This window comes from Aegilops tauschii, chromosome 5 (genome assembly GCF_002575655.3).
Source record: "Aegilops tauschii subsp. strangulata cultivar AL8/78 chromosome 5, Aet v6.0, whole genome shotgun sequence".
In the NCBI taxonomy this organism is placed as follows: Eukaryota; Viridiplantae; Streptophyta; class Magnoliopsida; order Poales; family Poaceae; genus Aegilops; species Aegilops tauschii.
Window position 1 is genome coordinate 238,869,047 of NC_053039.3, and position 144,179 is coordinate 239,013,225.

Sequence of the window (144,179 nt, forward strand, 5' to 3'; positions counted from 1 at the left end):
TCGAATTCAACAATATAACTATCATATAAACTATTTTCAACAAGAACCACATGCATGCAAAGTTGGCACTCTTCCAAAATAGTGGGATTATCATTAATTAAAGTCATGACCTTTCCAAACCCACTTTTATCAAAACAAATCATAAGATTGAATACTCTCCAAATATGTGGGATCTAAAGTTGACACTCTTCCAAACCCACCTTCAATATTATTGCAAACATTATTATCAATCTCATATTCATCATGGGGATTAAACAAATTTTCAAGATCATAAGAAGAATCACCCCAATCATGATAATTGCAACAAGTAGTGGACATGGCAAAACTAGCATCCCCAAGCTTGGGGTTTTGCATATTATTAGCACAACTGACATTAATAGAATTTATAATAACATCATTGCAATCATGCTTTTGATTCAAGGAACTATCAAGTATGGGTGCAATAGCAACAATCTCATGTTTAACATAAGGAACTATAGCAAATTCATCTCCATAAATATTGGCATCATGGCCATAAGAATAGCAAGCATCATGTTCATCAAGGGATATTTCAATCAAATCATTAGAATCATAATTATCTATAGATTCATGCATATCATTATTTTCTTCTAAAGCAACGGTCATTCTCTCAATAAATTATTTGACATAGACATTATGAGCATAGTTGTCATAGCAATATTTAAGTATGTCAAAATTTTCAGATTTGTAGAGAGTAATATCATACTTTTCAATCAAAGACGCAACTTCATAAGCACCCTTAAAGGCAACAAATTCTTCAATTTGTTTGATATCATACTAACTGTAAACACCCTTTTCATAAGAAGATAAGATTTCATTATCATTAAACTCACATAGGTAGGGAAGGTGTTTTTTAGGGTTCTTAGATCAACAAGTAAAATCACAAATTTCACAAAGATTCCAAGCATAGCATAGCAAACAATTTATGTGATTCCATAAGAGCTTCCCTTTTCAGACAAACGATGGCGCACAAAATGAGCATGCTCATCTAAAGTTTTCCCCTCAACTAAACTAGTTGGGGTTTCAGCACGAGCACATATGGATCGAAGATGATCCAGGTAGAAAACTTTGAGTGGATCCATATCAATAGATTTTTAGCAAGCAAAGATGCAAGCAAAATAGATGGCACATGGAAACACAAGCAAACATAAGATCGAACGGAAGGGCGAAAAAAGGCAAAGCTTTTCGAAAAGTGGGGGATTGGAAAACGAGAGGCAAATGGAGAATAATGTAATGCAAGAGATGAGAGTTTATGATGGGTAGTTGGTATGTCTTGACTTAGCATAGATCTCCCCGGCAACAGCGCCAGAAATTATTCCTGCTACTTCTTGAGCTTGCGTTGGCTTTTCCCTTGAAGAGGAAAGGGTGATGCAGCAAAGTAGAGATAAGTATTTCCCTCAGTTTGAGAATCAAGGTATCAATCCAGTTGGAGACAACGCACAAATCACCGAATACCTGCACAAACAATCAAACAACCTGCACCCAACGCGATAAAGGGGTTGTCAATCCCTTCACGGTTATTTGCAGAAGTGAGATCTCATAGAGATAGGTAAAAGGTAAAGTAAAACTTTTGGTATTTTTTGGTTTATAGATCAGAAAGTAAAAGATTGCAAAATAGTATCTCGGAAACTTATATAATGGAAAATAGACCCGGGGGGCCATAGGTTTCACTAGAGGCTTCTCTCAAGATAGCAAATAATACGGTGGGTGAACAAATTACTACCGAGCAATTGATAGAAAAGCGCAAAGTTATGACGATATCTAAGGCAATGTTCATGAATATAGGCATCACGTCCGTGTCAAGTAGACCGAAACGATTCTGCATCTACTACTATTACTCCACACGTCGACTGCTATCTAGCATGCATCTAGAGTATTAAGTTCATAAATAATGGAGTAATGCATTATGTAAGATGACATGATGTAGAGGAATTAACTCAAGCAATATGATGAAAACCCCATCCTTTTATCCTCGATGGCAACAATACAATATGTGCCTTGCTGCCCCTACTGTCACTGGGAAAGGACGCCGCACGATTGAACCCAAAGCTAAGCACTTCTCCCATTGCAAGAAAAACCAATCTAGTTGGCCAAACCAAACTGATAGTTCGAAGAGAATTACAAAGATATCAAATCATGCATAAAAGAAATTCAGAGAAGATTGAAATAATATTCATAGATAAGCTGATCATAAATCTACAATTCATCGGATCTCGGCATACACACCGCAAAACAGTATTACATCGAATAGATCTCCAAGAACATCGAGGAGAACGTGGTATTGAGAATCAAAGAGAGAGAATAAGCCATCTAGCTACTAGCTATGGACCCGTAGGTCTATGGCAAACTACTCATGCTTCATTGGAAGGGCAATAGGGTTGATGTGGTAGCCTTCCGTGATCGAATCCCCCTCCGGCAGGGTGCCGGAAAAGGTTCCTAGATGGGATCTTCATGGGTACATAAGGCTGCGGCGGTGGAAAAGTGTTTTCGTGGATGACTCTGGTGGTTTGGGGATATTTGGGAATATATAGGAGAAAGAATTAGGTCAGGAGAGTCACGAGGGGCCCACAAGGGTGGGGGCGTGCCCAATCCCCCTGGGCGCGCTCTCCGTCTTTGTGGCCGCCTCGTGGCTCCTCCGACTTTATCTCCAAGTCTCCTGGTTGTCTTCTGGTCCAAGAAAAATCATCGCGAAGGTTTTATTCCATTTGGACTCCGTTTGGTATTCCTTTTCTGCGAAACTCTAAAAGAAGAAAAAAACAGAAACTGGCACTGGGCTCTAGGTTAATAGGTTAGTCCCAAGAAAAATATAAAATAGCATATTAATGCATATAAAACATCCAAAACAGATAATATAATAGCATGGAACAATCAAAATTACAGATACGTTGGAGACGTATCATCGCATCACTTATTACTCTACATTCATGTCAATCCATTAGGGCTATTTTGGTTCAAAGGAAAAAGTGAAGGAAAAACACTGCTTATAGAGGTACTTTTAATCCTAGGCCTTTTCCTAGTAATTCCTCCAATAATTACGGTAATTCCTATGGAAATCCTTCTTATAATAATAATAGGAACACCTCTGATCTTGAGAATAATATTCAAGAATTTATCAACACGCAAAAGGTTTTCAACACTACCATAGAAGAAAAGTTGAATAAGATTGATGATTTGTCTAGAAGCGTTGATAGAATTGCTCATGATGAAGAAAATCTCAAGATGAAAATTTTTGTGCCAAAATTTGAGGAATCAATTAAGGCTCTTTATGTTTCTATGGATGAAAGTAAGAAAAGAACCGCTATGCTTAGAGCTAAAAGAGAATTTTTAGAAAAAGCGTTTCTAGTGATTGCTTTCATAAAAATGCTGAAGATCTTAAAATGATTGGTGTTTCTTCTATTGACTCCTTGTTTAGTAAAATTAAGATTGATGGAAAAGGTACTGGAGAAGAGTCAACTTTAGTTAGAAGGCGTCCCGATAATTCAGAGGGTGAAAACCTTATTGAGAAAATTGATGAAAGTGGGTTTGAAGAGGTCAAAACTTTAACCAGTGATGTGCCCACACTTTTGGATTGCAAAGACTTTAATTATGATAGTTTCTCTTTGATTGATTGTATTTCTTTGTTGCAATCCATGATAAATTCAGCCCATGCTTATGAACAAAATAAAGCTTTTACTAAACATATTGTTGATGCTATGATGAAAGCTTTAGAAGAAAAGTTGGAATTAGAAGTTTCAATTCCTAGAAAATTGCCTGATGAATGGGAACCTACTATTAAAGTCAAGATTAAAAATTATGAGTGTTTTGCTTTGTGTGACTTGGGTTCTAGTGTTTCTACAATTCCGAAATCTTTATGTGATGTGCTTGGTCTTACCGATATTGAAGAATGCTCTTTAAATTTGCACTTGGCGGATTCTACTATTAAAAAGCCTATGGGAAGAATTAATGATGTTCTTATTCTTGCAAATAGTAATTATGTGCCCATAGATTTTATTGTTCTTGATATTGATTGCAATCCGTCTTGTCCAATTATTCTTGGTAGACTGTTGTTACGCACTATCGGTGCTGTGATTGATATGAAAGAAGGCAATATTAAGTTCCAATTTCCTATGAGGAAGGGTATGGAACACTTACCTAAACAAGAATTAGGCCATCATATGAATCAATCATGAGGGCATCTTATGGATCTCGAAACAAAGATGACAAAACTTAGATCCTTGCTTTATGCCTAGCTAAGGGTGTAATACCATAGCGCTTGTTGGGAGGCAACCCAATGAATAAAATTTATTTTTGCTTTTTGCTTTATGTTCTTGAGTGTTTGCACAATTATTCTACTGTTATGATTGTGTTTTTTGTGTTTTAATTAGTGTTTGTGCCAAGTAGAGCCTTTTAGGATCTTCTTGGGTGATAGTTGTTTGATCTTGCTGAAAAAACAGAAACTTCTGCGCTCACGAAAACAATTCTAATTTTTGACCAGAGCGTGATAAAATACCAATTCTTTTTGCATAAGATTAATATACTAATTTCTCAGGTCCTCATAAGGTTTTAGAATTTTTGGAGTTTAAGAAGTATTCTAAATATTCAGATTACTACAGACTGTTCTGTTTTTGACAGATTCTGTTTTCTTTGCGTTGTGTGCTTGTTTTGATGGCTCTATGGTTTTATTTAATGAGTTTTTGCCATAGAGAAGTTGGAATATAGTATATATAATGCAAGAACAAAATATGAATTGGTTTGCTACAGTACTTATAGTAGTGATTTGCTTTCTTATACTAACGGATCTCACGAAGGTTTTGTTGAGTTTTGTGTGATTGAAGTTTTCGAGTTTTGGGTTATCTTACGATGGATGAAGGAATAATGAGTAAGAAGAGCCTAAGCTTGGGGATGCCCCGGCATCCCAAGCTATTATCCAAAAGAGAGCAAGCAACTAAGCTTGGGGATGCCCCGAGTGGCATCCCCTCTTTCTTCTAACGACCATCGGTATTTTACTCGAAGCTATATTTTTATTCGTCACATACTGTGTGTTTTGCTTGGAGCGTCTTGTATGATAAGAGTCTTCGCTTGTTTTATTTTGTGTTTTAAGTCTTGATTCCATGCTGGACACACCTATTTGAGAGAGCCAAAATTTTGTCATGACTTGTTAGAATTGCTCTCTATGCTTCACTTCAATTTTTATGAGCTACGGACTTGCTCTAGTGCTTCACTTATATCTTTTTTAGCATGGTGTGCTTTAATATTTTTGAAGAAATGCTCGCTTGCTTCACGTAGATTTATTAGAGAGTTATTAAAATTTTCAAGAAATTCTCTCTTGATTCACTTAAATTAATTTGAGAGAAAGAAATATTATGCTCATGATCTTCACTTATATTTGTTTGAGCTTATCAAAAGCAACATATGAAAATTAGTTCCAAAGTGATAGATATCCAAGACGGATATAATAAGAACTTTCATGAAGATCATTGGACAAAATAAACTTGATTCTTAGTAATAGTTTTGAGATATGATTATGTGATATGTGAGTCATGTTGATGAGTACTTATGCTTTAGTAAGAATATTGGTGTTAAGGTTTGTGATTCCCTATGCAATCATGAAAGTCTATAATTATGCAATTACATTATATCCTACTTGTGGTGCGTCATTCAGTGTTAATTATGCTTAATGCTGGCTTATGAGATTCTTCGTTTCTTGGTTGGTCGCTTCTCAATCTTTTGCTAGCCTTCATTCTGCACTAAGTATGATCACTACTTGTCATCCAAAAACCTTTAAACCAGTTTTGCCACATGAGTCAAATTTGTATGTTCCATCTCTAATATTCAAAATAAATTTATCTTTTGTGTGCTCGTACTTCTAACAAGGCGGTGAGGGGTGGCTAATATTTTCCATGCTAGATGTGTTATTCTCGCGATGAGTCTTTATTCACTTGTCATGGCACGAGAGTAAGGCAAAGGTATTAGGGATGCCCTGTCCCTAAATGAAAAATGAATTTACTTTATGTTTTGAAATAATAAATTCCGTGGAAAGTGTTGGTATGGAGGGCAACCGTGGATACGGCTAGCCATGGAAAGTGAAAGTATGGTTGAAAAAGGAATAAACTTTAATTTCTGTTTGGGAACCGCCTATGATATATCTAGCATGGAAACTGTTGGGTACTCTAAGTCGTTTTCGTTGGTAGGAAAAGTATGCCTCTCAAAATGTTTTTATCTATCAATTTTTGCTTTCAGCTCTGGCACCTCTACAAATCCCGACTTCCCTCCATGAAGGGCCTTTCTTTTACTTATGCAATTTTTATTTTGAATTTGAGTCTCCATCTTCTCTTATAAAGCACCAACTAGGAGGCACTATGATCATACTTGAGCATTGGGTGTAGTTAATATGCGAGTGTGTTTCATGAATGGATCAATGATTGAGCATAATTGGTTAGGGATAGCTTATTTTAGTGTTGATATTTTGAAAGACATGGTTGCTTGTTGGTATGCTTGAGTATTCAAGTTATCATGTCAAAACTAGACTAATGCTTTGAATCACATAAAAGTAAAAATGTCCATGCTATAAAGAAAAGAATATGAGATGACATGTTAGGCAGCATTCCACATCAAAAAAATTTGTTTTTATCACTTACCTACTCGAGGACGAGCAGGAGTTAAGCTTGGGGATGCTGATACGTCTCCAACGTATCTATTATTTTTGATTGTTCCATGTTGTTGTATTATCAATCTTGAATGTTTTATAATCATTTTATAGTCATTTTATATCATTTTTTGGTACTAACCTATTGACATAGTGCCAAGTGCGAGTTGTTGTTTTCTGCATGTTTTTTACATCGCAGGAAATCAATACCAAACGGAGTCCAAATGCAACGAAACTTCACAGAGATTTTTTATGGACCAGAAGACACCCAATGGGCCAAGGCAGCGCCTGCGGGGTGCTCCGAGGGGAGCACAACCCACCAGGGCGCGCCCTGGTGGGTTGTGCCCACCTCTGGTGCTCCCCGGACCGCCTCTTTGCTCTATAAATACCCCAATATTCCAGACACCCTAGGGGAGTCGACAATAATCAATTCCAGCCGCCGCAGAGTCCAGAGCCACCAGATCCAATCTAGACACCATCATGGAGGGGTTCACCACTTCCATTGGTGCCTCTCCGATGATGCGTGAGTAGTTCTTTGTAGACCTTCGGGTCCATAGTTAGTAGCTAGATGGCTTCCTCTCTCTCTCGTTTGATTCTCAATACAATGGTCTCTTGAAGATCCATATGATGTAACTCTTTTTGGAGTGTGTTTATTGGGATCGGATGAACTTTGAGTTTATGATCAGATCTATCTTTTTATATCCATGGAAGTTATTTGAGTTTCTTTGATCTCTTATATGCATGATTGCTTATAGCCTTGTATTTCTTCTCCGATATTTGGGTTTTGTTTGGCCAACTTGATCTATTTATCTTGCAATGGGAAGAGGTGCTTTGTAGTGGGTTCGATCTTACGACGCTTGATCCCAGTGACAGAAGGGGAACTAATGACCCACAAGTATAGGGGATCAATTGTAGCTCTTTTGGATAAGTAAGAGTGTCGAACCCAACAAGGAGCAGAAGGAAATGACAAGTAGTTTTCAGTAAGGTAATGTCTGCAAGTGCTGAAATTGTAAGTAACTGAGTAGTTTGATAGCAAGATAATTTGTAACGGGCAAGTAATGATAGTAGTAACAAAAGTGCAGCAAGGTAGCCCAATCCTTTTGAGGCAAAGGACAGGCCAAAACGGTCTCTTATGATAAGCAAAGCGTTCTTGAGGGTACATGGGATTTTCATCTAGTCACTTTCATCATGTTGGTTTAATTCGTGTTCGGTATTTTGATAATTTGATATGTGGGTGGACCGGTGCTTAGGTGCTGCTCTTACTTGAACAAACCTCCTACTTATGATTAACCCTCCCGCAAGCATCCGCAACTACGAGAAAAGTATTAAGAATAAGTTCTAACCATAGCATTAAACTTTTGGATCCAATCGGCCCCTTACGGAATAGCGCATAAATTGGGGTTTAAGCTTCTGTCACTTTCGCAACCCATCATCTAATTGCTACTCCACAATGCATTCCCTTAGGCCCAAATATGGTGAAATGTCATGTAGTCGACGTTCACATGACACCACTAAGGGAATCACAACATACATACTATCAAAATATCGAACAGATATTAGGTTCACATGATTACTTGCAACATGATATCTCCCGTGACATCAAGAACAAAAGTAACTACTCACAAATGATAAACATGGTCATGATTAGAGGGGTATTAAATTGCATATTGGATCTGAACATATAATCTTCCACCAAATAAACCATATAGTAATCAACTACAAGATGTAATCAACACTACTAGTCACCCACAAGCACCAATCTATAGTTCCGGTAACAAGACTGAACACAAGAGATGAACTAGGGTTTGATATGAGATGATGTTGTTGAAGATGTTGATGGAGATTGCCCTCCCCAAGATGAGAGAGTTGTTGGTGATGATGATGACAATGATTTCCCCCTCCGGGAGGGAAGTTCCCCCGGCGAGATCGCTCCGCCGGAGGGCAAAAGTGCTCCTGCCCAAGTTCCGCCTCGAGACGGCGGTGCTCCGTCCCAAAAGTCCTCCCCTTATTTTTTTTCTAGGTCAAAATGACCTATATACCAGAAGATGGGCACCGGAGGTGGGCTTGGGTGAGCACAACCCACCAGGGCGCGCATGGGCTCCCTGGCGTGCCCAGGTGGGTTGTGCCCACCTGGTGGGCCCCCTCTGGTAGTTATTTGCTCCAATATTCTTCAAACATTCCATAAAAAATCTCCGTGAAGTTTCAGCTTGTTTGGAGTTCTACAAAATAGGTGGCCTGACGTAGCTTTTCCAAGTCTAGATTTCCAGCTGCCGGAATTCTCCCTCTTTGTGTATACCTTGCATATTATGAGAGAAAAGGCATTCGAATTACTCCAAAAAATCATTATTATGAATAAAAACATTATAAATAATAGTAAGAAAACATGATGCAAAATGGATATATCAACTCCCCCAAACTTAGACCTCGCTTGTCCTCAAGCGAAAACCAAAATCAAAAAACATGTCCACATGCTTAGAGAGAGAGGTGTCGACAAAAACAAAATACGGACATAAGCATCATGTAGATTATTATAACAGCAACAAAATTAAACATAAGACTTTTATCATAGAACTTTTATCATATACTTCTCATGAATAAGTGACAATTCATCACACTATTGAAGTATAAAGCAAAAACTCGATTAAAAACCAACAAACTATGTTCTCAGTCAACTTTGCAACTACAATTCATCATCTTTTCAGGAAGGGTCACGTATCGGAGCCTTTAGGCAAGTCCACATACTCAACCATCATATAGTCTTCTATGATTGCTAACACTCACCGCGTACACATGAGCAAAACGTTTCAACCGGACACATAGAAAGTTAGGGGCTTATAGTTTCGCCTCCCAACATATTCACCTCAAGGGTGATGTCAACAATAACAATTCATGCCATCTATATTCAACTGGACATATGTGCCTAGATCTTTCTTCACCACATGATGCTTGCCGATGGAGAAAATAAAAAGGGATAGAAGGAAAACTTTGACTCTTTGCATAAAAGTAAATACATAAAAGTAAAAGATAGGCCTTTCGCAGAGGGAAGCAGAGGTTGCCATGCGCTTATTTGTTTGTATGCTCAACCCCTTAATGCAAAAGAACGTCACGCTGCATTGCCCCTTGTGATAGTGACCTTTATTATGCAGTCTGTCGCTTTTATTCTTCACCATCACAAGTTCCTGCAACGCTCAATTTTCTCTTACACTAAATGATCTCACACTTTTAGAAGCAATTTTTATTGCCTTTTTGCACTGATGAAAACTTACTTGAGGGATCTTGCTCGACCCCTAGGTAGGTATGGCGGACTCTTGAAAATAAGATTTGGGTTTAAGAGTTTTTGGATGCACAAGTAGTATCTCTACTTAGTGCGGAATTTTTGGCTAGCAAAGATAGGGGGCAAGCACCACATGTTAAAGGATCTATGACAATATGACTTCTATGTGAATATAAACAAACATAAACCATTAAGTTGTCTTCCTTGTCCAACATCAATAATTTTGGCATATAATATTTTGATGAGGGCTCACAATCACAAAATATTTCTAGGATAGTATATTTATATGTGAATCTTCTCTTCCCTTATTAATTCTTTCATGAGTTGCATCATTGACTAATGCTATGTTTGTCAATCTCTAATAAAATTTTCTACTTATACTTTTCCTTATGTGGTGTCATCACCTACCATAAGATTAGTATATGATCCTTTTGATTTATTTCCTTTCTTTTGTTTATTCCCTTTCTCTTTTTCTTCCTTATTTCTTTTCTTTTATTTGCAACATGAAAGTAAAAAAAGCAAAAACTCAAACTAAACTTTATTATATAGCTTGCACATGATTACAAGGATAGATCACTGAGCAAACTCTCAAAGAAGAAAGGATCAAACTAAACTTTTATTCATCTAAAGCAAAAGATCGAACTAAAATAAGTAGAGGCAAAAAGATAGTGGGATGATACGATACCGGGGCACCTCCCCCAAGCTTGGCGGAAGCCAAGGGGAGTGCCCATACCCGATACTCAGTTTTTCTTTGGTGGTGAAGAAGATGATGGTGGTGATGAAGCGATCCTGTCCTTAAGGATCAAGAGATGATGATATGCTCTTGATGCAGAATATTTTCGCGAGTAAGATTGTTATTTTGTATGCGTACGGTTTCAATGATGCGAAAGGCTTCAATCTCAGTAGGGGTAAGATGAGAAAGGTAAGGCTTAAGGATATCTTCTTCCCCCTCCTCGGCCGGCAGTGCTTGTTCTGCCACCGAGGGTGGATCTACGGTAGCCTCCTTGCTCTTGTCTCCCTTGACGGCATCCGTAGGCTCCTCCCTCTTCAGCTCAATCTTGATGAACGAAGCATCTTCTTCCATGTTGTTGGAGGAGGAGGAAGACATGATGCCTGGCTTGATAGATCTGACCAAAAACAGCAAGAAAAGAGAACAGAGGATTTCTCCGCGATACGGTGGTTAACAGGTTCGGGAAGTATATATAGATTTTTTATCTTGGGGGACAAGCAAACTGTAGAAAAACGGAGTCCGGAAGGTGTCCCAGGTGGGCACAACCCACCTGGGCGCGCCAGGCAAGCCTGGCACGCCCTGGTGTCTTGTGCCCACCAGGCTCGCTTCCTGGAAGTTTCTTATTTTCCTGTTTTTCTAAATATTCCAAAACTGACAAAAAATATTTTTGCGGATTTTTCGGAGTCCGTTTACTTACTGTATCACGTACCTCCTTATTTTCACGATTCTGGAGTGTTCCGGGAGGACTCTTTTATGTGTTCTTCCGGTGCCAAAGTTTGGATAATATTACTTTCAACATTAATGGGTGTACCTGAGATATAATATTTTATTCGTTGCCCATTGACAACCTTCAGGTCAGTACCTTTGGTGTTATTTATTTTGATGGCTCCAGACCGATAAACCTCCTCGATAATGTTGGGGCCTTCCCATTTTGAGAGGAGTTTTCCTGCAAAGAATCTGAAACAAGAGTTGTACAAAAGAACATATTCTCCGACTTTAAACTCACGCTTTTGGATTCTTTTGTCATGCCATCTTTTAACTTTTTCTTTGAATAATTTTGCATTTTCATAAGCTTGGGTTCTCCATTCATCTAAAGAGCTAATATCAAATAACCTCTTTTCACCAGCAAGTTTGAAATCATGATTGAGCTCTTTGATGGCCCAATATGCTTTATGTTCTAACTCAAGAGGCAAATGACAAGCTTTTCCATAGACCATTTTATAAGGAGACATACCCATAGGATTTTTATATGCTGTTCTATAAGCCCAAAGTGCATCATCTAATTTCTTAGACCAATTCTTCCTGGACCTATTGACAGTCTTTTGTAAAATTAATTTTATTTCTGTATTGCTAAATTCAACTTGACCACTAGACTAAGGATGATAAGGTGATGCAATTCTATGGTTAACATCATACTTGGCAAGCATTTTACGAAACGCAACATGAATAAAGTGTGAACCACCATTAGTAATTAAATATCTAGGGACTCCAAACCTTGGGAAAATAACTTCCTTAAGCATTTTAATAGAGGTGTTGTAATCAGCACTACTGGTTGGAATAGCTTCTACCCATTTAGTAACATAATCAGCAGCAACCAAAATATGTGTATACCCATTAGAGGAAGGAAAAGGTCCCATGTAATCAAATCCCCAAATATCAAATGGTTCAACAACAAGTGAATAATTTATAGGCATTTCTTGACGCTTACCGATATTACCTATTCTTTGACATTCATCACAAGATAAGACGAACTTATGGGCATCCTTGAAGAGTGTAGGCTAATAAAATCTAGATTGCAATATATTGTGAGCAGTTCTATCTCCAGCATGATGCCCTCCATACGCTTCGGAGTGACATTTCCGTAGGATTTGTCCCTATTCATGCTCAGGTACACAACATCTAATAATACAATCTACTCCTTCTTTATAAAGATGTGGGTCATCCCAAAAGTAATGTCTTAAATCATAGAAGAATTTTTTTCTTTTGTTGGTATGTAAAGCTAGGTGGTAAATATTTAGCAACAATATAATTAGCATAATCAGCATACCAAGGATTATTATGAGCAACATTTATTGCAGCTAACTGCTCATTAGGAAAACTATCATCAATAGGTAGTGGGTCATCAGGCACATTTTCAAGCCTAGAAAGATTATCAGCTACGTGGTTCTCAGCTCCTTTTCTATCAATGATAAGTAAATCAAATTCTTGTAACAAGAGAACCCATCAAATAAGTCTAGGTTTAGCATCTTTATTTTCCATAAGATATTTAATAGTAGCATGGTCTGTGTGAACAGTTACTTTGGAATCAACAATATAAGGTCTAAATTTGTCACAAGCAAACACCACTGCTAAGAATTCTTTTTGAGTAGTAGCATAGTTTCGTTGAGCACTGTCTAGAGTTTTACTAGCATAATGAATAACATTCTGTTTCTTATCAACTCTTTGTCCTAGAACATCACCAACAGCATAATCACTAGCATCACACATAATTTCAAAAGGCAAGTTCCAATGAGGTGGTTGAACAATAGGTGCAAAAATTAAGGCTTTCTTGAGTGTTTCAAAGGCTTCTAAACAATCATCATCCAAAACAAAAGGAATATCCTTTTGCAAAAGATTCGTAAGAGGCCTAGAAATTTTAGAGAAGTCTTTGATAAATCTCCTATAGAAACCAGCATGACCTAAGAAACTACGAATACCTTTTATATCTTTACGACATGGCATTTTCTCAATTGCATCAACCTTAGCTTTGTCCACTTCAAAACCTCTTTTAGAAATTTTATGACCCAAGACAATGCCTTCATTAACCATAAAGTGGCACTTCTCCCAATTCAAGACAAGATTTGTTTGTTCACCCTCTGCAAAACTCGATCAAGATTGCTTAAACAATCATCAAAAGACTTCCCATAAACAGAGAAGTCATCCATGAAAACCTCAACAATCTTTTTACAAAAGTCAGAGAATATAGCAGTCATACATCTTTGAAAGGTAGCAGGTGCATTACATAAACCGAAAGGCATACGTCTATAAGCATAGGTTCCAAATGGACAAGTAAAAGTGGTCTTTTCTTGATCAGGTTGAGAAACAGGTATTTGTGAAATACCAGAATATCCATCAAGGAAGCAAAAATGTGTGTGCTTAGATAATCTTCAAGCATTTGATCAATAAAAGGCAGTGGGTAATGATATTTTCTAGTTGCTTTGTTTAATTTTCTAAAATCAATTACCATTCTATAACCTGTAACAATTCTTTGTAGAATAAGTTCATTCGTATCATTAGGAACAACAGTTACACCTCCTTTCTTAGGGACACAATGAACAGGACTTACCGATCTACTATCAGCTATAGGATAGATTATACCTACTTCCAGAAGTTTTAATATTTTAGTTCTTACCACTTCTTTCATCTTCGGGTTTAACCGACGTTGGTTATCAACAACAGGTTTAGCATCAGGTTCCATATTAATTTTGTGCTGACATAGAGTGGGACTAATGCCCTTTAAATCATCAAGAGTATATCCAATACCAGCTCGGTGCTTCCTTAGAACTTTCAATAATCTTTCTTCTTCATGTTCTGAAAGGTTAGCACTAATAATAACAGGATATATCTTCTTTTCATCAAGATAAGCATATTTCAAAGTGCCTGGCAATTGTTTTAATTCAACACAGGACCACCTTTAGGTGGAGGAGGACCTCCTAGAGTTTTAATAGGCAAATTGTGTTTAAGTAGAGGACGTTGTTCAGAGAAAATCTTATCTATTTCATTTCTTTCATACATATGTAAATCATTTTCATGGTCTAGAAAATATTGTTCTAAAGGATCAGTAGGTGGTACAGCAATAGAAGCAAGACCAATTAATTCATCCTTACTAGGCAATTATTTTTCATGAAGTTTTCTACTAAACTTGGAAAAATTAAACTCATGAGACTCATCACCAAAGCTAACACCAACAGTTTGTTTCTCACGGTCTATCTTAGCATTAACAGTGTTCAAGAAAGGTCTACCAAAGATAATGGGACATAATTCATCTTGTGGGGAACCAAGAACAAGAAAAACAGTAGGGTATTTTATTTTCCCACACAAGACTTCAACATCTCTAACAATCCCAATTGGTGATATAGTATCTCTATTAGCAAGTTTAATAGTAACATCTATGTCTTTCTATCTCTGCGGGTGTTATGGCATTCATAATTTCTTGATATAATGTAACATCCCAAATTTTCAATTTGGAATGTTATACATAGGTCATCCATGCATATCATATTTTATTGCATTTTGTTTTGCGATCCTCGAAATTTTAAGCAACTCAAGGACCCACGGAGAGAGTTGGGGATTTCACATTTTTCATATTTGAATTTTACAAATATCGAAACAAGGATCACTTTGCTTTTAATTATTTTTCTGTCGGAAAATATTTCATATTAAAATATAAGAGAGGAGATAATATGACTTCTCCAAAATAAGGGAATATTGGAGGAAAAATATTAAAATCAAATAAATAAATTTTTTGGACTTTTATTGCTATTTTATTTGAATTAGAACAAATATGCGTTTTTCAAAATTGCACTAGAGGCCCAAATAAATGTTCACTTTGTCCGCAATATTATTAGAGGACCGTGAAAATTTATTCAGGATTTTTGGACTCCGATTAGTATTACTTTTATTTATTTTTCCGCGTCAGGATTTTTTTTTTTTAAAAAAGAGTGCACCGACCTAACCGGGCCGTGCCCGACCCGGACACTGCCCGACCGGCCTTTAAAGGGCGAGGCCCGAAGCCCGCAGCGCCGCCAGCCCCGCCCCAAAACCCTAGCGCCACCGCCTCGAAAACCGCGCTGCCGCCACTTCGCGCCGCCGCTGCCCGACGCCTCGCGACGCTGCCGCCGCCGCTGACCGCCCGCCCGCCGAAGCCGCCGCCGCCGCCACTCGCCGGAGGTAGAAACCGCCGCCGCCGCCGTCTCGGTTTTTCTCAGAAAACCGATCGGTTTTTTTTGTAAACCCAAGATTCTTTTTTTTATTAGATCAGTTCGGTTTTTTCCGGTTTAGTTATTTAGCGGACGTTCGTCTGTACGTTCGTTTTAATGAATGATGTTCGTCAGTTAGCCGCAGCCAGCGAACGTTCGTTCGTTAGTCTATTCGTCAAGTTTTATTTTTCCAGGGTTTTTCCGCGATTATTTCCGATCGCGATTTCTGCCACAATCTTTGATCTAGTATATCTTTTCGCTCGTTTATCCAAATCAGGTGAAACAAGCTCCTAGATCTTCGTCTCAAAGCCCTCTTTCTGTTTAACCAACTTGAACAAGATTTTAGTACTGTAAAATTTGACTTTAGTCCAGATTAGTAACGGATCTTGTTTCTTTCGTAGTTTGAGTTTCGTTGCTCCGTTTGATTTGATTCTTTTTGCAAATTGAATCTCTTCAGTTGAGTTTTCAGATTCGATCTTCTTATTTGAGTTTACCCGTGCATCTTTGCTTGATTGCTTATGTATGCTATTGTTTGTTTGCGATAGAATTCCCGGAGTGCGAAGCGTGCTACTACGGGTCTCTAGGTTTTGCGGATCGTCAGCAAGGCAAGTACCACATTGATCATACCCCTTTATTATCCAGTTTTATGCATTAGTTTCAGCCCTCACACATTGCGTGAGTAAGATCTCTTAACATGTGGGTCTGGGAAGTAGCTGATGAGGTAGAACCTATTACCTGTTTTATTACCAAACCCTTGGGAGTTACTTCTACGTTATGCTTATATTGCCATGCTATGCTCGTAGACGTGGTTTGGGTGAGTGAATCCATGACCGATGTGAGATTGTAATTAATGGTTAACTTAAGGTGGCAACTTCAATACACATCTGGGTGGATTGCTCGTGGGCACCTGGAGAATCCAGAGTTGACCTAGGATATCCCGGAGTACGCGTGTGATCATCCTACGGTCCGCCTCCCAGGCTCAAAGGGATCATAAGATTATTCATGCTAGAAACTTCCGTGTGCAGCCACAAGCCATTATGGGCTCTAGCATAGTGGAGTATGTTGCGTGACCTCTTTCAGTGGTAGGCTAGTAGATGTAGAGGGAAAGTAGGAGTAACTGTCTACCCAGAGTAAAGAGTTAATGCTTCTGAAAGACTGTGTCTCGGTCATCCGTTTCTCAAACACCATGTAGTGCGAGAAATCAAACGGAGGAGATCGAGTCTTGTGGGGAAAAGTGCGCAAACCTCTGCAGAGTGTATAAACTAATCATGGTTAGCCGTGTCCCCGGTTATGGACAACTTGAGTATCTGGTACTTGAATTATTGATTTGATCTCATCACTCTAAATTAATTTGACGGGTTGTAAATGATTACCTTAATTGGGATTGAGTTGGAGGAACCTTCTAAATGATGTTTCAACCACCATGATAGTTAAATAAAATCTATTCCTTTGTTGTAGGGGAAAAATTGGATTTTTTGCAAAACAATATAACCATAGAGCCTCCACCAGCCATATATGCATGTAGTGATAGCATTTATTTTGTTCATTGCTCTACTGTGTTATATTGCCAGCATATTCCATGTGCTGACCCGTTTCGGGCTGCAACATATCATGTTGCAGACTTTTCAGATGACGAGTAAGGTGCCATAGGTCGTTTGTCATGCACTCAGCTATGCCGTTGGAGTTGATGGACTCACTTTATCTTCTAGGCCTTCCGCTGTTATCTTATTTAGATGGCCTTAAGCCATATTTATTGTAATAAGTTCTCTTTTGAGACATTCGATGTAATAAGTGTGTGATTGCTACTCTGTTATAAATCCTTCAAGTACTGTGTGTGTGTGTCAGCATTACCGATCCAGGGATGACACTGAACACAGAGATTTGACCGTCTGAGGTCGGATCGCTACAAGATAGTATCAGAGCACACGCTGAATGTAGGACACGACCACTAAGATGAGCCATAGGTCACTCTTCTCTACTCATTTCTGACTCCTCTCCATTTTCTACTCTTTAGGATGGTGGACTCAACGAACAAGTTTGCACAACCGGATGAAGACACACCTTTTGGGAGACACTTGAAGGAAGTCACCAGGTACCTGAACATCGGAATACCAAGCTTCACCAGAACCTACACCGCCACTTTACCTGAAGAGGAGCGTTGGATGATTCGAGTTCAAGTTCCAGGAAGGACATTCACGCCAGTCACTGAGCCCATAGAGTTTTCCTTTGATGCACCAACCTGGAGTTTAGGCAAGAGCATGGCAGCCCACATTGCTATGGGACGTATTGGAGAAGTCTACAAACAGGAGCTGAAGGACACTATCTATCAGATATGTGGGCGCCGAGATGAGCAATGGGAGATGATCAGCACTAGGAAGGACATGTCCATCGCAGCTTCCATCCAGGAGCTAAACCAACACATTCGACGCCAGGAGAACCAGATGTGCGCAGGCATTATAGATTTGAAGAAGGCGATGACCAGGATCACAGAGCTAGAAGAGGAACTCAAGTCTACACGCGATGGATATGAGGAGGAAATTACGATACTCGTGGAGAAGAATGACGACCTGACAAGGAAGCAAGGAGTTTTTATGGGAGACCCCGCGCCAGGAGGAGAAGACGACGAACCCAAGGAAATTCGTTCTGAAGACTACATCATCATCGACGACACCGACTCCGACCCCGACGATAGTGACGATGATTATGAAGACGAAGCTGGAGCGGACATCATGGAGTCTTCCACCGATCAATATTTCTAGATGACCACCATATGATTAGTAGCACCCCCCTGTATATAGTAGTAGCCCGATCACTTTTGTAACGATAGTTCTAGACCGATTGTATGCCCTTGCTTGATTGATTGAGTGATATGATATGATTGTGTTTGTCACATGTGCATATGGGTAGTGCTTTCTCACTAGACCTCATTCTATTCTAATCTATCCCCTCTGAACCCATCAGATGCCTCCGAGACGTGATACCGGATTTGTCTTCCCACTAGAGATCACCCAGTTGATCCAGCAACAGAATGCCTTGATGCAGATATTAGTCCAGAATCAAGGCAACAACAACAACAACCCGCCTCCACCACCACCAGTCAACAACTTAGCCCGTTTTCTGAGGTTGCAGCCGCCGGTGTTTTCTAGTAGCACCGAGCCAATAGTTGCCGATGACTGGCTACGCAAGATTGGAAGGGAGTTGACCACCGCAGGATGCACAGATGCTGAGAAGGTGCGTTTCGCCGCACATCAATTGGATGGACCAACAGCTTCATGGTGGGAGAATTATACAACCACTTTCCCTATAGCCAATGTCACTTGGGATCAGTTTCAGCAAGCATTTCACACCGCCCATGTCTCAACTTGAGCTATGAGCATGAAGAAGCGCAAGTTTCGCAACTTGCGCCAGGGAAATCATACTGTGGCTCAGTACGTAGATGAGTTTAGTAAGCTATCTCGTTATGCCCCTGATGATGTGGCCACAGATGCCGCGAAGCAGGAGAAGTTTATGGAAGGGCTGAATGATGAGATGAGCATGCAGTTGATGGTGGCAACATTTAACAACTACCAAGAGTTGGTAGACAAGGCTCTTATGATTGAAGGGAAGCAGCAACAGATTGAGAGCCATAAGACGAAGTATGGACAAGGGAAGTACACTTATGGAGCTCAGCAGAAACCCCATTTCACCCCGAACTCGGGAGGATTACCCATAACCATGGAGGCCACACCCATAACGGAGGGAGTTCTCGTAACCACAATGGCCCCAAGAATGGGAATGGGAATGGAGCAAGCAGCAATCAGAATCGCTCCAACCCAGCCACACCCGCCAAGAAGGATCTAAGTCACATTACTTGTTTCAAGTGCGGGAAGACTGGACACTATGCCACTGAGTGCCCTGAAGTGAAGAATGGGAATGGCAATGGAAGCTCTGGGAAGGAGCCCAACCCTTTCAATATGGGACAAGTGAACCACCTGAACGTGGAGGAGGTTGAAGAGCAGCCTGATGCAGTTATCGGTAAGTTTTTGGTTAAGTCATTTACTGCAGTTGTTCTTTTTGATACTGGTGCATCACATTCATACATTTCAAGGGGATTCGTGGATAAATATAAGTTGCCCACTAAAGTACTTAGGACACCAATGTTAATAAGCTCACCAGGAGTGGAGTATATGGCAAGTCAAGGATGTTTTCAGATGCCATTGGCCATTGGAAGCCATGTTTTCCCCTCAGACCTGATAATTTTGGAGTCACAAGGATTGGATGTGATACTAGGCATGGATTGGCTATCGATGTATGGGCGAAACATCGATTGCGCGACTAAGTCGATTTTACTCACTACCCCGGAGGGAAAAAGGATCAAGTATGTATCTAGGCATGCGCCTAGGAGGACTCAAGTAAATTCTCTCTCGGGAGTTGTTCAAGAGGAAGTGCCTATAGTGAAGGATTTCCCAGATGTATTTCCAGAAGAGCTACCAGGCATGCCGCCAGATCGGGACATTGAATTTTTGATAGAGTTACTGCCAGGCACCGGACCAATATCGAAGAGACCATACCGGATGCCCGCCAATGATTTGGAAGAGATCAAGAAGCAGATTAAGGAGTTATTGGAGAAAGGTTACATTCGACGAAGCTCGTCACCATGGGGAGCCCCAGTGCTCTTGGTTGAGAAGAAGGATGGACCGTTAAGAATGGTTGTTGATTATCGTGCGTTGAATGAAGTGACGATCAAGAACAAGTACCCGCTGCCGATGATCAATGATTTGTTTGACCAGCTACAAGGAGCTAAAGTGTTTTCGAAGATCGATCAGCGATCAGGATACCACCAGCTGAAGATTCGAGAAAAGGATATACCTAAGACAGTTTTCACCACAAGGTATGGGCTATATGAGTATACGGTTATGTCATTTGGATTGACTAACGCCCCTGCCTATTTTATGAGCATGATGAACAAGGTATTTATGGAGTTCTTGGATAAGTTTGTCGTGGTGTTCATTGATGATGTCTTGGTATACTCGAAGAATGAGGAGGAACACAAGGAGCATTTGCATTTTGTTCTTGAGAAGTTCAGGGAACATCAGTTATATGCCAAGTTTAGCAAATGTGATTTTTGTTTGAAGGAAGTTGGATTTCTTGGACATGTTATATTAGGAGAAGGTATAGCAGTGGATCCTACCAAGGTTCAGTCAGTCACTGAGTGGTTGGCACCCACCTCGGTTGGAGAGATCCGCAGTTTTCTTGGACTCGCGGGATACTATCGGAGATTCATTGAGAATTTTTCCAAGATTGCGAAGCCCATGACGGCATTGTTGAAGAAGGACACCAAGTTCCATTGGAATGAAGATTGTGAAGCAAGTTTCCAGGAGTTGAAGAAATGTCTAACTACAACCCCAGTGCTGATTCTGCTGGATATACGCAAGGATTTCCAAGTGTATTGCGACGCCTCTCGCTTAGGACTTGGGGGAGTACTTATGCAAGACGGAAGAGTTGTTTCGTATGCCTCACGTCAACTTCGACCGCATGAGTTGAATTATGCCACCCATGATTTGGAGTTAGCAGCTATAGTGCATGCGCTCAAGACCTGGAGACATTTTCTTATTGGAAACCATTGTGATGTGTACACGGATCATAAGAGTTTGAAGTACATTTTTACTCAGAGGAGCTGAACCTCAGGCAGAGGAGATGGTTGGAGCTCATAAAGGATTATGATATGAAGTTGCACTATCATCCAAGAAAGGCCAATGTCGTAGCAGGTGCTTTGAGCCGGAAGAGTTATGTCAATACCCTCGTAAGCAGAGGATTGCCAAAGGAGTTAGCAGAAGATCTCAAGGAGCTTCGTTTGGAGATCGTGCCTAGAGGTTTTGTTGCAGCATTGGAGGTTCAATCAACGTTATTGGGAAATATTCAAGAAGCTCAGAAGGATGACAAAGAAATTGCCGAGATAAAGGAGAAGATGAGTGAACGAAAAGCCAAAGGTTTTCGTGAGGATGAGCACGACACCTTGTGGTTTGAGGATCGTGTATATGTGCTCAATAATGTCGAGATTAGGAAGTTGATACTACAGGAAGCTCATGACTCACCATACTCGATACACCCCGGAAACACCAAGATGTATTTGGATTTGAAGGAGCGTTTCTGGTGGACTGGAATGAAGAAGGACATTGCCGAGTATGTAGCCATATGTGATGTATGTCAGAGAGTGAAGGCAGAACATCAGAAGCCAGCAGGATTATTGCAGCCTATGCCGATACCCGAATGGAAGTGGGACAAGCTTGGCATGGATTTCATCACCGGATTACCCAGGACCCGATCGGGATATGATTCTATCTGGGTAGTAGTGGATCGCTTGACCAAAGTCGCTCACTTTATCCCAGTGAAAACCACCTATACCAGTGCAAAGTTGGCCAGGATATATATGACCAGGATCGTATGTCTGCATGGAGTTCCGAGGACCATCGTATCAGATAGAGGAACACAGTTTACTTCAAAGTTTTGGCACCAACTGCACCAAACTTTGTGTACCAGGCTAGAGTTCAGTACAGCCTTTCATCCGCAGATGGATGGACAGACCGAGAGAGTCAATCAGATTCTGGAAGACATGCTGAGAGCTTGTGCGCTAGAGTATGGATCTAGTTGGGATGACAACTTGCCCTACGCGGAGTTCTCATACAACAACAGCTACCAGGCTAGTTTGAAGATGGCACCGTTCGAAGCCCTGTATGGAAGAAGATGCCGAACAACGTTGATGTGGGATGAAGTTGGAGACCGCCAGTTGTTTGGACCGGATTTGATTAAGGAGTCCGAAGAGACGGTTAAGCTGATTCGAGATAGACTGAAGGTAGCTCAGTCCAGACAGAAGAGCTATGCAGACTCAAAATGCAAGGAGGTAGTTTATGAAATCGGAGACAGAGCATATCTCCGTGTGTCACCACTGCGAGGAGTTAAAAGTTTTGGAGTTAAGGGAAAGTTAGCCCCGAGATTTGTAGGACCGTACCGTGTTTTGGAATGCATGTGAGCGGTTGCCTACAAGTTGGAGTTACCCGAAAGACTATCAGGTGTTCGTGATGTGTTTCACGTTTCCTAGTTGAAGAAGTGCCATGCAGAGATGGCCGATATTCCTCTGAGAGATACAGTGCCCCTGGAAGCAATTCAGTTGGACAGTGATTTGACCTATGAAGAGAAACCAGTCAAGATTCTCGAGTTTGCTAGCCGAGTTACACGCAGCAAGGTTATCAAGTTTTGCAAAGTTCAGTGAAGCCACCATACCGAGGATGAAGCCACCTGGGAACGAGAGGATGATCTACGCAGAGACCACCCACACCTATTTTCTAGCCAACCCGAATCTCGAGGACGAGATTCATCTTAAGGGGGGTAGGTTTGTAACATCCCAAATTTTCAATTTGGAATGTTATACATAGGTCATCCATGCATATCATATTTTATTGCATTTCGTTTTGCGATCCTCGAAATTCTAAGCAACTCAAGGACCCACGGAGAGAGTTGGGGATTTCAAATTTTTCACATTTGAATTTTATAAAATATCAAAACAAGGATCACTTTGGTTTTAATTATTTTTCTCTCCAAAAATATTTCATATTAAAATATAAGAGAGGAGATAATATGACTTCTCCAAAATAAAGGGAATATTGGAGAACAAATATTAAAATAAAATAAATAATTTTTTTGGACTTTTATTGCTATTTTTTTTTGAATTAGGAAAAATATGCGTTTTTCAAAATTGGATTAGAGGCCAAAATAAATGTTCACTTTGTCCGCAATATTATTAGAGGACCGTGAAAATTTATTTCAGGATTTTTGGACTCATTTTAGTATTTATTTTATTTGTCTTTCCGCGTCACGATTTTTTTTAAAAAGAGTGCACCGACCTAACCGGGCCGTGACCGACCCGGCACCGCTCGGTCGGCCTTTAAAGGGCGAGGCCCGAAGCCCGCAGCGCCGCCAGCCCCGCCCCGAAACCCTAGCGCCGCCGCCTGACGCCGCCGCCTCGCGACGCCGCCACCCGACGCCGCCGCCGCCGACCGCCCGCTCGCCGGAGCCGCCACCGCCACTGATTCCACCGCCGCCGCCACTCGCCGGAGGTAGAAACCACCGCCGCCATCTTGGTTTTTCTCAGAAAACCGATCGGTTTTTTGTAAACCCTAGATTCGTTTTTTTATTAGATCAGTTTGGTTTTTTTGGTTTAGTTATTTAGCGGACGTTCGTCCGTACGTTCATTTTAACGAACGCTGTTCGTCAGTTAGCCGCAGCCAGCGAACGTTCGTTCGTTAGTCTGTTCGTCATGTTTTATTTTTCCAGGGTTTTTCCATGATTATTTCCGATCGCGATTTCTGCCCTAATGTTCGATCTAGTATATCTTTTCGCTCGTTTATCCAAATCAGGTGAAACAAGCGCCTAGATCTTCGTCTCGACGCCCTCTTTCTGTTTAACCAACTTGAACAAGATTTTGGTACTGTAAAATTTGACTTTAGTCCAGATTAGCAACGGATCTTGTTTCTTTCGTAGTTTGGGTTTCGTTGCTCCATTTGATTTGATTCTTTTTGCAAATCGAATCTCTTCAGTTGAGTTTTCATATTCGATCTTCTTATTTGAGTTTACCCATGCATCTTTGCTTGATTCTTATGTATGCTATTGTTTGTTTGCGATAGAATTCCCGGAGTGCGAGGCGTGCTACTACGAGTCTCTAGGTTTTGCGGATCGTCAGCAAGGCAAGTAACACATTGATCATACCCCTTTATTACCCAGTTTTATGCATTAGTTTCAGCCCTCACACATTGCATGAGTAGGATCTCTTAACATGTGGGTCTGGGAAGTATCTGATGAGGTAGAACCTATTACCTGTTTTATTACCAAACCCTTGGGAGTTACTTCTACGTTATGCTTATATTGCCATGCTATGCTCGTAGACGTGGTTTGGGTGAGTGAATCCATGACCGATGTGAGATTGTAATTAATGGTTAACTTAAGGTGGAAACTTTAATACACATCTAGGTGGATTGCTCGTGGGCACCTGGAGAATCCAGTGTTGTCCTAGGATATCCCGGAGTACCCGTGTGATCATCCTACGGTCCGCCACCTAGGCTCAAAGGGATCATAAGATTATTCATGCTATAAACTTCTGTGTGCAGCCACAAGCCATTATGGGCTCTGGCATAGTGGAGTATGTTGCGTGACCTCTTTCAGTGGTAGGCTAGCTGATGTAGAGGGAAAGTAGGTGTAATTGTCTACCCAGAGTAAAGAGTTAATGCTTCTGAAGGACTGTGTCTCGGTCATCCATTTCTCAAACACCATGTAGTGCGAGAAATCAAACGAAGGAGATCGAGTCTTGTGGGAAAAAGTGCGCAAACCTCTGCAGAGTGTATAACTAATCATGGTTAGCCGTGTCCCCGGTTATGGACAACTTGAGTATCTGGTACTTGAATTATTGATTTGATCTCATCACTCTAAATTAATTTGACGGGTTGTAAATGATTACCTTAATTGGGATTGAGTTGGAGGAACCTTCTCAATGATGTTTCAACCAACATGATAGTTAAATAAAATCTATTCCTTTGTTGTAGGGAAAAATTGGCTTTTTTGCAAAACAATATAACCATAGAGCCTCCACCAGCCATATATGCATGTAGTGATAGCATTTATTCTGTTCATTGCTCTACTATGTTATATTGCTAGCATATTCTATGTGCTGACCCGTTTCGGGCTGCAACATATCATGTTGCAGCCTTTTCAGACAACGAGTAAGGTGCCATAGGTCATTTGTCATGCACTTAGCTATGCCGTTGGAGTTGATGGACTCACTTTATCTTCCAGACCTTCCGCTGTTATCTTATTTAGATGGCCTTAAGCCATATTTATTATAATAAGTTCTCTTTTGAGACATTCGATGTAATAAGTGTGTGATTGCTACTCTGTTATAAATCCTTCGAGTACTGTGTGTGTCAGCATTACCGATCCAGGGATGACACTGAACACAGAGGTTTGACCGTCTGAGGCGGATCGCTACATATAAGGTGTAAGGAATAGCACTCACACTAGCACCTATGTCACATAAACCATGATAACAGTGATCTCTGCTACCTCTTGAGCATGCGTTGGTTTTCCCTTGAAGTGGAAAGGGTGATGCAGCAATGTAGCGTAAGTATTTCCCTCAGTTTTTGAGAACCAAGGTATCAATCCAGTAGGAGACAACGCACAAGTCACCTAGTACCTGCACAAACAATCAAGAACCTTGCAACCAACGCGATAAAGGGGTTGTCAATCCCTTCATGGCCACTCGCAAAAGTGAGATCTAATAGAGATAGTAAAATAAATATTTTTGGTATTTTTGTTGTATAGATTAAAAAGTAAAAATTGCAAAATAGTAAACGAGATGCGATGCAAATAGAAGAGATGCAATATAATAAGAAAGAGACCCGGGGGCCATAGGTTTCACCAGTGGCTTCTCTCAAGATAGCATGTATTACGGTGGGTGAGCAAATTACTGCCGAGCAATTGATAGAAAAGTGCATAATTATGAAGATATCTAAGGCAATGATCATGAATATAGGCATCAAGTCCGTGTCAAGTAGACCGAAACGATTCTGCATCTACTACTATTACTCCACACATCGACCGCTATCCAGCATGCATCTAGAGTATTAAGTTCATAAGAACAGAGTAAGACATTAAGCAAGATGACATGATGTAGAGGGATAAATTCAAGCAATATGATATAAACCCCATCTTTTTATCCTCGATGGCAACAATACAATACGTGCCTTGCTACCGCTACTGTCACTGGGAAAGGACACCGCAAGATTGAACCCAAAGCTAAGAACTCCTCCCATTGCAAGAAAGATCAATCTAGTAGGCCAAGCTAAACCAATAATTCGAAGAGACTTGCAAAGATATCAAGTCATGCATATAAGAATTCAGAGAAGAACCAAATAATATTCATAGATAATCTTGTTCATAAACCCACAATTCATCGGATCTTGGCAAACACACCGCAAAAGAGTATTACATCGAATAGATCTCCAAGAACATCGAGGAGAACTTTGTGTTGAGAATCAAAGAGAGAGAAGAAGCCATCTAGCTAATAACTATGGACCCGAAGGTCTGTGGTAAACTACTCACGCTTCATCGGAGAGGCTATGGTGTTGATGTAGAAGCCTTCCGTGATCGATTCCCCCTCCGGCAGATCGCCTGAAAAGGCCCCAAGATGGGATCTCACGGGTATAGAAGGTTGCGGCGGTGGAAAAGTGGTTTCGTGGCCCCCCCTGATGTTTCTAGGGTATAAGAGTATATATAGGCAAAAGAAGTACGTCGGTGGAGCTACAAGGGGCCCACGAGGGTGGGGGGCGCGCCCTCCTGCCTCGTGGCCGCCTCGTGGAGTTCCAGACTTCAACTCCAAGTCTTCTAGATTGCTTTCGGTCCAAGAAAGATCATCGCGAAGGTTTCATTCCGTTTGGACTCCGTTTGGTATTCCATTTCTGCGAAACCCTAAAATAGGCAAAAAAACAGAAACTGGCACTGGGCCTCCGGTTAATAGGTTAGTCCCAAAAATAATATAAAAGAGCATATTAAAGCCCATTAAACATCCAAAACAGATAATATAATAGCATGGAACAATAAAAAATTATAGATACGTTGGAGACATATCAAGCATCCCCAAGCTTAATTCCTGCTCGTCCTCGAGTAGGTAAATGATAAAACAGAATTTTTGATGTGGAATGCTACCTAACATATTTATGAATGTAATTTTCTTTATTGTGGCATGAATGTTTAGATCCGAAAGATTCAAGAAAAAAGTTTAATATTGACATAAAAATAATAATACTTCAAGCATACTAATAAAGTAATCATGTCTTCTCAAAATAACATGGCCAAAGAAAGTTCGTCCCTACAAAATCATATAGTTTGGCTATGCTCCATCTTCGTCACACAAAATATTCAAATCATGCACAACCCCGATGACAAGCCAAGCAATTGTTTCATACTTTAGTATTCTCAAACTTTTTCAACTTTCACGCAATACATGAGCGTGAGCCATGGACATAGCACTATAGGTGGAATAGAGTGGTGGTTGTGGAGAAGTCAAAAAGGAGGAAGATGGTCTCACATCAACTAGGCGTATTAATGGGCTATGGAGATGCCCATCAATAGATATCAATGTGAGTGAGTAGGGATTGCCATGCAACAGATGCACTAGAGCTATAAATGTATGAAAGATCAACAAAAGAAACTAAGTGGGTGTGCATCCAACTTGCTTGCTCACGAAGACCTAGGGCATTTTGAGGAAGCCCATTATTGGAATATACAAGCCAAGTTCTATAAAAAAATTCCCACTAGTATATGAAAGTGACAAAATAAGAGTCTCTATCATGAAGATCATGGTGCTACTTTGAAGCACAAGTGTGGAAAAAGGATAGTAGCATTGTCCCTTCTCTCTTTTTCTCTCTTTTTTTTGTTTGGCTTCTTTGGCCTCCCTTTTTTATTGGCTTCTTTGGCCTCTCTTTTTTATTTCCTCACACGGGACAATGCTCTAGTAATGGTGATCATCACACTTCTATTTATTTACAACTCAAGGATTACAACTCGATACTTAGAACAAAATATGACTCTATATGCGTGCCTCCGGCGGTGTACCGGGATGTGCAATGAATCAAGAGTGACATTTATGAAAAAATTATGAATGGTGGCTTTGCCACAAATACGATGTCAACTACATGATCATGCTAGGCAATATGACAATGATGGAGCGTGTCATAATAGACAAAACGGTGGAAAGTTGCATGGCAATATATCTCGTAATGGCTATGGAAATGCCATAATAGGTAGGTATGGTGGCTGTTTTGAGGAAGGTAAATGGTGGGTTTATGGTACCTGTGAAAGTTGCGCGGTACTACAGAGGCTAGCAGCAGTGGAAGGGTGAGAGTGTGTATAATCCATGGACTCAACATTAGTCATAAAGAACTCACATACTTATTGCAAAAATCTACAAGTCATCAAAACCAAGCACTACGCGCATGCTCCTAGGGGGATAGATTGGTAGGAAAAGACCATCGCTCGTCCCCGACCGCCACTCATAAGGAAGACAATCAAAGAAACACCTCATGCTTCAAATTTGTTACACAACGGTTACCATACGTGCATGCTACGGGACTTGCAAACCTCAACACAAGTATTTCTCAAATTCACAATTAATCTACTAGCATGACTCTAATATCACCATACTCATGTCTCAAAACAATCATCAAGCATCAAACTTCTCATAGTATTCAACGCACTTTATATGAAAGTTTTTATTATACCCATCTTGGATGCCCATTATATTAGGACTAGTTTTACAGCCAAAGCAAATTCCCATGCTGTTCTAAAAGACTCTCAAAATAATATAAGTGGAGCATGAGAGATCAATAATTTCTATAAAATAAAACCACCACCGTGCTCTAAAAAGATATAAGTGAAGCACTAGAGGAAAAATTATATAGCTCAAAAGATATAAGTGAAGCACATAGAGTATTCTAATAAATTACGATTCATGCGTGTCTCTCCCAAAAGGTGTGTACAGCAAGGATGATTGTGGTAAACTAAAAATCAAAGACTCAAACCATACAAGACGCTCCAAGCAAAATACATATCATGTTGTGAATAAAAATATAGCCTCAAGTAAAGTTACCGATAGACGGAGACGAAAGAGGGGATGCCTTCCGGGGCTTCCCCAAGCTTAGGATTTTGGTTGTCCTTGAATTTTACCTTGCGGTGCCTTGGGAATCCCCAATATTAGGCTCTTGCCACTCCTTATTCCAAAATCCATCAAATCTTTACCCAAAAACTTGGAACTTCACAACACAAAACTTCAACACAAAACTTCAACAGAAAATCTCATGAGCTCCGTTAGTATAAGAAAATATACCACCACTTTAAGGTACTGTAATGAACTCATTCTTTATTTATATTTGTGTTAAATCTACCTTATTCCAACTTCGTTATGGTTCATACCCCCCGATACTACTCATAGATTCATCAAAATAAGCAAACAACACACGAAAAACAGAATCTGTCAAAAACAGAACAGTCTGTAGCAATCTGTAACGTTTGAATACTTCTGGAACTCAAAAAATTCTACCAACTTAGGACGACCAGGGTAATTTGTATATTAATCTTCTGCAAAAAGAATCAGGGTAAAAGATATTTTCTGTGATTTATGAAAATTATTTTCATGAGCACAAAGTTTCTGTCTTTTTCAGCAAGATCAAACAATTATCATCCAAGAAGATCCTAAAGGCTTTACTTGGCACAAACACTAATTAAACACAAAAACTCATATAAACAGTAGCTAGATGAATTATTTATTACTAAACAGTAGCAAAAGCAAAGAACAAAAATAAAATTGGGTTGCCTCCCAACAAGCGCTATCGTTTAACGCCCCTAGCTAGGCATAAAAAGCAAGAATAGATCTAGGTATTGCCATCTTTGGTATGCAATACATAAGTGGCTCTCATAATAGATTCATAAGGAAATTTAATTTTCTTACTAGGAAAGTGTTCCATGCCTTTCCTTAACGGAAATTGGAATCTAATATTTCCTTCTTTCATGTCAATAATTGCACCAATCGTTCTAAGGAAAGGTGTACCAAGAATAATAGGACATGTAGGATTGCAATCTATATCAAGAACAACGAAATCTACGGGCACATAATTCCTATTTGCAACAATAAGAACATCATTAATCCTTCCCATAGGTTTGTTAATAGTGGAATCCGCAAGATGCAAGTTTAAAGAACAATCGTCAAATTCATGGAAACCTAGCACATCACACAAAGTTTTTGCAATCGTGGAAACACTAGCACCCAAATCACATAAAGCATAGCATTCATAATCTTTAATCTTAATTTTAATAGTAGGTTCCCACTCATCATAAAGTTTTCTAGGGATATAAACTTCTTGTTCAAGCTTTTCTTCATAGGATTGCATTAAAGCATCAACGATATGTTTAGTAAAAGCTTTCTTTTGATTATAAGCATGAGGAGAATTTAACACGGATTGCAACAAGGAAATACAATCTATCAAAGAGCAATTGTCATAATTAAATTCCTTGAAATCCAAAATAGTGGGTTCATTGCTATGTAAAGTTTTGACCTCTTCAATCCCACTTTTATTAATTTTTGCATCAAGATCTAAAAACTCTGAATCAATGGAACGCCTTTTAACTAAAGTTGACTCATCTCCAGTCCCATCTTTATCAATATTCATATTGGAAAACAAAGATTTAATAGGAGTCACATCAATCACTTTTAGATCTTCATCATTATTATCATGAAAACTAGAAGAACACGCTTTCACAAAGCAATCTTTTTAGCACGCATCCTAGCGGTTCTTTCTTTGCACTCATCAAGGGAAATTCTCATGGCTTGAGAGACTCATTGATGTCATGCGTAGGTGGAATATATCTAAGTTTCAAAGAATCAACATCAAGAGAAATTCTATCCATGTTCCTAGCCAACTCATCAATCTTAAGCAATTTTTCTTCAAGCAAAGCATTGAAATTCTTTTGCGAATTCATAAATTCTTTAACACTAGTCACAAAATCAGAGGGCATCTTATTAAAATTTCCATAAGAGTTGTTGCAGGAATTACCATAATTATTAGAGGAATTACTAGGAAACGGCCTAGAATTAAAGTTTCCTCTATACGCGTTGTTACCAAAATTGTTCCTACCAACAAAATTCACATCCATAGATTCATTATTATTCTCAGTTAAGGTGGACAAAGGCATATCATTAGGATCAGAAGAAACACTTTTATTAGCAAACAATTTCATAAGTTCATCCATCTTTCCACTCAAAACATTAATCTCTTCAATCGCATGAACCTTTTTACTAGTGGATCTATTGGTGTTCCATTGAAAATAATTAACCATAATATTGTCTAGGAGTTTAGTAGCTTCTCCTAAAGTTATTTCCATAAAAGTGCCTCCCGCGGCCGAATCTAAAAGATTTCTAGAAGCAAAATTCAATCCGGCATAAAATTTTTGTATAATCATCCACAAATTCAAACCATGTTTAGGGCAATTACGTATCATTAGTTTCAACCTCTCCCAAGCTTGTGCAACATGCTCATGATCAAGTTTCTTAAAATTCACAATATCGTTCCTAAGACAGATGATCTTAGTGGGAGGAAAATACTTATAGATAAAAGCATCTTTGCACTTATTCCATGAATCAATACTATTTTTAGGCAAAGAAGAGAACCAAGTTTTAGCACGATCTCTAAGCGAAAACGGAAATAGCTTCAATTTAACAATATCATTATCAACATCTTTGTTATTTTGCATATCACACAAATCAACAAAGTTGTTAAGATGGGTAGCGGCATCTTCGCTAGGAAGGCCAGAAAATTGATCTTTCATAACAAGATTCAACAAAGCTGTATTAATTTCATAAGATTCAGCATCGGTAGTAGGAGCAATCAGAGTGCTAATAAAATCATTGTTGTTGGTATTGGAAAAGTCACACAATTTAGTATTATCTTGAGCCATCGTGACAAACAATTAATCCAACACACAAGCACACAAGAAGCAAGCGAAAAGATATGAACGGAAGAGGGGCGAAGAAAAGGCAAAGGTTTTAGAAAATCATTTTAGAAGTGGGGGAGAGGAAAACGAGAGGCGAATGGCAAATAATGTAATGCGAGGGAGAAGAGTTTATGATGGGTACTTGGTATGTCTTGACTTGGCGTAGATCTCCCCGCCAACGGCACCAGAAATCCTTCTTGCTACCTCTTGAGCATGCGTTGGTTCTCCCTTGAAGAGGAAAGGGTGATGCAGCAAAGTAGCGTAAGTATTTTCCTCAGTTTTTGAGAACCAAGGTATCAATCCAGTAGGAGACAACGCACAAGTCACCTAGTACCTGCACAAACAATCAAGAACCTTGCAACCAACGCGATAAAGGGGTTGTCAATCCCTTCACGGCCACTCACAAAGGTGAGATCTAATAGAGATAGTAAAATAAATATTTTTGGTATTTTTGTTGTATAGATTGGAAAGTAAAGATTGCAAAATAGTAAACGAGATGCGATGCAAATAAAAGAGATACAATATAATAAGAAAGAGACCCGGGGGCCATAGGTTTCACTAGTGTCTTCTCTCAAGATAGCATGTATTACGGTGGGTGAACAAATTACTGCCGAGCAATTGATAGAAAAGCGCATAATTATAAAGATATCTAAGGCAATGATCATGAATATAGGCATCACGTCCGTGTCAAGTAGACCGAAACGATTTTGCATCTACTACTATTACTCCACACATCGACCGTTATCCAGCATGCATCTAGAGTATTAAGTTCATAAGAACAGAGTAACGCATTAAGCAAGATGACATGATGTAGAGGGATAAATTCAAGCAATATGATATAAACCCCATCTTTTTATCCTCGATGGCAACAATACAATACGTGCCTTGCTACCCCTACTATCACTGGGAAAGGACACCGCAAGATTGAACCCAAAGCTAAGCACTTCTCCCATTGCAAGAAAGATCAATCTAGTAGGCCAAGCTAAACCGATAATTCGAAGAGACTTGCAAAGATATCAAATCATGCATATAAGAATTCAGAGAAGAACCAAATAATATTCATAGATAATCTTGTTCATAAATCCACAATTCATCGGATCTCGGCAAACCCACCGCAAAAGAGTATTACATCGAATAGATCTCCAAGAACATCGAGGTGAACTTTGTATTGAGAATCAAAGAGAGAGAAGAAGCCATGTAGCTAATAACTATGGACCCGAAGGTCTGTGGTAAACTACTCACCCTTCATCGGAGAGGCTATGGTGTTGATGTAGAAGCCCTTCATGATTGATTCCCCCTCCGGCAGATCGCCGGAAAAGGCCCCAAGATGGGATCTCACGGGTACAGAAGGTTGCGGCGGTGGAAAAGTGGTTTCGTGGCTCCGCCTGATGTTTCTAGGGTATAAGAGTATATATAGGCGAAAGAAGTACGTCGGTGGAGCTACGAGGGGCCCATGAGGGTGGGGGCGCGCCTACCCCCTGGGTGCACCCTCCTGCCTCGTGGCCGCCTCGTGGAGTTCCAGACTTCAACTCCAAGTCTTCTAGATTTCTTTCGGTCCAAGAAAGATCATCGCGAAGGTTTCATTCCGTTTGGACTCCGTTTGGTATTCCTTCTCTGCGAAACTCTAAATAGGAAATAAAACAGAAACTGGCACTGGGCCTCCGGTTAATAGGTTAGTCCCAAAAATAATATAAAAGAGCATATTAAAGCCCATTAAACATCCAAAACAGATAATATAATAGCATCGAACAATAAAAAATTATAGATACGTTGGAGACGCATCAATCTCCTATTCTAACTGAGATAACGGGCATGCCAACAACAGGTCTATGTTTATCCTTTTTATTAGGTTTGGCGATCTAGCAGCTTCTTCGCAGAAGTAAATAACATGCCCATCCATATCTTCTTCCAAGAGATCTTTAACCATAGCAATACTAGGTTCTACTTTAATTTGTTCATCAGGTTTAGGTGTTCTAATATAGCTTTTGTTGACCACAGTTAAAACTTTAGCATGTTCCTTTATCCTAACAGGGAAAGGTGGTTTCTCAATATAAGCAGTAGGAACAACTGGATCAATATTGTAAAGTATAGTTTCTTCTTTAACTGGTACCGGTTCTTTGATTTCTTCTTTAATAGGAGGGTGATATTTAAACCACTTCTCTTTAAGGATATCAACATGAGTAGCAAATGATTCACAAAAGGAGGCTACTATCTCAGAGTCAAGTCCATATTTAGTGCTAAACTTTTGAAAAGCATCGGTATCCATAGAAGATTTAACACAGTCATACTTAAAGTTTAATACCTGACTCTTTACCTTTGTCGAGTTCCCAATCTTCAGAGTTGCATTTAATTCTTTCCAAAAGATCCCACTGGAATTTAACAGTCTTCTTCATAAAAGAACCAGCACAAGAAGTATCAAGCATGGTTTGATCATTACGAGAAAGCCGAGCATAAAAGTTATGGATAATAATTTCTCTTGAGAGCTCATGATTGGGGCATGAATATAACATTGACTTAAGCCCCCCCCCCCAAGCTAGAGCGATAATTTCTCCTTCACGAGGCCAAAAATTATATATATAATTCCGATCACGATCTCGATGCATAGGATAATTTTTTTGGTGGAACTCCAATTTCAATCGATTCCAATTCCAAGATCCAATATCATCACATAGCCTATACCATGCCAATTCTTTTCCTTCAAAGATAAAGGGAAAACCTTTTTCATAACTTCATCTCCGGGTAAACCTGCAAGCTTGAACAATCCACAAATTTGTTCTACATATATCAAGTGCGTATCAGGATGTTCGGTTCCATCTCCTGCATAAGGATTAGCTAGTAGTTGTTCTATCATACCCGAAGGAATTTCATATTCAATATTTTCAGTAGGTGCAGTAGGTTGAAGGGTAGCTAATTGTGGTTCCGGTCGAGGTGGAGATACCCCGAACAAACCCTCAAAGGATTGTTTTCCATAGTAACAAGTGAAAATAAATTTCAGCACACTATATAAATGTTTCCTTACCAAATTCCACTTACCAAAGGCGCTTCACTCCCCGGCAACAGCGCCAGAAAATAGCCTTGATGACCCACAAGTATAGGGGATCAATTGTAGCTCTTTTCGATAAGTAAGAGTGTCGAACCCAACGAGGAGCAGAAGGAAATGACAAGTAGTTTTCAGTAAGGTGATGTCTACAAGTGCTGAATTGTAAGTAACTGAGTAGTTTGATAGCAAGATAATTTGTAACGGGCAAGTAATGATAGTAGTAAAAAAAGTGCAGCAAGGTAGCCCAATCCTTTTGAGGCAAAGGACAGGCCAAAACGGTCTCTTATGATAAGCAAAGTGTTCTTGAGGGTACACGGGATTTTCATCTAGTCACTTTCATCATGTTGGTTTAATTCGTGTTCAGTATTTTGAAAATTTGATATGTGGGTGGACCGGTGCTTAGGTGCTGTTCTTACTTGAACAAACCTCCTACTTATGATTAACCCTCCCGCAAGCATCCGCAACTACGAGAAAAGTATTAAGAATAAATTCTAACCATGTCATTAAACTTTTGGATCCAATTGGTCCCTTACGGAATAGCGCTTAAACTAGGGTTTAAGCTTCTGTCACTCTCGCAAACCATCATCTAATTGATACTCCACAATGCATTCCCTTAGGCCCAAATATGAAGTGTCATGTAGTCGACGTTCACATGACACCACTAAGGGAATCACAACATACATACTATCAATATATCGAACACATATCAAGTTCACATGATTACTTGCAACATGATTTCTCCCATGACCTCAAGAACAAAAGTAACTACTCACAAATGATAATCATGCTCAAGATCAGAGGGGTATTAAATAGCATATTGGATCCGAACATATAATCTTCCACCAAATAAACCATATAGTAATCAACTACAAGATGTAATCAACACTACTAGTCACCCACAAGCACCAATCTATAGTTCCGGTAACAAGATTGAACACAAGAGATGAACTAGGGTTTGAGATGAGATGGTGCTGTTGAAGGCGTTGATGGAGATTGCCCTCCCCAAGATGGGAGAGTTGTTGGTGATGATGATGATGATGACGATGATTTCCCCCTCCGGGTGGGAGGTTACCCCGGCGGAATCGCTCCGCCGGAGGGCAAAAGTGCTCCTGCCCAAGTTGCGCCTCGAGACGGCGGCACTCCATCCCAAAAGTCCTCCCCTTATTATTTCTGGGTCAAAATGACCTATGTACCAGAAGATGGGCACCGAAGGTGGGCCTGGGTGAGGACAACCCACCAGGGCGCGCCTGGGCTCCCTCGCGCGCCCAGGTGGGTTGTGCCCACCTGGTGGGCCCACTCTGGTAGTTATTTGTTCCAATATTCTTCAAATATTCCATAAAAACTCTCCTTTAAGTTTCAGCTTGTTTGGAGTTGTGCAGAATAGGTGGCCTGACGTTGCTTTTCCATGTCCAGATTTCCAGCTGCCGGAATTCTCCCTCTTTGTGTATACCTTGCATATTATGAGAGAAAAGGCATTAGAATTACTCCAAAAGCATTATTTAGAATAACAACATTATAAATAACAGTAGGAAAACATGATGCAAAATGGACGTATCAGGAACCGACACATATGTATCGTTGCTACTAAGGATAAAACGATGGGATCTATCTCTACATAGATAGATCTTGTCTACATCATGTCATTGTTCTTATTGCATTACTCCGTTTCCCCATGAACTTAATACACTAGATGCATGCTGGATAGCGGTCAATGTGTGGAGTAATAGTAGTAGATGCAGGCAGGAGTCGGTCTACTAATCTTGGACGTGATCCCTATATAATGATCATTGCCTGGATATCGTCATGATTATTTGAAGTTCTATCAGTTGCCCAACAGTAATTTGTTTACCCACCGTTTGCTATTTTTCTCGAGACGAGCCACTAGTGAAACCTACGGCCCCAGGTCTCTTTCTCATATTATTCGCCTTTGCGATCTACTTTTCCTTTGCATTTATTTTCAGATCTATTAAATCAAAAATACAAAAATACCTTGCTGCAATTTATTCTTATTTATTTTATTTGGCGTTCGATCTATCAATCAACTACAATTTATTTGACGTCTGTTTGCCTATCTTGGGGCGCCGCTACCCGAAAGGGATTGACAGCCCCTTTTACACGTCGGGTTGCGAGTATTTGTTATTTGTGTGCAGGGGTTGTTTACGTTGTGTTTCTTGGTTCTCCTACTGGTTCGATAACCTTGGTCTCATAACTGAGGGAAATACCTACCACCCCTGTGCTTCATCATCCCTTCCCCTTTGGGGAAATACCAACGTAGCTTCAAGCCGCATCAGTCCACAAGAGAGGTCACACTCTTTTGTTTGTGCTTATGTCATGCACTTGCTTGATATTACCTGCTACTTTATCGTCCTGTTCACCTCTTAGACTCTGAGTCAGGTCCAAATTAATGTTAAAACTTGAGTTTTAAAATGCTTGTGGGGCACATATCGAGGCAATGATACGTCTCCAACATAACTATAATTTTTTATTGTTCCATGCTGTTATATTATCATTCTTGGATGTTTTATAATTATTTTATGTCATTTTATATTATTTTTGGTACTAACCTATTGACATAGTGCCAAGTGCTAATTGTTGTTTTTTGCTTGTTTTTACATCACAGGAAATCAATACCAAACGGAGTGAAACTTTTTGTGGATTTTTTGGACCAGAAGACATCCAATGGGCCGAAGAAGCACCTGGGGGCTGCTCCGAGGGGAGCACAACCCACCAGGGTGCGCTTGGAGGCCCAGGCGCGCCCTGGTGGGCTGTGCCCACCTCGGGTGCCCCCTGAACTGCCTCTTTACTCTATAAATACCCCAATATTCCAAAAACCCTAGGGGTGTCGACGAAAACCAATTCCAGCCGCCGCAGAGTCCAGAGCCACCACATCCAATCAAGACACCATCATGGAGGGGTTCGCCACTTCCATTGGTGCCTCTCCGATGATGCGTGAGTAGTTCTTTGTAGACCTACGGGTCCGTAGTTAGTAGCTACATGGCTTCCTCTCTCTCATTTGATTCTCAATACAATGGTCTCTTAGAGATCCATATGATGTAACACTTTTTGCGGTGTGTTTGTTGGGATCGGATGAACTTTGAGTTTATGATCAGATCTATCATTTTATCCATGAAAGTTATTTGAGTTTCTTTGATCTCTTATATGCATGATTGCTTATAGCCTCGTATTTCTTCTCCGATATTTGGGTTTTGTTAGGGATATAACTACTGGGTATGAACCGCCAAGGAGGGGCCGGGTTATACCACCGGTGGCTTACCAAAGAAGATGGCGGATCATATGCCCGTTGACGGCCCAAGACCCATTGGCGACTTGAGGTCCAAGAGGATGAACCGCCATGTGTATATGACTTGTGTTGTAAGGCAAGCGTAGTTAGTCATCGAGCCGGACACGTTGTATATGAGCCGGCCGGGACTCTGTGAGCCGCCGGGCGTCAACCTGTGTACATAAAGGGACAACCTGGCGGCGGTTTAAGGCAAGAAACAAGAGATCGAGAACTTGGTCAAACGTATTCGCTCCCTGGTAATCAAAACCCAAGCAATACAATCCCAAACTAGAGTAGGCCTTATTACCTCCACCGCGAGGGGCCGAACCAGTATAAACCCTCTGTGTCCTTTGTCCCGATTAATCCCTTTAAGCTAACCTAGTTGCGATGGCTCCACGACTAAGTCCTTCCGCTAGGACATCCGCCGTGACAATTCCACGATAGTTGGCGCCCACCGTGCGGCCAGCGCACGGTGGTTTCGAGTTCTTAAAGGGTAGCTTCGAAGGGATCAAGGGATACGCAGTGGGCCGGATGACGAAGAGTCGTCGTGGCAAGCTCTACATCGACGATGCAGGCTGGGGCCCCGAGGCCGGCTCAATTTAGTACGGGTACAGGGTCCCCTTCGGTGGAATCCATGTCTTCATCGGCAAGATCAGCGAACTGGGCCCTGAGACGGACACCTGCACCGACATCACCGAGACAGCTCAGCGTGCATGACCCGCCCGAGTTCAACCTGCCGTGAAGCGTGCCTTTGTTGGTTTCATCCATGGGGCGAAGGTTGGAGAAGGATCTGTGTCTGGTGGTGAGACGACCATCTACTCTGATGGTGAGTCGTCCACCGGCGAGACCGATTCAATGTATCAACTGCAAGACGACCAGCTTGGGGGTTGTTCCGATGGCGACGGTATTCCGGACCCCTATGAGCCGGCAAACAGGGTTGTGATCTTCATGGCTGGTACACAGCCGACGCTTGGTTCAACAACCGCCATAGCTATGACCTCTAGTTCAACTGTTGCGGCGACAGCTGGGGCTAGTGGCACTGCGCGCCGGCTGGCTCAAGCTTTGGCAGAGTAATTGGAGGCTTTGGCGACTCTGATGGGGGTGGAGGTAACCCCGGACAACCAGGAACAACACAAGATAGATGTGGCGAAGCTACGAGATGAGATAGCTGATACGTCTCCAACGTATCTATAATTTATGAAGTATTCATGCCATGTTTACAATAGTTTTATATGATTTTGGTATGAATTGATTAGAACTAACCCGGACTGACGCTGTTTTCAGTAGAACTACCGTGGTGTTGTTTTTGTGCAGAAATAAAAGTTCTCGGAATGCGCTGAAAATCAACGGAGCTTTTTTCTGGAAAATATAAAAAATACTGGAATGAAGAGTTACCGGAGGGGAGTCCCGTGGACCCCATGAGGGTGGAGGGCGCGGCCACCCCCCTAGGGCGCGCCTACCTGCCTCGTGGACTCCCTGTGGGGCCCCCTGACTTGTTCTCGATGCCATCTTCTCCTATAAATACAGAAACCTCCAGAAAATAACCTAGATCGGAAGTTCCGCCGCCGCAAGCCTCTGTAGCCACGAGAAATCAATCTAGCTAGGCCCTCTCTGGCACCCTGCCGGAGGGGACCATCATCACCGGAGGCCATGGAGGAGGATCCTGGAGGGGCCATCATCGCCATGACGGCCAAGATCCAGAGGGAGAACCTCTCCCCATCCAGGGGGAGGCCATGGAGGAGGAAGCACAAGGGGGAGAACCTCTCCTCCTCTCTCTCAGTGGCGCCGGAGTGCCACCGGGAGGGGAATCATCGCCGTGATGATCGTCTTCATCAACATCACCATCATCATCACCATCCTCATCTATTTTACGCGGTCCACTCTCCCGCACCCCACTATAATCCCTACTAGAACATGGTGCTTTATGCCACATATTATGATCCAATGATATGTTGCCATCCTATGATGTTTTGAGTAGATATCCTTTGTCTTTGGGTTGATTGATGATCTAGATTGGTACGAGTTGTATGTTTTATTTTGGTGTTGTCCTATTGTGCCCTCCGTGTCGCGCAAGCGTGAGGGATTCCCGCTGTAGGTTGTTGCAATACGTTCATGATTCGCTTATAGTGGGTTGCTTGAGTGATAGAAGCACAAACCTGAGTAAGGGGGTTGTTGCGTATGGGATAAAGGGGACTTGATGCTTTAATGCTATGGTTGGGTTTTACCTTAATGATCTTCAGTAGTTGCGGATGCTTGCTAGAGTTCCAATCAATAGTGCATATGATCCAAGAAGAGAAAGTATGTTAGCTTATGCCTCTCCCTCATATGAAATTGCAATGACGACTATCGGTCTTGTTAACAATTGCCTAAGACAATTCCGCACACCGACCCATCATTATTCCACACTCGCTATTTATAATATTTAGTAATATATCCTAACTTTATGATAACAGCACCTACTTTTATGTTTTAGCTCTCCGATATCATGCAAAGTTATCCTCTTCATACCCACAACGTAGTTTTATTTCTCGTTTCTAGTTGGAAGCAAACGTTCGGTGTACGTAGAGTCGTATCAGTGGCAGATAGGACTTCAGAGAATATTGATCTTACCTTTAGCTCCTTGTGGGTTCAACACTCCATACTTATCACTTCCACCATTGGGAATTTCTACGATGATTCCCTGCACTTGGGGATTATCAAGCTCTTTTCTGGCGCCGTTGTCGGGGAGCAATAGCGTGGGGTTGATATTCTCGTGTGTGCTTGTTTGCTTTCTTCACTAAGTAGATTTTGTTTTTCCTTTTTGTCTCTGTTTAGTTGTGTGTGAAACATACAATTTTTTTTAAAGAATGAAAATGCAAAAAAAATTACTTGCCTCTCATGCCTAAAAAGTTTTTCAATAAGAGAAGTGATTGGAAGGTTATGCATTGGAGACGTGAGTGTCGACCTTGAACACTTGTGTTCATGCTCATGGAAACAATGTAAAAAAATTCATGGAAGCTTCTCTGAAAATAAATATCCCCGTGTATATGTCCATTGTATTATAAAAATAATGTGCCAAGCTTCGGTTTTAGAATGATTAGATTGCATGTTTACTATGTGCAATACAAAAACAGAAACTTTGTCTATAGCGCGTGAATTTAGTTTTTTTACTGGAAAGTCAAATGTGTCTGAAACATTTTTCACATTACTTCTGTACAAATTTTTTAAATTTTCATATTTTTTTAGAATTTTTTAGAGTTACACAAGTTTACTAAACTTCCAGATTACTACAGACTGTCCTGTTTTTGACAGATTCTGTTTTATATGTGTTGGTCGCTTATTTTGATGAATCTATGGGTAGTATCGGGGGGGGGGGTATGAACCATGGTGAAGTTGGAATTCAGTAGATAAAGTGCTAATATGAAATTGGAATGAATTTGCAACAGTACCTAAAGGTAGTAATTTGCTTTAGTATACTAACGGATCTCACAAAGTTTTTGTGAATGAAGTGTTCGAAGAACGAGGAGTTACCGATGTGAGAAGAATAAAGAGAGGCAAGAGTTAAATCTTGGGGATGCCCAAGGCACCCCAAGTAAATGTTCCAAGGATACTCAAGCTTCTAAGCCTGGGGATGCCCCGGTTGGCATCCCATCTTTCTTCTTCGACAATTATCGGTATACCTCAGTTTTTGTTTTGTTCACATGATTTGTGTCCTTTGTGTTTTTGTTTTTCCTTTAAGAACCATGCTAGTATGAGATATACCTTCATTGATTTATAGAATAATTCATGTGCTTCACTTACATCTTTTAAGTATGATCTTATAGAATTGCTCTTTGTGCTTCACTTAAATATTTTGAGTATGGTTTTATAGAATGCTTCGTGTGCTTCACTTATATATTTTGACCTTGGATATTGGTTAGTCTATATTAATTGTAGAATTCTCCATGAACTTCACTTATATCTTTTGGAGTATGAATAATACTATCATCTAAAGCGGGTTTGGAAGAGTGTCAACTTTAGGAATTAGTGATCCCACTGTTCCAAATGAGAAGAATTTTGCTTATGTGGGGAGTAGTAAAATTTCTTTGCTTGTAGATCATGAAAAGAATGCTTTATGTGATGGTTATATTGTTTAACTCATTCATGATGCTACTGAAAATTATTATGAGGGAGGAATATATGCTTGTAGGAGTTGCAATAATATCAAGTTTCCTCTCTATGTGCTTAAAGTTTTGAAGTTATACTTGTTTTGCCTTCCTATGCTAGTTGGTTCTTATTCCTATAAATTATGTGCTCAAAAAATCCCTAGGCATAGGAAGTGGGTTAGGTTTAAATGTGCTAGTCTTCTTCATGATGCTCTCTTCATGTTTCAATTCTTATCTTATGTGAGCATCATTGAAATCATCATGCCTAGCTAGGGGCGTTAAACGATAACACTTGTTGGGAGGCAACCCAATTTTATTTTAGTTTCTTGCTTTTTGTTCCTGTTTAGTAATAAATAATTCATCTGTCCTCTGGTTAGATGTGGTTTTATGTTTTAATTAGTGTTTGTGCCAAGTAGAACCTTTGGGAAGACATGGGTGAAGTCTTTGCAATCTTGCTGTAAAAAACAGAAACTTTGCGCTCACGAGAATAGATGCCATTTTTTTACTGGAGAGTGCTTTCAAGTTGATTATTTTTGCAGATGATTAATAGACAAATTCCTCACGTCCAACAATTTATTTCATAATTTTTGAAGTAGCAGAAGTATGGTTGCTGTTCAGATCATTACAGACTGTTCTGTTTCTGACAGATTCTGTTTTCATTGCATAGTTTGCTTGTTTTCTAGTCTCTATGGCTTATATTTCTCAATATAAATTGTATAAATGATATGGTACAGTAGGCATTGTGTGAGAACAATTATGAACCTTGTCTTTGACAGTACCAAAGTGAATGGTTTACTCTTTATCATACTAACCTATCTCACGAAGTTCCGTTAAGTTTTGTGTGATTGAAGTTTTCAAGCTTTGGGTGAGATATCGATATGAGGAGAATAAGGAGTGGAAAGACCCTAAGCTTGGGGATACCCAAGGCACCCTAAGGTAATATTCAAGGAATACTCAAGCGCCTAAGCTTGGGGATGCCCCGGAAGGCATCCCGTCTTTCGTCTTCAAAACTATCGGTATACCTTACTCGGAGCTATATTTTTATTCGTCACATGATATGTGTTTTGCTTGGAGCGTATTTTCAATTTTACTTGCTGTTTGAATAAAATCATTGGATCTGAAATTTTGAATGAAAAAGAATCCTCCCATGGCTAGTTAATTGTTTTACTACTCAGTGTTTTTCACTTATATCTTTTTGGAGTAGTTTGTCATTTACTCACATGCTTCACATATATCCTATGAGTGAATGGTTGAATGAATTGAATATTATAAATCTGAATTTATATACATTTCATAGGCTTATAACATGGGGAGTAATGACTTCACACATGATAAGTATAGGTAGTAAACTTATTGAAAGTTAGCAAACGCAGAATTGGTCACCTGAACAATTCATGAAAGAATATTGAAGGAAGAGAGATTTCACATATAAATATACTATCTTGGACATCTCTTGTAATTGTGAGCACTCATTAAAATATGACATGCTAAAAAGTTGATGTTGGACAAGGAAGACAACTTAATGGGTTATGTTTTCCTATATCCGAAACGTTATATTGTCTTGGATCATCCAACATGTTGAGCTTGCCTTTCCCTCTCATGCTAGCCAAATTCTTTGCACCAAGTAGAAATACTACTTGTGCTTACAAACATCCCTTAAATCAGTTTTGCCATGAGAATCCGCCATGCCTACTTACGGATTGAGTAAGATCCTTCAAGTAAGTTGTCATCGGTGCATGCAATAAAAATTGCTCTCTAAATATGTATGATCTATTAGTGCGAAGAAAACAAGCTTTATACGAACTTGTGATAGGGAAGAAATAAAAGCAACAGACTGCATAATAAAGGTCTCTATCACAAGCGGCAATATAAAGTGACGTTCTTTTGCATTAAGATTTTGTGCATCCAACCATAAAAGCGCATGACAACCTCTGCTTCCCTCTGGGAAGGGCCTATATTTTACTTTTATCTTCTACCCTTATACAAGAGTCATGATCACCTTTCCTTTTTACACTTTTTCCTTTGGCAAGCACTTTGTGTTGGAGCGATCCGTATATATATATATAATATATATATATATATATACACTTGGATGTAGGTTTTCATGAGTTATTATTGTTGACATTACCCTTGAGGTAAAAGGTTGGGAGGCGAAACTATAAGCCCCTATCTTTCTCTATATCCGATTAAAACTTTGAATCCATAAATATCACATGAGTGTTAGCAATTTGAAAGATTAAATGATAGTTGAGTATGTGGAGTTTGCTTAATCAAATCTCTTACATAGACCCTTCCAGAAAATAAGATGAATTGCAATTGTTTGATGACTAAGAGCACGGTTTGTTAGTTTTCAAGAAAGTTTATGATCTATACTTTAACATGTGAATAGCTTGTTACTTGATCAAGAGAAGTTTTATGAGTTGAGCTACTGTTATGATATATAATGATGCTAGAAAAAGTGATTGGAATTATCATTGATCAAACTTATGCACTTACTAGCATTCACACTTCATAAATTATTTATTTTATCATTTACCTACTCGAGGACGAGCAGGAATTAAGCTTGGGGATGCTGATACGTCTCCAACGTATCTATAATTTATGAAGTATTCATGCCATGTTTACAATAGTTTTATATGATTTTGGTATGATTTGATTAGAACTAACCCGGACTGACGCTGTTTTCAGCAGAACTACCGTGGTGTTGTTTTTGTCCAGAAATAAAAGTTCTCCGACTGCGCTGAAAATCAACGGAGATTTTTTCTGGAAAATATAAAAAATACTGGAACGAAGAGTTACCGGAGGGGAGTACCGTGGGCCCCACGAGGGTGGAGGGCGCGCCCCCTGCCTCGTGGACTCCCTGTGGGGCCCCCTGACTTGTTCTCGGCGCCATCTTCTCCTATAAATATAGAAACCTCCAGAAAATAACCTAGATCGGAAGTTCCACCGCCGCAAGCCCCTGTAGCCACGAGAAATCAATCTAGCTAGGCCCTCTCTGGCACCCTGCCGGAGGGGGCCATCATCACCGGAGGCCATGGAGGAGGATCCCGGAGGGGCCATCATCGCCACGAAGGCCAAGATCCAGAGGGAGAACCTCTCCCCATCCAGGGGGGAGGCCATGGAGGAGGAAGCACAAGGGGGAGAACCTCTCCTCCTCTCTCTTGGTGGCGCCGGAATGCCACCGGGAGGGGAATCATCGCCGCGGTGATCGTCTTCATCAACATCACCATCCTCATCTATTTTACGTGGTCCACTCTCCCGCACCCCGCTGTAATCCCTGCTTGAACATGGTGCTTGATACGTCCATTTTGCATCATGCTTTTATATCGATATTTATTGCATTATGGGCTATTATTACACGTTATGTCACAATACTTATGCCTATTCTCTCTTATTTTACAAGGTTTACACGAAGAGGGAGAATGCCGGCAGCTGGAATTCTGTGCTGGAAAAGGAGCAAATATTAGAGACCTATTCTGCACAGCTCCAGAAGTCCTGAAACTTCACGGAAGTTATTTTTGGAATTAATAAAAAATACTGGCGAAAGAAAGTACCAGAGGGGGCGCACACCCTAGGCACGAGGGTGGGGGGCACGCCCTACCCCCCTGGGCGCGCCCCCTGCCTCGTGGGCCCCCTGGCAGGCCTCCGGTGCCCATCTTCTGCTATATGAAGTCTTTCGTCCGAGAAAAAATCATAAGCAAGCTTTCGGGAAGAAACTCCACCGCCACGAGGCGGAACCTTGGCGGAACCAATCTAGGGCTCCGGCAGAGCTGTTCTGCTGGGGAAACTTCCCTCTGGGAGGGGGAAATCATCGCCATCGTCATCACCAACGATCCTCTCATCGGGAGGGGGTCGATCTCCATCAACATCTTCACCAGCACCATCTCCTCTCAATCCCTAGTTCATCTCTTGTATCCAATCTTTGTCCCAAAGCCTCAGATTGGTACCTGTGGGTTGCTAGTAGTGTTGATTACTCCTTGTAGTTGATGCTAGTTGGTTTATTTGGTGTAAGATCATATGTTCAGATCCTTTATGCATATTAATACCCCTTTGATTATGAACATGAATATGATTTGTGAGTAGTTACGTTTGTTCCTGAGGACATGGGAGAAGTCTTGCTATCAGTAGTCATGTGAATTTGGTATTCGTTCGATATTTTGATGAGATGTATGTTGTCTCTCCTCTAGTGGTGTTATGTGAACGTCGACTACATGACACTTCACCATTATTTGGGCCTAGAGGAAGGCATTGGGAAGTAATAAGTAGATGATGGGTTGCTAGACTGACAAAAGCTTAAACCCTAGTTTATGAGTTGCTTCGTAAGGGGCTGATTTGGATCCATATGTTTCATGCTATGGTTAGGTTTACCTTAATACTTCTTTTGTAGTTGCGGATGCTTGCCATAGGAGTTAATCATAAGTGGGATGCTTGTCCAAGAAAGGGCAGCACCCAAGCACCGGTCCACCCACATACCAAATTATCAAAGTAACGAACGCGAATCATATGAGCATGATGAAAACTAGCTTGATGATAATTCCCATGTGTCCTCGGGAGCGCTTTTCTCTATATAAGAGTTTGTCCAGGCTTGTCCTTTGCTAAAAAATGATTGGGCCATCTTGCTGCACCTTATTTACTTCATTACTTGTTACCCGTTACAAATTACCTTATCACAAAACTATCTGTTACCGATAATTTCAGTGCTTGTAGAGAATACCTTACTGAAAACCGCTTGTCATTTCCTTCTGCTCCTCGTTGGGTTCGACACTCTTACTTATCGAAAGGACTATGATAGATCCCCTATACTTGTGGGTCATCAAGACTCTTTTCTGGCGCCGTTGCCGGGGAGTGAAGCGCCTTTGGTAGGTGGAATTTGGTAAGGAAAATTTCATATAGTGTGCTGAAATTTACTGTCACTTGTTACTATGGAAAGTAATCCTCTGAGGGGCTTGTTCGGGGTATCTTCACCCTGACCAGTAGAGCAAAGAGTTGCTCCTCAACCTACTGAACCTACTGAAAATGTTTACTCTGAAATTCCTTTGGGTATGATAGAAAAACTGCTAGCTAATCCTTTTACAGGAGATGGAACATTACATCCCGATTTGCACCTAATCTATGTGGATGAAGTTTGTGGATTATTTAAGCTTGCAGGTATGCCCAAGGATGTTATCAAGAAGAAGGTCTTCCCTTTATCTTTGAAGGGAGAGGCATTGACATGGTTTAGGCTATGTGATGATATGGGATCATGGAACTACAACCGATTGAAATTGGAATTTCATCAGAAGTTTTATCCTATGCATCTTGTTCATCGTGATCACAATTATATTATAATTATTGGCCTCGCGAAGGAGAAAGCATCGCTCAAGCTTGGGGGAGGCTTAAGTCAATGTTATATTCATGCCCCAATCATGAGCTCTCAAGATAAATGATTGTTCAAAATATTTATGCTCGGCTTTGTCTCAATAATCGCTCCATGCTCGATACTTCTTGTACTGGATCTTTTGTGATGAAGACTATTGAATTCAAATGGGACTTATTGGAAAGAATTAAACGCAACTCTGAATATTGGGATCTCGACGAAGGTAAGGAGTCGGGTATAACACCTAAGTTTGATTGTGTTAAATCTTTTATGGATACCGATGTTTTCCGTTAATTTAGCACTAAATATGGACTTGACTCTGAGATAGTAGCTTCTTTCTGTGAATCCTTTGCTACTCACGTTAATCTCCCTAAGGAGAAGTGGTTTAAATATAATCCTCCCATTGAAGTAAAAGTAGTTGCACCTATTAAAGTTGAAGAAAAGACTATCACTTATAATGATCTTGTCATTCCTACTGCTTATATTGAGAAACCACCTTTCCCTGTTAGAATAAAGGATCATGCTAAAGCTTCAACTGTGGTCAACAAAAGTAACATTAAGACACCCAAACCCCCTGAGCAAATTAAAGTTCAACCTAGTGTTGCTATGGTTAAAGATCTCTTGGCTGATAATATTGATGGGCATGTTATTTACTTCTGCAATGAAGCTGCTAGAATTGCTAGACCTGACACTAAAAATAAACATAGACCTGTTGTAGGCATGCCTGTTATTTCTGTTAAAATAGGAGATCATTGTTATCATGGCTTATGTGATATGGGTGCTAGTGCAAGTGCAGTACCTCATTCCTTATACAAAGAAATTATGCATGATATTGCACCTGCTGAGATAGAAGAAATTGATGTTACAACTAAGTTTGCCAATAGAGATACTATTTCTCCAGTTGGGATTGTTAGAGATGTTGAAGTCTTGTGTGGGAAAGTTAAATATCCTGCTGATTTTCTTGTTCTTGGTTCTCCACAAGATAGTTTTTGTCCCATCATATTTGGTAGACCCTTCTTGAATACTGTGAATGCTAGGATAGACTGCGAAAAGGATGTTGTTACTATTGGTTTGGGGGATATGTCTCATGAGTTTAACTTTGCTAAGTTTCGTAGACAACCCCGTGATGAGGAATTGCCTAGTAAAGATGAAATTATTGGTCTTTCTTCTATTGTCGTGCCTCCTAATGATCCTTTAGAACAATATTTGCTCGACCATGAAAATGATATGTTTATGAATGAAAGAAGGGAAATAGATGAAGTATTCTTTAAACAGGGACCTATTTTGAAACACAACTTGCCTGTTGAAATCCTAGGGGATCCTCCTCCACCCAAGGGTGATCCCGCGTTTGAGCTTAAACCATTACCTGATACTCTTAAATATGCTTATCTTGATGAGAAGAAGATATATCATGTTATTATTAGTGCTAACCTTTCAGAGCATGAAGAAAAGAAATTATTGAAAACTCTGAAGAAGCACCGTGCTGCTATTGGATATACTCTCGATGATCTTAAGGGCATTAGTCCCACTTTATGACAACACAAAATAAAATTGGAGAAAGACGCTAAACCAGTTGTTGATCACCAACGACGGTTAAATCCTAAGATGAAAGAAGTGGTAAGGAAAGAAATACTAAAGCTTCTGGAGGCAGGTATAATTTATCATGTTGCTGATAGTCAGTGGGTAAGTCCTGTCCATTGTGTCCCTAAGAAGGGAGGTATTACTGTTGTTCCTAATGATAAAGATGAATTGATCCCACAGAGAATTGATACAGGTTATAGAATGGTAATTGATTTCCGCAAATTGAACAAAGCTACTAAAAAGGATCATTACCCTTTACCTTTTATTGATCAAATGCTAGAAAGATTATCCAAACATACACATTTTTGCTTTCTAGATGGTTATTCTGGTTTCTCTCAAATACCTATGTCAAAAGAGGATCAAGAAAAGACCACTTTTACTTGTCCTTTCGGTACCTTTGCTTATAGACGTATGCCTTTTGGTTTATGCAATGCACCTGCTACCTTTCAAAGATGCATGATGGCTATATTCTCTGATTTTGTGAAAAGATTGTTGAGGTTTTCATGGATGATTTCTCCGTATATGGAACTTCTTTTGATGATTGCTTGAGCAACCTTGATCGAGTTTTGCAGAGATGTGAAGAAACTAACCTTGTCTTGAATTGGGAGAAGTGCCACTTTATGGCTAATGAAGGTATTGTCTCGGGGCATAAAATTTCTGAAAGAGGTATTGCAGTTGACAAAGCTAAAATTGATGCTATTGAAAAGATGTCGTGTCCCAAGGACATTAAAGGTATAAGAAGTTTCCTTGGTCATGCTGGTTTTTATAGGAGGTTCATTAAGAACTTCTCTAAAATCTCCAGGCCTCTGACTAATCTCTTACAAAAAGATATTCCTTTTGTCTTTGATGATGATTGTGTAGAAGCATTTGAAATACTTAAGAAGGCTTTGATTTCTACACCTATTGTTCAGCCACCTGATTGGAACTTACCCTTTGAAATTATGTGTGATGCTAGTGATTATGATGTAGGTGCTGTCCTAGGACAAAGAGTTGATAAGAAATTAAATGTTATCCAATATGCTAGTAAAACTCTAGACAATGCCCAGAGAAATTATGCTACTACTGAAAAAGAATTTTTAGCAGTTGTATTTGCTTGTGATAAGTTCAGACCTTACATTGTTGATTCTAAAGTAACTGTTCACACTCATCATGCTGCTATTAAATACCTTACGAAAAAAAAGGATGCTAAACCTAGACTTATTAGATGGGCCCTCTTGCTATAGGAGTTTGATTTGCATATTATTGATAGAAAGGGAGCTGAGAACCCCGTTGCAGACAACTTGTCTAGGTTAGAGAATGTTCTTGATGACCCACTACCTATTGATGATAACTTTCCTGATGAACAATTGGTTGTCATAAAATGCTTCTCGTACTGCTCCATGGTATGCTGATTATGCTAATTATATTTTTGCTAAATTTATACCACCTAGTTTCACATACCAGCAAAAGAAAAGGTTTTTCTATGATTTAAGACATTACTTCTAGGATGACCCACACCTTTATAAAGAAGGAGTAGATGGTGTTATTAGACGTTGTATACCTGAGCATGAACAAGAATAGATCCTACGCAAGTGTCACTCCGAAGCGTATGGAGGACACCACGCTGGAGATAGAACTGCGCATAAGGTATTGCAATCCGCTTTTTATTGGCCTACTCTCTTCAAAGATGCCCGTAAGTTTGTCTTATCTTATGATGAATGTCAAAGAATTGGTAATATTAGTAGACGTCAAGAAATGCCTATGAACTATTCACTTGTTATCGAACCATTTGATGTTTGGGGCTTTGATTATATGGGATCGCTTCCTTCCTCTAATGGGTATACACATATTTTAGTTGCTGTTGATTACGTTACTAAGTGGGTAGAAGCTATTCCAACTAGTAGTGCTGATCATAACACGTCTATTAAGATGCTTAAAGAAATTATTTTTCCGAGGTTTGGAGTCCCTAGATATTTAATGACTGATGGTGGTTCACATTTTATTCATGGTGCCTTTCGTAAAATGCTGGCTAAGTATGATGTTAATCATAGAATTGCATCTCCATATCACCCGCAGTCTAGTGGTCAAGTAGAATTGAGTAATAGAGAGCTCAAATTAATTTTGCAAAAGACTGTTAATAGATCTAGAAAGAATTGGTCCAAGAAACTTGATGATGCACTATGGGCCTATAGAACTGCATATAAAAATCCTATGGGTATGTCTCCGTATAAAATGGTTTGTGGAAAAGCATGTCACTTACCTCTCGAATTAGAACATAAGGCATATTGGGCCATTAAATTGCTCAATTATGACTTCAAACTTGCTGGTGAGAAGAGACTATTTGACATTAGCTCACTTGATGAATGGTGAACCCAGGCCTATGAGAATGCCAAACTGTTTAAAGAAAATGTTAAAAGATGGCATGACAAAAGGATACAAAAGCGTGAGTTTAATGTAGGTGATTATGTGTTGCTATTCAACTCTCGTTTAAGATTTTTTGCAGGAAAACTTCTCTCTAAATGGGAAGGTCCTTACGTTATCGAGGAGGTCTATCATTCCGGTGCCATAAAAATCAACAACTTCGAAGGCACAAATCCGAAGGTGGTGAACGGTCAAAGAATCAAACATTACATCTCAGGTAATCCTATAAATGTTGAAACTAATGTTATAGAAACTGTGACCCCGGAGGAATACATAAGGGACACTTTCCAGAACGTTTCAGACTCCGAAAAGGAATAGGTATGTGGTACGGTAAGTAAACCGACTCCAAAACAGTTCTAATGGCAATTTTTCTCCGTTTTGGAATATTTAGGAAAATAGGAAATTAAGAAGTATTCCGGGAAGGACACGAGGCGTCCACGAGGGTGGAGGCCGCGCCCTACCCCCTGGGCGCGCCCCCTGCCTCGTGGGCACCTCGTGTACTCTTTGGACTCCGTTTTCTTGCATGATACTTATTTTGGTTGGTAAAAATTCATTATATAATCTCCCGAAGGTTTTGACCGCAGTACCACGCAAATATCCTCTGTTTTCGTTTCGAGTTGTTTTCTGCCAGAGTTGTCAAGGCCAGGCATCATGTCGTTCCCCTCCTCCAACAATGGATGCTTGGCTAATGAAGATAGAGCTGGAGAGAGAAGAACCCGGGGAGATCTACAAGGATGATGGGATCAAGAAGGCCATGGAGGACCAAGTTCCGGCAGCAGAAGATGAAGACATCCTCCAACCTCATCACAATCTTCTTACCCCAACGGAGATTGAAGCTTTCAAGATGACTGAGTTAGCTCGCATACAAAATAAGTATCTCACACGTGAAAATATTTTGTTGAAGGAGCATATCACCGCACTCAAGGGCATTATACGCAAATTGGAGGATCTCGTACGCTCGATGTGCGACTACCCGTCATCACCACCATCTCCTTCACCAACAAAAGAGATATAATCACATGAGTATGGGCACTCCCCTTGGCAACTGCCAAGCTTGGGGGAGGTGCCCCGGTATCGTATCACCGTCACACTCCTATCTTTACCGTTTTTCTTAGTTCGATCCTTTTGGTAATATCTTGATCTAGTAGAATAAAGTTTTAGTATGATTTAGTTTTGAGTTTCGCTTTATGATCCTTCTATATAATCGAGTCTGTGAGCTATATATAATAAAGATTAGTGTTGAGTCAAGGGCTTGATTATCTTGCTATGATCGTGAGGTAATAAAAGAAAAAAAAGTAAAGAATAAAAAGAAATAAAGAGATCATATTGATCTTATGGAAAGTAATGACTTCACATATAAAGAGTATGATGAATAAAAGTTGTTGAGAGTTGACAAACATAGTTTTGGTCATGATTGCAATTAATAGGAAGTAATAAAGAAAGAGAGGTTTTCACATATAAATATACTATCTTGGACATCTTTTATGATTGTGAGCACTCATTAAAATATAATATGCTAAAGAGTTGATGTTGGACAAGGAAGACAACGTAATGGGTTATGTTTTCTTATATCTAAAATAAAGTATATTGTCATGGATCATCCAACATGTTGAGCTTGCCTTTCCCCTCATGCTAGCCAAATTCTTTGCACCAAGTAGAGATACTACTTGTGCTTCCGAGTATCCTTAAACCCAGTTTTGCCATGAGAGTCCACCATATCTACCTATGGATTGAGTAAGATCCTTCAAGTAAGTTGTCATGTTGCGTGCAATAAAAATTGCTTTCTAAATATGTTTGATCTATTAGTGCGGAGAAAAATAAGCTTTATACGATCTTGTGATATGGAAGCAATAAAAGCGACGGACTGCATAATAAAGGTCCATATCACAAGTGACAATATAAAGTGACGTTCTTTTCCATTAAGATTTCATGCATCCAACCATAAAAGCACATGACAACCTCAGCTTCCCTCTGCGAAGGGCCTATCTTTTACTTTTGTCTTATACCTTATGCAAGAGTCATGGTGATCTTCACCTTCCCCTTTTTACATTTTATCCTTTGTCAAGCACCCTGTGTTGGAAAGATCCTAATATATATATATATATATATATATATATATATATAATTGGATGTAAGTTAGCATGAACTATTATTGTTGACATTACCCTTGAGGTAAAAGGTTGGGAGGCAACACTATAAGCCCCTATCTTTCTATGTGGCCAATTAAAACTCCATACACATAAGTATTGCGTGAGTGTTAGCAATTATGAAAGACTAAATGATAGTTTCTATGGCTTATATTTCTCAATATAAATTGTATAAATGATATGGTACAGTAGACATTGTGTGAGAACAATTATGAACCTTGTCTTTGATAGTAACAAAGTGAATGGTTTACTCTTTATCATACTAACCTATCTCATGAAGTTCCGTTAAGTTTTGTATGATTGAAGTTTTCAAGCTTTGGGTGAGATATCGATATGAGGAGAATAAGGAGTGGAAAGACCCTAAGCTTGGGGATGCCCAAGGCACCCCAAGGTAATATTCAAGGAAGACTCAAGCGCCTAAGCTTGGGGATGCCCCGGAAGGCATCCCGTCTTTCGTCTTCAAAACTATCGGTATACCTTACTCGGAGCTATATTTTTATTCGTCACATGATATGTGTTTTGCTTGGAGCATATTTTCAATTTTACTTGCTGTTTGAATAAAATCATTGGATCTGAAATCTTGAATGAAAAAGAATCCTCCCATGGCTAGTTAATTATTTTACTACTCACTGGTTTTCACTTATATCTTTTTGGAGTAGTTTGTCATTTACTCACATGCTTCACGTATATCCTATGAGTGAATGGTTGAATGAATTGAATATCATAAATATGAATTTATATACGTTTCATAGGCTTATAACATGGGGAGTAATGACTTCACAGATAATAAGTTAGGTAGTAAACTTATTGAAAGTTAGCAAACGCAGAATTGGTCACCTGAACAATTCATGAAAGAATATTGAAGGAAGAGAGATTTCACATATAAATATACTATCTTGGACATCTTTTGTAATTGTGAGCACTCATTAAAATATGACATGTTAAAAATTTGATGTTGGACAAGGAAGAGAACTTAATGGGTTATGTTTTCCTATATCCGAAACGTTATATTGTCTTGGATCATCCAACATTTTGAGCTTGCCTTTCCCTCTCATGCTAGCCAAATTCTTTGCACCAAGTAGAAATACTACTTGTGCTTCCAAACATCCCTTAAATCAGTTTTGCCAGGAGAGTCCACCATGCCTACCTATTGATTGAGTAAGATCCTTCAAGTAAGTTGTCATCGGTGCATGCAATAAAAAGTGCTCTCTAAATATGTATGATCTATTAGTGCGAAGAAAATAAGCTTTATACAAACTTGTGATAGGGAAGAAATAAAAGTGACGGATTGCATAATAAAGGTCTTTATCACAAGCGGCAATATAAAGTGACGTTGTTTTGCATTAAGATTTTCTGCATCCAACCATAAAAGCGCATGACAACCTCTGCTTCCCTCTGCGAAGGGCCTATCTTTTACTTTTATCTTCTACCCTTATACAAGAGTCATGGTGATCATCACCTTTCCTTTTTACACTTTTTCCTTTGGCAAGCACTTTGTGTTGGAGCGATCCGGATATATATATCCACTTGGATGTAGGTTTTCATGAATTATTATTCTTGACATTACCTTTGAGGTAAAAGGTTGGGAGGCGAAACTATAAGCCCCTATCTTTCTCTGTGTCCGATTAAAACTTTGAATCCATAAATATCACATGAGTGTTAGCAATTGTGAAAGATTAAATGATAGTTGAGTATGTGGAGTTGCTTAATCAAAGCTCTTACCTAGACCCTTCCCGAAAATAGGATGAATTGCAATTGTTTGATGACTAAGACCATGGTTTTTTAGTTTTCAAGAAAGTTTATGATCTATACTTTAACATGTGAATAGCTTGTTACTTGATCATGAGAAGTTTTATGAGTTGAGCTACTGTTATGATATATAATGATGCTAGAAAAAGTAATTGGAATTATCATTGATCAAACTTATACACTTGCTAGCATTCACACTTCATAAATTATTTCTTTTATCATTTACCTACTCGAGGACGAGCAGGAATTAAGCTTGGGGATGCTGATACGTCTCCAACGTATCTATAATTTATGAAGTATTCATGCCATGTTTACAATAGTTGTATATGATTTTGGTATGATTTCATTAGAACTAACCCGGACTGACACTGTTTTCAGCAGAACTACCGTGGTGTTGTTTTTGTGCAGAAATAAAAGTTCTCGGAATGCACTGAAAATCAACGGAGATTTTTTCTGGAAAATATAAAAAATACTGGAACGAAGAGTTACCGGAGGGGAGTACCATGGGCCCCATGAGGGTGGAGGGCGCACCCACCCCCCTAGGGCGCGCCCCCCAGCCTCATGGACTCCCTGTGGGGCCCCCTGACTTGTTCTCGACGCCATCTTCTCCTATAATTACAGAAACCTCTAGAAAATAACCTAGATCGGAAGTTCCGCCCCCGCAAGCCTCTGTAGCCACGAGAAATCAATCTAGCTAGGCCCTCTCTGGCACCCTGCCGGAGGGGGCCATCATCACCGGAGGCCATGGAGGAGGATCCCGGAGGGGCCATCATCGCCATGAAGGCCAAGATCCAGAGGAAGAACCTCTCCCCATCCAGGGGGGAGGCCATGGAGGAGGAAGCACAAGGGGGAGAACCTCTCCTCCTCTCTCTCGGTGGCTCCGGAGTGCCACTGGGAGGGGAATCATCGCCGCGGTGATCGTCTTCACCAACATCACCATCATCATCACTATCCTCATCTATTTTACGCGGTCCACTCTCCCGCACCCCGATGTAATCCCTACTTGAACATGGTGCTTGATACGTCCATTTTGCATCATGCTTTTATATCGATATTTATTGCATTACGGGCTATTATTACACGTTATGTCACAATACTTATGCCTATTCTCTCTTATTTTACAAGGTTTACACGAAGAGGGAGAATGTTGGTAGCTGGAATTCTGGGCTGGAAAAGGAGCAAATATTAGACCTATCCTGAAACTCCACGGAAGTTATTTTTGGAATTAATAAAAAATACTGGCGAAAGAAAGTACCAGAGGGGGCCCACACCCTGGGCACAAGGGTGGGGGCTCACCCTACCCCCCTGGGCGCGCCCCCTGCCTCGTGGGCCCCCTGGCAAGCCTCCGGTGCCCATCTTCTGCTATATGAAGTCTTTCGTCCGAGAAAAAATCGTAAGCAAGTTTTCGGGAAGAAACTCCGCCACCACGAGGCGGAACCTTGGCGGAACCAATCTAGGGCTCCGGCAGAGCTGTTCTGCCGGGGAAACTTCCCTCCGGGAGTGGGAAATCATCGCCATCGTCATCACAACGATCCTCTCATCGGGAGGGGGTCAATCTCCATCAACATCTTCACCAGCACCATCTCATCTCAAACCCTAGTTCATCTCTTGTATCCAATCTTTGTCCCAAAGCCTCAGATTGGTACATGTGGGTTGCTAGTAGTGTTGATTACTCCTTGTAGTTGATGCTAGTTAGGTTATTTGGTGGAAGATCATATGTTCAGATCCTTTATGCATATTAATACCCCTCTGATTATGAACATGAATATGATTTGTGAGTAGTTACGTTTGTTCCTGAGGACATGGGAGAAGTCTTGCTATCAGTAGTCATGTGAATTTGGTATTCGTTCGATATTTTGATGAGATGTATGTTGTCTCTCCTCTAGTGGTGTTATGTGAACGTCGACTACATGACACTTCACCATTATTTGGGCCTAGATGAAGGCATTGGGAAGTAATAAGTAGATGATGGGTTGCTAGAGTGACAGAAGCTTAAACCCTAGTTTATGAGTTGCTTCGTAAGGGGCTGATTTGGATCCATATGTTTCATGCTATGGTTAGGTTTACCTTAATATTTCTTTTGTAGTTGCGGATGCTTGCAATAGGGGTTAATCATAAGTGGGATGCTTGTCCAAGAAATGGCTGCACCCAAGCACCGGTCCACCCACATACCAAATTATCAAAGTAACGAACGCGAATCATATGAGCGTGATGAAAACTAGCTTGACGATATTTCCCATGTGTCCTCTAGAGTGCTTTTTGAGGGAGTCCTGGACTAAGGGGTCCTCGGGCGTCCGACCTGTTATCCATGGGCCGGACTGTTGGGTTGTGAAGACACGAAGGCCAAAGGCTGCACCCGTGTCCGGATTGGACTCTCCTTGGCGTGGAAGGCAAGCTTGGCGACCAACGATGAAGATTCCTTCTTATGTAACCGACTCTATGTAACCCTAGATCCCTCCGGTGACTATATAAACCGGAGGGCGTAGTCCGGATAGGATACTCATTACCATAGTCATACAGGCTAGACTTCTAGGGTTTAGCCATTATGATCTCGCGGTAGATCAACTCTTGTAACACTCATACTCATCAATATCAATCAAGCAGGAAGTAGGGTATTACCTCCATAGAGAGGGCCCGAACCTGGGAAAATATCGTGTCCCCTATCTCCTATAACCATCAATCCTAGATGCACAGTTCGGGACCCCTACCCGAGATCCGCCGGTTTTGACACCGACATTGGTGCTTTCATTGAGAGTTCCACTCTGTCGTCGACGAAAGGTTCGATGGCCCCTTCGATCGTCTATAGTGACACTGTCCAAGGAGAAACCTTCCTCCCCGGACAGATTTTCGTATTCGGCGGCTTCGTACTGCGGGCCAACTCGCTTGGCCGCCTGGAGCAAATTGATAGCTACGCCCCTGGCCACCAGGTCAGATTTGGAAGCTTGAAATACGTCGCGGATATCCGTGGAGACTTGATCTTCAACGGATTTGAGACCACGACGACCGCTCCCCCTCATTCCGATGAACATGACATAAATCTATCATCGGACCATATTCAGGAGATGGTTCCTGTGACTGCTACGGCCTTGGATCCGGAGCAGATCGCGCCATCCAAAACCGCAGAATCCGCGGCGTTGGATCCATACACGGACCCGGCACCTCGCAATGCCAGCGTCAATGGAATTCCGGACTCGTCTCCGGCTATAAGTTCCGAACCGCGCACATCCGCGGGCTCAAAGCTGGATCGGTCATCGATCTTCGAGTTCAGCGCCGCAGATATCTTCCAACACTCGCCCTTCGGCGGTGTGCTAAATTCATTAAAAAAACCTATCCCTGGCGGGGGACTCACAGTCGAACTATGTCCGGTCCGAGCTAGAGGCTGATAGTGGGGAATTTCGTTTCCCACCTGCCACCCACTTCATAGCCACTATCGAGGACTTAACCGACATGCCTGATTATGGCTCTGAAGACATTGACGGTATAGATGACGATGCCGACAAGTGATACGTCTCCAACGTACTTTAATTTTTGATTGTTCCATGCTATTATATATTTTGTTTTGGATGTTTATTGGGCTTTATTATACACTTTTATATTATTTTTGGGACTAACCTATTAACCGAAGGCCCAGCCCAAATTGCTTTTTTTGCCTATTTTAGTGTTTCGAAGGAAAAGGATATCAAACAGAGCGCAAACGGAATGAAACCTTCGGGAACGTGATTTTTGGAACAAACGTGATCCAGAGGACTTGGAGTCTACGTAAAGCAATCAACGAGGAGGGCACGAGGCAGGGGGGCGCGCCCACCTCCCCCAAGCGTGCCCTCCACCCTTGTGGGCCCCTCGTTGCTCCACCGACGTACTTCTTCCTCCTATATATACACATATACCCTGGAAACATCATATACGGAGCCAAAACCCTATTTCCACCGCCGCAACCTTCTGTACCCGTGAGATCCCATCTTGGGGCCTTTTCCGGCGCTCCGTCGGAGGGGGCATTGATCACGGAGGGCTTGTGCATCAACAGCCTCTCCGACGATGTGTGAGTAGTTTACCTCAGACCTTCGGGTCCATAGTTATTAGCTAGATGGCTTCTTCTCTCTCTTTGGATCTCAATACAAAGTTCTCCTCGATCTTCTTGGAGATCTATTCGATGTAATCTTCTTTGGTGGTGTGTTTGTCGAGATCCGATGAATTGTGGGTTTATGATCAAGTTTATCTATGAACAATATTTGAATCTCCTCTGAATTCTTTTATGTATGCTTGGTTATCTTTGCAAGTCTCTTTGAATTATCAGTCTGGTTTGGCCTACTAGATTGATCTTTCTTGCAATGCGAGACGTGCTTAGCTTTGGGTTCAATCTTGCGGTGTCCTTTCCCAGTGACAGCAGGGGAAGCAAGGCACGTATTGTATTGTTGCCATCGAGGATAAAAAGATGGGGTTTATATCATATTGCATGAGTTTATCCCTCTACATCATGTCATCTTGCTTAAAGCATTACTCTGTTCTTATGAACTTAATACTCTAGATGCATGCTGGATAGCGGTCGATGTGTGGAGTAATAGTAGTAGATGCAGAATCATTTCGGTCTACTTGTCGCGGACGTGATGCCTATATACATGATCATACCTAGATATTCTCATAACTATGCTCAATTCTATCAATTGCTCGACAGTAATTCATTTACCCACCGTAATACTTATGCTCTTGAGAGAAGCCACTAGTGAAACCTATGGCCCTCGGGTCTATTTTCCATCATATTAATCTCCCGTCAACAAGCTATTTCTGGCGCCGTTTATTTTGCTTTCTTTACTTTTACTCTTTACCATAAAAATACCAAAAATATTATCTTATCATATCTATCAGATCTCACTCTTGTAAGTGACCGTGAAGGGATTGATAACCCCTTTATCGCGTTGGTTGCGAGGTTCTTATTTGTTTGTGTAGGTGCATGGGACTCGAGCGTGGTCTCCTACTGGATTGATAACTTGGTTCTCAAAAACTGAGGGAAATACTTATGCTACTTTACTGCATCACCCTTTCCTCTTCAAGGGAAAACCAACGCAATGCTCAAGAGGTAGCAAGGAGGATTTCTGGCGCCGTTGCCGGGGAGTCTACGCACAAGTCAAGACATACCAAGTACCCATCACAAACTCTTATCCCTCGCATTACATTATTTGCCATTTGCCTCTCGTTTTCCTCTCCCCCACTTCACCCTTGCCGTTTTATTCGCCCCTTTTCCGTTCGTCCTTCTGTTTGCTCGCGTTACCATGTGCCTTCTTTTTGCTTGCATCTTTGCTTGCTAAGAGTTTATGGATCCTCATCCACTTGCTAATCTCTTTAAGAGATCCAATTATGATGAACCTATTGCTAGTGAGTTGAGTGCACTAGATTATCTTTATGAGGTTTTGCTTGAAATTCATGAATCTGAAAATTGTGATGAAGTACTTTATGAAGCGATTCACGATTGATCTTTGAATAAAAAGCATGATTGCAATGATTTTATTATAAATTCTATTGATGTAAATTATGCTAATAATATGCAAAACCCTAAGCTTGGGGATGCTAGTTTTGCTATGTCCTCTACTTGTTGCAATGATCATGATTGGGGTGATTCGTCTTACGATCTTGAAAATTTACTTACTCCCCATGATGAATATGAGATTGATAATAATGTTTGCAATAATACTGAAAGTGGGTTTGGAAGAGTGTCAACTTTAGAGCCCACATATTTGGAGAATGTTCAATCTTGTGAATTTTTTGATAAAAGTGGGTTTGGAGAGGTCATGACTTTAGTTAATGTTAATCCCACTATTTTGGAAGAGTGTTAACTTTGCATGCATGTCGATCATGTTGAGAAAATTTCATGTGATAGATATATTGTTGAATTTGATTATGATCCCACATGTAATTATTATGAGAGAGGAAAATATGGTTGTAGAAATTTTCATGTTACTAATTTACCTCTCGTTATGTTGAGATTGTCTAGGTTTTATTCTTCTTCCTTGCATATGCTAGGATTTGCTTGCCTTGATAATTTGTTTGCCTATAAGATGCCTATGCATAGGAACTATGTTAGATTTAGATGTGTTTTTCACATGCTATATGATTCTCTCTTTATGTTTCAATTGCCATATTTCTTGTGAGCATCATTGAAACCTTTAAGCCTAGCTAGGGGCGTTAAACGATAGCGCTTGTTGGGAGGCAACCCAATTTTATTTTAGTTTTTTGCTTTTTGCTTCTGTTTAGGAATAAATATTTGATCTAGTCTCTGGTTAGATTTTTTTTATGATTTAATTAGTGTTTGTGCCAAGTTAAACCTATAGGAACTTCTTGGATGATAGCTAATTGATCTTGCTGAAAATTCCAGAAACTTTCTGTTCACGAAAACAATTGTTAAAAATCACCAGAACGTGATAAAATATTGATTCCAATTGCAGTAGAACTATAAACGAATTATCTAGGTCTTCCTATTTTGGTAGATTTTTCTGAGTTCTAGAAGTTTGCGTTAGTTACAGATTACTACAGACTGTTCTATTTTTGGCAGATTCTGTTTTTCGTGTGTTGTTTGCTTATTTTGATGAATCTATGGCTAGTAAAAGAGTTTATAAACCATAGAGAAGTTGGAATACAGTAGGTTTAACACCAATATAAATAAATAATGAGTTCAATACAGTACCTTGAAGCGGTGTTTTGTTCTCTTTCGCTAACGGAGCTCACGAGATTTTTTGTTGAGTTTTGTGTTGTGAAGTTTTCAAGTTTTGGGTAAAGATTTGATGGATTATGGAACAAGGAGTGGAAAGAGCCTAAGCTTGGGGATGCCCATGGCACCCCAAGATAATCTAAGGACACCAAAAATCCAAAGCTTGGGGATGCCCCGGAAGGCATCCCCTCTTTCGTCTTCGTCCATCGGTAACTTTACTTGGAGCTATATTTTTATTCACCACATGATATGTGTTTTGCTTGGAGCGTCTTGTATGATTTGAGTCTTTGCTTTTTAGTTTGCCACAATCATCCTTTCTGTACACACCTTTTGAGAGAGACACACATGATTCGGAATTTATTAGAATACTCTATGTGCTTCACTTATATCTTTTGAGCTATATAGTTTTTGCTCTAGTGCTTCACTTATATCTTTTAGAGCACGGTGGTGGATTTCTTTTATAGAAACTATTGTTCTCTCATGCTTCACTTATATTATTTTGAGAGTACTACAAAACAGCATGGTAATTTGCTTAAATTGAGAAGGTAGTCCTAATATGATAGGCATCCAAGATTAGTAAAAACTTTTTTATAAGTGCGTTGAATATTAAGAGAAGTTTGATGCTTGATAATTGTTTTGAGATATGAAGATGGGGATATTAGAGTCATGCTAGTTGAGTAGTTGTGAATTTGAGAAATACTTGTGTTAAAGTTTGTGATTCCCGTAGCATGCACATATGGTGAACCATTATGTGATGAAGTCGGAGCATGATTTATTTATTGATTGTCTTCCTTATGAGTGGCGGTCGGAGACGAGCGATGGTCATTTCCTACCAATCTATCCCCCTAGGAGCATGCGCGTAATACTTTGTTTCGATAACTAATAGATTTTTGCAACAAGTATATGAGTTCTTTATGACTAATGTTGAGTCCATGGATTATACGCACTTTCACCCTTTCACCATTGCTAGCCTCTCTAATACCGCGCACTTTTCGCCGGTATCATACACCCACCATATACCTTCCTCAAAATAGCCACCATACCTACCTATTATGGCATTTCCATAGCCATTCCAAGATATATTGCCATGCAACTTTCCACCTTTCCGTTTGCTATGACACGCTTCATCATTGTCATATTGCTTTGCATGATCATGTAGTTGACATCGTATTTGTGGCAAAGCCACCGTTCATAATTTTTATACATGTCACTCTTGATTCATTGCATATCCCGGTACTCCGCCGGAGGCATTCACATAGAGTCATATTTTGTTCTAAGTATCGAGTTGTAATTCTTGAGTTGTAAGTAAATAAAAGTGTGATGATCATCATTATTAGAGCATTGTCCCAAGTGAGGAAAGGATGATGGAGACTATGATTCCCCCATAAGTCGGGATGAGACTCCGGACGAAAAAAGAGGCCATAAAAAAGGAAAAGGCCCAAATAAAAAAAATAAAAAAATGAGAGAAAAAGAGAGAAGGGACAACGCTACTATCCCTTTTTCCACACTTGTGCTTCAAAATAGCACTATGATCTTTATGATAGAGAGTCTCTTGATTTGTCACTTTCATATACTAGTGGGAAATTTTCATTATAGAACTTGGCTTGTATATTCCAATGATGGGCTTCCTCAAATTGCCCTAGGTCTTCGTGAGCAAGCAAGTTGGATGCACACCCACTTAGTTTCCATTGTTGAGCTTTTCATACACTTATAGCTCTAGTGCATCCGTTGCATGGCAATCCCTACTCACTCACATCGATATCTATTAATGGGCATCCCCATAGCCCGTTGATATGCCTAGTTGATGTGAGACTATCTTCTCCTTTTTGTCTTCTCCACAACCACCATTCTATTCCACCTATAGTGCTATATCCATGGCTCACGCTCATGTATTGCGTGAAGATTGAAAAGTTTGAGAACATCAAAAGTATGAAACAATTGCTTGGCTTGTCATCGGGGTTGTGCATGATTTAATTACTTTGTGTGGTGAAGATAGAGCATAGCCAGACTATATGATTTTGTAGGGATAACCTTCTTTGTCCATGTTATTTTGAGAAGACATGATTGCTTTGTTAGTATGCTTGAAGTATTATTATTTTTATGTCAATACTAAACTTTTATCTTGAATCTTTCAGATCTGAATATTCATACCACAAATAAGAGAATTACATTAAGGAATATGCTAGGAAGCATTCCACATCAAAAGTTCTGTTTTTATCATTTACCTACTCGAGGACGAGCAGGAATTAAGCTTGGGGATGCTTGATACGTCTCCAACGTATCTATAATTTTTTATTGTTCCATGCTATTATATATTCTGTTTATGATGTTTATTGGGCTTTATTATACACTTTTATATTATTTTTGGGACTAACCTATTAACCGGAGGCCCAGCCCAAATTGCTGTTTTTATGCCTATTTCAGTGTTTCGAAGGAAAAGGATATCAAACGGAGTCCAAACGGAATGAAACCTTCGGGAACGTGATTTTCGGAACAAACGTGATCCAGAGGACTTGGAGTCTACGTAAAGCAATCAACGAGGAGGGCACGAGGCAGGGGGCCCGCCCACCTCCCCCAGGCGCGCCCTCCACCCTCGTGGGCCCCTCGTTGCTCCACCAACGTACTTCTTCCTCCTATATATACCCATATACCCTGGAAACATCATATACGGAGCCAAAACCCTATTTCCACCGCCGCAACCTTCTGTACCCGTGAGATCCCATCTTGGGGCCTTTTCCGGCGCTCCGCCGGAGGGGGCATTGATCACGGAGGGCTTCTACATCAACACGATAGCCTCTCCGACGATGTGTGAGTAGTTTACCTCAGACCTTCAGGTCCATAGTTATTAGCTAGATGGCTTCTTATCTCTCTTTGGATCTCAATACAAAGTTCTCCTCGATCTTCTTGGAGATCTATTCGATGTAATCTTCTTTTGCGGTGTGTTTGTCGAGATCCGATGAATTGTGGGTTTATGATCAAGTTTATCTATGAACAATATTTGAATCTCCTTTGAATTCTTTTATGTATGATTGGTTATCTTTGCATGTCTCTTCGAATTATCAGTTTGGTTTGGCCTACTAGATTGATCTTTCCTGCAATGCGAGAAGTGCTTAGCTTTGGGTTCAATCTTGCGGTGTCCTTTCCCAGTGACAGCAGGGGCAGCAAGGCATGTATTGTATTGTTGCCATCGAGGATAAAAAGATGGGGTTTATATCATATTGCATGAGTTTATTCGTCCACATCATGTCATCTTGCTTAAAGCATTACTCTGTTCTTATGAACTTAATACTCTAGATGCATGCTGGATAGCGGTCGATGTGTGGAGTAATAGTAGTAGATGCAGAATCGTTTCGGTCTACTTGTCGCGGACGTGATGCCTATATACATGATCATACCTAGATATTCTCATAACTATGCTCAATTCTATCAATTGCTCGACAGTAATTCGTTTACCCACCATAATACTTATGCTCTTGAGAGAAGCCACTAGTGAAACCTATGGCCCCCGGGTCTATTTTCCATCATATTAATCTCCCGTCAACAAGCTATTTCTGGCGCCGTTTATTTTGCTTTCTTTACTTTTACTCTTTACCATAAAAATACCAAAAATATTATCTTATCATATCTATCAGATCTCACTCTCGTAAGTGACCGTGAAGGGATTGACAACCCCTTTATCGCGTTGGTTGCGAGGTTCTTATTTGTTTGTGTAGGTGCGTGGGACTCAAGCGTGGTCTCCTACTGGATTGATACCTTGGTTCTCAAAAACTAAGGGAAATACTGACGCTACTTTACTGCATCACCCTTTCCTCTTCAAGGGAAAACCAACGCAGTGCTCAAGAGGTAGCAACAAGGAGCAAGGCCAAGACCTGCAAGTCACCGGACGTGGGACGGCCACCCCTTCGTACGACGTGTACATAGTTGACACACTTAAAAAAGCGCACGACGATGACAAAGGAGATCCAGTTGAGAATAAACCTCCTGAGACACAGTCTAAGTACCGGCGCCCTAAACGCCGCTCCGATGGCACCGGAGAAAATAGTACTTCGGACGACGCCGAAAACAATGAAGACCCTATTGGAGCAAGATCCGAACAGGAGGAACAGGAAAATGGGCAAGCCAGCCCCGATGAACAGGCCCTACCCAGCGACAATTCGGAGGACGACAACCTTCCGCTCTCCGAAGATGAGGTAAGCCTCGGCGACGAAGACTTCATCATACCCGAAGAGCTCCTCGAGCAGGAGCGCTTCAAGCGCAGGCTCATAGCTACTGCAAGGAGCCTGAAAAAGAAGCAGTAGTAGCTTCAAGCTGACCAAGACCTACTCAACGATAGATGGACCCAAGTCCTGGTCGCCGAAGAATACGACCTTAATGGCCTAGCCAAAAGCTACCCGAAGCATAGATTGCTACATCAGTTCGATGACGAGGCGTTGGAGCCCGTACCATCATCACACAATGCGGCAGGTCACTGACAATCTGTCCGAATAAAGAGGCAACTCAAGCCGAACACCAGACTGCCCCACCTCGCCGTAAAGGCAAGAATAACGCAGCTCATGATTGTCCAGACGACCTGCAGCGGGACTTGGACGGTAGAGCAGGACACGCATGACCGATCTACGGATTGCGAAGGCATGCCTCGACACGCGATGACAGCTACCTATTCGGACATGACAAACCTAACCACGCCCGAGCCGAAAACCGCAAATGGACTCCTTCGGAGTTACGTCGCAGTGTGGCCCAACATAGAGGCGCCGCACACCCGCTTTGCTTCACCGACGAAGTAATGGATCATGAATTCCCCCAAGGATTCAAACCCGTCAATATTGAATCATATGACGGAACAACCGATCCCGCGGTATGGATAAGATTTTATCCTCCACATCCATATGGCCCGTGGGGACGACCTCCACGCCATTAAATACCTCCGACTAAAGTTAAAAGGGCCAGCTTGGCACTGGTTAAACAGCCTGCTTGAAAATTCCATAGGCGGCTGGGAGGACTTGGAGGAGGCCTTCCTCGACAACTTTCGAGGAACATATGTCCGGCCACCGGATACCGATTACCTAAGTCACATTGTCCAGCAGCCCGGAGAGTCAGCCAGGAAGCTCTGGACTCGGTTCTTAGTCAAAAAGAACCAAATCGGCGACTGTCCGGACGCGGAAGCCCTTGCGGCTTTCAGACACAGTGTCCGGGACGAATGGCTTGCACGCCACCTCGGCCAAGAAGGACCTAAATCCATGACAGCCCTCACTGCTCTGACGACCCACTTCTGCGCGGGAGAAGACAGCTGGCTCGCTCGTAGAAGCAACAGCGCCAGCGACCCGGGCACTTTCGAAATCCGAGACGGCAATGGCAAGCCACGACGAAACAAATACAACAGTCGCAATGATAATGAAAGATCACGTGACACAGCGGTCAATGCCGGATTCAGAAATCCCAAGCCCGGTCAATGGAAGAAGCCATTCAAGGCAAAATGAGACAAACCATCCAACCTAGACAGGATATTGGACCGACCCTGCCAGATTCACGGCCACCCCGACAAACCAGCTAATCATACTAATATAAACTGCTGGGTTTTTATACAGGCCGGCAAGCTCAGCGCCGAAAACAAGGGGAGGAGGCCGCCAGGCGGCAGGGACGACGGAGAGTTTCACCAACGAAATACCGGGGGTCAGAAGCAATTTCCACCCGAGGATCAACTACTCCCGGAGCGAAAATAGCAGTCCGGCTTCTGCCGCCCACCTCGTACACCCGCAAAATTTGTGCCGCGCATGCATCACTACGCACTCAAGATACCATGGGCATTGGTGGAGGCACACTACGGACAACCCTGCAAGCATCCCCATAACATGTTTACCCATTTTCTTTTTATTTCTTCCTTCACTATCCCTTAAAAACAGGTGACGAACAGGACAAACATCTGAAACTGGCTCTATCGGAGTTCGGATCCGTACACTCAACTAAGGGGCTATTTCCATTAAGGACTCCCCCAGCCGAGGACTGGCGGTGCAGACGTGCGACAGGAGGTCCAAAATAACTTTTTGTAGACCGCACTCTCTATTTTGAGCATGTAATATGCCTGTTCCTCCGCCTCCGACCCCGAGCATGTCAAATAGCCGGGAGGATGGCTTTTATATATATAACAAATAATCATTGCCATATCGCTCAGCTCCCAGTAAACAGTATCCGAATTAATCATCCGTGTTGTTTCGCCACTAAATACGGCTCCCACGGTTGTTTCACAGACATACCTTGGCATAACCTGCCAGGGGCTCGGTATGGAAACAAATGCGTTGCCAGCAAAAGCCCGAACAGCTCTACAGCATACTTCGGCGTCGCAAGTTTGGCCTTATATGCATCAGCTCTGAATCATTGTCTTGGGTCAATAGTTGGTTTGCCCGGCTCCTGTGCTGGCTACCCTACGTTCCGCTCTATCGGCTAGGGTAGTAAAGGGAGAACTACTGCGATTGTGCTTCTGGTTCATCTGGTCAAGTACGTAAGTAGAGAAAGCCAAAAACTGACTGTCATGATGCGGCGAGAGCTGCTCAACCACTTGGCGACTTCTTGGAATCGTTAGTGATTCTCCGTGTCACACGAAGGATATTTTTCAGATCAAATATGTAAGGCGCCATATTATACGCCGTATACATACCAGGGGCTATTTCGTAGCCCCACCATAAAACTCCTATGGCTAAGTGAAAGTGTTAACGCCCTATAGTCCGATTGCCTGGTTCGCCGCATTATCACCTCCTTCATAGACCAAGATGTTGGATAAATAGTGATTAAATGCTTTTCCGAACACCCCCGTACTTCCTACGAGGGGGCTGAAGCCGATGACTGGAAAACTTTCAGATTATATTAAAACGGCCACACAGGAGGAATACAAGCTTTCGAGCAAGACATAAAAATAGATTAACTATAAAATTGTCTTTTACAATTATCATACACCTCACTCGAACATTATGTCTTTCGAGCATTGACCCTCTATTAAGCGGGCGGCCTCTAGGACGTCTTCAAAATAACGCTCTGGTTCCGGACGGTCCTTGCCCTTGGGTGGACTCTGAGCTGCGACATCGACGGCCTTCATCTTTCCCCAGAATGTCTTGACTCGGGCAAAGGCCATCCGTGCACCTTCAACGCACGCCGACCGCTTCACAGCATTGATTCACGGCACCGTGTCAACAAGTCTTTGTACCAAACCAAAGTAGCTATCCGGAATAGGCTCAGTTGGCCACAACCGGATTATGACATCCTTCATGGCAGCGCCGGATATCCTATGAAGTTCGGCCCATTGGGACATCTGTTCATTGAGCAACAGAGGGCGCTTTGATGCGCCAAACTGCGACCAAAAAAGCTTCTCCGTTGCATACCCATCTCGCGCTTGGTAATACTGCGCCACATCGGAAGAACTCTTCGGCAAGTCCAAGAACTCGTCCGGAGAACTCCACATTTGGTTAAGCTGTGCATAGTTCAGGTCACCGAACTTAGTTTGCAGCAGAAAGGGCTTTCCAGCCGCAATCTCCCTAGCCTGCCGAACCTCATCATGGGCTGCTCTGGATTCCGACCGCGCTTCTCTCGCCTCTTGTAAGGCCTTGTCCAGTTCAGCCGTTAAGGCTTTATTCTCCTTCTCCAGAAATTCACAGCGGCCAGTGGCATGTTCCAGTTCGAGCACCATCGTGAATATCTTCTCCTCATCTTGGCACCGTGTAGCTTGTTCGGCTTTTAGCTCAGCCGATGCCTTTTCAGCAGCAGCATTGCACACCGGGCCTGCTCCTTGGCCCGGGCCAGCTCCGCTCGAAGAACTTCAACGGCGGCAGCACCATCTGCAGCCACGCATATTCGAGCATCTAAATTTCAGCGTCATGCTTATACCACAAAAATGTATGGGGATTGCCCTGAGTACATACCTTGCGACTCGTCAAGATGCATATTGATTAATGAAAGATCATCCCCTACCACATCAAGCTTCCGCTGCAGCTCAGCAATTTCCATAGTCCGGGAAGTGGCCAAGGGGGAAGCAACCTGTGTTCAAGTTCATCAGGTTAGTCCTCAATCGATCCTTTTCGATCCTCCGTTTAATTCCCAGTGGAAGCCAACCCAAGTCTCAAGGGTTGCTACCTATACATAGGCGCATCTTTGCAAATAAAACATAGCTGAAAATATTATATCACAAACCTCGAAGCCTTTTAGCAGGCTCATGAAGGCTTCATTCAATCGGCTCTTCGCGGACGAAATCTTCTCAACAACTGTACCCATTAAGGTACGCTGTTCTCCCGAGACAGATGCTTTTCGCAACATGTCCCGCAATATATCCGGAGCCTCCGGGTCCCCGGAAGCCGCTCTAGGAGCACCGCCATCCTTTGAAGGAATCTGTTCACCCGTCTCTAGAATCACCGTCGGCTGCGAGCCAGACAGTCCGGGGCCTTTATTATCAGCCCCCGAATCTCGGACGAACGGAGATCCACCTTCGGGTACTACCTCTTTTATCCCCTGCGTAACTTGTTGATCAAGAAGAACCCTCCGCGAAGACACTTCAGAGTCGTCCGCCTTATTGGGTGAGGAGGTTGGGGGAGGCGTCTCGCTCTCCATCATCTCCGGGAGGAGACCTCCCGAAGAAGAGGATTGCCCAGAAACACTCTGCGCTGACCTGTAAAAATGCACGGACGCGTTACGATAACGGCAAGGGAGAGGGACACTATCAAAGTATTCCGGATTCACTTACGGTTTGGCCGAGGGCTTGTCCCCTTGTCGGAGCTGTTCAACGGTGTCGCTTTGCAAACCCAAGCCGCTCAACGGTGGCATCTTGCCCCTTTTGGGGGATCGCCCCTCCCAACCTTCGGAGGCGGCCCTTTTCCTCCTACTCGGAGAAGGGATGATGGCTCCTCTTTCGCCTCTGTCTTCAGGCGAGGAAAGGTCGATTTCTCCGGACTCAGTATCCGACTTACTCCCGGAACAAAGGTCATCCCGGGTCTTTTCGCTCTCCTCTTTGCCCTCCCTTGCCGGCGCCTGATATGGTGCCGAGGCCAGCATCCTTGTTAGCACAGGATTAGCTGAGTCTTCGGGAAGGGGAGACGGACACCTAATCCGTTCCACCTTCTTTATCCAGCCCTAAAAAAGGATGATTCGGTCAGTATCTTGCCACTGGGTATCTGATTATGAAGTATTAGGCAAACGGGTACTTACCGGGGTATCCGGATGATTACAGTCTAGGCTGACATCTTCGGTGGTGTCCGGCCATTGCCTTTGTTTCCCGAAGAATAATCTCCACATTCCTTCGTGCGTAGTGCTGAAGAGTCCGCGGCCCTTCTGGATTGAACTCCCACAGGTGAGGCCGTCGCTGGCACGGCAGGGTCCGACGAACTAGCAATACTTGAACAACATTGACGATATTGATGTCCCTCTCAGCGAGGCTTTGGATGCGACTTTGCAGAGTTCGCACCTCGTCCGTTGATCCCCTAAAAAAGGGGAGCCATGATCTCCACTTGGATAAGACATGCCAATAAAACCGCGTCTCAAGACGTGGGACGACGGGCCAGCTAACGGTTCAAAGATAATGGCCGAGCAGGCGTGATGTCATATTACCAAAAGGTTGTCAGCGGATTGAACTCGTGAAATATTATATCCTCTGCAGTTGTGTATACAGGTCCGGATACAATCATTACATCTGAAGACTATCTTGGAGTTCGGAAGGGAGAACCCACCTTGCAATGCCGAAGACAATCTGCGCGCCGAACTCCTCGTCATTGAAGCCAGGTTCAGGGGCTACTGAGGGAGTCCTGGACTAAGGGGTCCTCGGGCATCCGACCTGTTATCCATGGGCCGGACTGATGGGCTGTGAAGACACGAAGGCCGAAGACTGCACCCGTGTCCGGATTGGACTCTCCTTGGCGTGGAAGGCAAGCTTGGCGACCAACGATGAAGATTCCTTCTTATGTAACCGACTCTATGTAACCCTAGATCCCTCCGGTGACTATATAAACCGGAGGGCGTAGTCCGGATAGGATACTCATTACCATAGTCATGCAGGCTAGACTTCTAGGGTTTAGCCATTACGATCTCGCGGTAGATCAACTCTTGTAACACTCATATTCATCAAGATCAATCAAGCAGGAAGTAGGGTATTACCTCCATAGAGAGGGTCCGAACCTGGGTAAACATCTTGTACCCTGTCTCTTATAACCATCGATCCTAGACGCACAGTTCGGGACCCCCTACCCGAGATCCGCCGGTTTTGACACCGACACTTTTCTCTATATAAGAGTTTGTCCAAGCTTTCCTTTGCTACAAAAAGGGATTGGGCCATCTTGCTGCACCTTATTTACTTTCATTACTTGTTACCCATTACAAATTACCTTATCACAAAACTATCTGTTACCGATACTTTCAGTGCTTGCAGAGAATACCTTACTGAAAACCGCTTGTCATTTCCTTCTGCTCCTCGTTGGGTTCGACACTCTTACTTATCGAAAGGACTACGATAGGTCCCCTATACTTGTGGGTCATCAGTGCTTTATGCCACATATTATGATCCAATGATGTGTTGCCATCCTATGATGTTTTGAGTAGATATCCTTTGTCTTTGGGTTGATTGATGATCTAGATTGGTACGAGTTGTATGTTTTATTTTGGTGCTGTCCTATTGTGCCCTCCGTGTCGCACAAGCGTGAGGGATTCCCGCTGTAGGGTGTTGCAATACGTTCATGATTCACTTATAGTGGGTTGCTTGAGTGACAGAAGCATAAGCCCGAGTAAGGGGGTTGTTGCATATGGGATAAAGGGGACTTGATGCTTTAATGCTATGGTTGGGTTTTACCTTAATGATCTTTAGTAGTTGCGGATGCTTGCTAGAGTTCCAATCATAAGTGCATATGATCCAAGAAGAGAAAGTATGTTAGCTTATGCCTCTCCCTCATATGAAATTGCAATGATGACTACCGATCTTGTTAACAATTGCCTAGGACAATTCCGCACACCGAACCATCATTATTCCACACTCGCTATTTATAATATTTAGTAATATATTCTAACTTTATGATAACATCACCTACTTTTATGTTTTAGCTCTCCGATATCATGCAAAGTTATCCTCTTCATACCCACAACGTAGTTTTATTTCTCGTTTCTACTTGGAAGCAAACGTTCGGTGTACGTAGAGTCGTATCAGTGGCAGATAGGACTTGAGAGAATATTGATCTTACCTTTAGCTCCTTGTGGGTTCGACACTCCATACTTATCACTTCCACCATTGGGAATTGCTACGATGATTCCCTGCACTTGGGGATTATCAATAGCTCAAGCCAAGGAAGAGATGGCGGCTGAGAACCCTAGGATGGCCATAGAGCAAGCTGCTTTGGATGCCCAGGCACAACGGATCCAGGCAGAATCTTTCCGGCTCACCTTGGATCAGAATGCTTCAAACGAGATCATGAGGAGGAGGCACCAGAGTCGTTTACCCCCGGTTTACGATGCAAAGAACCACTTCAACACGCCTGGAGCAGGGACCAGTGACCCACCGGTGGTGAACCGGGCAGTTGAGGCACCTATGACCGGAGCGCCGGTTCTGCCGCATGCGATAGATCCACCCCGCTTGAATAATACTCCGCCCCAGCATGTTTCGACACCGCCGGGTCACTATTCTAACCCTTTGGATAATATGATTGCTGCGGTGACGCGATTGGGGGCTCTACCAGTTGAAGGCGAGTCTCCAACAGCGGAGAGACACGGAGGGCCAGAGAGCTTTCTTCAGACGGCTGTGGCTCAACAGGCGGCTTATTCTTACAGTCGCGAGCGGATTCACTCAACCCCTCGACCGAGTCGGAGTTATAGCAGGCAAATTGAGTCGCCCGCCGTTTCAGGCAGTGAGCAACACCGCAACCAGCCTCATGGGCATGACCCGGCACGCGGAGGTAATAATGCCCAGGCTTTGGTGGATCAGGGCAGGGCGCGTCAGGAGGCTGAGCTGGCGGCTCAGTTAGCAGCTCAGCAACAATCTCTGGTCTATCCATCGGCTTCGGTGGAGGCAGGTGTGACCTCTAGAACCTTGGGTGTACCATGTTTAGTGCCGGCTCTGCGTAACGAGCGTCTACCTAAGGATTTCAAGGGTCCTCGTAAGGTACCTAATTACACAGCAGATCAATCCCCTGAATCTTGGATTGAGAGTTATGAGATGGCAATGGAGATGCTGGATGTTAGCGATGCTGCGTGCGCTAAGTATTTCACCATGATGTTGGATGGGACGGCTCGTACTTGGTTGAAAGTGATGCCTGTTAACTCCATTAGATCATGGGCCGAGTTAAAAGCCCGTTTTATCCAGAATTTTAAAGACACGTGCAAGCAGCCTATGTCAATCGTGGATTTGGACTCCTGTGTCCAAGGTGAGGGCGAGTCAACAACCCATTGGGTGCGCTGGGTCTCAGCCATCATACACTCATCGGATAGTATCAATGTCGGTTCAGCAGTCCTGATGTTGGAGAAAAATTGCCGTTTCGTGCCCCTTAAGCAGAAATAGGGGTGGCTTAAACGCCACTGCAACGACATGGGGGAGCTAATGGCGGCTCTCGTCAAGTATGCCGACTCTGACAGTACCAAGGACCCCGAGTCTGATGATGAAAAGCCGGGTAAGGGAAAGAAGAGCAGCAACACGAAAGGGCAGCGGCATAACCTGGCAAGTCAGGGTGGCAATGGTAAGCGCAAGGCTGATGGTAATTTGGATTTTATGGCCTACACCAATACGCAAAATAATAATCAGCGCCGCAAGGGAAAGCCGCCCCCTCGGTTTGGAGGGCCAAAATTCAATCTTGAGGCGATGATGAATCAGCCCTGCCCGAAGCATGGTACGTAGGAAAAGCTGGCCACTCACCTCTGGAAGGATTGCTTCATTATGAAGGAGTATAGAAATTCCAAATTCTTCCAGAACAATCATGGACCGAACGGCGGCTCAGGATCCGGCTCTCACGGTCCGGGTTTTGGTGGTGGCGGTTCAAATTCCGGTTTCCAGGGCCAAGGCAATGAAGGTGGTTTTAATCAACAGTCTGGTCAAGGGAATCAGCAACAGCAGTCTGGTTATCAGAGTAACCCGAAGCAATTGAATAGTGGACAGTACCATATTTTCACCACAAGTTTGTGTAAGCGGGATCAGAAGCTTCATAAAAGGGAGTGAATGCGGTTGAGCCGGCAATTCCCCGTTATTTGCGATGGTCTGAACACACTATTCTCTGGAGCCGTGAGGATCACCCGCCCCGGGTTGATAATTCGGGTCACTGGGCTTTGGTGGTGGCGCCTTAGGTTGGAGGGTACATATTTACTAAGGTGGTCATGGATGGGGGCAGCAGCAACTACATTCTTTACTATGAAACTTTTCATCGCATGAGCTTGACTAACAAAGATCTTAAGCCGTCAAACACTGTCTTTCACGGCGTGGTGCCTGGTAAGTCGGCATATCCAGTGGGCAAAATATCTTTGGAAGTTGCCTTTAGAGATTATCATGATTCCAGATCTGAGACATTGACTTTTGAGGTGGTTAAAATCAAGAGCCCTTATCATGCTCTGTTTGGGCGGCCGTCTTATGCTAAGTTCATGGCACGACCTTGTTATGTTTATTTGCAACTTAAGATGCCGGGTCACGAGGGTACCATCACAGTACATGGGAGTCGGAAGATGGCCTTGGAGTGTGAAGAAGGCGATGCTGCTTATGCTGAGTATGTTTGTGCAACAAAAGAGTTAAAAATTTACCAGGATAATGTTAACCCGACGGATATGACATCTTTGAAGAAGCCAACTACGGAGCATGATCCTCTGTTGAAGTTTAAGTCGGTGAACGACACTAAATTGGTTGATTTCGTACCTGGCGATTCATCCAAGCAGTTCAGTATCAGTGCTAATCTAGATCAGAAATAGGAAAGCGCGCTCATCGAGTTCATCCGTGAGAACCGGGACATCTTTGCATGGAAACCTTCAGACATGCCAGGTGTACCGAGGGAACTCGCTGAGCACACTCTCAATATTGATCCAAAGTTTAAACCGGTTAAGCAATTCCTTCGCCGTTTCAATGAAGAGAGGCGCAAGGCCATTGGTGAAGAAGTGGTCCGGCTCTTAGCGGCTAGGTTTATTGTTGAAGTTTTTCATCCTGAGTGGTTGGCTAACCCGGTGCTGGTACTTAAGAAAAACGGTACTTGGCGTATGTGTGTGGATTACACGGACCTAAACAAGGCCTGTTTGGCTGATCCTTTTGCTCTCCCCCGTATTGATCAGATAATTGATGCTACGGCGGGTTGTGAGCGTTTGAGCTTTTTGGACGCTTATTCTGGTTATCATCAGATCAAGATGGCAGTTAAGGACCAGGAGAAGACAACATTCATCACTCCTTTTGGAGCCTTCTGTTATGTGTCTATGCCTTTTGGGCTCAAGAGTGCCCAGGCGACTTACCAGCGGTGTGTGCAAAATTGCCTTCGTGATCAGATTGGGCGCAATATTCATGCTTATGTGGATGATATTGTGGTGAAATCCAGGAAGAAGGAAACCTTGATAGATGATTTGAAAGAGACCTTTGACAATCTCCGGGTCTACAAGATGATGCTTAACCCAGCCAAGTGTGTCTTTGGTGTACCAGCCGGCAAGCTCTTGGGCTTTCTGGTTTCTGAACGGGGTATTGAAGCTAACCCGAAGAAAATAAAGGCTATCACTTCCCTGGCTAAACCGGTGTGTATCAATGATGTTCAGCGTCTGGTGGGTCGTATTACGGCCTTAAGCCGGTTCATAAGCCGGTTGGGTGAAAAGGCTATCCCTCTGTACCAGATGATGAAGAAGACAAATCACTTTGTCTGGAGTGATGCTGCTGATCAGGCGTTTGAGGCCTTGAAGAAACAGTTAGCTGAGCCGCCGGTTCTTGCTGCTCCCATTGATAAAGAGCCTTTGTTGTTAGATGTGGCTGCTAATAGCCCAGCTGCCAGCGTGGCGATTGTGATGGAAAGGAAGGAATCATGCAAGGAATATCCGGTTCAGCGGCCAGTTTATTACATCAGTGAGGTGCTCATTGAGTCCAAGCAGAGGTATCCGCATTGGGAGAAGCTGGTGTATGGGTTGTTCATGGCTAGTCGAAAGCTCAAGCAATATTTTCTGGGTCATCCCATCACTGTGGTTAGTTCTGCTCCTCTAGGGGATATTATTCAAAACAGAGAAGCCACAGGTCAGGTAGCCAAGTGGGCCATTGAGCTCAGACCCCATGGTTTGAAGTATATGCCTCGCACAGCCATCAAGTCTCAAGCACTTGTGGATTTCAACAATGATTGGACAGAGCTGCAGATGCCTGAGGAGAAGCCGGATAGCACATATTAGACTATTCACTTTGATGAGTCCAGGCAGTTGGAAGGCTCGGGGGCTGGAGTTATTTTGACTTCCCCACGAGGTGATAAATTTTGTTATGTTTTAAGGTTGATGTTCCCTTGTACTTACAATGCAGCTGAGTATGAAGCCTTACTCCATGATCTTCGAATGGCTAAAGAGATGAATCTAAGCCAGGTGAGGTATTTCGGTGACTCAGATTTGGTGGCTCAGCAAGTTTCGGGCACTTGGGATTCTAAGGACCCAATCATGGCGGCTTATCGCCGAGAGGTGGATGCTATTGCTGGTCACTTTAAGGGCTATCAAGTAGAGCATGTTGATCGGAGGAAAAATGAGGCGGCTGATGCTTTAAGCCGGTTGGGGTCCCAGCGTAAGCCGGTGCCACCCAATGTTTTCCTTGATATTCTGCATAACCCTTCAGTCAACTTGCCTACAGAGGAAGATCTTGCTATTCCTGACCCGGAGGCACAGCTGGTGGCGGCTCTTCATGCTATTCCTGATTGGACAGTTCCATATTTGGCTTATATAACCCGGGGCGAGTTACCTAAAGAGGAAACTTTGGCCAGGCAGACAACCCGGCGGTCTAAGTCAATGACTATTGTCAATGGAGAGTTGCACCATTGCAGTGTCACAGGGATGTTTCAACGTTGTGTTTCTCCTGAGGAGGGCCGTGAGATTCTACGAGAGATTCATGAAGGATATTGTGGTCATCATGCCAGCTCTACGTCTCTCGTGGCCAAGGCTTTTCGTCATGGATTTTATTGCCCGACGGCTCATGCTGATGCAGAGGATTTGGTCAGTAAATGTGATGGTTGCCAGAAATTCTCGAGACGAGCTCACATACCGGCTCAAGAGTTGAGGATGATTCCAATTACTTGGCCATTTGCAGTCTGGGGGCTTGATATGGTTGGACCTTTCAAAAGGTCCAAGGATAAAAAGACCCACCTTTTGGTGGCGGTTGACAAATTTACAAAGTGGGTTGAAGTAGAGCCGGTTAGTAAATGTGACGCGACGACAACGGTTTAATTCATCAAAAAGGTGATTTTCCATTTTGGTTTTCCCCACAACATTATAACTGATAATGGCACTAATCTATCCAAAGGTGCTATGAAAGAGTTTTGTCAACGAGAGCATATCCGACTTGATGTGTCGTCAGTAGCTCACCCCTAGTCCAATGGTCAAGCTGAGAGAGCTAATCAAGAAATTTTGTGAGGCCTCAAGCCCCGGCTCATGGTCCCTTTGTAGAGGACACCGGGTTATTGGGTGGAGGAGTTACCCTTAGTTTTATGGAGCACCAATACCACCCCCAATAGATCTACGGGTTACACGCCTTTCTTCATGGTTTACGGAGCAGAGGCGGTTCTCCTTAGTGACATCCGTCATGATTCGCCTCGTGTGGCGGCTTATGTTGAAGCTGATAATGAAAAAGCACGTCAGGATGCTATTGACCTGTTGGATGAGGAACGTGACCTTGCGGCAGCTCGTTCGGTGATTTACCAGCAAGATCTGTGTCGTTATCATAGCCGCCGGTTTAAAACCGGGACCTTTCAAGAAGGCGATTTGGTGCTCCGGCTTATCCAGGATCAGACTAATATGCACAAGCTTTCCCCACCTTGGGAAGGGCCCTTTGTGGTCAGTAAAAATCTGAACAACGGGTCATACTACATTGTCGATGTTCGAGACCACAAGGACTCACACACGTCGGAGGAGGAGACCCGCCGGCCGTGGAATATTGCTCATCTTCGGCCTTACTACACCTGAGCCACTGGCTCTTGTGATGTACATATTTTGACAATATATATATTAGGATGAATGTAATAAAGCCGGCATCCCTGATAATTCAGGGCCTCTATCGTTTCATTTATGAGAATAATGAGTCTTTATTGTCACTTTATATGATCACTTGGGGGCTTCCTCTCATTGAGCATAGCTATGACTACCCTCTTGATCCAGCTTGTACGCCATAATTACCAAATACTTGGGGGCTTCCTGCTCATTGAGCATAGCTATGACTACCCTCTTGATCCAGCTTGTACGCCATAATTACCAAATACTTGGGGGCTTCCTGCTCATTGAGCATAGCTATGACTACCCCGCTGATCCGGCTTGTACGCCTGGAATCAAATATTACTTGGGGGCTCTTTGTTAATGGACAGAGCTTTGATGGCCCTTGTAATAGGCTTGGACGCCAGGTGTATTCACCAAAAAATCCGGGTTATCCTGCCTTTGTAAGTCTGCCACTCCGCCTAGGTAATCCTGGAATGACTTTCCGTACTCTTGACAGTCAATCTTATACAAACCCTGATCTTGTCAAAGTTAAAATGGCGATTGGTTATGTGAGGCCCGGCTTAGAAGGTTTGAATGAAGGTTTAACTCAGTGGTTGTGCGGCCCTTGAAAAGCACTTGACTTTGAGGCTTGGCAGCCTATGAAAGCCTTGTTTTTTGATTTATATTTGATTTGAACATTTTTTGAGATTCATCTCTTATGACATGTTAATACATGGTTGAAGACCGATGAGGCCTCTATTGCCTTATGGTTCATATATGAATCTAAACGGATTTTATTAACCCGGCCTGGCTTTGGACTTTAAGTCGCCAACGTATGATGATTTTTGTGCTTGGAGTACTGGCTCTAAGTTTGGGATGATACCCCTTGCTGCATATGGCATTATGAGCCGACGGTATGAATCAATTGAACAGGGCGTTGTGCTCTCAATCTTTGGGTTGTAACCCTTACTGCACAGGTATGACAAGCCGGCAGTGTGAGCAAATATCACAGGTATGATATTTTGTTATAATTATATGAGGTTGTGATTAAACCAGCCCTGGCTACGGACTATTTTAGTCACTAGTTGTTTTTATATGGGGTATTGTGACCCGCCCTGGGGTAAACCACCAGGGCACTTGTGATCTATTTATGTGCAGGACAATTGATAAATCTACTCTGCATAATTGATGATATCATGAGCATAAGTGGCAGATCTTCAACTGACGGATCAGCAGTGTTATGCAAACAAAATGTGCATGATGGCACGGCAGATCATAGTTTAACTAGCCTATTACAAGGCATCCGATAGCCCAAAGAGGATAAGTGTTTTTGGAGCATAAACATTAAAGTGCTATGGCTAATACACCGGCTCATGAATATTGGCGGGTTGAAGCCTCCAGCTCATCCTGCACTCCTTCTTCTTCTTCGGCTCCTTGAGTATCCATTAGCTGGAAGTCAGGCATAGCCCAGTTGATACCGGTCAACGCTCTAAACACAGCTTCATCATCAATAAGGTTGGATGGATCAATGTCAGGGGCGAAGGTGTGCTTACGAGTTGGCGGGATGAGATTCGTCTCCTGATGAATCGGCGCCTTCACTTTCTTATTCTCAGCATCATAAGCTGCCTGGTATGTTGACAGATTGGTTTCTTCGGCCAGCTTACTTGCTAATGGACGCATTGCTCTTGTTATCTCTACAAAGTCGTCAGCACTGAAGGCAGATCCGTCCTCTTTGACACTTGGGCAACCATTGGCCAAGTCTTCTGGATCCAGGTCGGCTTGCCACACTTTTACCCGGCTTAAAGCAGTCAAAGCGTCGGCTCTAGCAGATGCTCGCTTTAAATCATCGATCCTTTGGGGCAGCACTGATAACCTCTCCAATGTATCCTTGATGAGAGTGGGTGTAGATTTCTTATGCATCGTAGCAGCAATGGTACGTTGGGTGCCAATGTATAGCTGTTCCACAAGAGTGTAGATAGCCTTCAGCTTGAGGTGCATATCTGAGCCCGGCTTGACGCTTCGGGAGCCTATATTCGTAAAAATCTCGATAAGCCGGTAGATGAATATGATATGATTGCTGGTGACAGGGAATTATTTTTCTACTTACCGAAGATGGCTGATGTCATGTTATTGATTTGATGCTTTAAGCTGGATAACTCTTCAGTCACCGGCTTAAGGGCTGCTTCGACCTCCTCTGCTCTCTTCAATAGAGCCGCCTTCTCGGTCTCCCAGCCGTCTTTGTCATTGTTGAAGCTATGTTTCAACTGTTCAACGTCTTCCAGTGCAGTCTTCAGTTCTGACTTGGCCTTGGATGTTTCAGACTGCTGAGTTTTGATGTTGGCCTTCAGATCATTGAGTTGAGAATCCTTCTCAGTTAGTTCAGCCTGTGACATGAGAAAACATGGAAGATATTAGGATCATGATTATTTTTTAAGTCCCAAGCACAATCCAAGTTTTTTCCTTGGCACTTGGGGGCTAATGCCTATTGCTTTTTTCAAAGAAGAATTTATCCGCTAACCCAGGAACACTAATATGATCCGGTTTACCAAAGTTACATATGGAAGTGTTGATTTCATCAATATCGGTAAGTCCCGATTTAACTATGCTAGTTAAACCGACCCTTGGGGGCTACGGATGCGAAGTTGATTCCTGCTACTTAAAGTCCCGACTTAAACTTGATGCTTTAAGCCGGCCCTTGGGGGCTATGTGACGCCCCCGATTCAATCGTACACTAATCATGCACGCAAATGTGTACGATCAAGATCAGGGACTCATGGGAAGATATGACAACACAACTCTACAACATAAATAAGTCATACAAGCATCATAATACAAGCCAGGGGCCTCGAGGGCTCGAATACAAGTGCTCGATCATAGACAAGTCAGCGAAAGCAACAATATCTGAGTACAGACATAAGTTAAACAAGTTTGCCTTAAGAAGGCTAGCACAAACTGGGATACAGATCGAAAGAGGCGCAGGCCTCCTGCCTGGGATCCTCATAACTACTCCTGGTCGTCATCAGCGGGCTGCACGTAGTAGTAGGCACCTCCGGGGTAGTAGGAGTCATCGTCGACGGTGGCGTCTGGCTCCTGGGCTCCAGCATCTGGTTGCGACAACCAGGTAGAAAGGAAAGGGGGAAAAGAGGGAGAAAAGCAACCGTGAGTACTCATCCAAAGTACTCGCAAGCAAGGAGCTACACTACATATGCATGGGTATATGTGTAAAGGGCCATATCGGTGGACTGAACTGCAGAATGCCAGAGTAAGAGGGGGATAGCTATCCTGTTGAAGACTACGCTTCTGGCAGCCTTCATCTTGCAGCATGCAGAAGAGAGTAGATTGAAGTCCTCCAAGTAGCATCGCATAGCATAATCCTACCCGGCGATCCCCTCCTCGTCGCCCTATTAGAGAGCGATCACCGGGTTATATCTGGCACTTGGAAGGGTGTGTTTTATTAAGTATCCAGTTCTAGTTGTCATAAGGTCAAGGTACAACTCCGGGTCATCCTTTTACCAAGGTACACGGCTATTCGAATAGATAAACTTCCCTGTAGGGGTGCACCACATAACCCAACACGCTCGATCCCATTTGGCCGGACACACTTTTCTGGGTCATGCCCGGCCTCGGAAGATCAACACGTCGCAGCCTCACCTAGGCTCAACAGAGAGGTCAGCACGCCGGTCTAAATCCTATGCGCGCAGGGGTCTGGGCCCATCGCCCATTGCACACCTGCACGTTGCGTACGCGGCCGGAAGCAGACCTAGCCCCCTTAATACAAGCGCGAGCTTACGGTCCAATGCGGCGCGCGCCACTCAGTCGCTGACGTCAAAAAGAGCTTCGGCTGATACCACGACGTCGAGTGCCCATAACTGTTCCCGCGTAGTTGGTTAGTGCGTATACACAAAAAGGCCAGACTCAGATCAAATACCAAGATCTCGTTAAGCGTGTTATTTTGAAGTAACCGCGGACGTCGACCAGGGCCAGGCCCACCTCTCTCCTAGGCGGTCTCAACCTACCCTGTCGCTCCGCCACAAGTAACAGTCGGGGGCCGTCGGGAACCCAGGCCCACCTCTATCGGGATGGAGCCACCTGCCCCTTCAGCCCCCATCTCCGAACAGTATCGTAAGTAATGTAACAGTATAAAGTATATAGCATATGCCCGAGATCACCTCCTGGAGTGATCACGGCCCAGTAGTATAGCATGGCAGACGGACTAGAGTGTAGGGCCACTGATGGAACACTAGCATCCTATACTAAGCAGTAGGATAGCAGGTAAGGGTAACAACTGTAGCAACAATGACAGGCTATGCAGCAGAATAAGATTAACCGAAAGCAGTAACATGCTACACTCTTCTAATGCAAGCAGTATAGAGAAGAATAGGCGATATCTGGTGATCAAAGGGGGGGCTTGCCTGGTTGCTCTGGCAAGAAGAACGGATCGTCAACACCATAGTCGAACTGGGGGTCACCGGCAGCCTCGGGGTCTACCGAAAATAAGTAACCGAGGGGGAACACAATAAATAACGGAGCAATCAAAGCATCACAAAGCGTAACATGGCAATGCGCGGTGCTAGAGGTGACCTAACGCAGTAAGAGGTGATACCGGCGAAGGGGGGGAATATCCGGGAAAGTATCCTCGGTGTTTCGCGTTTTCGGACAGATGAACCGGAGGGGGAAAGTTGTGTGTTTGCTATGCTAGGGATGTGTGGCGGACGAACGGGTTGCGTATTCGGATTCGTCTCGTCGTTCTGAGCAACTTTCATGTATAAAGTATTTCAATCCAAGGTACGTTTTATTTTATATTAATTTTTAAAGTTTTAAACATTTTTAGAAATTATGGAATTAATATTTATTCGAAAAATACCAGAGGGAAACACTGGGTGCACCCGGTGCAGTGCACCATGGGTGCACTAGTGAGGCTGACCAGTGGGTCCAGTCAACTGCTCACTCAGCAGTTGACTCGTCCACAGTTGACCAGTCAACTGGTCTGGTGGAACCCGCATGTCACTATGTGATTAATCTAATTAACTAAATTTCATCAATTCACTATTTAATGAAATATTTTACTAATGATTATTTTTATTTCATATTTTTTAAGGGGCGGGCCACACACGTCAGCCACACTTTAAGTTTACGGGGGGAATTATCCCCACTAATCGACAGGGGGAGGGCCGGCTGGGCACGCTCAGGAGCCGATGGCTCCGGCAGCCACAGTCAGCAGCAGCGGCTGCGGGCAGGCGAAGTAGGGCGGCGGCAGCGCAGGCGGCCGGAGGCGGGCGCGCGGCCAGGCGACAATCGGGGCGGGCTCAGCGGCGGTGGATGCAGGCGGCTGCATCGGCAAGGGAGGCAGGCAGCAACGGCAGGGAACGCCGGGACGAGGCAGCGTCAGGCGAGGTGGGAAGAATGGTGGAGTGGGGTGAGCACGGGCGGCAGGGGGAAGCGCGGGCGAGCGGGATGGCCGGGGCGCGTGGGGCTGCGTAGGCGGGCGCCGAAGCGGGGTGAGCGGGGCGAGGCAGAGCATGGCCGCGGGCGAGGGGAGCGACGGACTCGGGCGGGCGAGCGCGTGTTGCGGAGCAGCAACCGCGCAGTAGGCAGGAGCAGGGGAGGAGCGGCCCCAGGCCCGGCCGGAGCAAGACGAAGAGGACGGCGGGACTACGGCTCTACCTAGCTACAGTTCGAGACCGAGATTAATGACAGGGGGAATTGCAGTGGTGCTCACAGCGAGGGAGACGACGGAGAGCTCGCGTGGACGCGGGGAGGACTGGAGCAGGGCTAATCGCCGGCAAGGGCGACGACCGCCATGGGTGACGAGGAGGCCGAAGGCGACGAAGCAGCCACATCCCGTCCGATCTGTGGACGTAGTCGACGTAGGGGTCGACGGTGCTGCTCTTGGCATCCTATGGCGCCGTGGGGAAGCTCTGGTGCGCGCGGTCGATGACGGTCGCAGTAATGGCGAGGCGGCGGCGGCTGCACTCTCGGGCGATGAAGAAATCGACGAGTGAGGGCGAGCGGGGAAAAATGAGAGAGCTAGGGTTCGGCAACCGCGTTGAGTAGGACTTGTAGGACGCCGGGGGTCCACGGGATGGCCGGCACGTGGCCGATCCGCGACGTGGACGAACACACGGCGGCCACCCAGCCCCCTGTGAACAGAGGAGGGAGATGACCTCCTAGTGGATCGGGCCTGTACTGCTCCAACGGGCTGAAGCGCACAGTAGTGCGTTGGTATTTTCCCTTTCTTTTCTGCCAAACATTTCAGTCATTGTTTTGCATTAGTTTGAGCTACTAAATGATTTTTTTGTACATGATGAAACTTGACACATAAATCAAGCACAACACTACTAGGTTGCACAAAAAGTTTGGGGTTAATTGGAACAATTCAATTTTAGTTTTGAATTTAAATGGGCTTACTTAATGTTGTTGGTCCACTCTTTTAATATCCACGAGCATTTTTATAATTTCAAAAATGTTAAATATTACATGAAAATTAGCTAGTGATTATTTGCAACCCATCGCACATTTTTGCTTGCCAGTTTGAGGAAATTAAAATTTGACTTGTTTTTGGAATTTGAATTTGATCGGTTTCGAACTAACGCGAGATTAGCAACAATAATCAAAGTGATGTGGCATCATTAGCAGAGAATTACTGTAGCTTAATTATCCGTGCGTCACAATTCTCCTCCACTACAAGAAATCTCGTCCCGAGATTTAAGAGGTGGAGTAAGGGGGAAAGATCTGGTCATGAAATTCTAACGGATCTTCTCGGTTTTGGTTGCTCTTCTCGAAGAGCTTGATCCATTACATTGATGTCTTCATTTCTATGCTTCAGGTCATCATGATCAAGTCAGCATCCTTTCTTCGGGAACTCCATCGTACTTATGAAAGAATAATGGGGCTAGGAGAACAGACCTCTGCAAGGTTGACTAACTTGTTGATAACATCGGGGAAGGTTGGGGAAAGTAACTCTCGAATTAAAAACCTTTAGAAAATATCGAGAGCAAGGTAAGAAGGTGTCATGAGAAGTTTCAAGCGGATAGGCAATCGTTCAATGCCCAATTAGAAGGTGAAAGGGTTTCAGGGCACGAGAATAAGTATTGCGTCTGATACCAGAGTAGATCACTAGGAAGGTAGCTCGCGAATTACATATCAAGTCAAGCGTGAGGAATATCTTTGGCAACAGGGTGTACAGGAGAGTCAGGTTTCGATCCTATGGAACTGTGGGTTATGGGCCCAATAAGTGGGTTAAAAGTAGGAAGGGCGATAACGTCTTGCACGATCATGTAAGCAAGGCATGTCAGAGGATAGCCTATCAGTTATGTCGGCAACAACATCGGTACCAAGGGCGAGGGACGAAGAGAACCATTTTCCTGCTCGTTGAACGAGGCAGACCAATAGGCAAAGTTCTCGTCCATCGGTGGTTACCGGAATGTCATCAACATTAGAAACAGGGTCTCACTGACAGAGTTGTACACCGAGGTGCTTACATAAGCAGTGAATTATTACTGCTTAGATTATATAGATCACAAGAAAGGTCAAACAAACCAATGGGAAGGAAAATGTGATCATCAGGTTAAACAGAACAATGGAAAGGAAAAATGTGTTTAAACACATATTTCAGGGGTATATCCTTCCCAAGGACAAGCAGAACATGATATCTATGACAAGGTATAACGCAGAAAAACCTTTTAGGAAAGGGGAGAGAAATATCATGCCATTACCCATACAAACGGTGTTTGGGGTAATTAATAAAGAAAATTTTGCATTATGCTTCAAATGTTATTATTGATGATCGGAGTACCACAGACATGCTTCGAGGTAGCATTGACATGGTTTTCGAGCAAGGTTGGACTTTGGAAACAAAAAGGATCCATCAGGAACAACTTATAGAATAAGTCTTACAATTTCCTCACGGAAGAATGACTAACCTTGCCAAAAGGAAACTATAACAATAGGTCCTCCGGCCAGGTGTGCTAGGCATGACATCACCTCACCGGGTCATATAAACTCTTGGAAATATGTTCCAACCATCATATCTGACCGAGATTCAGATCTGATTGGTGTCATGATACCTCAGACTCAGGATGTCCGAGAAGAAAAGGTGCAACACAAATCGATGAAATGACATTGCTAGATTCTCGGGAAATGAACTATGGGAGCGGGTTCCTGAAACAATAGTTCATCATTAAACCAAGGAGAGGAGGAGGAGGTGGCTGATGGGCTCAGCGACAATTCATCAAGAATTCCAAACGCATGGATTTCCACAATAATGTGAACAAGAAGATGACACTTGTCAATTCAAATGATATAATGTTGTATGCTCGAGGAAAACATACACCATCAATCATTAGTTGAAAGGTGTGCCTGAAATACGACCTTAGGCAGCAAGATCAATGTTGGAGTGACGATTCAATAACCAACAGTCTAAGAACGAACTGTCGATCATTAACTCCAAAGAAATAGGGTTGCTAGAAGTACAGAACTCAAGCAGCATTGTTAGCATATTGGTATCCTGGTTAAAAACAACACGGGGACCAAGGAAGAATGGTGATGGTGAGAAGTATCATCATACCGAGAATTTCTAAGAGGTGGAGCAATCCCCACAACATTCTCGACAGAGAAGACAGTAATTCTTCAAGGTGGAACACAACACTAGCTGGAGAGCGCGTTGTATTCATAAGGTGGACAACTTCACGATGAAAGGAAGTCAAGGGTGTTGTCGATGATAATAAAAATCATCGAGGGAAAGGATGGTATTTCTCATCATGAACACAGTTGACATCTCGGAAGAAGTCAAAGTGTTGAAGGTGATCCGACACATTTGCTGGGAGGTTTGCATCAAACAACAGCGGCAACAAGCAAGGGAATGACGAAGTGGCAAGTTATAGGATCAATATATAAGATGCAAGCTCGGAACCAAAGTTGCCTTTCAAGACAAGCAACATGATGTTGAAAGCTCAACGTAAGTCGTGCTCACACACTGAAGAATTCTTGCACCAGAGAAGGACGAGGTAGCACAGTTAAAGATAGCAAGACCAGGATGCAGCCGATAGTCTAGGAATGACCAGATTGGGTTCAGAATTTCCCAGTATAAATAGTAAGGAATCAATTTCAAGAATACCGAAAGAATCATACAGTTGGGTAATCATTTTGCAAGAAGCTTCCGAGACGGTCTACATCATTTTCATGGGCATGAACACAAAGTTCAAGGTCGACTCCCACTTCTTTAATGCATATCATTTCACTCACCTCTCGCTTTGATATAACTGTAGTGTTGGAATTTTATCTGGTAGAACACCGGAAGAGTATGACTTGTGAAAACTTTCGGGTTCTCACGGATTAGGAGAAGGCATAGGTTCAACCCATCGGGGCATCTTGGAAACATATACCACAAGCTTCAAGAGTAAATATCACCAGCTCGAAAGCAGAGCAAGGTTGAGAAAGTAGAGGATACAATTTACCAAAGGCATTATGTATCCGAGAGAAGGCTCACAAGGTTATTGAATATGAAGGATGTTGTCGGATAAAATCCAACAAAGGATCCGGTGGTCCTCAAAGGATCTGATGTGAGCATCGGTACTCAACCAGAGGAAGAAACAATGCGAAGGCATTGGATTATAGAAACAACTGACTAATTCAGAGCTCATCTGCAAAGGAATTACGATTTTCAAATCAAGGGATCAGAAGCCAATGGTCTGATTAAGAATGGATAAGTTGAATAGACTTAGGGGTACAACCGACGGCAATTTGATGAGTCGATAACCAGCTCATGTTAAAAAAATGACGTCTGAGCCGGAAGGATGAATTCTAGGATATGATTGAGGATTGCGAGCATTCGCAACATATTGAATCAATGGACTCAAAATGATATTTGACAAAGGATGCCAATAAGATTACCAGACTTAAGGGATTAACCATAATGCAAGCAAGCAAGAATTTCAAGAGCAAGAGGATGCTCAGGATTTTTGGAAGATCGAATGGTATTTCGAAAACTTTTGTGAAACACATGAACAACTGGGAAAGAGCGGATACTCGATAAGCGCGAGGAATTATCCGTAAGGGTATTCATGAGGCACGAACTGTATAGCAGTAAGCTCAAAGGATTCTTGGAACAACGGAGAGCGGTTCGGGGCATCTTGTATTAACAAGATCAACTTGGAATAGAATTAAGAACGATGGGTGTAAGTATTTATCCATAGGGATAGATCAGTGGTAGGGAATTGCAAAAGCAACGAGCACAAAGTCTCAAAAGAGTATCGGGGAGTAACTTCGAAATCTTCTGGTGCAGTAGGCGATCATCTGTGATAAGGGGCTCTCCAGGAGAAGTAGTTACGAGAACCTAGAGTCAGATTTAGTAAAATCATTTAACCCGAATAGAAGAGAGATCAGAGTCCCAGAGTAAGGATCGAGGAGTAAAAGATCCTAATACCACCCAATGGCGACGTGGGCCTGTAAGACACACAGCCATGTTAGTAAAAGTTTTGCAATGTCTAGACTCGACTTCGGCCAAGGAGTTAGAAAGGGGGATTCCTACAGGAAGTCGGCTCTAATACCAACTTGTGACGCCCCCGATTCAATCATACACTAATCATGCACGCATTCGTCTCGTCGTTCTGAGCAACTTTCATGTATAAAGTATTTCCATCCGAGGTACGTTTTATTTTATATTAATTTTTAAAGTTTTAAACATTTTTAGAAATTATGGAATTAATATTTATTCGAAAAATACCAGAGGGAAACACTGGGTGCACCCGGTGCAGTGCACCATGGGTGCACTAGTGAGGCTGACCAGTGGGTCCAGTCAACTGCTGACTCGTCCACAGTTGACCAGTCAACTGGTCTGGTGGAACCCGCATGTCACTATGTGATTAATCTAATTAACTAAATTTAATCAATTCACTATTTAATGAAATATTTTACTAATGATTATTTTTATTTCATATATATTTTTAAGGGGCGGGCCACACACGTCAGCCACAGTTTAAGTTTACGGGGGAATTATCCCCACTAATCGACAGGGGGAGGGCCGGCTGGGCACGCTCAGGAGCCGACGGCTCCGGCGGCCACAGTTAGCAGCAACGGCTGCGGGCAGGCGCAGTAGGGCGGCGGCCGCGCAGGCGGCCGGAGGCGGGCGCGCGGCCATGCATCAATCGGGGCAGGCTAAGAGGCGGTGGACGCAGGCGGCTGCATCGGCAAGGGAGGCAGGCAGCAGCTGCAGGGAACGCCGGGACGAGGCAGCGTCGGGCGAGGCGGGAAGAACGGTGGAGTGGGGTGAGCACGAGCGGCAGGGGGAAGCGCGGGGACCGGCCGAAGCGCGGGCGAGCGGGATGGCCAGGGCGCGCGGGGCTGCGTAGGCGGGCGCCGGAGCGGGGTGAGCGGGGCGAGGCAGAGCATGGCCGCGTGTGAGGGGAGCGACGGACTCGGGCGGGCGAGCACGTGTTGCGGAGCAGCAACCGCGGAGTAGGCAGGAGCAGGGGAGGAGCGGCCCCAGGCACGGCCGGAGCAAGATAATGAGGACGGCAGGACTACGGCTCTACCTAGCTACAGTTCGAGACCGAGCTTAATGACAGGGGGAATTGCAGTGGTGCTCACAGCGAGGGAGACGACGGAGAGCTCGTGTGGACGCGGGGAGGACTGGAGCGGGGCTAATCACCGGCAAGGGCGACGACCGCCATGGGTGACGAGGAGGCCGAAGGCGACGAAGCAGCCACATCCCGTCCGATCTGCGGACGTAGTCGATGTAGGGGTTGACGATGCTGCTCTTGGCATCCTATGGCGCCGTGGGGAAGCTCCGGTGCGCGCGGTCGACGACGGTCGCAGTAATGGCGAGGCGGCGGCGGCTGCACTCTCGGGCGATGAAGAAATCGACGAGTGAGGGCGAGAGGGGAAAAATGAGAGAGCTAGGGTTCGGCAACCGCGTTGAGTAGGACTTGTAGGACGCCGGGGGTCCACGGGATGGCCGGCACGTGGCCGATCCGCGACGTGGACGGACACACGGCGGCCACCCAGCCCCCTGTGAACAGAGGAGGAAGATGACATCCTAGTGGATCGGGCCTGTACTGCTCCAACGGGCTGAAGCGCACAGTAGTGCGTTGGTATTTTCCCTTTCTTTTCTGCCAAACATTTCAGTCATTGTTTTGCATTAGTTTGAGCTACTAAATGATATTTTTGTACATGACGAAACTTGACACATAAATCAAGCACAACACTACTAGGTTGCACAAAAAGTTTGGGGCCAATTGGAACAATTCAATTTTAGTTTTGAATTTAAATGGTCTTACTTAATGTTGTTGGTCCACTCTTTTAATATCCACGAGCATTTTTATAATTTCAAAAATGTTAATTATTACATGAAAATTAGCTAGTGATTATTTGCAACCCATCGCACATTTTTGCTTGCCAGTTTGAGGAAATTAAAATTTGACTTGTTTTTGGAATTTGAATTTGATTGGTTTCGAACTAACGCGAGATTAGCAACAATAATCAAAGTGATGTGGCATCATTAGCAGAGAATTACTGTAGCTTAATTATCCGGGTGTCACAGGCTACTAGTGATAACGTTTAGTTCTTTATGGCAACTGCAAAGTCTATAGCATATTCAATCCTATCATATCCTATAGACTTGTCGGCTGATAGACATATAATAATGAATAAAATGGTGATTGGATTACCTCATAGCGTTCCTTCATCAAATTGACTAAACCGGCTTCAAAATCACGGCTGGTGTATAGATGGTTCAAATAGCCAGAGTGGATTTCTTGGGCGCTGAACTGAGAGTAGCCTTCTAAGTCTACTTTCCACTTGCCTTTATCAGCAGCAGAAAATTCTTCCTTGGCGCTATGCTTGGATAAGGCAGTGGGATTACCCGGCGCTGTATAACCAAGCCCGGTGATGGTGACATCATCAGCCTTATCTTCAGCAGGCTTGACGGGGCTTGGCGGCTTAGAGATGATCGGCTCAACATCCACATGATCTATGTTAATGTCCTGCTCTTCTGGTGGCGGATCATCAATGGTGGCCTCAGCTGTTGGATGAGACGCTTCTGGCATTTGTTTTTCCGGCTCAAAAGGGATGGAGTCTTCGATCGGCTTGTTCAGTTTCGCTTTCTTCCTAGGCTTGGCTATACCGCTAAAAATAAGAAGTACAAAGATGTCAGAATATCAACCAGACATGAAGTTTCAAACGATGGAATACGCCCTTACCCAGGCACAGTCTTGAAGGCTGGGATTTGAGTTCCCGTTGAGTCGCTGGAGGAGGAATGAGATGTTCCCTGATAGTTTGAATCGGACGGGTTAAGAGGTTGTCGCAAAAGACCCGCCATGGGATAAGATAAGTCAGAAATATTTGAAACCTCCGGTCGATGTTTGCGAGGTGTTGGGGTGTTTGGTAAACCGGAGGATAAAACTCCGCCGCCGCTGTTCCGGGTTGTACGGCGAGCTTCATGTTGCTGCTTCTTCAAAAGAAAGTTGGGATCCAAGTGAGCTAAAGGGTGAGAAAATCTTACTTTTCGGCTTGCCTGTCGAGTTTTCTGTGTTGGCAGAGGTTCTGAACCAGAGGAAAAAGTAATTACCTCTGCATCATCTGCACGGCTGGCCTCCGCTTCATCCTGATAATAGTCATTGTCAATAAGATGTACAAATAACGAGCCAAGGGAATCAAGTTCTACCTCCGAATCGTCATCATCATCTTTGTCATCCAAATTGTATAATTCAGCAGTGCTGGACTTCTTCTTAGCAGGCCTTTTGGTCGCCTTATTCTTTGTCTGGGTTTTGTTTGGTTTCTCTGGCAATTTCTCGGTCCAAAAGGGTGAGTCGGCCTGTAAACATTGAATGAGTATGAGCAAGCAGCACAAATGAAAATATGAGTCAAGTATGAGCTGGATTCAAAACTTACAGCTAGCGGTTTATTCAGAACGCGGAAAGGGGCCAATCCAACTTTGCTGCAATCTTCTAAGCTTTCATTCAACAAAGTCTTGGTCATATCATTGATGTCTTCCTCAGTCATTTAGGTTTTATAGTGGCGCTGAGGATCTGTTAGCTCACCGGTATACTCACACATTAAACCGGGCCGAATGCTTAGAGGCAAGACTCTCCAGGCGACCCAACAGCAAACTAGATCAATTTCGGTCAAGCCGTTGGCCATCAGAGCCCGGATCTTTGTGAAAACAGGCACATATTTCTTCCGTTCTGCTGTGCTGATACGGTCCGGAAGATGATGTCTGCTACTAAGCCGACTGGCGCGGTAACCCAGCAGGGGTTTTGCTCCTTCTAGCAAAGTATCTCGGCAATAAAACCAAGTCTGGTTCCAGTCTTTTGGGTGACTGGGTGGATTGGCAGCTGGGAAGATGGCTTCTTTTCGGCGCTGTATAGATAGGCCGCCTAGCTCCAGGCTAGGTCTATCTGGGAATTCTGCCGGTTCAAGTAGTAGAACTCCCTGAATAGTTCTACGGTGGGCTCCTATTGAAGGTACACCTCACAGAAAACTTAGAAGTTGCACATGTTTGAGACAGAGTTTGGTCCGATGTCTTGGGGATGAAGCTTGAAGAAGTGCAGCACATCTCGGAAGAATCTTGAGCCGGGAGGGCTGAAGCTCCGGTCCATATGATCCATAAAAACCACTACTTCACCATCTTTGGGCTCAGGGCGAATTTCGTTACCCAGAACCCTCCAGTGGATGACTTCTTTTTTGGCTAAAACGCCAGTCTGCACATATTCTTTTAAATCTTCCTCGGTGACTCGGGAAATGACCCAGTTGCAGGCAGTGACGGTCTTGACCATTTTTTGAGGAAAAAGGCCTACAAGACAAAGACATTACCGGCTTAAGATCATGCTAGGACTGTTGATTCAAAGGTAAAATGCTATCACGTTCAGCCGGAAGATGAACATTTGAAGTGCGAAGTTATTCATATTGGCGGCTTAAAAGGGGACTAATGGTACCTACTGGATTAAGAATTCTGCTGTTAAGCCGGGTCGTGAAGGTTATGAAGTATATGGTGGCAATTTATCTGAACCTTATGATGGATCACGGATTACAGTATAAGCCACCATGGCAATTATGGTGCTTCAAATTTTGCTAAGGACTGGACAAACAGATTTTGCAAGATGAAGCAACAAATTTAGATCTACCACAGTTCAGAAAAGCAGTAAAATTCTAAACTAAAGGTGGCGGCAGTGGAAAAGTATGGGTGCTCTGATGAGATCTTCTATGAAGAGATGCTATTCTAATGATAAAAACGAGTGCTAATACTACTTCTGTGCAAGGTTTATGACATATCCAGATTAGAAACTATTGGAGTTAAAGGAAACAATGAAGAATGGCAAGAACACCAATGAACGGCTCGAACCCTAATACAGATCTAAGATGAAAGGGGGAGGTGCACTTACAGGTGATGAGGAGCAGCGGTGGCGCACCGGAGTTCTCTGGTCCGATCAGGTCGATGCAGCGGCCTGGGTTGAAGCAGTGGTCGAAGGTCGCGGTGGTGAAGCTCGAGTACCAGTGCGGTTGTGCGAAGGAGGAAGATGAAGGAGGAAATGAGGGGGGATGATAAGGACCCATGTCCCTATTTATAAGGGAGTGGATACAAGGCATGCGCGGGAATCGAGGAGGCCAAAATCATCATGTGGCTATATGGACGCCTCGGTTTTCGGGAGGCTCGTTAAGATAAGTATCAATTAAGATGTTCTGGGCTTCGTGCAATGTTAATGCGAAATGACGCCATGGCGGTTTAAGAAGATTCTGTGAGCTGACGTCATGGCGGGTTACAACAAAAGTTTATCAAAACAAGCGATGCAAGATTTTTGACAAGACAGGTATTGAAGATTGATATGAACAAGTTCAAATCAACCTGGGGCCTAATGTTGGGGATATAACTACTGGGTACGAACCGCCCAGGAGGGGCCGGGTTATACCACCGGTGGCTTACCAAAGAAGATGGCGGATCATATAAGCCTGTTGACGGCCCAAGACCCACTGGCGACTTGAGGCCCAAGAGGATGAACCGCCATATGTATATGAATTGTGTTGTAAGGCAAGCGTAGTTAGTCACTGAGCCGGACACGTTGTGTATGAGCCGGCCGGGACTCCGTGAGCCGCCAGGCATCAACCTGTGGCGGTTTAAGGCAAGAAACAAGAGATCGAGAACTAGGTCAAGCATATTCGCTCCCTGGTAATTGAAACCCAAGCAATACCATCCCAAACTGGGGTAGGCCTTGTTACCTCCACCACGAGGGGCCGAACCAGTATAAACCCTATGTGTCCTTTGTCCCGATTAACCCCTTTAAGCTAACCTAGTTGCGATGGCTCCACGACTAAGTCCTTCCACTAGGACATCTGCCATGACAATTCCACGACACGTTTTGTTTAGCCAACTTGATCTATTGGTCTTGCAATGGGAAGAGGTGCTTTGTAGTGGGTTCGATCTTACGGCGCTTGATCCCAGTGACAGAAGGGGAACCGACACGTATGTATCGTTGCTATTAAGTATAAAACAATGGGGTCCATAAATAGATCCTGTCTACATCATGTCATCATTCTTATTGCATTACTCTGTTTCTCCATGAACTTAATACACCAGATGCATGCTGGATAGCGGTCGATGTGTGGAGTAATAGTAGTAGATGCAGGCAGGAGTCGGTTTACTAATCTTGGACGTGATGCCTATATAATGATCATTGCCTGGATATCGTCATGATTATTTGAAGTTCTATCAATTGCCTAACAGTAATTTGTTTACCCACTGTTTGCTATTTTTCTCGAGAGAAGCCACTAGTGAAAACTACGGCCCTCGGGTCTCTTTCTCATATTATTTGCCTTTGCGATCTATTTTATTTGCCTTTTATTTTCAGATCTATTAAACCATAAGTACAAAAATACCTTGTTGCACTTTATTTTATTTGGCGTTCGATCTATCAATATTTACTATCTCTCACGTCCATTTGCCAATTTCTGACGCCGTTGCCCGAAAAGGATTGACAACCCCTTTAATACGTCAGGTTGCGAGTATTTGTTATTTGTGTGCAGGTGTTGTTTACGTAGTGTTGCTTGGTTCTCCTACTAGTTCGATAACCTTGGTCTCATAAGTGAGCGAAATACCTACCGTCGATGTGCTGCATCATCCCTTCCTCTTTGAGGAAATACCGACGTACCTTCAAGCCGCATCAGGCAAAGTCTATTATCTAGTTCACCTAGGGTATGGCTATGTTGTTCATCTTTGGTGGGAAACAAACAATATGTTCATCTTCGGTGGGAAACAAAGAGTAAAGCAATCATCATCTGTCTTTTTATTAAATTAAAGCTATCATCAGTCTGCTATCATTGTTTTTGGGTCTATCCACTGGTTGTTATCATCACTCTAGATTTCTGCATGCTCTCCTTACATAACCGCACTATACTTTTTCGTATGCATGTCAAATATTGTACACAGTCATGCTGAACATGTAGAGAAAAACAGAATAGTTTTGCGCGGCAATACAATGTCATGCAGACATCGCTCCATGGTGGGTGCAATGGAAACCCCCCTCCTCTAGATTATAATCCAGAGGAAGATATCTGTTCAGAGGCGGATTCAAACGGAGCTGACCACTCATATTTACCCCCGAGGTGTTTGCTCTAACTTGGCATGATGATGTTGGTCATATCATGCATATGTTGCCTTGCAGTGCTTACTTTTGACATCATATATGACATCTACTTAGTTTAGACATGTTCTGTAATGCCACCTGTTTAGTTTCTATATCATATATGTGAACTATGCCATCTCATCTTTTTTAGCCAGCCATATATGTGAAATATGCAATGTCATCCTGTTTAGCCAGGCATCATATATTTCAATTATATCTTGCCATTCCTTTTCTTCATTATATTTCACTAGTCCACATTCCGAAACAACAAGATGTAGACCAGCTTATGAATTTTCTACAAATGCATCAGAATCTTTAAAATTATCAAGTGCACGCACAACTACTCAGTGATCTTGTGGAGCGTACATGGACCTACAATAAAAACCAAAGAGCTAATGTTTGAATTGTGCATTTAAAATAAAGTTTATGTTCGAACTATGTATTTTCGCTACCAACATTTATTATTTACGTGTGACATTTACATGTATGATGGATGTGCATGAATTTGAAAGTTCGGATTTGAGATGAGTAGCTGATGGGTATAAAGAGTTGTCCGGCGCCATCCGCACACGTATAGGGACCCATATTATGCAATTTGTAGATGCTCTAAGAGCATCTATTGTAGACGCTCTTAAAGCATATACAACTGGACTTGGCAAATCCGGGTCCCTATACATCCGGGAGGCGCCCGCGAACAGTGACCGGACAGGCCTCAAATTTTACCATTCACAACCACAATTCTTATTTTCAATACATCACATATATGCAAACACATTTATGTCAATCATCTTAACCAAACATAGTTTAGCGCACATAAATAGAAATTGTTCGTACATAAGAATACATAATCCAAAAATAGTTCAAACATAAATTTTGTTCATAGTGCATAATTGATAAATTAAAAGCAACATTTATTGATTTCCAGTGTGGACCTACATATATTAAAAAATAGTAAGAAGGAACTACTTAGGAGCAATCACAACAATTTCAGGTCCTCGACCGTCTGATCAGCCACCTGCTACCTCTTGAGCTTGCGTTGGTTATTCCCTTGAAGAGGAAAGGGTGATGCAACAAAGAAGAGTAAGTATTTCCCTCAGTTTTGAGAACTAAGGTATCAATCCACTAGGAGAAAACGCGCAAGCCACCGAATACCTGCACAAACAAACACCAACTTGCACCCAACGCGATAAAGGGGTTATCAATCCCTTCACGGTTTTTTGCAACGTGAGATCTGATAGAGATGATAAATAGTAAAGTAATATTTTTGGTATTTTTGGTTTATGGAACGGAAAGTAAAAGATTGCAAAGAAAGTAAATAGGAAACTAAGATTGTAGATCAGAAACTTATATGATGGAAAATAGACCCGGGGGCCATAGGTTCCACAAGAGGCTTCTCTCAAGATAGAATTTATTACAGTGGGTGAACAAATTACTGCCAAGCAATTGATAGAAAAAGCGCAAAGTTATGACGATATCTAAGGCAATGCATGAACATAGGCATCACGTCAGTGTCAAGTAGGCCGAAACGATTCTGCATCTACTACTATTACTCCACACATCGGCCGCTATCCAACATGCGTCTAGAGTATTAAGTTCATAAAGAACGGAGTAACGCCTTAAGCAAGATGACATGATGTAGAGGAACTAACTCAAGCAATATGATGAAAACCCCATCTTTTTATCCTCGACGGCAACAATACAATACGTGTCGGTTCCCCTTCTATCACTAGGATCGAGCACCGCAAGATTGAACCCAAAGCTAAGCACTTCTCCCATTGCAAGAAAAACCAATCTAGTTGGCCAAACCAAATCGATAGTTCGAAGAGACTTGCAAAGATATCAAATCATGCATATAAGAATTCGGAGATGATTCAAATAGTATTCATAGATAAGATGATCATAAATCCACAATTCATCGGATCTCGGCAAACACACCGCAAAAGAGTATTACATCGAATAGATCTCCAAGAACATCGAGGAGAACTTTGTATTGAGAATCAAAGAGAGAGAAGAAGCCATCTAGCTACTAGCTATGGACCCGTAGGTCTGTGGTAAACTACTCACGCTTCATCGGAGAGGCAATGGTGTTGATGTAGAAGCCCACCGTGATCGAATCCCCCTCCGGCAGGAGGCTGGAAAAGGCCCCAAGATGGGATCTCACGGCTACATAAGGTTGCGGCGGTGGAAAAGGGGTTTCGTGGCTCCCTTGGAAGTTTTTGGGGTATATGAGAATATATAGGAGGAAGATCTAGGTCCGGAGGTCACCGAGGGGCCCACAAGGTTGGGGGCGCGCCCCACCCCCTGGGCGCGCCCTCCACCTTTGTGGCCGCCTCGTGGCTCTTATGACTTGCACTCCAAGTCTCCTGGGTGTCTTCTGGTCCAAGAAAAATCATCGCGAAAGTTTTATTCCATTTGGACTCCGTTTGGTATTCCTTTTCTGCGAAACTCTAAAACAAGGAAAAAACAGGAACTGGCACTGGGCTCTAGGTTAATAGGTTAGTCCCAAAAATCATATAAAATAGCATATTAATGCATATAAAACATCCAAAACAGATAATATAATAGCATGGAACAATCCAAAATTATAGATACGTTGGAGACGTATCAAGCATCCCCAAGCTTAATTCCTACTCGTCCTCGAGTAGGTAAATGATAAAAACAGAATTTTCTATGTGGAATGCTATGGAACATATTTATCCATGTAATTCTCTTTATTTGGCATGAATGTTCAGATCCGTAAGATTCAAAACAAAAGTTTAATATTGGTATTAAAACAATAATACTTCAAGCATACTGACAAAATAATTGTGTCCTCTCAAAATAACATGGCCAAAGAAAGTTTATCCCTACAAAATCATATAGTCTGGCTATGCTCCATCTTCATCACACAAAATATTAAAATCATGCACAACCCCGATGACAAGCCAAGCAATTGTTTCATACTTTTGACGTTCTCAAACTTTTTCAACTTTCACGCAATACATGAGCATGAGCAATGGACATAGCACTATAGGTGGAATAGACGGTGGTTGTGGAGAAGACAAAAAGAGCTAGATAGGCTCACATCAACTAGGCGTATCAACAGGCTATGGAGATGCCCATTAATAGATATCAATGTGAGTGAGTAGGGATTGCCATGCAACGGATGTACTAGAGCTATAAGTTTATGAAAGCTCAAAAGGAAAACTAGTGGGTGTGCATCCAACTCGCTTGCTCACGAAGACCTAGGGATTTTTTAGGAAGCCCATCATTGGAATATACAAGACAAGTTCTATAATGAAAAATTACCACTAGCATATGAAAGTGATGTCATAGGAGACTCTCTATCATGAAGATCATGGTGCTACTTTGAAGCACAAGTGTGGTAAAATGATAGTAACATTGTCCCTTCTCTCTTTTCTCTCATTTTTTTGTTGGGCCTTCTCTCCTTTTTTTTGCCTCTTTTATTTTTTTTATTTTTCGGCCGGAGTCCCATACCGACTTGTGGGGGAATCATAGTCTCCATCATCCTTTCCTCACATGGGACAATGCTCTAATAATGAAGGTCATCACACTTTTATTTACTTACAACTCGATACTTAGAACAAAATATGACTCTATGTGAATGCCTCCAGCGGTGTACCGGGATGTGCAATGAATCAAGAACGACATGTATAAAAAAATGATGAACGGTGGCTTTGCCACAAATACGATGTCAACTAAATGATCATGCAAAGCAATATGACAATGATGAAGCGTGTCATAATAAACGGAACGCTGGAAAGTTGCATGGCGATATATCTCGGAATGGCTATGGAAATGCCATAATAGGTAGGTATGGTGGCTGTTTTGAGGAAGGATATGTGGTGGGTGTATGGTACCGGCGAAAGTTGCGTGGTACTAGAGAGGCTAGCAATGGCGGAAAGGTGAGCGTGCGCATAATCCATGGACTCAACATTAGTCATAAAGAACTCACACACTTATTGCAAAAATGTATTAGTCATCGAAACAAAGTACTACGCGCATGCTCCTAGGAGGATAGATTGGTAGGAAAAGACCATCGCTTGTCCCCGACCGCCACTCATAAGGAAGACAATCAATAAATAAATCATGCTCCGACTTCATCACATAACGGTTCACCATACGTGCATGCTACGGGACTCACAAACTTTAACACAAGTATTTCTCAAATTCACAATTACTTACTAGCATGACTCTAATATCACCATCTTCATATCTCAAAACAACCATAAGGAATCAAACTTCTCATAGTATTCAATGCACTTTATATGATAGTTTTTATTATATCCGTCTTGGATGCCTATCATATTAGGACTAATTTTATAACCAAAGCAAATTACCATGCTGTTTAGAGACTCTCAAAATAATATAAGTGAAGTACGAGAGTTCATCAATTTCTATAAAATAAAACTGCCGCCATGCTCTAAAAAGATATAAGCGAAGCACTAGAGCAAAATTGCCTAGCTCAAAAGATATAAGTGAAGCACATAGAGCATTCTAATAAATCACGATTCCTGCGTGTCTCTCCCAAAAGGTGTGTACAACAAGGATGATTTTGGCAAACTAAAAAGCAAAGACTCAAATCATACAAGACGCTCCAAGCAAAACACATATCATGTGGTGAATAAAAATATAGCCTCAAGTAAAGTTACCAATAGAAGAAGACGAAAGAGGGGATGCCCTAGGCTTTTTGTCCTCCTTGAATATTACCTTGGGGTGCCTTGGGCATCCCCAAGCTTAGGCTCTTTCCACTCCTTGTTCCATAGTCCATCAAATCCTTACCCAAAACTTGAAAACTTCACAACACAAAACTCAACAGAAAATCTCGTAAGCTCCGTTAGTATAAGAAAATAAATCACCACTTTTGATACTGTTGTGAACTCATTCTTTATTTATACTGGTGTAATATATCTACTATATTCCAACTTTTCCATGGTTCATACCCCCCCTCCCCCCGATACTAGCCATACATGCATCAAAATAAGCAAACAACACGCGAAAAACAGAATCTGTCAAAAGCAGAACAGTCTGTGAAGATCCGAATTGTTCTACTACTTCTCTAACTCCAAAATTCTAAAAAATAAGGACAACAGAGGCAATACGTATATCAATCTTGTGTAAAGAATTCAGAGTTTTTCCACGCTCCAGCAGAAAATAAGAATTGTTTTCCTGAGCGCAAAAGTTTCCGATTTCCAGCAGGATCAACACAACTATCACTGTAAGCCATCCCAAAGGTCCTACTTGGCACAAACACTAATTAAAATACTAAACCAAATCTAACCCGAGGCTAGATGAAAAATTTATTGCAAAATAGATCCTAAAAAGCAAAAAAAAAAATTGGGTTGCCTCCCAACAAGCGTTATTGTTTAACGCCCTTAGCTAGGCATAAAACACGAATAGATCTAGGTATTGTCATCTTTGGCATGCAATCCATAAGTGGCTGTCATAATAGATTCATAAGACAATTTAATTTTCTTTCTTGGGAAGTGTTCCATGCCCTTCCTTAACGGAAATGAAATCTAATGTTTCCTTCTTTCATATCAATAATTGCACCAATCGTTCTAAGGAAAGGTCTACCAAGAATAATAGGACATGTAGGATTGCAATCTATATCAAGAACAATGAAATTATGGGAACATAATTCCTATTTGCAACAATAAGAACATCATTAGTTCTTCCCATAGGTTTCTTAATAGTAGAATCCGCAAGATGCAAATTTAAGGAACTATCATCAAATTCATGGAAACCTAACACATCACATAAATTTTTCAGAATCGTGGAAACACTAGCACCCAAATCACACAAAGCATAGCACTCATAATCTTTAATTTTAATCTTAATAGTAGGTTCCCACTCATCATAAAATTTTCTAGGGATAGAGACTTCCAATTCAAGCTTTTCTTCAAAAGATTGCATCTTAGCATCAACGATATGTTTAGTAAAAGCTTTGTTTTGATTATAAGCATGAGGAGAATTCAACATGGATTGCAACAAGGAAATACAATCTATTAAAGAACAATTATCGTAATTAAATTCCTTGAAATCCAAAAGAGTGGTTTCATTGCTACTTAAAGTTTTGACCTCTCCAATCCCACTTTTATCAATTTTTGCATCAAGATCTAAAAACTCCGAATCATTGGGACGCCTTCTAACTAAAGTTGACTCATCTCCTGTCCCATCTTTATCAAGATTAACATTGGAAAACAAAGATTCAATAGGGTTCACATCAATCACTTTAAGATCTTCATCATTATTTTCATGGAAACTAGAAGAACACGCTTTTATAAACCAATCTTTCTTAGCACGCATCTTAGCGGTTCTTTCTTTGCACTCATCAATGGAAATTCTCATGGCTTTGAGAGACTCATTGATATCATGCTTAGGTGGAATAGATCTAAGTTTCAAATAATCAACATCAAGAGAAATTCTATCCACGTTCCCAGCCAAATCATCAATCTTAAGCAATTTTTCTTCAATCAAAGCACTGAAATTCTTTTGTAAACTTATAAATTCTTTAACACTATTCTCAAATTCAGAGGCATATTATTATAATTTCCCTAAGAATTTTTGTAGGACTTACCATAATTATTAGAGGAATTACTAGGAAACGACCTAGGGAAATTACCTCTATATGCGTTATTACCAAAATTGTTCCTACCAACAAAATTCACATCCATAGATTCATTATTGTTTTCAATCAAAGTAGACAAAGGCATATCATTTGGATCAATAGGGGCACTCTTACTAGCAAACAATTTCATAAGCTCATCCATCTTTCCACTCAAAACATTAATTTCTTCAATTCCATGCACTTTTTTACTAGTGGAAGATCTTACGGTATGCCATTGAGAATAATTAACCATAATATTATCTAGGAGTTTAGTACCTTCTCCTAAAGTAATTTCCAGAAAAGTGCCTCCCGCGGCCGAATCTAAAAGGTTTCTATAAGCAAAATTCAATCCGGCATAATTTTTTTGTATAATCATCCACAAATTCAAACCATGAGTAGGGAAATTTCTAATCATCAATTTCATCCTCTCCCAAGATTGTGCAACATGCTCATGACCAAGTTGCTTAAAATTCATAATATCATTTCTAAGAGAGATGATCTTAGCGGGAGGAAAATACTTGGAAATAAAAGCATCTTTACACTTGTTCCATGAATCAATACTATTTTTAGGCAAAGATGAAAACCAAGTTTTACCACGATCTCGAAGTGAGAACGGAAATAGCTTCAATTTAACAATATCATTATCCACATCTTTTTTCTTTTGCATATCACACAAATCAACGAAATTATTAAGATGGGATGCGGCATCTTCATTGGGAAGGCCGGAAAATTGATCTTTCATAACAAGATTCAGCAAGCGGTATTAATTTCACAAGATTACGCATTAGCATCGGGAGCAATTGGAGTACTAATAAAATCATTGTTGTTGGTATTGGAAAAGTCACACAATTTGGTATTATCTTGAGCCATCGTGATAAAGCAAGCAATCCAACACACGAGCACACAAAAAGCAAGCGAAAGAGACGAAAGGAAGAGGGGCAAAGAAAAGGCAAATCTTTTCGAAAATCGTTTTAGAAGTGGGGGAGAGGAAAGCGAGAGGCAAATGGCGAATAATGTAAAGCGAGGGATGAGAGTTTATGATGGGTACTTCGTATGTCTCGGCATGGCGTAGATCTCCCCGGCAACGGCACCAGAAATTGTTCCTGCTACCTCTTGAGCTTGCGTTGGTTTTTCCCTTGAAGAGGAAAAGGTGATGCATCAAAGTAGAGTAAGTATTTCCGTCAGTTTTGAGAACCAAGGTATCAATCCAGTAGGAGATAATGCGCAAGCCACCGAATACCTGCACAAACAAACACCAACTTGCACCCAGCGCGATAAAGGGGTTGTCAATCCCTTCACGGTTATTTGCAACATGAGACCTGATAGATATGATAAATAGTAAAGTAATATTTTTGGTATTTTTGGTTTATGGAACAGAAAGTAAAAGGTTGCAAAGAAAGTAAATAGGAAACTAAGATTGTAGATTGGAAACTTATATGATGGAAAATAGACCTGGGGGCCATAGGTTCCACTAGAGGCTTCTCTCAAGATAGAATTTATTACGGTGGGTGAACAAATTACTGCCAAGCAATTGATAGAAAAGCGCAAAGTTATGATGATATCTAAGGCAATGATCATGAACATAGGCATCACGACCGTGTCAAGTAGACCGAAATGATTCTGCATCTACTACTATTACTCCACACATCGGCCGCTATCCATCATGCATCTAGAGTATTAAGTTCATCAAGAATGGAGTAACGCCTTAAGCAAGATGACATGATGTAGAGGAACTAACTCAAGCAATATGATGAAAACCCCATCTTTTTATCCTCGACGGCAACAATACAATACGTGTCGGTTCCCCTTCTATCACTAGGATCGAGCACCGCAAGATTGAACCCAAAGCTAAGCACTTCTCCCATTGCAAGAAAAACCAATCTAGTTAGCAGTGGTGTTGATGTAGAAGCCCACCGTGATCGAATCCCCCTCCGGCAGGATGCCGGAAAAGGCCCCAAGATGGGATCTCATGGGTACAGAAGGTTGCGGCGGTGGAAAAGTGGTTCCGTGGCTCCCTTGGAAATTTTTGGGGTATATGAGAATATATAGGAGGAAGATCTAGGTCAGGAGGTCACCGAGGGGCCCACAAGGTTGGGGGCGCGCCCCACCCCCTGGGCGCCCCCTCCACCCTTGTGGCCACCTCGTGGCTCTTATGACTTCCACTCCAAGTCTCCTGGGTGTCTTTTGGTCCAAGAAAAATCATCGCGAAAGTTTTATTCCGTTTGGTATTCCTTTTCTGCGAAACTCTAAAACAAGGAAAAAACAGGAACTGACACTGGGCTCTAGGTTAATAGGTTAGTCTCAAAAATCATATAAAATAGCATATTAATGCATATAAAACATCCAAAATGGATAATATAATAGCATGAAATAATAAAAATTATAGATACGTTGGAGACGTATCACCACCTGAGAGCATCTACAGCCGGGCGCCACAAACCCTCCTCAAATGTCCTGGCCGCCTGCCAGGTCACTGACCAGTCACGATTTATCGACCCAAGCGGATGTGGGGGTTTCCAGGCACGCTCGCCACGTCGGACCCGACCCATGCTGGCCCACGGAACCCCACATATATTTGTCCCCATCCGCACGCGGAGCAAACCCTGGCCACTTCTCTCCACTCCCCCCGCCACCCGTGCTCATCTCCGGCGGTTTTCGGCCTTCTTTGGCATGGCAGGCAGCGGATCAGACTTCGACCGGTCCGGATCCGTCGACTGGGGTGTCATCCCGTGCGGGTCGGAGGAGGCAATGACAGTCGGCATTGCACTCCATCGTTCCCGGGAGGACAGCGCCCGGCCGCAACTCCATTGCGTCGGCTCACCGAGCACTCGGGTCCTCTAGTGCTCGATCCTCGCGGTGCCGGCAGTCGGAACACCTCTCCTTCCCCATCACCGGTTGGGCAGACTATGAGTCCCACCGAGAACGGGCGGCCCGCCGTGGGAAAGAGAGGATAAAGGCCGCCGAGGCCTGTATCGCGGCGGAAATGGCGGCTGCGGAGGCGGCTCATGCGGCGGTGCGGGCGAACACAGAGGAGGAAGCCATCCATGCTCGCATTGTGAAGAAACGACATCGAAGGAACACGCGCGCCCTCACCGGAGAGCAGAATTGGGCGGTTCGTGTCATGGCCGGACTGCCACTGAAGGAGGAGAAGGCGGACAGTGACGGCGAGGATAGCTCCGGCGATGAGCAGATCCATCTCGATCTGTACTGCGTCTTTGACCGGTACTTCCGCGAGAAGGACGGCAAGGGCGCAGGGAAGGGCAAAGGCAGCTGTGGATGAACTCCACCATAGCCAAACATGCCAAATTTCGATAGTCCGATGGCATGTTTAGTTAGTAGTAATGGAGTAGCCGAACGATGTGCGTGCATCGACGTAGTTGCATGAGTTTGTATGAATTTGAGATATGATAATTGAGATGTTCAGATGTGGGTTAGATTATTTAAGAGGTGCCCAATCAGTGCTCGCAGACGCACCCAAACGCGCCCGCGGGCGTTTGAGGAGCCGGATTTGCTAAGTCCGACTGTAGTTGTGAATGTACCATATTTTTTTGAGCAAGATGAATGTACCAGATCAATCGGGCGTCCCGCGGCACATCGCACGACTTCGCGCTGGCTGGCCGGGCCAACGTAACGGGCTTCTGCTCTGCAAACTAATACGTCTCCAACATATCTATAATTTTTGATTGTTTGATACTATTATATTATCTGTTTTGGATGTTTTATATGGATTAATATGCTATTTTATATTATTTTTCGGACTAACCTATTAACCTACAGCCCAGTGCCAGTTTCTGATTTTTTTCCTTGTTTTAGAGTTTCGCGGAAAAGGAATACCAAATAGAGTCCAAACGGAATAAAACCTTCCCGATGATTTTTCTTGGACCAGAAGACAACTAGGAGACTTGGAGATGAAGTCGGAGGAGTCACGAGGCGGCCACAAGGACGGAGGGCGCACCCTGGGGGGTAGGGCGGGCCCCCACCCTTGTGGGCCCCTCGTGACCCTCCAGACCTAATTCTTTTGCCTATATATTCCCAAATATCCCCAAACCAGCAGAGGCATCCATGAAAACACTTCTCCACCGCCGCAACCTTCTGTACCCGTGAGATCCCATCTATGGACCTTTTCCGTCACCCTGTCGAAGGGGTATTCGATCACGGAGGGCTTCTACATCAACCCTATTGCCCTTCGGATGAAGCGTGAGTAGTTTACCACAGACCTACCGGTCCATAGCTAGTAGCTAGATGGCTTCTTCTCTCTCTTTGATTCTCAATACCAGGTTCTCCTCGATGTTCTTGGAGATCTATTCGATGTAATACTTCTTTGCGGTGTGTTTGCCGAGATCCGATGAATTGTGGATTTATGATTAGCTTATCTATGAATATTATTTGAATCTTCTCTGAATTCTTTTTTGCATGATTTGATATCTTTGTAATTCTCTTTGAACTATCGGTTTGGTTTGGCCAACTAGATTGGTTTTTCTTGCAATGGGAGAAGTGCTAAGCCTTGGGTTCAATCTTGCGGTGTCCTTTCCCAGTGATAGTAGGAGCAGCAAGGTACGTATTGTATTCTTGCCATCGAGGATAAAAAGATGGGTTTTTCATCATATTGCTTGAGTTAATTCCTCTACATCATGTCATCTTACTTAATGCATTACTCCGTTCTTTATGAACTTAATACTCTAGATGCATGCTGGATAGCGGTCGATGTGTGGAGTAATAGTAGTAGATGCAGAACCGTTTCGGTCTACTTGACACCTGGCCCCTTTTCTTCTTATCATATCACAAGGGGCGCCCTTTCTCATTATCATCTACCGCCCATTGCTTCATCATCTGCTGCTTGGAAGTGATGCCTATATTCATGATCATTGCCTTAGATATCGTCATAACTTTTCTCTTTTCTATCAATTGCTCGGCAGTAATTTGTTCACCCACCATATTATTTGCTATCTTGAGAGAAGCCTCTAGTGAAACCTATGGCCCCGGGTCTATTTTCCATTATATAAGTTTCCAATCTACTATTTTGCAATCTTTTACTTTCCGATCTATAAACAAAAAATACAAAAAATATTTACTTTACCTTTTATTTATCTCTATCCGATCTCACTTTTGCAAATAACCGTGTAGGGATTGAGAACCCCTTTATTGCGTTGGGTGCAAGTTGTTTGATTGTTTGTGCAGTTATTCGGTGATTTGTGCATTATCTCCTAATGGATTGATACCTTGGTTGTCAAACTGAGGGAAATACTTATCTCTACTTTGCTGCATCACCCTATCCTATTCAAGGGAAAAATCTACGCAAGCTCAAGAAGTAGCAGGAAGAATTTCTGGCGCCGTTGCCGGGGAAATCTACGCTAAGACAAGACGTACCAAGTACCCATCATAAACTCTCCCCTCCTGCATTACATTATTCTCCATTCGCCTCTCGTTTTCCTCTCCCCCACTTCTAAAACAATTTTCGAAAACATTTGCCTTTTCTTCACCCCTCTTCCATTCGCCTTCTTCGTTTGCCTTTTGTTTGCCCGCTTGTTGGTGTGTCTACTTGCCTTTATGGCTCAACCAGAGAACGTTGATCCTCACTTTAGGAGGTTGGAAGAAATTGAAAATAATGTTAGGAGCTTCATCTCTTTGCAATTTGAGCATAATAATTTCTTTAGAAACGAGCTTAAGGAGCAGAAAAGTTTGATGGAATATATGAATAAAGAGCTCGATCATGTGTCTAAGGAATTTTATGGTTTGAAATCTCAGTTTGCTTATCTTGAAAATTTATTAGGCCAAATTTCTGATAAACAAGCTACCTTAGTAAATAAGATGGCCGCTAAACCAAAGTCTTTAACTAATGATGAAGATCTTGAAGTGATTGATGTGACTCCTATTGAATTTTTGTTTTCCAATATAAATCTTGACAAAGACGGGACTGGAAACGAGTCAACTTTAGTTAAAAGGCGTCCCAATGATTCGGAGTTTTTAGACCTTGATGCAAAAATTGATAAAAGTGGGATTGGAGAGGTCAAAACTTTAAGTAGCAATGAACCCACTCTTTTGGATTTCAAGGAATTCAATTATGATAATTGTTCTTTAATAGATTGTATTTCCTTGTTGCAATCCATGTTGAATTCTCCTCGTGCTTATAATCAAAATAAAGCTTTCACTAAACATATTGTTGATGTTTTAATGCAATCCTATGAAGAAAAGCTTGAACTAGAAGTTTCTATTCCTAGAAAACTTCATGATGAGTGGGAACCTACTATTAAAATTATGATTAAAGATTATGAATGCTATGCTTTGTGTGATTTGGGTGCTAGTGTTTCCACGATTGCAAAAACTTTGTGTGATGTGCTAGGTTTCCGTGAATTTGATGATTGTTCTTTAAATTTGCACCTTGCATATTCTACCATTAAGAAACCTATGGGAAGAATTAATAATGTTCTTATTGTTGCTAATAGGAATTATGTGCCCGTGGATTTCATTGTTCTTGATATAGTTTGCAATCCTACATATCCTATTATTCTTGGTAGACCTTTCCTTAAAACGATTGGTGCAATTATTGATATGAAAGAAGGAAACATTAGATTTGAATTTCCGTTAAGGAAGGGCATGGAACAATTTCCAAGAAAGAAAATTAAATTTCCATATGAATCTATTATGAGAGCTACTTATGGATTTCATACCAAAGATGACAATACCTAGATCTATTTGTGTTTTTATGCCTAGCTAAGGGTGTTAAACAATACCGCTTGTTGGGAGGCAACCCAATTTTATTTTTGTTCTTTGATTTTTGCTCCTGCTTTTCAATAAATAATTCATCTAGCCTCTGGTTAGATGTGGTTTTGTGTTTTAATTAGTGTTTATGCCAAGTAAGACCTTTGGGATGGCTTACAGTGATAGTTGATTTGATCCTACTGAAAAACAGAAACTCTTGCGCTCAGGAAAACAATTCTCATTTTTTACCGGAGCATGGAAAAAACTCTGAAGTTTTTACACAATACTGATATACAAATTGCCTTTGTCTATACCTATACTAATCACAGACTCCCCAAAAATTACCATGTTAATCAGAAATTAGGAGTCGTTTATCTTATGTGGGACCGACTTATTACGGTGTAGACCTTTCGCTAACTCCCTTAATCAGAAATTCCAAAAAAAGTGAGTCGTCGCTCTACCTCTCTCCCAATATCACGATTCTCTCCTTATAGTTCAAAACTAGGTTATATGCATCCTAAAAACAAAACTAGGCGTCATTTTCCCCGTAGCCTCTCTGTCTTCTAGCCGCCACCACCGCATCATCTAATCACGGCTGCCGTCTCGACCTTCTGCCTCCGCAAGCCTCCTCGGCAAACCGTAGCTGCGGTTCTGACCAACGCCTTGACCTTTTGCCTCCACAAACGCCTCCTCGGCGAACCCTAGCTACAGTTCCGACCACCGCAACCTTCTGCCTCCACCAACACCTCCTCAACTGAAAGTGCGTTAAGTCGACTAGAGGGGGGTGAATAGGCGATTTTTACAAATTCGTCACTGAGGAATTTCAGGGTGAGGAAATTCCAAAGTCACGAATGACTAGCAACGGAATAAGTACTTAGATGCAAGCATAACAGAACAGAAGCACAGTCATTATGATGAAATGAAAACAAGCACAGAGTATAGAAAGCGTAAACACAGGATAAGCAGGCTGACGACAAACTGACTGAAGAAACTGAACTGAGGAAATTGAGAAAGTCTTCAGTCAAAGTCTTCAAACAGTAGCTATCAAGTACACAACACAGTAATGAGTAAATGAAAGGGTTGAGGAAATAGAACCAGTTAGCTCGGTGAAGACAGTGATTTGGTAGACCAGTTCCAACTGTTGTGACAGTTGAACATCTGGTTGGAGCGGCTAGGTATTTAAACCTGAGGACACACAGTCCCAGACACACAGTCCTCACCATATTCTCCTTGAGCTAAGGTCACACAGACCTCGCCCAATCACTCATGGTAAGTCTTCAGGTGACTTCCAAACCTTCACAAACTCGGTCACTCGGCGATCCACAATTTCCTCTTGGGATAATTAGATTTATGCCCCTAGTTGTGTCCCACTCGCCTGTTTTACCCCTAATTCCCAAAAGTCACTGGTTCTGTCCAAGTCACTTTGCTCCTATTATGCTTTTTCCCTTTGACCGTTTGACCATCACTTTGAAAACTTCATAACTAATTCATACTAAATCAGAAAAATGCAAATAAGATACCAAAATGTTCAGAAAAACATCACCTATATGTCAGTGTCATTTGCATTCATGAAAAAAGTGTTGGAAAGTGCCCATCCGAGTTTTAGCTCTTATGCTACCACCATGAATAGTAAAACCTAAAAAATTGAAAAACAAATTGAAAAAAATTGGTGGCAAAGAATGACAAATGTTTTAAGTGCCTGCCAAGTTTCTTCAGGGAATAACATTCGTGGGTGCCGTGGCAAGAAAAACAATCAGCACTCCAAAATAGATTATTTTTTTGCCACGACTTCCACGAATGTCGTTCCCTAATGAAACTTGGCAAGCACTTAGAACATTTGTTGTTCTTTGCCACCATATTTTTTTTATTTTTTTTGAATTTTTTTGAGTTCACTATTCATGGTGGTATCAAAAGAGCTAAAACTCGGATGTGCACTTTCCAACACTTTTTCCATGAATGCAAATGACACTGACATATAGGTGATGTTTTTCTGAACATTTTGGTATCTTATTTGCATTTTTCTGATTCAGTATGAATTAGTTATGAATTTTTCAAACTGACGGTCAAAGGGCAAAAGCATAAGAGGAGCAAAGTGACTCGGACAGAACTGGTGACTTTTGGGAATTAGGGGTAAAACAGACGAGTGGGACACAACTAGGGGCATAAATCTAATTATCCCTTTCCTCTTGGATGCTCTAGACCATGACGCCTAACCATCTGGAAGATGCACAGTCTTCAAAGGTAACAAGCGTCGGATCCACACAGGAACAATATCTTCAGTGATGCTCAATCACTTTGGGTTTGTAGGTGTTTGGGTTTGGGTTTTCCTCACTTGATGATTTTCGCTCAAAGTCCTCGAAGGATGGGATGCTCTCAATGACAAGTGTCAATTTATCTCGGAGCAGCCAACCAGTTAGTGGTTGTAGGGGGTGGCTATTTATAGCCTAGGGAGCAGCCCAACATGATAAGACATAAATGCCCTTCAGTGATCTGACTGTTAGGTGGGTAAGATATTTTGGGACAGCTGGCACATAGCACAGCAACGGTGTGAAATTTGAGCTCTCAAATTCCTCAGGGCTATCATGTTCCTCACTAGTAGGCAATCCGCACTGGCGAATTCCTAACTCCTCAGCTAGAACAAATTCCTCAGAGACCAGAAGAACTTCGTCTCTGTCACTAAAAAAAATTGACTGAATTGTATGAGATTTCCAATGGCTTCACTCGAAGGGATTGGTAGGTGTAGGATTTTGAGATGAGCATCACTTGGAAACTTTTCCTTAGTTTTTCCTCGACCCCCTTTAACAGTACGGTGTTTCCTATGACTCAAGAAGAAGAAAACGAAACTATGAAAACAAAAGTCTTCACACTTCATATTCCTCGCATGAATATCAAGTCTTCACGGTCACACCAATTTCTTCACTTTCAAAGTCTTCAGAAAGTCAAAGTCTTCAGTTGAAGACATTCATTTTTAGGGTTCGACTTTCTCTGTAAATATCAAACTCCTCATAGACTTATAGACATGTGTACACTCACAAACACATTAGTCCCTTAACCTATAAGTCTTCAATACACCAAAATCACTATGGGGGCACTAGTTGCACTTACAATCTCCCCCTTTTTGGTGATTGATGAAATATAGGTTAAGTTTTCAACGGGGATTAAACATATGAAGTGTAAATGCTGATATTGAGGAATTTGATTGCAAGATATAGAAGAACTCCCCCTGAAGATGTGCATATGTGAGGAATTTGCTTTTGAAGCAATGCACATTGAAGATTAGAATCATGGAGATCTCCCCCTATATCTTGTAATTCATACACGCATTTAACATATGATATGAAGAATTTGAAATGCATGATGAAATATGGTGATTGATGTAATCCAGCATGCATGCATTAACATGTATGAGAAAATAGCATGCAGAAGAACATAGCGAAAGTATCAGACCACCATCGAAGTTAAGATTACAACTCGATCCAACAAAGTTTTCAAAAGAACGAGAATTGTAACTTAGCAAAAACGCCCATATATAGACCCGCTTGAAGACTAACTCAAATTTCTCCCCCTTTGTCATCGAATGACCAAAAGGGACGAAGAATATCATCACGAAGTCGATGGACGAGCGCCAGCGTTGTTGGGGTCGGTTGTCGAAATAGGGCATGCTGCAGTGTCATCCAAGTCTTCATATTCATCAGTCTCGCGCGATGAAGAATAAGAGCTGGCCACCAAGTGAGGAACTTTGACCTTCTTGAATTTCTTTCAAGGAGGTTGAGACCAGTCAAAGTCCTGCTTGAAGCCCATCTGCTTGAGATCTTCTTCACCGTAGAGATGAGACAGTACAGCCCAGGTGCGATCAAAAACTTCATGGAGGTAGTAATGGTTCTTCTTCACTGAATTCTGAGTGATGGTCATGTTCTGAAGAATTGAACCAAACTAATGCTTGACCCATTTATGATTGCGATCGACCTTTCGATGAAGACTGAGGAGAACCTCATGATCAGTCATCAGGCTTGGAGCTGTGCCTTGAGGATTTTGCTTTGAAGCATTAGCAGCAGAGTCATGAGTAGCAGAGTCATCATTGGTGGAGTAGGATGCAGCTTTGTGAAACTGTCCATCCAATGGACGAGTGCCTTCATCAATAATCGCAGCCTTGCCCTTCTCATCCGATGAGGAAATAGGTCATTTGAGGACTTCAATGGGCGGCAAGTAGCTGAGATGATTTTGAAAGTCAGCCTTGTAATGAATGGAAGACCTTGATCTGAGGAATCTCATGATCCAAGGAGCGTAAGGCTTCAACTTAAAAGGTGACAGTGCAACATTTGCCATAGTCCTCATGAAGAACTCATGGTAGTTGATTGGAACTCCATGGATGATGTTGAATAGCAGATTCTTCATGATGCCAACGACCTCTTCTTCATTAGATTCGTGGCCTTTGATTGGACTGAGGGTCTTGGTCAAAATTCTATAAATTGTCCTTGGCACATAGAGCAATTCCTTCACGGGGAATTTGGTTCTCGGGGCTTGACCAGGCTTCAGAGGCTTCATCAACACTTGCATGTAATGATCAGATAGCTCAGGTTCATGGTAGATGAGCCGCGCACCTTCAAGGGGAGGACTAACAGGCAGGGCATGAAGCAATTCAGAGGCCGGCGCTTTGAAGTGGGTGTTCTCAGTCATCCAGTCCAACACCCAAGAGTTCACATCTTCAGCGTTGCCGGTGATGTGCAACGTAGCGTAGAACTGAAGAATTAGCTCTTCATTCCAGTCAACGATGTCGGTGCAGAAGTTGAGCAGCCCAGCGTCATGAAGAACGCTGAGGACTGGGGTGAAGCAAGGCAGCGACTCCATATAAACATGAGGAATATGCTCATGGTCGAAGATCTTGTCTTTTTCGAAAAGCAGAGAAGAATAGAAAATTAATCTGACTTGTTGTCCAGAAACGCTTCCTTCGAAGACGAGCAGAGTCATAAGGGTTGTAATCAGTGAAGAATAGATGCTCATGAAAGAAATCACCAGCTTTTAATTTTTGTTTCTTTGAGAAGGAATTCTTCGGCTTGGAATGAGGAGTATCAGGAAATCTGCCTCAGGAATCACAGTCTCAGGAGCCGCAGGCTGAGGAATTTCAGTGGCAATATCTTCAGTGGTAGCCTGGGTCTCCATTTCTTCTGCAGCATTGACATCAGCGCTAGTGGTTGGAGTTTCTACAAGAATGGTGAGCAGTGAATCTTGAGGTTCATCAGACCCTGTATGAATTTCTTCAGTCTGAACTGGGACTGAGGAATTTGTTGCAGAGGAGTGAATAGTGGTGAATTGGGGTGATGACTTTCCCAGTAGTCATCATTCATATTAGGAGTAGAGCACCCAATGTCCACGTCTTCATCTTCTTCATCAATTTCCTTGATGCCTGCCTCTTCAGCTGTGAACTGAGGCATGGGCGATGATACCAATGGAGTCGACGTAATGTTGTCCACTTCAATTTCCTCATCCAACTGCTCTGACGAAGCAGCAGAAGGATTTTCTTCATCAGATACACTAGGGATTTCATAGTCTTCACCAAAGGAACAATCTCCTTTGATGGCATGCTTGAGACAGGAACAACATCTATTGGATTTTCAAAAGAGCTCATCAAATCTTCACTCTCTTTGGTGCTGAAGACTCTGAGGCGGCGGATGCTTTCCTTTTCTTCACTGTTGCTCGCTCCGCAGCTTTGGTTTTCTTCGCTTCTGATGCAGAAGGAAGAATAGGACTTGGTGTTGGTGCAGAAGGAGCGGAGGAAATTGGTTCATTTACCTCAGGCGCAACTGATGCGGTTGCCCTGGCTTGTTCAGTGTCTTCAGGCGCAGCAGTAGATGCTTCAGCTGGCCTGGCTTGTTCTTCAGGTGCAACACTAGTGGTTTCCCTGGCAATTTCATCAGCGGCTGCAATAGCTTCATCAGCCCTGGTGCTCTCATTTTCATCAACAGCCTGATTTTCATCAACGATGCTGGCATGTTCTTCAGTTGGCTGGGCAGATGCTTCAGCCTGAGGAGATTCATGTTGGGCAGCAACATTTGAGGTGAATCTTTCAGCCATTTTCACAAATCTGACTTTGGCTCCAAGCCAATCTGCACGATAGGCGTTGAATTCATCACTGAGTCCTTTGATCTCAGTTTGTATAGCAACAAGTTCATCAGTTGTCATTTTGACAACGTTCTTCTTCAGAAAGCGCTCCTTGTATTGAGCTTTCTTCAACTGCCTGCCCTCTCATATTTCCATTTTTCTTCGCCTATGAGGGCGGACAACATGTGACTTTGGCTAGGAGTGAGCTTGAAGTCAGGAATAGGAGTGTTGGGGTCCTTGTGCCAGAGATCACTGAAATCAAGGATCAGCTTGGGATCCAACAGAAGAGGCACATATGTGCCTTTGGCTCTAGCGGCCCTTTGCTGTCTATCTCTGATGATTTCAGCGAGTTCTTCATCATCAGCTTTGTCTTCACTGGATGACACATGAAAGGCAACCTGCTTCTTGTGAGGACTTGGTCTAGTGCCTCGTCCAGCAGTAGCCTTGGTCTTCAGCAAGGTTGGGCCCGTTGAGGATTGCGGAGGAGCTGAAGAACTTGCAGAGGCTCCTGAGGCAATTGAGATGCCTGTGATCCTTTGGCAAGTGGCGAGATGTACAGGTGTCGATGACTTTGTCAGAGCAACTGAGGGTTTTGCAACAGGAGGAACTGGAGCAACTTGAGGAATTTTCCTTGAGGGCATAGATGAGCTTGGCCATGAGGGCATTGCTGGGGAACTTGGTGGTTTGCGAGTTGGCTTCTTAGTCGTAGCCTTCTTAGGCTTGCTTGCAGAGGCCTCAACAGCGATAGCAGCAGAGTCTTTGTTGAATTTCCTCACTGCTTCCTTAGCCATTTTGGCCAGTTTCGCTTGCCGCTTGGCCCATTCATCAGGATAGTCCTCACCGCGCTTGAGGCTGGTGGGATCAGCAATTTGGCCAGGTGCCAATGGAGGTCTTGGGCAAGGAGGGTGTAGAACGAATTTCTTCATGTACTTAGGAGTAACATATCTGTACTCCCTCCATTCCCATGCCCATCTCCTCTCAATCCTCTGTATGCGCACCTTGCGTTGATTCTTGTTCTCCTTGCCATGCTTGGCTTCATCAGGAGTGCAATATTCTTGATAAAGGTCATCAGGGATCTCAAACGCTGTGTTCACTTCTAGTTTCTTGCCTCCCTTCTGAGGTTTCTTGCCGTCGGCCATTTTCTTCAGCTGAGGATTTTGAACAATTGAGTTCTCTGAGGAGGTATGCAATTTGTCTTCGAGGAACGCTGCAAATGAGTTAAGTTGATGAGAACCTAGAGATTCAGCAGCGAACATGTGTACCTGTGAACAGAGTATAGGTGCGAAGAATTTGGAGAGGTCATATGCGTTCTCAGAAGTTTTTGCAAAATGAACAAGTTTGAGGAATTTGACCAGAGGTGTCTTGAGGAATTTCACTAAGCGTTCTTTGACTTAGGTTCCAGAGTTGTATAGATTGAAAATCCACACAATTGAGGAATTTTGAAGAAAAATGTTGCTTAGAGAAAAAGATCAGGAACAGATGCTTGTGTGAGGTGTTTAAGGTGTGGAAGTTGAAGAATAAACACCTTTTGAAGATTTTGTAGAAATCATCAGAATCAACAAGGGCAGTAAAAGTAACTTTTAATTACCCTTGACGAAGAACACGACGAACTGGGAGTAGTAGATTGGAAGTTCGTCAGTCCAGATCTTCCACGCCCTAACTTGGCAGAGGAAGACAACTACGGTGGCGGCGGAGAGAAGAAATCCGCGGCCGACGCGAATACGACGGCGACGAGGTCGAGGCAGTGAAGCTCTTCCTCACCGGTGATGATGGAAGTAGCGGCGGTGCTAGGTCTGGAAGCTCGAGCGAGGGGAAGTGATGTCGAGTGGGGTAAATGTAGTCTGAGGAGGGTGAGGGGTATATATATAGCCGAGGTGAAAAACCACTCGCCCGAGGAAAATGGATGAACGTGCCCCTGACTCTTCTCATCCTAGCGACATGTGTCACCCACGTACAGAGCGGTGGCGATCGTGTGAGATCGTGGGTGAATAGATAAATCCTATCGTGGGATGTGGAACGGTTTAGGCGGCAAAAGCCGAAAATTCATATAAGAATATTTTAACGGTTCGTTCGCAAATTCTTCAGCTAACAAGGACACAGTGAAGATTTTGAACGAGTTTCAAATAGAACGCACATGAAGAATTTGTGAACAGATTGGGTTGAGTTTAGCATAAAGGGGGAAGGGTCCGATCACATTCACTTAGCAGAAAAGGCAACTTGAAGATTTAGCAATAAGTGAATGTTGTAGAGGACTAAAAACTCAGATATATATAGTCAATGAAGAACACGACGGAAAGAGTGAAGACTATGCAAAGTTGAAGAATTTGAAAAACTGAGGAAATTCAACACTGAAGAAAAACTCAAATTGAAAAAAATTCAACTTTTGTTGGTGGCGTGACCCACCGTATAAGAATGATGATTTCATACGCCGCATACAATTGTCGTAGGCTCTGAGAATCAAATTCTTCATTAATTTCTTCACACTTAGAGGGTTAGTCTTCATTGATTGAAGAAAAACGTTACTTAGTGTGTTGCACATCTAAGTCATCAATTTTGCATAAGTGTTAGGATGTCTGTCCTTTTCAAAGAACATTCGAATATTCTAAGATATTTAGCTCACACCGCAACTTGCTAAATCACTTCTCATCCAAGGGCTTTGTGAAGATGTCGGCTAGCTGTTCTTTAGACTTCACATGCTCGATAGAGATGTCGCCCTTCAACACATGATCACGAAGGAAATGATGACGAATCTGCTTTGTCTTCGAGTGCTGAACTGGGTTATGAGCAATCTTGATGGCACTCTCATTGTCACAGTAGAGAGGCACATTCTTCACATTGATGCCATAGTCCTTGAGGGTTTGCTTCATCCATAGCAATTGAGCACAGCACGAACCAGCAACAATGTACTCAAATTTAGCAGTAGAAAGTGATACATAGTTCTGTTTCTTCGAGGACCAACATACCAAGGATCGTCCAAGGAAATGGCATGTGCCTGATGTTGACTTGCAGTCCACACGATCACCAGCATAGTCAGAGTCTGAATATCCAATGAGATCAAAAGCCGAGCCCTTGGGATACCATAATCCAAGTGTTGGAGTGTGAGCTAGATATCAAAGAATATGCTTCACAGCCTTATGGTGTGATTCCTTCGGTGTAGCTTGAAAACGGGCACACATGCAAACACTAAGCATAATATCTGGCTTAGATGCACATAAATACAATAAAGAGCCAATCATGGAGCAGTATACCTTTTGACCAAAGTCAATACCATTTTCATCAGTGAATAGATGGCCATTTGTGGGCATAGGGATTTTGACGCCTTTGCAATCTTGCATGCCGAATTTCCTCAATACATCCTTGAGGTATTTCTCCTGAGATATGAATATGTCGTTGCGCTATTGACGTATTTGAAGACCTAAAAAGAATTTCAATTCTCCCATCATAGACATTTGATATTCTTCACTCATCATATAGGCAAATTCATCACTGTAATGTTGGTCAGTACAGGCAAAGAAGATATCATCAACATATATTTGGCACACGAATAATTCATCATCATAGGTTTTGGTGAAAAGAGTTGGGTCAAGTGAACCGGGTTTGAATCCTTTCTTCATGAGGAATTCCTTCAAAGTATCATACCACGCCCGAGGGGCCTGCTTGAGGCCATAGAGGGCCTTATTGAGCCTGAAGACTTTGTCAGGATGCTTTGGATCTTCAAAACCTGGGGGTTGAGCAACATATACTTCTTCCTCAAGCTTACCATTGAGGAATGCACTCTTCACATCCATTTGATATAAGATGATATTATGATGGTTAGCATAAGCAAGTAATATGCGAATAGCCTCAAGTCTAGCAACAGGTGCAAAAGTTTCATCGAAATCAATTCCTTCAACATGTGTGTAGCCTTGAGCTACAAGTCGTGCCTTATTCCTCACCACAAGGCCATTTTCATCTTGATTGTTGCGGTAGATCCATTTGGTGCCGATGATATTGTGCTTGTGTGGGTCTGGTCGATTGACAAGTTCCCACACATTGTTGAGCTCGAACTGATGTAATTCCTCTTGCATTGCTTGAATCCACTCAGGCTCCAGAAATGCATCATCTACCTTGGTGGGCTTTGTAATAGAGACGAAAGCAAAGTGCCCACAAAAGTTAGACAAATGTAAAGCCTTTGAGCGTGTGAGGGGACCTGGTGCGTTGATGTCACTGATGATTTTCTCGATCTGCACTTCATTTGCAACGCGAGGATGAGCGGGTTGGCGACGTTGAGTTGGCTCAACATTTTCTTCAGATCCATTTTCTTCAGGTGTGCCAGCCTGCTGTTCTTCACGTTCTGGAATGACTTCTTCAGTAGGAAGGACATCCTCAGTAGCCTTGAACTTGATAATTTCCTCAGGTGACTTTTCATCTAGCACAGGAGGTAGGTGCTCTCTTTGCGAGCCATTAGTTTCATCGAACCGCACATCTACAGTTTCAACAACCTTGTGGTGAAAGGAGTTGAAGACTCTGTAGGTATGCGAGTCCTTTCCGTAACCAAGCATAAAACCTTCATGTGCTTTTGGTGCAAATTTAGAATTGTGATGAGGATCCCTAATCCAACATTTAGCACCGGAGACTTTGAAATAACTCACATTGGGTTTCTTGTCAGTGACGAGTTCATATGAGGTCTTTTTGAAGAATTTGTGAAGATATACCCTGTTGATGATGTGGCACGCAGTATCAATTGCCTCAATCCAGAAGTGACAGGCGTCTTGTATTCATCAAGCATAGTGGGAGCCATCTCAACAAGAGTCCTGTTCTTGCGCTCCACGACGCCATTCTGCTGAGGAGTATAAGGAGCAGATAACTCATGAGTGATACCAAGTTCATCAAGATAGTCATCAAGACCAGTATTCTAGAACTTGGTCCCATTGTCACTTCTGATGTGCTTGATCTTCACACCAAAGTTGGTTGAAGCCCTTGAGGAAAATCGTTTGAAGACTTCCTGCACTTCACATTTGTAAGTGACGATATGTACCCATGTATAACGAGAATAGTCATCAACAATAACAAAGCCATATAAAGATGCTTCATTGGTGAATGGGGAATAATGATTAGGGCCAAAGAGATCCATGTGAAGCTATTCAAATGGACGAGTGGTCATGATAGTCTTTGAGGGATGCTTGGCCTTGGTCATATTTGCAGCTTCACAGGCTCCGCATAGGTGATCCTTGAGGAATTTGACATCCTCAATGCCAATGACATGCTTCTTCTTCGCGAGAGTGTGCAAGTTCCTCATGCCAGCATGACCCAGTCGTCGATGCCATAGCCAGCCTTCTGAAGCTTTTGCAAGTAGACATGTAGCAGGTTGTGGTCCTGTAGAGAAATCAACAACATACAGATCTCCTCTCCTAAAGACTTCGAAGACTTTGGAATGGTCAGCTTCCATGATCACAACACAACGATACTTTCCAAAGATAACAACCATATCAAGATCACAAAGCATTGAGATTGACATGAGGTTGAATCCTAAGGACTCGACAAGCATGGCTTTGTCCATGTGTCGATCCTTTGAGATTACAACCTTACCTAGACCCAATACCTTGCTTTTGCCTTTGTCAGCGTAGGTGATATGCTTCAGATGCGATGGAGATAAAGCAGTGTCCATCAATAAGTTTTTGTCACTAGTCATGTGATTTGTACATCCACTGTCGAGGACCCACTCAGTGGCTTTGGGTTGATCATCCTGCAGATGAATTAGTGCAGCTTACAAACTCATATACTTCATCAGTGAAGAATATGACATCAAATTCATCAGATCAATTTTATCACGCAATAGAATAGATAAACAATATGAGGACGTGAGAAATGAAAATGCATTTCTTCATGATTAGCTTGCGTCCTTTCAAGCATATTCGGGACTCTAGCAAATACTTCAGATGTTTAGGTTCATCTGGAGACCTGACCCTGCATAAGAGATTAGTTCTTTTTCTTCACCACCCACATCTGGAGGGGTGGCAAAAAGTTCATCATTCTGCGAGCTCCATAAGAGAAAGGTGGCATAGATGTCAGTCCACTTCGTTTCACATAAGAGGGGTTAGGGTAAGCATATGAATAAGCAGAGAAATTCTTCGAGCACTTATGAACATAATAATTTTAAGAATAATGCACATATTCATAACCCTTAGTCTTTCCCTGCGAAACAGAAGTGTTAGCACGATGATGTTCATATGAGGACTTTGATCCACTTGAGGAACATGGTCCATATGAGGACTTTGGTCCATATGAACAATTTGATCTGGGGTTCCTATTCTTCACAGATGGTGCCATGATGACATTCACCTGAAGACTTTCAAGGCACCTTTTGGGAACCCAGATTTTCTTCATAGGGGGGCCGTTCCTGCAGTTAGTGCCAACATATCTAGCAAATAATTTATTTTGATTTTTGAACAGCTTATAGTTGGAGTCAAATGACTCATCAGAAGAATATAAAGAGTCACATGTAAAGCCAGATAGAGTAGATGGATCTACTGGAGGTCCCTTTGCAGCAACCCATGAGGTTTTGGGATACAGCTCAGGCTTCCAGTATGTTCCATCAGCATTGAGTTTCCTCTCAAAGGCAATACCCTCTTTCCTAGGGTTCCTGTTGAGGATCTGCTTTTTAAGCACATCACAAAGTGCCTGATGCCCTTTGAGGCTTTTGTACATGCCTGTCACATACAATTCCTTCAGCCCTGCATTGTCAGTGATACTAGCAGTATCCTCAGATGAGGAATTAGTGATAGCAGAGACAGTTGAAGAATTTGCAGTAATACAAGCATTTGAACTTTCAGGTGAAGAATTAGCAGATTCACGTTCAATGCACTTCAAACATGGTGGAATGAATTCTTCCTGAGCAGCGCTGATCTGTTGAGCAAGTAATGAATCACGCTCCTTCTGAAGATCTTCATAACTCACCCTTAGCTTCTCAAATTTTGCTTCCTTTGAAGAAATTCATAAGAAAGCTTCTCATGATCAGATAAGAGAGTGTTATGATGACTCTGAAGGTTATCAAACTTGGACTGAAGTCTCTGAAGATTTTCAGTCAAAGTTTTGGTGCAATCCATTTCTTCACCCAACATATCATCGCTCTTGTCTAGCATATTTTGAACCTTTTCAAAAGCCTTTTGTTGTTTTACAACAATCTTAGCAAGTTTAGAGTAGCTAGGCTTGAGGTTTTCATCAGATTCATCCTCACTTGATTCAGAGGAGAGATATTTGAGTACCTTGGCACCCTTTGCCATGAAGCAATAGGTGGGAGCATAGTCATCATCGCCGTCGTTAGCCATGTTGGGGAAGTCATTCTTCTCAGAGTTGAAGATGGACTTGCTGACGAAAGCAGTAGTCAGGGCTAGGCTTGCCACACCAGATTCTAACTCCTCAGATGCCTCCTATTCCTCATTTTTCTCAGATTCAGCCTCAGAGTCCATTTCCTTTCCAATGAATGCCCGGGCCTTCTTGGAGCTGCTCTTCTTGTGAGATAAAGACTTCGAGGATTTTGATGATGAAGACTTTGAAGATTTCTTCTTCTTCTTTGAGTCATCAGAACTGTAATCCTTGTATTTCTTCTTCTTTGATTCCTTTTCCCACAGAGGACAATCTTGAATGTAGTGTCCAGGTTTCTTGCATTTGTGGCAAGTTCTCTTCTTGTAGTCACAGATGAGGAATCTGATCTTACATCATCACTTCTTGAGGATTTTCCAAAGCGACCACGCCTTGAGAACTTCTAGAATTTCCTCACGAGCATTGCTAGCTCCTGGCTTAGTTCTTTAGGATCACCAAGGCTGCTACCAGATGAGGGAGTCCTGGATTAGGGGGTCCCCGAGCATCCGGGCTATGTGACATGGGCCGGACTGATAGGCTAAGAAGATACGAGATTGAAGGCCTTCCCCCGTGTCCGGATGGGACTCTCCTTTGCGTGGATAGCAAGCCTGGCGTTCGGATGTGAAACTTCCTTTCTTTGTAAACCGACTCTGTACAACCCTAGCCCCCTCCGGTGTCTATATAAACCGGAGGGTTTAGTCCGTAGAGATGATCAAAATTCAGACAGGCTAGACATCTAGGGTTTAGTCATTATGATCTCGAGGTAGATCAACTCTTGTAACCCCTATACTCGTCATAGTCAATCAAGCAGGAAGTAGGGTATTACCTCGATTAAGAGGGCCCGAACCTGGGTAAACATCGTGTCCCCCGCCTCCTGTTACCTTTGATCCACAGAGGCACAGTTCGGAACCCCCTACCCGAGATCGGCCGGTTTTGACACCGACATTGGTGCTTTCATTGAGAGCTCCTCTGTGTTGTCGATAGAAGGATCGATGGCTCGCCTTGTCGTTAACGACAAAATTACCTCTGGAAAGGCCCTAGTTCCTGGGCAGATCCTCCAGATCGGCAATTTCACCATAGGCGCCCGCCCGACCGTTAAGCCCAAGGCGGTCTCCCGGATTGACGAAAATAATATTCGCATCGACCCCCAAAGCGTCGATATGATAGATCCTGCAGATATCTCGTCTTTAAACGAATTGCTAGATCGCATCACTACCCTGGGGGTCGCAAAAGATTACGATCTGATTGGGCTTAAACCCGATCAGAGGGAAATCAGGTCCCCACCTGGTGACTGTCGTGGAAGACCAAGTTGAGGATACTGCTCCTCCTATGCTAAAAACAAACTATGTTCGGATATCCGAGCCCTACGAGTCGGACACCCATCTTCGAGAAGAGATCACCTGTCCTCCGAACATAGAATCAGGTGTTGAACCTAAAAACCCCCAGGACACCCCGGATCCTGGGCCAATGACCTCAGAAATTTTTCAAAATCCGATTCCATAGCGGGTCAGGGATCGGATTTAAGCCCGCCCGCCCACCACAATCAATACTCTCCAAGCAATTCTGGTCGCCCGAACATGTGCGACTTAATGTATATACGACAGCAACCTCAGGAAACAGTCCATCACTTTTGGGCTAGATTCCTACTTGTTAAAAACAAGATCAAAGATTGCTGCGACGATGATGCAGTATCAGTCTTTTGCCGCAACTGAACGGACGAGGGGATCCTCAATGCCCTCAATCGACGCCGCATACTGCACTTCGCAGATTTGGCACATATAGTACAGAAGTATTGCGCAATGGAAAGCCCAGACAGCTCGATGGGAACCACCGGCCTTTAAGCCACCCACCGGTCGGGCAAAATGGATGTGTAACGCCCACGATGCGGCTATATCTCCCACGTGTCAAGGCACGACTTAGAGGCGTAACCGCATAGTGGTTTTGTCGCAAGAAGGGTCATCTTCACACAATCCCATGTAATGAACAAGAATGGGATAAAGAGTTGGCTTACAATTGCCACTTCACACAATACATAAATATAATTCATACATCATCCAAAATACAAACATATAGACCGACTACGGTCAAGATCCAGATGAAAATAAGATAACCCCAAATGCTAGATCCCCGATCGTCCCAACTGGGCTCCACTACTGATCATCAGGAGAAGACACATAGTAACGACCACGTTCCTCGTCGAACTCCCACTTGAGATCGACCCCATCATCTGCACTGGCATCGTCGGCACCTGCAACTGTTTTGGTAGAATCTGTGAGTCACGAGGACTCAGCAATCTCACACCCGCGAGATCAAGACTATTTAAGCTTATAGGAAAGGAAGGTGTAATAAGGTGGAGCTGCAGCGGCAATAAGCATATATGGTGGCTAACTTGCGCAAATGAGAGCGAGAAGAGAAGCAACGGAACGGTCGTCATCTAGCAATGACCAAGAAGTGATCCTGAACTCCTACTTACGTCATACATAACTCAGACCGTGTTCACTTCCCGGACTCCGCCGAGAAGAGACCATCACGGCTACACACGCAGTTGATGTATTTTAAATTGGGTCAAGTGACAAGTTCTCTACAACCGGACATTAACAAATTCTCATCTGCCTCATAACCGCGGGCACGGCTTTCGAAAGATAATACCCTGCAGGGGTGTCCCAACTTAGCCCATCATAAGCTCTCACGGTCAACGAAGGATAAACCTTCTCCCGGAAAGACCCGATCAGTCTCGGAATCCCGGTTTACAAGACATTTCGACAATGGTAAAACAAAACCAGCAAAGCCGCCCGAATGTGCAGACAAATCCCGATAGGAGCTGCACATATCTCGTTCTCAGGGCACACCGGATGAACACTACGTACAGCTAAAACCAATCCTCGAGTTTCCCCAAGGTGGCGCTGCAAGTGGCTCTAGTTTGGACCAGCACTCAGAGGAACACTGGCCCGGGGGTTTAAATAAAGATGACCCTCGGGCTCGCGAAAACCCGGGGGAAAAGGCTTAGGCGGCAAATGATAAAACCAAGGTTCGGCCTTGCTGGAGGAGTTTTATTCAAGGCGAACTGTCAAGGGGGTCCCATAAATCACCCGACCGCGTAAGGAACGCAAACTCAAGGAACATAATCCCGGTATATCAGAAACTAGGGGCGGCAAGAGTGGAACAAAACACCAGGCATAAGGCCGAGCCTTCCACCCTTTACCAAATATATAGATGCATTAATTAAATAAGAGATATTGTGATATCCCAACATATCCATGTTCCAACATGGAACCAACTTCAACTTCACCTGCAACGCTATAAGAAGGGCTGAGCAAAAGCGGTAACTTAGCCAAACAACGGTTTGCTAGGAAAGGATGGTTAGGGGCTGACATGGCAATATGGGAGGCATAATATAGCAAGTGATAGGTAGCGCAGCATGGCAATAGAACGAATAACTAGCAAAGCAAAGATAGAAGTGATTTCGATGGGTGATCATCTTGCCTGCAAGGTTCTCAGAGTTGTCGAAATCTTGATCCTCGTAAGCGTACTCAACAGGTTCCTCGTCCATGAACTCGTCTCCCGGCTCTACCCAAGAAAAGAACACAAGCAACGGAACCACAATCAATCACGAGAAATGCACAAGCAACATGATGCAAAACATGTATGATATGCGAGATATGATATGCGATGCATATGCGTGCTCCGGAAGGAAAATGATGAACAAGGCAGTAACTTGGCAAACCAAGCATGCCACTGTAAAGATGACCGGAAACGGATGCACGGTTTGCAAATGGCAAGCAAAACAAGAATGACACGAATCTGCGATTAACAGCATGATAGCACTTAAAATGCAACAAACAACAATGCTACAGCACTCCAACATAGCCACAAAGCATATGGAAGTAATCTACAGGAGATGCTTGACAAAAGATGAACACTGAGCTACGGCTAGTTCACAACATAACAAGCTCAAACAAGCATGGCAAAAGTGCAAAAGATAACAGGATCACAGACTTAGGGAAAAACTGGACATGGCAGAAAACAGCATCAGGTAGCAATGTTCAGAGCACGAAATAAACATGCTACAGGAACTTAACATGGCAAAACAAGACATGAAAGTATTCTACTAAAAGCACATGACAGAAGTCCCTTACTGACCATAAACCAAAAAGGACCAGAAGATATGATGGCAAGCATGTGAACATAGCAAGTTTCGTTATCAGGTTTCAGACTTGGCAGAAAACAGAGCATGGCAGAAATAATAATATGAGGGCATCTTGGTGAGCTTGATGCACTCACCACAAGGCAACGCATGACAAAACAAGCATACCTAAAGCAAGATGGCATGTTTATGAAGCTATCCATGGCAAGAACACAAGCATAGCATGTATGAATCAACTACAATAAGCTTGGCAAAATTGCATATCATGTTAAGAATCTGCCAGAAATATTTTATAGCAAAAGTAGAGCAAGATTGAGTCATGCTATGGCACTCCATAATTGCAAACAAGGGCAGGAATGGATCAATTACAACAATAGTTACAAAACATCCTTACTGAACATCTACCAAATATGCATGGATCTCTCTGTAGTATCAAGTTTACATGGCAACAAAATAACAGCAGACGAGGACTTGGAGAAATCACCAAGTCCCTGAAATCAGAAACATTACGGGGCCTAGTTTGCATGCTTGTTCTAGTCACCATAGAGATCACAAAAATACATGGCATATACCCTTGCAAAGATGGCATGGCATACAACAAAACACATGTAGAGCCCATGCCCATAAGATGCACAGATTAAATGATACAAAAATGACAAATCTCCAAGTTCTGCTAAGAACCAGAAGATATCAGCAACTAGCCCTTTTGCAACAGAGATTTGTGTAACAAGATGACCTCTAATGAACATGGTGCAATTGAACAAAATGTAGAGCATCACGAGACAAACAATTTGACATATTACACACGCGAAACGGAGCTACATGCAAGGAGTTATGCACTGATGAACAGGGGTACATATTGAGAAAAATCACAGACTTACGGAAAATTTAGAGGGGTCGAGGGGAAAAGTCAACGCGCCAGTTACCAGATCCGATCGAGGAGAGAGCTCGGGCTCGGCTCGCCGGCCGGAGGAGGAGGCACGGGGACGCCAGCGGGACGGCGGAGGGAGAGGCAAGGAGGAGGCGGCGGCCTCGGGACCGGCGACGGCGATGGCCGGCGGCGAGGTCCAGGCCGGGCGGCGGCGGAGACAGGACGGCAGGCGGCCGCGGCGTTGCGGCGCCGGCCGGACGGCGGCGGCGCAAGTGGCAGGCAGCGACGGACGCGCGGCCCGGGAGGAGCGGCGGCGGCTGGGCTCGCGGGCCCTCCTCGGGCTCGCCGGGCCGGCGGCAGTGGGAGGCCGAAGACGCTGACGTGGCGGCGCCCGATTGGACGGTGGGCGGCGGTGGACGCTTCCGGCTCCGCCCGGACGTGTCCGGCGGCGGAGAGGGACGAGGGTTAGGGTTTGGACTGTGTTTGTTTTTCGGGAGGGATGCATTTAAATATGTAGAGGGAGCTAGGAGGCTCCAAATGAGGTGTGGTTTTCGCCCAGATGATCGTGATCGAACGACCTAGAGCATGGAAGAGAGTTTGGTGGGTTTTGGGCTGTTTTGAGAGGGGTTTTTTGCTGCACACTCAAATGGCCTTTGCGGATGCCCGGTTAACCGTTGGAGTACCAAACGACCTTCAAATGGAACGAAACTTGACCGGTGGTCTCCGGGTGGTATAATAAGGCCACTTGACAAGCCTCGGTCCATTCCGAGAATGTTTGACACCCGCTCGCGAAAGAAAACAAGAGGGATGCACTGGAGGAGATAGGAGCGCCGGATTGCAAAACGGACAACGGGAAAAATGCTCGGATGCATGAGACGAACACGTTTGCAAATGCAATGCACATGATGACATGATATGAATTGCATGACATGAACAAAATGCAAAACGAAAAACAAAACCCGACCACGAAGGGAATATCATAGCACATAGCCGAAAATGGCAAGAGTCGGAGTTACAAATATGGAAAGTTGCATGCGGGGTGTTACAGGATGCACCCTTACGGGGCACCTGATCATTACTTCACGGAAAGGGAAATTAAGCCCTTACCGGGACATAGAACCGTCCTTGATGAATGGCTCGACAAGCCTTGTCAGATACACGCGATGCCAAATTCCGAACCAACACATAGCCTTCAGGCATGTTGGATACTCCGGCAGGTGGCTAAAAGCGGTGAGGCCATCCTCACCAACACTACCCCAGCGAGGTACTCCCCCGAGCATAACGATCCCAATGTGTTCACGGTCTTCGAGACCTTTTCTTCAAATAATCGGCATAAAAGGGCGCTCCGCGACCTCACCGAAGTCAACCAAGTAGCCGCAATAAACCCCTGGAATGATATGGTGATAACCTTCAATGCCACTGACGAACCACGGACCCGATCAATCCGAGCACCAGCCGCCCTAGTCCTAAACCCAATTGTGGACGGCTTTTGGCTTACTAAAGTGCTCATGGACGGAGGTAGCGGATTAAACCTCATTTATGAGGACACGCTCGATAAAATGCAAATAGACAAGAGCGGCATCGAGCAAAGCAGTACAACCTTTCGAGGTATTATCCCCAGCCGATAAGCGCGGTGTTCGGGAAAAATAAAACTTGATGTGGTATTCGGCACGCCTGAGAACTACAGGTCCGAAGAATTAATCTTCCATGTGGCACCTTTCAATAGTGGATATCATGCCCTGTTAGGGCGAGATGCATTCACACGCTTTCAAGACATACTTCATTACGGGTACATGAAGCTCAAAGTACCCGGGCCCAATGGTGTTATCACTATCGCCAGTGATCCGGACATAGCACTCCGCGCCGAAAACAAAACCGCATCCCTGGCCCTCGAGGCACTGTCCGAAGCCCTTGCGGCCGAGGAGCTCACCGCTCTGCGTTCCACAGTGGATAGAGATGACATAATTCTTGATAAAAGGCCTAAATCCACTTTTTTCAAGCCAACAGACGAAATAGTCAAATTCCAAGTCCACCCAACGGACCCCAATAAAACAGCTGCCATTGGTCGATGCCGCTCTAAGAGCATTCCTGCGCGAGATTGGGACATTTTCGCCTGGCACCCTTCGGACATGCCAGGAATCCCACACAGATTGGCCGAACACAGCCTCAATATAATAAAGGGGTTCAAGCCAGTTAAGCAAGCGCTATGGCGATTTTCCGAACCCAAGCGGCAAGCTATGGGGGAGGAGCTAGCCAAACTACTTGAAGCCGGGTTTATTCGAGAAATAAAACACCCGGATTGGCTAGCAAATCTGGTCATGGTGCCAAAGAAGGACAAATCCCGGCGCCTTTCTATTGACTTTAAGGACCTTAATAAAGCTTGCCCTAAGGACCCCTTCCCACGGCCCCGCATTGACCAAATCATTGATGCAACTGCAGGACACGATTCACTGTGTTTCCTCGATGCATACTCCGGATACCATCAGATTAAGATGAAGGAATCCAATCAGGCCGCAACGGCATTTATCACTCTGTATGGACCTTTCTGCTTTAACGTTGCCTTTCGGACTCAAGAATGCGGGTGCCACCTACCAACACATGATTCAAACATGCCTGGAAAAACAAATTGGCAAGATGGTGGAGGCATATGTAGATGATGTAGAAACCAAAACCAAACATGTCGAATCATTGGTGGACGACTTACGTCTCACATTCGACAACCTCCGAACATATGGCATACGGCTCAATCCGGAAAAATGCGTTTTCGGCGTTCTGGCCGAAAAGTTGCTCGGGTTCATCGTTTCCAATAGAGGAATCGAAGCAAACCCAGCCAAAATCCGAGCCTTGTCACAGTTGGCGATACCAACAGACCTAAAACAGGTCCAAAAACTAGCGGGGTGCGTGGCAACCTTGAGCCACTTTATCTCCAGATTAGGAGAAAAAGTGCTACCGCTATATCGCCTGCTTCGGTGTACCGACCACTTCAAGTGGACGGACACGGCAACAGGTGGGCTTGCAGAAATAAAAACTATGCTAGCAACCAACCCAATCCTTGCCGCACCTAACATTGGAGAACCTATGGTACTGTATATATCTGCAACTCACCAGGTGGTGAGCGTAGTACTCGTCGTCGAACGAGAGGAAGAGGGACATAAATTCCCACTCCAAAAACCTGTATACTGCGTATCGGCGGTTCTCACACCATGCAAATCCTGATATCCGCACTATCAAAAGATAGCATATGCGGTTTTCATGGCATCTCGGAAGCTGCGACACTACTTTCAAGCGTGTTCGATCACGGCGGCCTCCGAGGTACCACTCAATGATATCATAAACAATCGAGACGCCACCGGCCGCATACCAAAATGGGCCATCGAGCTCCTACCGTTTGAAATAACATACAAACCACGCCGAGCAATTAAAACTCAGGTGTTGGCCGACTTCGTCGCCGAATGGACAGAAGCCGAACTCCCTAAAGAGTACGGCGCATACTCCAACTGGGTGATGTACTTCGACGACTCTAAAATGTTAGCCGGATTAGGGGCCGGTGTCATCCTAACATCCCCTACGGGGGACACAGTCCGTTACGTATTGCAAATTATGTATACGGACTCCAATAACGCAGCTGAATATGAGGCCCTACTGCATGGTCTCCGGATGGCTGTTTCTATGGGCATACAACACCTCGAGGTGCAAGGGGATTCAAATCTCGCAATATCCTAAATAATGGAGAATTCAATGCAAAAGATCCAAAGATGGCAGCTTACCGCAATGCCGTGCTCAAAATATCAGCTCGGTTCGAGGGGCTTGAGTTCCATCACGTGGCCCAAGACAGTAACCAAGCAACGGACATCCTTGCTCGAATGGGCGCTAAACGCGACCCCGTTCCGCCTAACACCTTTGTGGAGCGGCTCTTCAAGCCATCCGTAGTATGGCAGGACGAGAGCGGAACCACCAGTCCGGCGCCGATCACACCCCCAAATGCCGAACACGATTCAGATATCATCGGGGGCTCGGGCATAGAACCAACGCCTTCCGCCCATGTAATTATGGCAGTAATCGCCCCATGAACCGAACCCTTCCTGGCCTACCTTAATAGGCGGGAGCTCCCTGAGGACCAGAATGAGGCTCGTTGTATCGTTCGACGTTCGAAAGCCTATAAGGTTCATGAAGGAGAGCTCTACAAGAAAAGTACTACTGGAGTCCTTCAAAGATGTATCTCCGAAGAAGAGGGGCGGCAGCTCTTGGCTGAAATCCATGCTGGTCCTGGTGGTCATCATGCCGTAGCTCGGGCCCTTGTAAGTAAGGCTTTACGTACCGGTTTCTTCTGGCCTACGGCCCGAGCAGATGCACAAGACCTCGTCCAACGTTGTGTAGGATGCCAGCTTTTCACCAATCAAATCCATATGCCGCCTATGGCCCTACGAACAATCCCCATTAATTGGCCTTTTGCGGTCTGGAGGCTTGAAATGGTCGGACTCCTTAAAGGGGGAAGCCATAAGAAAAAATACCTGCTGGTCATGGTGGATAAATTCACTAAGTGGATAGAGGCCAAACCGGTTAAAACGGCTGAAGCCAGACCGGTGATGGATTTCATATCTGGTGTCGTACACCGTTATGGTGTCCCACACAACATCATCACCGACAACGGCTCTAACTTTACAGCCAACGAGGTAAAAACTTGGTGTGCTAATCTAGGCATCAAGCTCGATTACGCCTCCGTATATCACCCTCAAACAAATGGTCAAGTCGAGCGGGCCAATGGCCTGATAATGAGTGGCATTAAACCCAGACTAGTGTGATCCCTAAAGGAGTCAGATAAACACTGGGTTGAGGAGCTCGACTCTATACTCTGGGGGCTGCGGACCACACCCAATCGCACGACCGGATACACACCATTCTTCATGGTGTACGACGCAGAGGTCGTCTTGCCCTGCGATATTATTCATGACTCACCTCGAGTGCGCATGTATGAAGAGAGAGAGGCCGAGATCGATCGGCAAGATGACTTAGATGGCCTGGAGGAGGAGCGCGATGTCGCCAAAGCTCGTTCCACATTCTACCAACAACAAGCTCGAAGATACCAAAGTAGAGAAGTGCGAGCTAAGACTTATAATGTCGGTGAACTCGTTCTACGGCTACCAGAGAAGAAAAAGGACAAGCTCAAGCCCAAATGGGAGGGTCCCTTCATTATAGATGAAGTTCTCACTGGAGGAGCCTATCGCCTTCGTAATGCATCGGACAATCACTTAGAGCCGAACCCATGGAACCCTGCCAGACTCCGGAGATTCTACGCCTAAGTCTCGACACATTGTTCATTACCTTTTTCTCTTTTTTCTCTTTCTTCTTTTCATTTGTTTTATGATTTCTAGCGTGTGTTTGGGTCATCCGCACACTTGCGGGGTGTGCGGGGAATACATCTTTAAATGTACACACCCCACTATAACTGGGGGCTTCCTTCAAAGAGAAGCTCTTTATTATCCCGGGCATCAAGCTCACCATATACATATGTATTGCTTACTCATATACGTCTTGTCTTCGCCATTATATGCACCTCTATGACTTAAGTTTTTGCCAAGCTGGGTTGCCTGGCTCTTGTGCTTATGCCCTACGTTCCCGATTGTTCGGCTAGGGCATAAAGGGATCACCTCTGCGATTGTTACAACCGGGTCATCCGGATATGTACCTCAGACAGGTGAGGCCGAAAGCTAGCGTTCTTAAGAGAATAACTGGTCGGCGGACAAACGACGAACTACCTTCGTAGCACTACAAACTAACAAAAAAATACAAAGACGCCTGTGATTCTTTCGCTTCACAGCCTAGTCAGGCCTACATGCATGCCGACCCAGGTAGAGGAACCCTTAACGGAACTATTCTTCCTGGAAGATGTTTCTTACATTTAAAAGTAATATAACATAACTCCCCGAATATAGCTTGTCTATTCAAGCATTATGACTGGATCGCCCGATTTCCAAATGTACTTGGTGTTTTCCACCGATATAGTATTAATTCGAAAATACTCCACCCTCGGGTTTTGCAGGCTGAAGCGGAAGGTCTGCTATGACAATATTTTACAATTTGGCCGGAGATAAGTTTGCTGATAAAGTGTATTGTCACATAAAATCATATGCCTACTCCTTATCTATGCCATCTATCAGGCTGTCTAATTTACAGTCCTGCTGTGAAAATTTGGCAGCTATCTTTACTTGATCATATACCAAGCTAACCGGAATTTCTTGTCCGTCTGGTCCCCGGGGTCCGACCCGGGCCATATGATTCGGATCAAGTCCGGTATACCGTGTTTTCACCATGGCCCAGGCCTCTCGTGCACCCTCTCGACATGCCGATGCCTTCCACGGCTCAAAGCGAAGACGAGCTCCTTTGAATAGCTCCGTGAGCTCGCCCATTAGTCCCGGAGGGGACTCGGATGGCCATAACACCTTAGCCATACTCCTCATCGCCTTCCGAGCTCGCTCGTGCACCTTGGATAACTCTGGCAGCGGGTCGCCTTGAAATCAGGATACTTCTCCTTCAGGCCACCCCGTCAGTAAACCTACAGGAACAATCTCGTAAAAAAACAATTCACATCAAGAGGCCATATGAAAGACGGGATAAAGGGGCATACTGAATATGCCGCCTTTCAGCTTTCTATTTTCCTTCAAGGCATCCGACAGTTGGGCTCTCACGTCCTTCAATTCCTCGGCTTGTTGGATGTTGGTATCCTGTATTTTGTTTTTCTCATTGATGGTCCGTGTCAACACACGTTGACCAGCGGCTTCTTGCCCTTCGGCATGTTCTTTGCCCGCCTGAGCAGCCTTTAGCCTCTCCTCCAACTGATTTACCGACCCTGTCGCTGTCAAACAATGCACACTTTAAAATCATTATTGCCGCAGAATTGTACTTTCCGGCAATGGTTGTACTTACCATTCGATGCCTTCTGGGATTTCTTCAAATCTTCCAGTTCGGCGGTGGCAACAGCTAGCTTGGTCTTACATTCTTCAAGCTCCCGAGACAGCATGTTGTTCTTCTCCATGAGTACCTGATTATACAATGATCCTTAAATCAGTTGCGCCAACTGCTTCAAGTCTCGGGGGGCTACTGGCACATGATTATTGAATCTACACAAATCCATTACCCGCATATCCTTTGAAAGCTGGTGTGTAGCTCCGGCAAGTCCATCCCGAGCAGCCCGGATATATGCGTCCGTAGAGCTGAGGGCATTGAACGTCTCTTTGGTGAAACTTGGATCACGCATGGTCTTCTTCCGCCGTCGATGGACCATCGCGCTTTCCACTTCGGAATTGGTGACGAATACATTATCCGAATCCTTGTGCAGGTGACAATCCGGCGTGGCGCCCGTACCTACCCTAGTCCTAGCGGCAGGGTCCAGGGCCGGATTGGCCGATGCCTGGCCGGCGAGGCCTCCGGATACCATCTGGTGTACGCTCTTCCTGAAATATAGCACAGCGGAGCACATCACAATCCAGCCTGTTTGCCAAAAGCAGGTTGAAAATCATACCTCTTTGGTGAAGAAGGAGGCTTGGTGGTATCACCGTCTTCCTTTCTTTTCAACGACTCACCATGCGCGAGCATCGCCTTCTTGGAGGACGCCTTCGATACAGTTTGGCGGGACGAGCACCGCCCCTTCAGAGCATGAGATAGTGCGGCGGATGAGGCGCAACGGGAAAGCTCTTGTTGAAAAGATGTCTCCTGGGCACTTACGTGGGAGGAGGGGAGAAGGCCGAGATAATCGGCTGTGATGGCTACTTCTGTGTCGTCATAGCTCGCCTGATAAAACACCCCCTCCTTAAGCTTTATAAATATATCTGGATCCTCTTCAAATCTGGGATCCAGGTCTCGAATATGGTCCTCCAGCTGCGGAGCGGGACTATGGATTCCCGCGACGACCTTTCTCCATTCCTGTTAAAAATGGTCGGATTAAGTTCAACTAAGCATGACCCAGGAAGAGGATTGAATAAGGCTACTGATCAAGAGCTCACCCAGTTAGCAGGGTTGTACATGGAAAGACCTTCTCGGCATTTAAGGCGAGTAAGATCTTCTTTCTCCCCTTTGTAAAGATTAGCCAACATGGCGGCCAAGGCGGCAAAGTTGTCCGGACCCTTGCGCCCGCAGCGTGATGCGTCATCCTTCCCGTTTTAATGCCACATGGGGAGTCCTCTGGATTGGACTGGCTGAACGCCTCGTGTTATTGAAATCGCCATTACCTCAATTATGGATAGTCTGGATTGGGCGAGTACCTTTATCTTGCTCATTAGCTTCTTAATCTCCGCACTATCTCCCTCCTCGAGGCTTCGGGGGCGCCAGCTGGCGCGCTTCTTTAACAGAGTGTTGGAAAATTCGGGAAGACCCCGTCGGATCGGGTCTGGAAGAACAACGTCTTCGATATAAAACCGTTCTGAGGTCCACTCTTCGGATGCCTTCTTCGGAGTGTCGGACAGGTATCCTGTCCCGGCGACATGCCATACTTCGGCACCGCCCACCTCAAATATGGATCCCTTTTGGGAGCGAGGGACGAGGCAGAAAAGTTTCCTCCATAACTCAAAATGGGCCTCGCAGCCTAGGAACAGCTCGCAAAGAGCAACGAAGCCCGCGATGTGCAGAATGGAGCCCAGCGTAAGACTGTGCAGTTGGAGGCCATAATACTCTAGGAGACCTCGGAGGAAAGGGTGGATTGGAAACCCAACGCCTCTTAATAGGAAGGAAACAAAGCACACTTGCTCCCCTTCAGTAGGATTGGGAAAGTTTTCCGCCAGGGCTTTGCCATTGATCGAAGTTAACCCCGCCTGAACAGGGACTAGATCCGCAGGAGGGAGATACCCTTGCGTATGAAGCTTGGTCAGCTGGGCATGGGATACCGAGCAGCTCTCCCAATCGCCTTTTTGAGGGCTGTGGGGGCGTGAGGAAGAACTAGGAACGCCAGCCATGTTTGCGCGGTTTCCTGTGGCAAGCTCTAAGGATTTTTGCCGGAATGGCATCTGAGATCCAATCTCCCTAAATAAATGCCTTCCCTATGAAGTCAGGGTGTTATTTGTAAAAACACTTGGACCTTTCGTATTCGTCTGACACGTGGAAGCCGAGGCGACGGTGGCGCAGAAGCTGAAGGGTATGATATTTAATATAAAACCAAAGTTGTTCGAAGTATCATGGAGGACCCACCTTACAAAGCGAAAGATATGAAGCCGGATACTGCGTCGTCATTGAAAAACCGAATACAGTTCTTTTGCTCAAAATACTTTGGAGTATTAGGAGGAGGAGGAACCCACCTTGCAATGCCGAAGATGATCTGCGCGCCGGACACGTCGTCATTGAAGCCTGGTTCGGGGGCTACCGAGGGAGTCCTGGAATAGGGGGTCCTCGAGCATCCGGGCTATGTGACATGGGCCGGACTGATAGGCCAAGAAGATACGAGATTGAAGGCCTTCCCCTGTGTCCGGATGGGACTCTCCTTTGCGTGGATAGCAAGCCTGGCGTTCGGATGTGAAACTTCCTTTCTTTGTGAACCGACTCTGTACAACCCTAGCCCCCTCCGTGTCTATATAAACCGGAGGGTTTAGTCCGTAGAGATGATCAGAATTCATACAGGCTAGACATCTAGGGTTTAGTCATTACGATCTCGAGGTTGATCAACTCTTGTAACCCCTATACTCGTCATAGTCAATCAAGCAGGAAGTAGGGTATTACCTCCATTAATAGGGCCCGAACCTGGGTAAACATCGTGTCCCCCGCCTCCTGTTACCTTCGATCCATAGACACACAGTTCGGAACCCCCTACCCGAGATCGACCGGTTTTGACACCGACACCAGAATCCTCACCTTCGGATTCTGATACTGCCTTGGCCTTCAGAGCGTGTGATCTGCCATAGCTCGGTCCATAGAGATCTCTTTTCTCAGCAAGTTGGAACTCATGAGTGTTTAGCCTCTCGAGGATATCAGCGGGATCAAGTGACTTGTAGTCTCCACGTTCTTGTATCATCAGTGCAAGGGTGTCAAATGAGGAATCAAGCGATCTCAGCAATTTCTTCACCACCTCATGGTCGGTGATATCAGTGGCACCAAGTGCTTGAAGCTCATTTGAGATGTCACTGAGGCGATCGAAGGTTTTCTGAACATTTTCATTGTCAAGTCTTTTGAAGCGGTTGAAGAGATTGCGAAGAATGTCAACTCGAGAGTCACGCTGTGTTGAGACTCCTTCGTTGACCTTGGACAGCCTATCCCAGATAAGCTTGGCTGTCTCCAAAGCACTCACTCTGCCATACTGCCCTTTGCTTAGATGGCCACATATGATGTTCTTCGCTTGAGAATCGAGTTGCTTGAATCTCTTCATGTCAGCAGCGTTGATGGTAGGAGTGACAGAGGGAACACCATTTTCCACAACATACCAGAGATCGTTGTCAATTGCCTCAAGATGCATTCGCATCTTATTCTTCCAGTAGGGCTAGTCCGTCTCATCGAAGGTAGGACACCCAGCAGAGACCTTGATCATACCTGCAGTCGACATAACTAAAACTCCAGGCGGTTAAACCAAAATCACACAGAACAAGGGAGTACCTCGCTCTGATACCAATTGAAAGTGCGTTAAGTCGACTAAAGAGGGGTGAATAAGCAATTTTTACAAAATTGTCACTGAGGAAATTCAAGGTGAGGAATTTCCTAAGTCACGAATGACTAGCGGCAGAATAAGTACTCAGATGCAAGCATAACAGAATAGAAGCACCGCCGTTATGATGAAATGAAAACAAGCACAAAGTACAGAAAGCGTAAACACAAGATAAGCAGGCTGAAGACAAACTGACTGAAGAAATTGAACTGAGGAAATTGAGAAAGTCTTCAGTCAAAGTCTTCAAACAGTAGCAATCAAGTACACAAACAGTAATGAGGAAATGAAAGGGTTTAGGAAATAGAACCAGTTAGCTCGGCAAAGACAGTGATTTGGTAGACCAGTTCCAACTGATGTGACAGTTCTACGTCTGGTTGGAGCGGCTAGGTATTTAAACCTGAGGACACATAGTCCCGGACACACAGTCCTCACCGTATTCTCCTTGATCTAAGGTCACATAGACCTCGCCCAATCACTCATGGTAAGTCTTTAGGTGACTTCCAAACCTTCACAATCTCGGTCACTTGGCGATCCACAATTTCCTCTTGGATGCTCTAGACCATGACGCCTAACTATTTGGAAGATGCACAATCTTCAAAGGTAGCAAGCGTCGGATCCACACAGGAACAATCTCTTCAGTGATGCTCAATCACTTTGGGTTTGTAGGTGTTTGGGTTTGGGTTTTCCTCACTTGATGATCGCTCAAAATCCTCGGAGGATGGGATGCTCTCAATGACAAGTGTCAGTTTCTCTTGGAGCAGCCAACCAGCTAGTGGTTGTAGGGGGCGGCTATTTATAGCCTAGGGAGCAGCCCGACATGATAAGACATAAATTCCCTTCAATGATATGACCGTTAGGTGGGTAAGATATTTCGGGACAGCTGGCACATAGCACAGCAACGGTCTGAAATTTGAGCTCTCAAATTCCTCAGGGCTATCATGTTCCTCACTAGTAGGCAATCCGCACTAGCGAGTTCCTAATTCCTCAGTCAGAACAAATTCCTCAGAGACTAGAAGAACTTCATCTCTGTCACTAAAGAAATTGATTGAACTGTATGAGATTTCCAATGGCTTCGCTCGAAAGGGATTGGTAGGTGTAGGATTTCGAGATGAGCATCACTTGGAAACTTTTCCTTAGTTTTTCCTCGACCCCCTTTAACAATACGGTGCTTCCTATGACTCAAGAAGAACAAAACGAAACTACGAAAACAAAAGTCTTCACGCTTCATATTCCTCGCATGAATATCAAGTCTTCACGGTCACACCAATTTCTTCACTTTCAAAGTCTTCAGAAAGCCAAAGTCTTCAGTTGAAGACATTCATTTTTAGGGGTCGACTTTCTCTGTAAATATCAAACTCCTCATAGACTTATAGACCCGTGTACACTCACAAACACATTAGTCCCTTAACCTATAAGTCTTCAATACACAAAAATCACTAAGGGGCACTAGATGCACTTACATCGATGAACCCTAGTTGCAGCTCCATCCTCTGGTGTGGAAATCCGGCGGTCGTTGGGATCGTCTTCGTGGCTCCTCCAACCTGTAGCGCGCCCTCTGTGTGGTCTCTCTGTCTCCTCATGCTCCCGTTGGGCTTGGTTACTATTGGTCCGTGCTATGGCTGCCCTGCCACCACTACGGTTGTGACCGAACCACGTCGACGACACAGGAATGTACTCCACCCCCTAACTATCTTATTTCTGCTTTGTGTTGGAGCGATTCTTCTTGGGCTTAAATTTCCTAGGTACATAAGCCATGGTTCTGGTGGGAGGAATAGCCTATGTTTAATGAGGCATTCTAGCGTTAGTGCTAAAATATGATGCAAATTGTACTTGCTCAGTATCTCCCAAAATTCTTTCATTAGTACATCCTCCATGTGTGCTACAATTTGGTCTGGTCCGACTACTACCCATGTGTCGTGCTGCCTAGATATGCTCATCAGCGAAGCTGTGAATGCGAACAAATCTTCAATTTACTCTGGGCTCAATTGAACCCACACTCTATTGATTCAGAATTATGCAACCTTAATTCAATGTTGTTTTTATCTATTCTGTGAATTTTCTGCTCTTAAGCATGATTTATTGTATATGGATCACATACCCCTTACGCATCTTTTTTCCTTGAGTTTTTCATTCTGTAGGCCATATATGCAGATAAGGTAATTTTCTTATGTCGGAAGTTGAACCATGTGTAGATTGTACATTGATTCCATGGTAATGCACAAATTTTCTGCAATATTATACTTTGGCTGGGTAGTCTAATGGGATAACACCAAGTCAGTCCTATGTTTAGACATTATTAAGTGGGTGCCTGTTCTGTAAAGGAGCAATTGGTGTCCGATTCTTGAAAAGTAGGACAAACAGTAAATGTACAAGGAAAAAAATGATCATAGAAGGGAGGATTTTGAACCAAATATACTGATATTATACATAGTATAGCATCACCCCTTAATTTCACTTAAATAGAGGGATGAATACCATTAGTATCTACTTTTAGGGCTACCTCATAATTGCATGCATGTTATATGAGCGCAAACACTATTATGGACACCTGAATCCCTCTGTGGCCATCCTATCTTAGCTTTCCTTTTTGGAGATTCTAATTTATTCTCCGCACTATAGTTTCACGTGTCCAGGTTGCTTGGCATATAATTTGATGTCCATTCTGTTCAATTTTGAGAAGAAAAAAAAGATCTTCTGTTGGATAGGTGAATTCGAGTGTGCTAATTTAATTTGGCAATTAGTGAAAACTAAATTGAGACATGGTGCAAGTGGGGACAATGTTTCTGTTATCCAAATAAATATTTGATCATTGGTACAATCATGATAGAAAACTTACTACCATATGTTGCAATTTCAGTCTCCAACCTCCTTCCAAGAGATCTGCTAAATATTATAACGAATTGATGGTGTTTATGTGTTATATACACAAAGTAAAGGTGACAGCAAAACTATTGAGTTGAGCTAAAAGTTTGTTTCCAGTAGCACTTTCAAAAAGATACAAAATTCTAAGATAATTGAACCATTGAAATTGTCATCACGGATATTCAGAAGGAAAAAAGGTACTTTCTTGCATTTTGGCTGAACGGTATTCTTGCGAGCATACCATGATACAAGTTTAACACATGATTTTTTTACAACTCCACAAATGCCTCCTCGGCGAACCCTAGCTGCAGTTCTGGCCGCCGCCTCAACCTTCTGCCTCCGCCAACGCAAATTTTTCAGAATTTGTGGAGTTACAGAAGTATTAGGACAATTCGGATCTTCTCAGAATATTTTGTTTTTGACAGATTCTGTTTTCTATGTGTTGTTTGCTTATTTTTGATGAATCTATGGGTAGTATCTGGGGGTATGAACAATGGAAAAGTTGGAATAGAGTAGATATTACACCAATATGAACAAAGAATGAGTTCACAATAGTACCAAAAGTGATGATTTATTTTCTTATACTAACGGAGATTATGAGATTTTCTGTTGAGTTTTGTGTTGTGAAGTTGTCAAGTTTTGGGTAAGGATTTGATGGACTATGTAATAAGGAGTGGCAAGAGCCTAAGTTTGGGGATGCCCAAGGCACCCCAAGGTAATATTCAAGGACAACCAAGAGCCTAAGCTTGGGGATGCTCATACGTCTCCAACGTATCTATAATTTTTTATTGTTCCATGCTGTTATATTATCAATCTTGGATGTTTTATATTCATTTTATATCATTTTTTGGTACTAACCTATTGACATAGTGCCAAGTGCTAGTTGTTGTTTTCTGCATGTTTTTTACATCGCATGAAATCAATACCAAACGGAGTCCAAATGGAACGAAAGTTCACGAAGATTTTTTATGGACCAGAAGACACCCAATGGGCCAAGGCAGCGCCTGGGGGTGCTCCGAGGGGACCACAACCCACCAGGGCGCGCCAGGAGGCCCAGGCGCGCCCTGGTGGGTTGTGCCCACCTCGGGTGCGCCCCGGACCGCCTCTTTGCTCTATAAATACCCCAATATTCCAGAAACCCTAGGGGAGTCGACGAAAATCAGTTCCAGCCGCCGCAGAGTCCAGAACCACCAGATCTAATCTAGACACCATCACGGAGGGGTTCACCACTTCCATTGGTGCCTCTCCGATGATGCGTGAGTAGTTCTTTGTAGACCTTTGGGTCTGTAGTTAGTAGCTAGATGGCTTCCTCTCTCTCATTTGATTCTTACTACAATGGTCTCTTGGAGATCCATATGATGTAACTCTTTTTGCTGTGTGTTTGTTGGGATCGGATGAACTTTGAGTTTATGATCAGATCTATCTTTTTATATCCATGAAAGTTATTTGAGTTTCTTTGATCTCTTATATGCATGATTGCTTATAGCCTTGTATTTCTTCTCTGATATTTGGGTTTTGTTTGGCCAACTTGATCTATTTATCTTGCAAATCGGAAGAGGTGCTTTGTAGTGGGTTCGATCTTACGGTGCTTGATCCCAGTGACAGAAGGGGAAACGACACGTATGTATCGTTGCTACTAAGGATAAAACGATGGGGTCTATCTCTA